The sequence below is a fragment of the Pleurodeles waltl genome, chromosome 8, assembly GCF_031143425.1.
Source record: "Pleurodeles waltl isolate 20211129_DDA chromosome 8, aPleWal1.hap1.20221129, whole genome shotgun sequence".
In the NCBI taxonomy this organism is placed as follows: Eukaryota; Metazoa; Chordata; class Amphibia; order Caudata; family Salamandridae; genus Pleurodeles; species Pleurodeles waltl.
The window spans coordinates 1,449,736,662-1,449,880,840 of record NC_090447.1 but is presented as its reverse complement, the minus strand read 5'-3'; the positions used below and the strand labels follow the sequence as shown (position 1 = coordinate 1,449,880,840).

Genomic DNA, 144,179 nt, shown 5'->3' with positions numbered 1-144,179 from the left:
AGTTGGACAACCCTGTTCCATATTCCAGAGCTCTAATTCCTCACTTTCACATCCAAACGTTGGGAAGGAATGGAGTTTGGTGCTTTGGCACAGGGGGCTGCCTTGCCGGGGGTCTTGTTCTAGGATTTCCTCAGTTGCTACCATCTCTGAGTCCAGAATCGATTGGTTCACTGAGCTGGCGCTCCTCATGGTTTTCTCTTGCCCAAGAGTGCGGGACGCTCCTGTGCCTGAGTGCTGGGCACTTGAGCTGTGTGCGGCGCATCTAATTTCAGAGGCTGCTTTCTCATGATCACTATTGTTGGTGAAAGAGGGACAGGGACAGGTGAATTCACTCTAGGACTCTCTCAGAAACTTCCTTGCGTTTGCAAATCGAAAATGGGTGATAGGCCACCCCCTATGGATTGTTTGCTTGGTGCCGGTAATCTAGTCCTTTTTCTGGCACCATAAGTTGTTACAGCAGCGAAGTAGTCAGTTATCTTGCGGTGATTGGGTGGAGGGCCCCAACTTCCTGAGCGTCCTGTTCTCCCCAGTTTGTTTCAAGAGATGCTAGAGAATTGTTCAACCGGCCCCCTGCCTGAGCTGTTGACTGGGGAGAATCTCCTGCATGGAATTGGGTGATCTAAGTCACTGCTTGCTCTCCTTTTTACTGCTACTCCATCCATAGGTGGTTCTCTTTTCCTTTTCCTCTTTGTTTGATTTGTGGGTTGACTGGTGGCATTACTTTGTGCTTTACCTGATCTCATGCTCCTTCCCCTGATTGGTCAATCTGTTTGCTAGTTTACTAGTGAGAGGGTGGGCTACTCGAAGAGAATTTCAGAAGGCTTTCAGTTGAGAGTGGTTGTTAATAGGCAATGGGAGTGTTCGCGCGCTCTTTTTCTTGCAGTACAGAGTTGCCCCTGAGTACACTCCAACTACTGCTGGCTGCTGACTGGCCCAACCTCCTTATTGGAATTGTGGGTGGTGTGCCACTTTGCTTGATTTCTCCTTGCGTCGTTGAGGAACGGGCAGGTGTAGAACCTCTAGCCTGTGTCGCTGAAGTGTGAGTGCGGTGATTCCGGTACTGATGCTCCCAGGGGTTAGCCGGGTCGCCTCCTACCGCTTTCTGTTCCTGGTGGGGTTGAATTGAGTTTAATTGTGACCGTAGTTTTGTGGTTTGTGGTTTGTACGTGATCCGTCAGTGGGCTCGTTAGTCTAGATTAAGCTCCGTCTCCACTGCTCGCTGCTGCTGTTGCCGTTCACTGAGCTGGCGCACTTCTACGCGTACTTCCACGGTCCACTCTGTGGTTGCACTACCTCAGGCTGAGTGCTGAGGGACCAGTGCAGTCCGAGGTTGCTGTGCCTGCACGAGCCCAGCAGGCAGCCCTGCACGTGGTGATGCCCTGGTCCAGGTCCAGGTCCAGGTTAGGTAGGACCGAGCATGGTTGGGGCTGGGGCAGGAGTTGCAGGAGGTTGCAGGTGAACAGACAGTATTATGATGTTCTGGAGCCCAGAGTGGAGCCCAGAGTGTCGCTCTATCCCCCCCTGCGGCTCGCCTACTTCTGAGAGTACTTGTGGTGCTGGGGGCCTGCTGAGAGCAGGCGAGTTGGATCAGAGCCTTGAGCTTTTATACCGAGGGCTTGGCGCTTCGGCCTATCTGTCCTTCCAAGTTGCCCCCAAGCTTGATGGAGCTGGGAGGATCTTAAGATGAGGGCCCTTGCCCCTCTGTAAGCCGCACCCGCAGTCGGACCGCTTACGCAGGGATCCGCGGGGGTCACAGGAAGCAGCTTGCCATGGGATGTTGCTGCCGCCACTAGTGGGTTGGGAGAAGCCGGCACGCTCACCTGGGGGAAAGCTGCAATGGCTCCGGCGGTGGCTCCGGTGCTCCCCGGCGGAGGGTAGCAGGTGCAGGTGCTTGAGCGGCTGGTGTGGCCGTGTGGTCCTTTCACCTGCTTTCAGGGCTCCAAAATCCCCAGACGAGGGAGAGGGCGGCACCAACGCCGCGGGCTCTCCCGGCGGGCTCTCCCGGCGGGCTCTCCCGGCTAGCCGGACTGGCATGCTGCTGCGCGACGAGCCCTCCATCCGCTGACGGGCTCAGGGCGTGCCCGGCCCGAGGCAGCTGGAGACCTCTGTGGTGTGAAGGAGTCGGCGAGTGGACTTCCGCTGGAAGGAGCCACCCGGTCTGTACCCTGCTTCAGGAGTGGCAAAATTAGATAATACCAATGCTCTATTTTGTGGTAGTGTGGCCGGGCAGTAGGCTTATCAGAGGGTAGTGTTAAGCATTTGTTGTACACACTCAGGCAATAAATTAGGAATACACACTCAAAGACTTAACTCCAGGCCAATAGTTTTTATATTGAAAAATGTATTTTCTTAATTTATTTTAGAACCACAAGATTCAAGATTTGAAGTAAATGCAAAAAAGGCAAGGTTCTCCACATAGGTAAGTAAGGAACTTTGAATCAGAGCGTTGAGATACACAGTATAGGTTAAAATGGCAAGAAGCTATTTTAAAAGTGGACACAGTGGAAAAATCAACAGTTTCTGGGGGAGGTAAGTAAGTTTGAGTTTCTGAGGTAAGTAAAGCACTTGCAAGTTCAGTTTCCTGGGCAAAGGAAGCCCACCGTTGGGGGTTCAAGGCAACCCCTAAGTCACTGCACCAGCAACACAGGGCCGGTCAGGTGTAGAGGTCAAAGGAGAGCCCAAAACACATAGGCGCCTATGAAGAACAGGGGTGCTCCGGTTCCAGTCTGCCAACAGGTAGGTACCTGCGTCTTTGGAGGGCAGACCAGGGGGGTTTTGTAGAGCACTGAGGGGGACACAAGTAGGCACACAAAACACACCCTAAGCGGCACAGGGACAGTCGGGTACAGTGTGCTTAGCAGGCGTCGGCTTTTCAATAGGAATCAATGGAGGGACCCGGGGGTCTCTCTAGCGGTGCAGACAGGGCACAGGGGGGCTTCCCGAGCCAACCATTGACTGGGCTAGGCAGAGCGTCACCTGATAGTCACTCCTGCACAGGAGTTCAGTTCCTTTTGATCCTGGGGGCTGCGGGTGCAGTACTTGGTCCAGGCGTCGGGTTCTTTGTTCCAGGCAGTCGTGGTCAGGGGGAGCCTCTGGATCCTCTTTGCATGCGTCGCTGTGGGGGTGTAGGGTGGTCGTCTCAGGTTACTCTTGGAGTTGCAGTTACCTGGGAGTCCTCTCTACGGTATTGGTTCTCTGGAGCTCGAGCCAGGGGCGTCAGGTGCAGGGTGTGAATTCTCATGCTTCCAGCGGGAAGAGTGAGTTTTTTGAAAGTTGTTAAAAAGTTGCAAAGTTGTTGCTGTTTTAGAACAGTGCTGCTGTTCTCTGGAGTTTCTTGGTCCTTCGGGTTCAGGGCAGTCCTCTGAGGCTTCAGAGGTCGCTGGTCCCTGTTGGATGCGTCGCTGTGCAGGTTCTTTGAGTCTGGAGACAGGCCGGTAGGGCTGGGGCCAAGTCAGTTGTTGTCTCTGTCGTCTCTGCAGAGCTTTCAGGTCAGCAGTCCTTCTTCTTTCTGTAGGTTGCAGGAATCTGATTTCCTGGGTTCTAGGATCCCCCTAAATACTAGATTTAGGGGTGTGTTTAGGTCAGGAGGGCAGTAGCCAATGGCTACTGTCCTGGAGGGTGGCTACACCCTCTTTGTGCCTCCTCCCTGTGGTGAGTGGGGCACATCCCTAATCCTATTGGGTGAATCCTCAAATCTCAAGGTGGAGGATTTCTAAAGGAAGGGGTCACCTCAGCTCAGGGCACCTTAGGGGCTGTCCTGAGTGGTGGGTGACTCCTTGTTTTTCTAAATATCTCCTCCATCCTTGCCACCAAAAGTGGGGGCAGTGGCCAGAGGGGTGGGCATCTCTACTAGCTGGGATGCCCTGAGGTGCTGTAAAAAAAGGGGTGAGCCTTTGAGGTTCACTGCCAGATGTACCAGTTCCTGCAGGGGGAGGTGAGAAGCCCCGCCACCCAGTACAGGCTTTGTTCCTGGCCAAAGGGCGACAAAGGCACTCTCCCCATGTGGCCAGAAACTCATCTGGTTGTGGCAGGCTGGCAGAAACTGGTCAGCCTAGCACTAGGATTCGGACTGGTATTCAGGGGGCATCTCTAAGATGCCCTCTGGGTGCATTTTACAATAAATTCCACACTGGCATTGGTGTGCGTTTATTGTGCTGAGAAGTTTGATACCAAACCTCCCAGATTTCAGTGTAGCCATTATGTAACTGTGGAGTTTGTGTTTGACAAACTCCCAGACCATATACTCTTTATGGCTACCCTGCACTTACAATGTCTAAGGTTTTGCTTAGACACTGTAGGGGCATAGTTCTCATGCATATATGCCCTCATCTGTGGTATAATGTACCCTGCCTTAGGGCTGTAAGGCCTGCTAGAGGGGTGACTTACGTATGCCACAGGCAGTGTGAGGTGGGCATGGCACTCTGAGGAGAGTGCCATGTCGACTTAGTCATTTTCTCCCCACCAGCACACACAAGCTGTGAGGCAGTATGCGTGTGCCAAGTGAGGGGTCCCCAGGATGGCATAAGACATGCTGCAGCCCTTAGAGACCTTCCCTGGCATCAGGGCCCTTGGTACCAGGGATACCATTTACAAGGGACTTATCTGGGTGCCAGGGCTGTGCCAATTATGGGAACAAAGGTACAGTTTAGGGAATGAACACTGGTGCTGTGGCCTGGTTAGCAGGGTCCCAGCACACTATCAATCATAACTAGCATCAACAAAAGGCAAAACGTCAGGGGATAACTATGCCAAGGAGGCATTTCCTTACATGCAGTTTCACTGCCAATTTAAAAGTACTTGCCAAGCCTAAAACTCCTCTTTTACTACGTATGAGACACCCCTAAGGGATGCCTAGGTAAACCATAGGGCAGGGTGCTGTATAGGCAAAAGGCAGGACATGTACCTAGGTAGTATACATGTCCTGGTTGTGTAAAGCTCCTAAATTCCTTTTTTACACTGCTGTAAGGCCTGCTCCCTTCAAAGGCTAACATTGGGGCTGCCCTCATACATTGGTTGAGTGGTAGCTGCTGATCTGAAAGGATTAGGAAGGTCATATTTAGTACCGCCAGACTGGTGACATTAAACTCTGATGACTGGTGAAGTTGGATTTAATATTACTATTTTAGAAATGCCACTTTTAGAAAGTGAGCATTTATCTGCACTTAAATCTTTCTGTGCCTTACAATCCACATCTGGCTGGGTTTAGTTGACAGCTCCTTGTGCATTCACTCAGACTCACCCCAACACAGGATACTCAGCCTCACTTGCATACATCTGCATTTTAAATGGGTCTTCCTGGGCTGGGAGCGTGGAGGGCATGCTCTCACACAAAGGACTGCCACACCCCTACTGGGACCCTGGCAGACAGGATTGAACTGAAAGGGGACCTGGTGCACTTCTAAGCCACTCTTTGAAGTCTCTCCCGCTTCAAAGGCACATTTGGGTATATAAATAGGGCTTCTGCACCTTCCAACTCAGACACTTCCTGGAGAAGAAACTTGTAACCAGAACCTGCATCCTGCCAAGAAGAACTGCCTGGCTGCCCAAAGGACTCACCTGACAGCTTTCTGTGAAGGACTGCTGCCTTGCTGTTGCCCTGCTGCCTTGCTGCTCTCTGGCTGAGGTTAAGAAGTGCTCTCCAAGGACTTGGATAGAGCTTGCCTCCTGTTTCCTGAAGTCTCAGGACCAAAAAGACTTAATTTCTTCAAGAAGGACTCCCTGTACTGTGAAATTCAACGCACAGCCTGCCAGAAATGATGCACAGCTTGCACCGCAGTGATAATGTCACCGTACGCTGAGCCTGACTTTGCAATGAGAAGATCGATGGAGCGCCAGTGTAGTGATCGGAAATTTGAAGCACTGCCCACTGGTTCGGCGCACAGCCGAGCCGGAATGATGCAGCCTGACTTCTATAGAGGAATTGATGCAGCACCTGCCGTGCGGTAGAAAATGTGACGCGACACCCACCAGATCGACGCAGCTACTGTGTTGTCCTGCCAGCGCAGGAAATCCACGCACCATCCCTGAGGCATCTGAAACCCCCGCAACCCGAACAGGATTCACGACCGAACACGGAAATCGATGCACAGCTGTCCCTGCGTGGAAACTAAACGGTGCATCGCCGTATGCGGCCAGAGAAATTGACACACACCCCTTTGTTCCACGCTTCTCCTCCTAGGCGGCCCTTTGTCGAGATTTTTCACGCGAATCAGGTACTTTGTGCTTGAAAGAGACTTTGGGGGTTATTCCAACTTTGGAGGAGGTGTTCATCCGTCCCAAAAGTGACGGAAAAGTGACGGATATACCACCAGCCGTATTACGAGTTCCATAGGATATAATGGACTCGTAATCCGGCTGGTGGTAAATCCGTCACTTTTCCGTCACTTTTGGGCCGGTTTAACACCGTCCTCCAAAGTTGGAATCAGGCCCTTTATATCACTTTCCTCTTTTTGACCTGCAATTATCCAGATAAATATCATATATTTTTCTAAACACTGTGTGGTGTATTTTTGTGGTGCTATATAGTGGTATTGTATGAGTTATTGCAAAAATACTTTACACATTGCCTTCTAAGTTAAGCCTGACTGCTCAGTGCCAAGCTACCAGAGGGTGAGCACAGGATAATTTGGATTGTGTGTGACTTACCCTGACTAAAGTGAGGGTCCTTGCTTGGACAGGGGGTAACCTGACTGCCAACCAAAGACCCAATTTCTAACAGTGTGTATGGTTTGAGAGTTTTGTGAATCCAATACACATTTGGGAAAGTCAAGGTATAACTTAAAAGTTATCTTTGTGAACTGTTAACAGTTGGGCAGTACAAAATACCGTAATATAAACTGCTAGATTAAACATCTAGTCTAGTCTACAAAGATTGTTTACTACGCAAGCAAATTTCTGAGTACTTCCTGGTTATCCACCTTCATGTATTTCTCAGAATTATGGGGCATATTTATACTCTCTTTGCGCTGAATGTGCGTCAAAGTTTTTGACACACAATCGGCGCAAACACTGCCCCATATTTATACTTTGACGTCCGACGCAGTGGGCGTCATAGTTCCACCATGTGCGTCATTTTTTAGAAGGGGGAACCAGCCTTGCGTTAATTATATGCAAGGTAGGCGTTCCCTTCCAAAAAATGACTTTAAGGCCTGTGCGCCTTATTTATACTGTGTCGTCATTTTGACGCACAGGAGGGGGCAGGCCTTAAAAAACAGCACCCAGCCTGATGGGCGCCATTTTTTAACGCCTGGGTCAGGGCAGGCGTTAAGGGACCTGTGGGCTCAGAAGGAGCCCAGAGGTGCCCTCCTATGCCCCCAGGGGCACCCCTTGCCACCCCTGCCCACCCCAGGAGGACACCCAAGGATGGAGGGACCCATCCCAGGGAAGTTGAGGTAAGTTCAGGTAAGTATTTTTTTCGTATTTTTTTGTGGCATAGGAGGACCTGATTTGTGCCCCCCTACATGCCACTATGCCCAATGACCATGCCCACGGGACATAAGTCCCCTGGGCATGGCCATTGGGCAAGGGGGAATGACTCCTGTCTTTGCTAAGACAGGAGTCATTTCAATGGGGGTTGGGCGTCAAAAAAAATGGCGCAAATCGGGTTGAGGCCTGAATTTTGCCTCAGACCTGACTTGCCCCATTTTTTGACCCCCAAGCTCCATTTTCCCCTACGCCGGCGCTGCCTGGTGTGAGTCAGTTTTTTTGATGCACACCAGTCCGCCGCGCCGGCTAACGTCATTCAATAAATAAGGCGCCCGCATGGCGCTTTGGAATGGCGATAGCCGGCGTTAAAATGTTTAACGCACAACTGCGTTGGCGCAGTTGTGCGTCAAAAAGTATAAATATGGGCCTTAATGTTTTCTCTCCACCTAATCACATGCAATTTTTTTCCCACAAAATTTAGTTTGCGCTGAAACCAGATGTACTGTCAAATTGTGTGTCGAAGAAATTGGTGAGTATTTTGCACACAAGTACCTACACTGTATAGTTAGAGTCACAAACCTTTATTTGTTTTGTCAAAATTTAGGGAAAACAAACTATACATACAAACAATCACCACTTCACGGGCTCCTAATCCATTTGAGCTATACACAAATGTAATAGTTCGCAAATTAAGCTTAAGTACAAATATCAGTACACATTTGAAAAACGTTTAAAAATGTAAAAAAATTTAAAACAGATCATTTTGTTTTCTAGATTGCCTTACATTTACTGTGAAAATATTGTATTGAATAAAAAGAGGCTTCAAATATTTTAAACGAACAAAGTGCACAACTGGATACTCGAAAACTATATAATCAAAATCTTATACCCAATCAGCACAAACATTTCACTGATGTGATGAGCTAACATCCCAATTCCAGCTTTTTTCTAAACTACATAGTAGTCAGAACTCTAGCTCTATCGATGACATTTGTTCTTTAATAATTTGGTTAATTACAGGGATGATGCTTCCAGAAGGCAGCACAAGGCTTTAGGTATGCCACCTTAAATTCAATGTTAGAACAAATTGGCAGCGGGTTACAAAGAAATGCACCTAACCTCTATCACCTATCATATATCAAACAGATCCAATATCACAAATATAATTTCTATAATGATATGTGCACACATCACAGCACCTGCCACCAAGGTGCCATCCTAAAAAGGAACTATATACTGTATGTATTTTAATGGTGCACCACTTAGGTATATCCAACCAAGTCCAATAATTCAATACTGTTTCATATATTATCTTCTCTTTATTCTTCTTTTGTTCTCTTTATAAAAGTAAATCATAACAACATCAGCCAGCGCATTTCGTCCTCAACAATGGACTTCTTCAAGGCTTTTTAGTAGTTCGAATTTTTATATATACCTCGATTCTCATCTTTCCAATTTATATCATAGATTTTGTTTGTCCAAATTGTTTTAACTATATTAGGGAAATTATCTCACGTGGAGCCTCAACATTATATCTCTCACGAAGACAGTGTCAGCCGTCACTGAAATCAGAAGTCAAAAAATTAAATTACCTGAGGAACGAACATCCTTGCATCACTCCTGCTACCTGCTCTAGCAGGAGCTGTTTTGATACTATTTAGAGGTGACTGATTAAAAATACATCTGTGGACTGATCCATAATGTGAATGACATTATAAGAAGCAATGATTGATAGCGGATGACCCATAGCAACCAATTGCTCCAGCGGGCGAATTCGAAGTCCCTTTTCCATATCTTTTTTATATGTTACATTAGCTCTGGCAAAAAACTAGTGCTGTCACGAGCTAGAACTAAAGTGGTCAAGATGCTTCATCTACACTTGTTTCTGAGCTGTGCTATTTCCAACAGCACCTGCGCTGCCAACAGTGCCCTTTCTGGAAACAACAAGTCCAAAGTTTGCATCTACCTCTGACTGCAATTATATGGTTACAATTGGGTCATATTAAGGGGCAGATTTATGGTACCCCACTACCGCCACCTTGTGTGCACCGTATTTAAAATTCAACGCACCATGGCGCAGGGTAGGGGGCAATAGTGTAATTTCACATTACGCTATTGATGTACTCTACAGGAGTAGCACCACAATATTGGCGCTACTGCTGCAGAGTACCAAGGGCTCCATTCTAAAGAATGGAAGCCTCCTTTTAATGCCTGCTCTTGAGCAGGCGTTAAAAGTGCCATAAAGAATGGCGCAAGGAGATCTATGAGATTTACTTAACCATTTTTTCAGCTCCCCTAACGTGGGAACGCCTCCTTTGCATGCATTATGCCTGGCACAGGCATAATGTAGCGCAAAGGGTTACAGGGTATACGGCGCCAAGATTTAGGCCTTGTTGGGCCACATTAACATCATAAATAATGACGTTAATGTGGCACAAGGTGGCGCAAGGGGACCATAAGTATCCCCCTAAGTGTTTTGTGCCACTGAGGCAGAGGTGCAAATAGATTCAAGAGAGCTAATTACTCCAGGGCATGGCCAAAATGAAGATTTCTGATCTCCATAAATCAGTTAAATGTCTATAAGGCTCCTTGAACTAAGAATATGATATGCGAGGATAGCACTACAAACAGTCAGAAAAGGAAAACTCACGATGGAAGAAAAAAGTGACAGATGGGGAAAAAAGCAAAGAGACATGTCCAGGGCAGGTGAGATAAAATATACATTAGAAAACAGAAGAAACATGTTAAAGAAAGAGGTGCTGAAATAATGGATGGACATCATATCACATTAAAAAAAAGTTAGACCTGATATCCTTGGCATGGTTTCCCCTTTTTGCCTTCTGACCTCCTGTTTTGCTGACTTCATTTTTGCTTGCTTTAGGACTCTGAGCACTTTACCACTGCTAACCAGTGCGAATGTGCATGTGTTCTATACTTAAAACATGGTAACATTGGCTTATCTGCAATTGGAATATTTAATTTATCTATAAGTCCCTAGGAGGGTGTATAACATGTGCCTAGGGCCTGTATATTAAATGCTATTAGTAGGCCTGCGGCGCTGATCGTGCCACCCACTTTAGTAGCCCTTTAAACATGTCTCAGGCCTGCCATTTCAGAGCATGTGTGTGCAGTTTGAAACTTGAAACTGCAAGTTCACCCTCCTGCCAGGCCCAAACCTTCCTTTTTAATACATAGAAGTCACCCCTAAGGTAGGCCCTAGACAGCCTCCAGGACAGGGTGCAGTGTATTAGAAAAGCAGGACATGTAGTTTCAAGTTTTACATATCGTAGTAGTGAAAAATTATTTAAATTCATTCAAGGTCCATCTCTTCCATAGGTTCAAATTGGGATTACCTTATTACATTTTATTAGTGTAATTTACGTTTGGGAAAAGGTGAGTATTTCAAGTTCGGTGTCTCTGGACTCCCAATTTAAAATCACAACTTATGATAAACATGGATTTTAATTTGTAAGTCTGAAAATGCCACTTTTGGGAAGTTGACATTTTCTTAATTTCACCATTCTGTACCTTTTCTAGCCTCTGAATACACATCTGGAGTGGGTACAGTTGGGCTTTGCTGCTTTCCCTCTAGACAGCCGCACACAAAGTGGGCTTAGGTGTGCCTGATGGGCCATTAACAACCTGATGAGTCATCCTGGGCAGGATGTGAGGGATGAGCTGACACTTGCACCTTAACAGGGCTGTGCCTGTCCCAACACAAACAACTGCATACACCCCTGTAGAGAGTCTGGAGCCAGGTTCGGAAGGACAGGGACTTTGTGCACTTCAAAGGCACAAATGAGTATAGGGACTCGACCCCTGACACCACTAACTCAGTACACTTCTAGATCTGAGGACAATCTGCCAGGAAGAAGGACTACTGTTCTGCTGAAAAGACTGTCAATCTGCTGGACTCTGCTTGACTGTGCTGGACTCCTGCTTCGCTGTGCCTGTCCTGTTGCCTGCTGCCCTCCTTGCCTGGAAGTGAGAAGGACTAGACCTGCTTCTCCACATCCCCCGAACCAAAGTAAGTCCAAGGGTTTGCTGGCTTGCCTCCTGTTTTTGAAGTCTCAGGGACATCAAAGACTTCCAACAACCCTGCTACAGCCTCAGGTCTCTGCTAACTGTGAGCCCTGCCCTGCAAAATAAGGCCAATCCAGTCCTGAAAGTGGGGGTTTTGCCTGTTTTCCTGCACAATCCATGCATGGCTGTCATTGTGCTGGTTGGAACCAACACATTTCCCCTCAACATCAACGCATCACAGACGCTGCTGAGGACAAAGACATCGCTGGCTGCGTTGCTTGAAGACGGCACCAGTGCTTAATTTGTAAATAAAAATGTGCCAGTGCTTAAAGCCCTCCTCTTAAATCCGCAGCTGCTGCAATTACATGTACGAACATGGAATACTGAGGCAGCATAATCCTGAAGCCATCTCTGGTCTCTTCAATCCATTCAAAGCCACTCCATGCCCCTTCAGCTCCCCCTTGCAGCATTCTGCTTTCTCCTACTGTGACGCTTTTTTGTTTTTCTCTTCCCCCGTCTTTTGCTAAGTAAATGCTTGAGGCACAAAAATAAGTGCTGGACCTCAAAAATAAGTGCTGGTGCTCTGCACTGGAAACAACAAGCACACATTAAGCACTGAATGGCACATCACCTTTATCACAAAAGGTTTGATGACGACGTATCTCCATCTGCATGACTCGGAACCAACAGATCGCCAACACTTCAAGGATCAGCGGCGACACATCGCCTCTGACTGCTCCTCTCATTGTGCTCTTGACATCGATGCATCCTCTAAGAAGGTACTGTTTGCAGTGGGCTGTGCGTGGCTCTTGTATCTGACCTGGGCTCCATCACAGTCGACCTGAAGCTTCTGATTTACCCTGGTCAAGCGCAGCCAGACAGCCTCAATTGGCGCTTTATGTTTCTAAGCACTATTTTTGATGATAGCTTTAAAATTAATATCTCAACTTCTACTCATTGGATTTTTGTCCTTTTGGTTTTGTTTTACTCATAAAAATATAATCTGTTGTTCTAACTTGGTGTCTTTTTTCGGTGTTTCCACTGTGTTACTGTGCTAAGTGTTGCACAAATAGTTTACACATTGCCTTCTAAGTTAAGCCTGCCTGCTATGTGCCAAGCTACCAGAGGGTGACTTCCCTGACTAGGATTATTGTCCCTATTGGACAGGTGCATACCTCTACCAGCTAAAGTCCCAGTTTCTAACAGACATGTAAAGTAAATGCTATTGCTTAGTGAGAGAGGGTGGCAAAGAAACACAATATAAATGTTATTGCATATGAGGGCACACAAGCACAGACATTAGGTAGAAGACATATTCCCTCTCTACTATTAGTTCACTGCGGTGTTCCAAGCTTTGCTGTATGAACCCGCCCGTTAATACTGTCGGTGGATAGATATCTGTTTCCCATTCACAGTAAGCGTATCTGAAACTGCAGGCAATTTTGTCATTTCTGCATCTGCCTGCATGGGTTTATAAAAGGGGAGGGATGCAGGTGAAATGCATTCTGTACATTGGGAAATGCAAAGAACGAGGAATTCTGGTGCGCCTGGCACTGGCAGTGGCCAGTCATTGTCATTATCTTAATGACAATTACTTTAAATTAGTTACAATGGCTATTCTCTTCAGAGAAGATTTCATAGCATGGAAGCCTTTGTGTGACACTTCAGGGGGATCCTGTAGGCTGGCACCACACACAGATCTGCTGGGGAAGTTGCTTTAAAGCGCACTGCAAGGGGTTCTGGAAAGGTATTTACCATAATAAAGTTAGCATTCACATAAATGGATACATTGCCCTGACCTTTCAAAAATCGACTGTGCTTTGCTGTTTTTCTTTCTGCCCATGGAGCAGCGGGTGAACCCTAATTCCATTCTACAAGTGATGAAAAAACAAAAATGGGTGGATAACTTTTGAAACAATATGCATTGATTTTCAGTGGCTATTTCCAACTGAGATGATGGAGGTATCTAATCGAGGTACATTTCCTCCACTGATTGAGTTTACATTGCCTTACAAATGCAGTGGCTGTCCAAGAGCAAACGGAGAAGCGCTTTCACATGCGAACAGTTTGGCATAATTAGCCATATTAACCCCTTACTATGAATATGTGGTAGTTTGCATTTGGAGGTGATTGATGCCACACTCCAAATGAGGTCCACTGGTGCGTGTGCGTAGTAGATTGCTGCAGAAAAATGGCTGTTAGGAATGAGACATTCTGAACTGCAGTAGAGGTACTTGAACATCTGGCCCAAGTTCTTCAAGTGGAATACTACACACCAGTGATCAGTCATAATTTCCAGAAGCAGCTGTGGAATGCGCGTGAGTCATGCCCAAACACGCTTATCAGTGGTGTTGATAACACCATACCTGTTTATTAAGGTTGTGGACCCACCACCATCAGGGAGTGGTTTTCCCGTGATGGTGTGTTGTACCTTGCCTTGAGGCACACAGTCACCATATGCACCGAAAGCCTGCCAGCTGACGCTAGCAGATATTCAGCAGTGAGATAAAAAACAGATCCTTTTTTATTTCTTTTGATTATTCGCTTATGTTTGTGGGCAATTGCTGCATAATGAGAAGGCAGCAGGACCGGGATCCTTCCAGCCCTTGCCACAAACCCTTACCCCTAACAATGTGGAAAGGTCAACATTTTACAACGAGAAGACTTGAAGGGTCGTTGAGATGTGGACAGCAGTGAGACTGACTGGTAAAAATATCCTGTAATTGGCATACCTGGCATGTTGCCTGCTTCCGGCCAACAGCAACATCTCCGGATATTGCCAAAGGTTGAAACTGCACAATTGTATTTAGCATAATATATAGTGGCACCATGACCCGATGGGTGTCAGAGCGCTTGGCATGAGAGCCTTAAAACCCACACTCTCTGGCGGACAAATGCATTACAGTTATATACAGTGTCACCGATCACCCCCCCCCCCCCAGCTGCTATTTAAAATTGAAACAATACAAAAAAACAAGGGTGAAAAGCAGTTTGCACCCCGGTTACAAAAACGCATCCATACTCTCCTGGGGTGTTACCCTGAAATTGTATGATGCCTCAAATGGAGAGATTGGTTTTTACAATAACCTGGAGAATGCAGACATTAACTCCTATGCAGTAGAACATTGATTGGAAAGTGCTGGAAAGACAGCCTTCTCTTAGACATACCGGATACTATTCACACAGGTAAAACTACACTCCTAAATCTATGTACGTGTGGATGCACCTCTATAATTTTGGGTACCTGTATGTATGTATGAATGATTTACACTCACAAAGAAAGCGCAGAAGAGGAAGTGGCATGGCTGTGGGTGTTCTACCTACTGATGTGCTTTAAATGGATTCTGTTGGCTGGTGTATTGGATTGTCAGATTTGGGTACTTTACTAAGTACTACACACCCAGGGGCATATTTACAAGTCTCATGCCCCACCAATGCGTCACTTTCCGTGGCGGGCCAGCGATGCATAGTGCAGGCCCATATCTTCATGGCCATGCAAAGATACTTTGAGTGGCTTTACATGGTCTCGTAGATATGGTGTAAGGCAATACCATGCAAGTCACTGTGTTGCCTTACACTGCGTCAAGGATGCATACCATGGGCTTTGCGGTGGGTGTTCCTATGCGAACACCCATGGGTTTTGACACATTCTCAGATTTACAAGAATCTGTAAAACCTGGGAATGCATCAAAACATGTATGCCTCGCCAGGGTACGCGCAACAAGGAGAAATGTCTTTATTTCTCCTTGTCATCTACTGATAGAGCGTTCCTTCCTAATAAATTACCTGTATCCGGACGCTCTTGGGTCGATGAATCTTTTGACCAAGTGGGGCTCTCTTCACCCGAGAGTAATCAATTTAATCAAATCAATAATCAATAACGAACATAAGCGATGCCCTGATCAACATAACACTTCACAATTAATCCAGAAAACATTTCGGCGAACCATGACCTTTCGGCCATGAATAACCACACCAGTTCATTCAAAGTTAATGAATTTATTTCCCTATATTAACAAAGCTAGCACGATATAAATGTGTCTCAACACCAAATGATATATGTAAATGAACATTAATAGCTGTCCATAACGGCGAAAAAGATGCAATCTATGCAGCATTTGAATAACAATGCATTCGATAATAGCAACGCAAACCACTAAAACTATAATCTGTAATGGGCTAATTGCATACATTAGTCAGCATAACAAGGTCTCAAATTGCATCGTGCAACAAATGAATCCTCATCTAACCTCAAATTAGCATCTGCATGTGGGACTTCATGCAAAAACAATTTAGCAACATTAATTTAGAAAACTCCTAACTAGGGCTCTCATCAAAAATCAGCAGTTGGTTACCTAAAAAGAAACACAATGCAATTGTACATTTTCCTTTCATATTTACCAAATTCAATCAGCATTCAAGGAAGTCTTCGTCTCACAGGTACCGGTTTCGATCAGCATGGGACGGGGGCAAAGGGGCAGGGTGGACGGGGCAATTGCCTCACAGCGGCAAGATAAAAGGACAAAACTATTACTTTATGCAAAGGGGCAAATCAAAGTTAAAGTCTCTAGGGCGAGAATTACTTAAAGTCTCTTTCTCTCGATTAGAGAAAGCATCAAAGTCTCATTCAAAAGGGCGTCGAACATCAATTGGCATCGTAGAAGATGGCAAAATGACGAGGTCGGCAAGATGGGCCATAATGGCTGCAATGTCCTGCAAATGGCGGGTAATGGCTAATGCCTGGTAAATGTCCAATGTCCTCAATGGGTGCAATGGGTAATGGCCGCTTTCTTCTTGTGCACCAGGTTTAAATAAACAACAGTTCAAATCCAGTAGGGTCTTCCATTGGAGGGTTCATAGGTTGGCTTCAAATTGTCCAATCAAAAACAACAATTCACAAGCTTCTACCTAGGCATACATTATCCTTGGAGTCGGGAACGTAAGTTGCAACATATTTTACCAATTAACTCACTTTCAGAGCTTCCATTGTCTGCACCTGCAGATTGACCTTGGAGCAAAGAAGAAGATGCCAGGCTGGCACGAAACCTTAAAGATAAGCATGTGAACCGATCTCACTGGAAAAGTACAGCTTCAAGCAAGAATACACGTTTTATTAGCACATTGGAAAAACACGAGCATCTAAACCGTGAGACAAGGCAACTAGGCCGAAGCCTCCACTAAAGTTATGCTAAGTTAAAACATTTCAAACAAGCAAATCATGGCACACGTTTACGGTTATGTCAGATTAGTACAATTCTAATACATCACGTTATATAAAGCACGCTTATAAATGTTGGCGAACTACTCTGAGGGCACATTTGTCCCCGTACAATCTTTATTAGTTCGGTTAAAGTCACACTTGATTATTGCGGCACTACGTTTATGCGCTAATAAATGTAAAACCTTCGTTTCTGCGTCATCAATCCCTCCTCTGATGACTATTTGTCATCACACAAAACTATTCTCACAAATTTTATTCCATTAAAATTCTGTCAGTTCTCTTTGCCTTTTAGTTCCCCTTGTTCTTGCCCTGTATTCTTCTGCCATTCTTTTCATCATTTTCTCTTCCTTCCTTCTCTTAATTCTTGCCATGATCATTAGTATTCCCCTCTTTATTCCCCAAATCCCAAAGATGCAAATTAGTACTATTAGTATTCCCTGTATTATTTTTAGTAATATTCCATTCCAAATGCCACCAAGCCAATTTCCCACTGAAGCAACTCCCTTTCCAACCTTCTCCCAAACTCCTGGTTCTTTCAATTCCTTCAAGTCTGCACTCTCTTTTGTTAGATTTGCAAGCATTGTTTTAATCTTCACACTGTTGTCTGGTATATACGTGCAACAGTGACGCGCACCAAGCATTTTGCAAACGCCGCCATCCTTTGCTAAAAGAATGTCTAGGGCAAGCCTGTTTTGAAGAGTCATAGCTCTTTCTGCTGCAAGTTCAGCATCCATCAGGATTATAGCACCTGAAAACTTTGTCAACATGTTATCCACTATAGTAGACAACTTTCTTATTTTGATGGAATTCAACACAACTCCCAATGAAGGAATCATGGCTCCAAATATATCTCCTACCACAGCAGCTGCGGTCTCTCTTTTCTGGATACGATGAGATCCCTCATGAAAGTCGCCCAACTCATTGACGAGTTTGTAAAACAGGGAGTACTGAAAGAAGTGTTAAGCAGTCCATGTAATTCACCAATCATGGGACTAATAAAGCCGAGTGGAAAGGTCCGAATCATGCAGGACTTGAGGAAAATAAATGACATCATAATTAAATGCTGCCCTGTAGTACCGAATCCAGCTGTGATAATGTTTCAAGTCCCTTGCGATGCCGAGTGGTTCTCAGTCATCGACTTGTCACAAGCATTCTTTTCGGTGCCTCTTCATGAGGACAGCCAATTTCTCTTTTGTTTCAAATTCTTAGACAGAGTTTACAGTTGGTGTCGAATTCCTCAAGGGTTTTCTGAGTCACTTTCATGAGGGTGTCTTGTGCCATGTGGTATTGTGGGGTCTGGGGAAAGGTTACATTGGGTTTTACGGTCACTTTCACTGGTTCCACTCCTTTCACCAATCCCACCTCTTTTCCTGTCATATCCCACACTTCCTTTCCGACTGTTTCCCGTAATTCAGCTGGAATATCTTCTTCAGTTATCATCGGAAAAAGGTTAATCAGAGGATATTCTTCATCGACAGTTTCCATCTCATCCCCTTCTACACTGTCCTCTTCTTCCCCATCACTGCTCGTCTGAATTCTAATTCCATCGTTCGAACACATAATCGAACATCCCAATTTGCACAATAGGTCTCTCCCTAACAGTGCTATCGGGCTTGAGTCACATACCACAAACTTATGTGACCCTTGATAGTTACCAATTCTGACTTGTACTGGATCTGTGATTGGGTTCGTCAGGTACCTGTTTGCTACTCCCACTACTTGAACTGTTCTCCCTGAGAGTGGCAAATTTGGTACTTCAATGCTCCTAACAGTTGAACTTGTGGCTCCTGTGTCAACCAAGAATGAAACACGATGACCCATAACTCTTCCCTCCACATATGGACCCTTTTGATCAACTTCCAAGGATGCTGCAAGCACACAATTTCCCTCCTCATCTGAACTTTCACTCTCCCATACATTGTTTATTCCATTCTCACTGTGTAATGGGAACTGTTGTACTGTGCCATTTGTATTCATCACCTGACCCGAGACCTGTGGAGGAACCATCACTTGCTGCTGACTCACTGGTGCCAAAGGTATTTGCATTTGCTGATTAGGTACCATGGGAAACTGCTGTTGCATTGGCTGCATTTGCGTCATCTGCATACAGGGCATCTGCATCTGCTGCGGCTGCATGGGCTGTAATCCCTGCAGCTGATTTATGGTCTGAAAATTTGGGTTTGGACCTCTCATTTTCGGTCCCCTCATTGTCTGGAATGCATTGACATCATTGTTTTGCTGACCAACACCTGCACCTTCCTGCACCACCATCGGGCACTTCAGTTTCCAATGCCCGACGATTCCGCACACGTGACACAGCATCACCCTTTTCATTGCCTGCACACCATTCGGAATTGCAACAGTGTTCAAATCCGGACCATTACTCCCAAAGCCTCCTCTGCCTCTGCCTCTCGCCTGTGGCTGAAACACCATATTTCCCTGCGGCTGCGGCTGCGGTATCTGCTGTTGGAACCCTTGCAACCCTTGCAAACCTGTCTGAGCTGCTTTAAGTTGCATCATCATCACTTTCTCTTTCAACTTTTCTGTTTCACTTCAATTTCGTCGCTACAGTATTTCGCATAATTCAACACCTCATCAATCGGTTTCGACTGCCAACAAATCAAATGCGTCTTTATCATCTGACTTATCTCTGGTCTCAGCCCTTCCACAAATCTAAACACAAAATGAAGCATGTCCTTCGCCTCTATTGTTTCCGTGCCACTGTAGTTCTTGAACGCCTTCAACAACCTCTCATAGTAACCATGAATCGACTCTTTAGCCTCTTGGGCAGTTCTATCAATCTTCTGCCAATCCACATTTCTCGCGGCAACCTTCGTCTTCAAATGCTCAATCACCTTATAGTACAAGCTCATTACCATAGGTGATGGTGCACCCGTATCCCTGTCTCTCTCTGGTTCACTTGTCGGCCAACCTACAGCCCTTTTTCAGTCTTCCCACAAATCTGCCGGAACCACAATCTCAAAGAGGGTGTTCAGGTCTTCCCAAAGACATTTTGCAAGCTTCACAAACCTATCAGTCTGTTGATACCATTCAATCGGTTTCTCTCTCAGTTTGGGAAAATCATCCGTAAAAGACTGAATGTCGCTTCTGTGCCACGGTACATGTATTAATTTTCCCCCTGCTGTCTCCCTCATTGGTAACATGGTTATTGCATCACTACTCTGTGATCTTTTCTCGTTGTGCTCTGGGACACTGTCCTTCCTCTTTTCCTTTTTCTTTGCCCATCTGCTTTCCCATTTGTCTAAGCACCCCCACACTTGTGCACTCTGCAGCAATTCTCTAAGGTGCGTTTTCATGCCTGCTGACCTCATGTGTTCAAAGTCTGTGGTCCCGAAATCCAATCTATAGCTCCTGCTCAAGTGTTTTGTCTTGTCTATCTCAACCCCGTTTTTGTCAGCTATTTCTTGCAACCTTCTATGTACCTTGTTCACTTCTCTCGTAATCCTGGGACATAGATACCTCAGCTCTTCTTCCGAGTAGGACTCTAACCTATTCAAACCCATAGTCCCTTCCACCAATTCTTCTGCTTCCATGTTCAACCTTACCCTATTCAGATAGTCTTCTCCCTTCCCGCTGGCTGAGCTTTGTGTGGAATTCAGACTGTTGAACCACTGTGTCAGCTGTTGCGCATTCAACCCCATCAGTGTAGCATTCACATCGACTGCCATTGATGGTTGCGGCAACTTTTCAGTGTTCGATGATAGCGGTATCATCAGTGGGGGACTCGACCTCACCACTGTTGACTGAGCACATATGGGACTAAACTCCATCAAGGACCCAGATCCAGTTGGCAGAGCCGCTATCGGAGTTGTCTCTGGAGTGTTTTCTATGCACCTCCTTTCCGTCCCATTCTGCACCATTGATCCTTGACCGCTCATACCTGAGTTAGGCTGAATGTACAAAGGTACCGGTGGACCTACAGTAATGGGTAGGGATATCGCATCTGGGTTCTGTCCATTCCCCAGGTTCTGAGGCATGTTCATTCCCACACTATGGGTCATCATTGCCGGCATGCCCGTCTGACTCACCGTCATTTGAGCATGTGCGGTTCCCCCCTGCATCTGCTTTTGAGGCATCAAAGGCTGGGTTGACTCAGCTTGTGCCAATGTTGGGTTGCGACCATTCTGTACTCCCATTACGGTTGGATCTAGAATCATTCCTGTACTACCTTGGGACCTGCGGCTGATAATTTTCTGCTGTTTTCAATATAGGCACATCTGGATATATTCTCCTAACCTGCGGTATCTGCGGGGTGAACAGTAAACTCGGGTCCTTAGATCCCGATGGCATTTCTGAATTCGGAGTTTCATTATTCTGTACCGGTGCCGGAGGGGCAGAACTGGTACTTGGACCTTGTTCACTCTCTACATAAGGTGGTGGACGGTCGTTCAGCAATTGCATGATGAACTCCTCATCCTCTGACTCGTCTTACCTCCTTAACTTTTCCTCGTCCTCTCTATCTTTGGAACACCTCCTGTTTGTCTTACAGGTAGCTTTCTTGCCTGTCGCCTCTTCTTCCTTAGCAATTGCGGGAAACAATTTTATCCCCTGCAATATATCTGACCTCCACACCTTCTGTGCATTATCCCACCTAGCGTCCGCTAGTGCCTTTTCTACCTTTCTTATCCTGGTCTCGAACTTCTTTTGCTGTTGCTGTCTAGCCATTAGTTCCCAAATCGCTAGAGCCTCAAACTGTGCTGGCCTTGGAGGTACCTTCATGTCGTACATCGCGAATCTCAAATTCTCTAGGATCCTTATATTGAATGTCCCATGGATCGGGAACGCTACGCTCCCATGTCTCTCTGTCAGCTTGTGCCATTGCTTTAGCCAAAGGCACGGAGCTACCCCCCTTTCCTCCATTACAATGTAAGCTGGTGTACCTTCGGGTGGCGTCTCCTCTCCTACGCTCGCTTTAATGTAAGACTCCCCCTTCATCGCACTCTTTAATGCTTTAAAAATTTTCATTTTCTCGTCTTTTATTTCACAAAGTTTGTAATCAATAAGTGACTTTAATTCCCGGAATACTCTTCGCTTGCCTTTCCCCTTCCAATCGAGCCCCATGGACTGCGTCCAATCCGTGCGCGGCCCTTCTCTGCAACCAACCTATCCCAGCGCGGCTCCTAGTGACGTCACACTCACACACACACTGCGGCTGACAAAGCCTTGCGGCTTGTCCTCCTTCACTCAGCTCCTCTCGTAACAACTTCTAGCATGTATCGCGAGCAACCAAATAATAATAAAACAGATCTGTCGGTTTACTACAGGAAGGGTAACACAATCGCTTCAGGACCTTAGGGATTTTTCACTAGCCTCAGCAGTTATTCCATCTTTCTCGGTCCCCACTTTCGCAAGCAAATTCTGACCCGCAGACTCTGCTCTCAACTTGTCAGTGATCTATTCTAGTGCACTTAGAATTTGTCAAAGCCCGAAGTCGAAGTTTTCTTTCACTCCCTTAACACACGTACCGACTCGTTGACCACGCCCGGTCAACCTATTGAACCGACCAGACCACAACATAAAACAAGTGTCTCATACACTTTTCAACATACTCCGGAGTCTCTTGACCTCGCAGGGCCCGTCTCAACAACAACAACCATGTGGACCTTTTTCTGCACAAAGCGCCACATGCACATGAAGTTCGACGACTTCCCTACTCTCACACTCGGAGTCGCACCTCCGCTATTCTCTAAAATCCTCGCAACCTTTTCAAACAATCTGCGGCAATAAGCTGTGCAAGCGCAAAATCCTAACTTCACTCATACCGTCACTAGTACCGCCAACGCCGATTTCACACCTCCATTCTCTCCATTCGCAAGCTCCGAGATCCCGGGAAAGTCGCGGGGGACTTAGGGCATCATAATTCTCTCAATCTGTTTTACCCAAGAAAAATCTAATGCAACACCATATACTTCTCGAGTGGGGTCTCAAAGGGCGAAACCGTTACCTCTCGAATGGGGTCCCAAAGGGCGTAACCGTTACCTCTCGAGCGGGGTCCCAAAGGGCGAAACCTTTACCTCTCGAGCGGGGTCCCAAAGGGCGAAACCGTTACCTCTCGAGTGGGGTCCCAAAGGGCGAAACCGTCCTCTGCTACCATCTACTGATAGAGCGTTCCTTCCTAATAAATTACCTGTATCCGGACGCTCTTGGGTCGATGAATCTTTTGACCAAGTGGGGCTCTCTTCACCCGAGAGTAATCAATTTAATCAAATCAATAATCAATAACGAACATAAGCGATGCCCTGATCAACATAACACTTCACAATTAATCCAGAAAACATTTCGGCGAACCATGACCTTTCGGCCATGAATAACCACACCAGTTCATTCAAAGTTAATGAATTTATTTCCCTATATTAACAAAGCTAGCACGATATAAATGTGTCTCAACACCAAATGATATATGTAAATGAACATTAATAGCTGTCCATAACGGCGAAAAAGATGCAATCTATGCAGCATTTGAATAACAATGCATTCGATAATAGCAACGCAAACCACTAAAACTATAATCTGTAATGGGCTAATTGCATACATTAGTCAGCATAACAAGGTCTCAAATTGCATCGTGCAACAAATGAATCCTCATCTAACCTCAAATTAGCATCTGCATGTGGGACTTCATGCAAAAACAATTTAGCAACATTAATTTAGAAAACTCCTAACTAGGGCTCTCATCAAAAATCAGCAGTTGGTTACCTAAAAAGAAACACAATGCAATTGTACATTTTCCTTTCATATTTACCAAATTCAATCAGCATTCAAGGAAGTCTTCGTCTCACAGGTACCGGTTTCGATCAGCATGGGACGGGGGCAAAGGGGCAGGGTGGACGGGGCAATTGCCTCACAGCGGCAAGATAAAAGGACAAAACTATTACTTTATGCAAAGGGGCAAATCAAAGTTAAAGTCTCTAGGGCGAGAATTACTTAAAGTCTCTTTCTCTCGATTAGAGAAAGCATCAAAGTCTCATTCAAAAGGGCGTCGAACATCAATTGGCATCGTAGAAGATGGCAAAATGACGAGGTCGGCAAGATGGGCCATAATGGCTGCAATGTCCTGCAAATGGCGGGTAATGGCGGGTAATAGCTAATGCCTGGTAAATGTCCAATGTCCTCAATGGGTGCAATGGGTAATGGCCGCTTTCTTCTTGTGCACCAGGTTTAAATAAACAACAGTTCAAATCCAGTAGGGTCTTCCATTGGAGGGTTCATAGGTTGGCTTCAAATTGTCCAATCAAAAACAACAATTCACAAGCTTCTACCTAGGCATACATTATCCTTGGAGTCAGGAACGTAAGTTGCAACATATTTTACCAATTAACTCACTTTCAGAGCTTCCATTGTCTGCACCTGCAGATTGACCTTGGAGCAAAGAAGAAGATGCCAGGCTGGCACGAAACCTTAAAGATAAGCATGTGAACCGATCTCACTGGAAAAGTACAGCTTCAAGCAAGAATACACTTTTTATTAGCACATTGGAAAAACACGAGCATCTAAACCGTGAGACAAGGCAACTAGGCCGAAGCCTCCACTAAAGTTATGCTAAGTTAAAACATTTCAAACAAGCAAATCATGGCACACGTTTACGGTTATGTCAGATTAGTACAATTCTAATACATCACGTTATATAAAGCACGCTTATAAATGTTGGCGAACTACTCTGAGGGCACATTTGTCCCCGTACAATCTTTATTAGTTCGGTTAAAGTCACACTTGATTATTGCGGCACTAAGTTTATGCGCTAATAAATGTAAAACCTTCGTTTCTGCGTCATCAGCTGCATTTTGCAGCACACATAGAAAGAGGAAAATGCATCTCTGGATTGTTTTTGTGCAGGAAGGTGTCTCTTCCTGCACAAAAAAAATCCTGTCAACAATGCAGACACCATTGCACCATGGTTCAAGGGTTCATGCATTGGTGCTAGGCAGCAATTTGTGCACCAGTGCAGGGGAAAAAGGAAAGAAATGCACTGTATCTTGTAAATACAGTACATTTCTGCCCTTTCAAATTGACGCAGGGTAGTGTAGCAGCTTGCTGCTCTACCCTCACCAATTCCTAGTAAATATGCTCCCACCTTGTAATGTTTCACAGCATAAGTGCACACAGTGTAGTATTCTGCCTGCGTCCAGTTAGTGGAGGCATGTGTCCAGCCTGAGGATTTATGCACATAGCTTTATGACTCCTAACTTTATGGTCTCTTATCTACTGTACACCAAACAGCGCTTGATTTACATATGCAAATAGTGGCAACGGCATATATCTAAATGCATACCCTCTCTCACATGTATTCATTGTGACTGCTAATAATACATAAATGATCACATGGGTGTAGATACACCTCTATATGCATGCGTTTAGGTACATCGGTTTAAAGAAAAAATAGTTATTGATTTTGCATAAGAAACAATTACACCAAGTTTGTTGCTGACACCCGATACAGTTCCATACATACATCATTAAATACATGTCACACAAGGCCCCATTGGTGGGACTTCAACTTGATAACATTGTCATTGTTTACAGAGCAGGGTTTAGGAGACAGAGAACTGTGCTAATTAGTGTCTTCCAGAAATGGGCAAAAGTTGACTTGCGGGCGGCATTCTCTAGTTACGGGTGTTTTGATGGGGGCTAGTTGGAGATGTTGGTCTAATGGTTGCTTGCACCGCTGTCTGGGATGTGGTGTTAGCTGTCATAGTGATGGGAAAATAGGTCTGTTCTGAGTGTATAGATAAGAACGGAGAGGGCAGTTTAGGTACATTGTTTGACCGTTATTAATTGGGTCCATTCAAGGCCACCAAACCAGAAGAAACCAAACAAGAATGTCTAAACTATAGAAGAACAAAGAGATAGAAGTGGGGATGGAAAGACCATCTGATGCTGGCTGGACACACAAACACTCTAAACTAAAGAGGACTACTTGTGATGTTGCTACGTACTTGTAGTCGCCAGTGGTGTAACGCAAAATGATGGCCCCCCCCTGCAGAATGTGACGAGGGGCCCCCAAGTCTCCTATATCTCACAGATATGAAATGGTCTTCGGCTGACTGGGGACCCCCTGAGTGTTGCAGGCCCTTCTTTCTCAGAAGATTGCCCACCCTGCACTGCAGGGGCTAAATGGGCCTGTATTATACCCCTGGGAGGAGCCTGTAACATTTCTCATTGCACTAGCGAAGTTTCAGGTTGTTCCTAATTACTTGCTTTATGTACTTTGTGGAGTTTTCCGGTTCCCTTAGATTACACATGAGAATGTTTGTAATGTCAATATTAGTTTGCTCTGAAAACAGATATGTCTTGGTCTGATGAGTTTCTTTTGCAGTGTGCCTCACATATTTACAAGGGGATGGAAAGCCACCTTGCATGACTTTTTATGGCTTTGTAAATATGAGCCCCTTTCACACATAACACTGTGTGGAAGGAGCATTCAGTGAGTGTTGCTCTGGGTGTTCTCTCACAACACCCATGGAATGTAACAGAATCTGATGCATTCCCAGATTTACAAGTCTTGGAATGCGTCCGATTCCTACACCACCTTAGGGGTGGCATTAAATAGCTCAACAGGGAGAAATAACATTATTCTCCCAGTTGTTTCCTCTTTCTATATGTGCTGCATTCTACAGCACACATAAAAAGAGTTTATGGGGAACAAAACATTAATGATGGTTTATTGTTTATGTGCAGGAATGTACCCCTTCCTGCACATAAACAATCACCCCTGCAACGCAATGGTGCAAGGGTGCCTGCATTGGCGCTAGGCGACAATTTGTGCACCAGCGCAGGTGACAAGGACAGGATTGAGCTGTATCTTTCAGATACAGCACATTCCTGCCCTTCTGTTTTGATGCAGGGTGGTGCAACAGAAAGGCTTGCAGCACTGCCCTGCACCAAACCTTAGTAAATGAGGACCCAAGTTCCACCAATGAGTGTTAAGGATTTCTTTTTAGGAGATCTGTGGGAACCATGTTGTGTCGACTGTCGACAACACACAAGCATTTTTGCAGGCGAGTGCACATCTTATATAGCTTGCCCTGGCAAGTGACTCAACAATTGGGAGGTAAATGGATTGCAAATTACACTTGTGTTCCAAGTTGTCACCATAGTGTGAATCTTCCCGATTTTACTAATATGTGTAAGAAATATGTAAAAGTTGTAACAACAATACTTTTCAACTTCACACTCCCTATTGTTTCAATTGAATATGCAAATACACGATAAAAATATGTTGTAACTTTGAACACCCCTTGTCGAAACCTAACTCTATATGATTGTGGTTCTGGATGCTCCTTTTCTATACTATATGGTCCCAGATGCACACAGGACACTATTCTTCTCTGTATAGTGTGAACAAACACAGAATGATGGACCTTTTGCAATTGGACCTGAATTCTAGCCTTTTACAGCATGAAAATCCCCGCAAATTCTGCCTTTAGTTAGTGGTTTATAAGTTCAAACATTATAGATCATGCATATTAGTTCAACTACAAAAGTCACACCTCTCTGTGTTCCCCAGGCCTCAGGTTTTCATGACATGTTTGGGGTTTGTAGGGTCGTGGTGTGCTGAGCAACATCAGCCTTTATGGCACCCAGGAGGAAATGTGATTTTGTGTCATTTGTAATGTTTTCATAGCATTATGGCCATTGAAATATGCATGATCCATTCAAGTCACACCTACATGTACTTCCCTGGGTGTATAGTTTAAGATATAAATTGTATTATACAGGTTCCAAGTACCACTGCATTCTCAGGTTTCACATGTCTGTACAATGCACCAACACAAATTGAGCTTGACATTGTGGCGGTTTTGTTACATTCCCATCTTATATAATATACTCATCTACATAAGCATTGTACTGTTAGCCTCTAAAATGGGTTAAAGATGCAATTGGCCCTGGTCTTGCTGCTACCCACTATGCCAGTAACCCATCTAACAGATAAGCAATGCATCCATCTTCATTAACTGGTGGGGAGACCAACACATTTTCATTTCAATTAATTGTTAATGGACTATTAATTATAATCTCATTCTTACTATTTTTAAAACGTTGTCTGACAAATCTTTGTTTCTTTCCTTACCAAAATATAAATTGGTCATTCATTAGCTCTTTTCAATGCAAAACGTTTATCTACTGTCTTGCCTGAAATAAAGTCCAATATTAGAATATTTGAATTCATAGAAAGAAATAACCAATAATTGAAAGACAAATCCATCATATACAGTTCAGTCACTTCCACATGTTTCGTGGTAATGGTGACTGCTTCTTCATGGCTCTGAAATAAAGAAATCCTTCTCCAGATCGTCTTGAGATAGCCTGTACAAATATACATCGAAGCCTTATAGCAAATCAATCCTGTTTGGCCCACACTTGAGCAATTAGTTTCTCACTTACATTTCTGCATTACTTTCATTTCTCCTCCACCATACAATCACTGTTCATTCCAACTCCTTCAGATATCATTATGGTCTGCTGTTTGCATTTATTCCTAAGCTTCACCATCAGAGGAAGCCAAAAGCTGGTGTGACTGCCTTCTCATGGACTTCTGTTTCTCCAGCAGCTTGAGATGACAGTCATGCCAGCTTTTGGCTTCAACCACGCAATTATCTCCTTGGAAGAGGAGGCCAAGGAATTTGGAAAGGTATTGAGATACAAGGTCAATCTGCTAAATTTAAAATAATTATGAATTATGCATTTGAAGGCCCCAACAATTGGCTTGTCCCTGCAGCAAACCTACTTAGGCGCTACAATATGTAGCTGTTGCTGAGAGACAGGATTTGCACCATGGAGATTCTTGGTGAGTACTCAAGTACAAGCTGCACTTGAGCGGATGGACGTTTAGTCCCAGGCTGAGGTTTAACATCAACAAATCAACAATACATCAATGACAGTGAATCACATTCGATCCCGGACGGGTGACAGAGAGTTGATTTTTTTCAAAAAATTAAGACTTAGTAGCAGATTAGCAAAGTTGCAATCTCAAATTTCTTAAAGGATATCAAAGATAAATGGACAGTACATACACATCTTTGTTATTGTTATGTAAGGTACAACTTTGGCGTAACTTTACAAGGTGTGCCTTCCCAACCAGGGGTGTCACAAGTGAAGATGGTTCAATACACCTGCAATGAATGTGAAAGACAGTTACATAGAGCCAACAATCCTGTGATCAGGGACATTGTGGAAAGAGTAACAATCTTATTTAGTTATTCACTTAGTAACACACACAGTACTAAGAAGAATTAACACATTTAAGTTGAAAGTATTTATTACTACAGGAACAATCTGTCAGTATATCTAAAACTACTACACAGAATATAAAAACAACAACAAGGCACGGTGTAAATAGCATGAATAAAATGAACATTTCCAGCATTGTTAAAATGTGAGCTATACTGAGACTACGAAAGGCAGAGCAGCTTGCAATCTAGAGTTTCTTAGGGAGAAGAGACACACTGCATACCTTGTTGGCAGCAAAGGTTGTCTTTATCAGGGGAGGTGTGAAAACTGTTCCCCGTGGAGGGCAAAGACCCATTGCAGTAGCAGTCTGCTGGTCATCCTCTGGGACTTGGCTTTATCTGCTTCATTCTTCAGGTGAGATGTGTCATCTGGAAAGTGTGAAGTGTGCTGCCAGCAGGTAAGACTGTCGCTGGCAGAATGTAAGGCGATAATCTGGGTGAAGGACCTCTCGCTGACAAGTGGTCAGTTGGCAGTCCTTATATCCTAAATCTTTTCAAAACTTAGAATTTCTGACATAGGTTCAGTAATGTGTGACATAAATGATGTGCATCAAGATATGCATTCCAGATGTTTTTTCATGAATATATAAGTTAAAGGAATGATAATTCAGGCTACACTATTTTGATTATATGTCTGTATATGTTCTAATTTGACCATGACTTGGTGAAGAGTAAGCATTTGACCCATGTGAATGTCGCATTAGATATTGTATCTATATCATTAATCAAAGAACTTAATGCTATCACAGTTCCTAGAAAGATAAGGTCCGGCGACATCTGCGTTTAAAGACAGACATGACAATGATTCTGCATAAATCAAGGTATATGGCTGCTTCCATTATCTAAGTTAGGAAAGATGACGATCTCCACGAACTAGGATGGAGTTGGGGCCTACTTAAGAGGGAGTTGGGCCTTAGAGACTTTAGTAATTTTATAATTGAAATACCTTCACACATAGCAACTGCAAAAAAAAATGCTAAGAGTTACAATAGAGCAAATCAAGCAAATTTGGTTTCCCATGAAAGGAAATTTCCTAATATGCTAAGCTACAGGAAACCTAGAAAATTCATGAGACAAGTTAAGTAGAAGGTGTCCACAAGTGAATCCCTTAAAATGCACAATTAAAAAAGTGAGAAATGCTTTGCTCAGGAGTCTAACTCATTGAACTGGAGCAGAGAGATCTACTCTTTAGAGAGTAGAAAGGGACATCTGAATCTAAATGTCTCAATACTGCACAATTAAAACATACATTTCTTTTCATTGAAAAATGACCCCCTATAGTTCCCATGAAGAGAACCAATCAGAATCTAACATTTGACAATATGACATTAACAACCTTATTCCCAAATATCGCTCAGTGGAAGTATTCCACTGCAAGGCCCTCAAGCAAGAAATAGCTTGTAGCAAGATGATACCTCATGGGCGGGCTGTCTTTGGTACAGATGCTGAGTTTCAGTGTTCAGCTCTCATGAAACACACACAAGTATACAATTCTCACAGAATCCAAAACATTCCATAACATTCTTATCAATTACTGCAGTTTGGCTCCTATAACTAGAGAAAAGAAAACATAATTTGCAAACACAGTATATTTCATGTAATATGAGTTATTCAAACTGAGGCCTACCTTAGCTATGGCTAACTTAACGTGAACATCATTAACTATGGTTAACCTTAACATGAAAATTACACTATGGGCCTCATTTACAAAGTTAAACATGCACATTTTTGTAACTTTACGATGCTGTGCAATTCACAAATAAATTTTACGAGTAGTATCTTTACAACTCCAGAGTCTACGCACTCATGGTGGGGACTCCGCACATAAAAGATGGGAAGTTGCAAAGATACTACTTATAAAACTGCTTTGTGAATTGCAAAAAATGTCAAACTTTACCTTTGTGATTCAGGCCCACAGTGTATACGTATCTGCAATGTAAATTAGTGTAATGTTATATAAAGCATAACATTGGTGACAACACATCACAAATTCCCCCCTCTGATGACTCATCACACATTGTATTCATAAGTCCCCATGAGGCCAATTTTTAAATGCCAGTTGTTGACTTCTGCTGCTTATGCCAAGACTTCTGCTGTTTATTTCAAGATTCCTCTAGATCCCTTAATTCATCATTCAAATCACTCTGCATCCCCTCAAGGCCCATTTCTTCTCTCTTTTATTTACTCCCATTTCCCTTTGCCACTATTTCTCCTCTGTTACACTTTCATCCATTCTTTCCACATTCTTTCCAGTCATCAACCTAATCCCTCTTACAAAAAGGAACAAGCCATTGTGAAACACACAGAAAAACATTCTAATTAACTACCATAGTTTGGCTCCTGAAATGAGAGAAAGAAAAAATATACAGCAAGCACAGTACATTTCATTCGACATGAGTTACTCAAACTGAGGCCAACATGAACTATTGCTAACTTAGTGTGAACATCATCAACTAAGATTACCCTTAACATGAAAATTCCATTAGGTGTATAAGTATGTGAAATGCATTGACTACCAATTACTCTTGCCAGTCATTATAGCGTCCTTCAAATCAATATCCTTTTCAAATCCTTCTAATATTTCACTCAATTAAACTTTTATTTCCTGATTCTTTTTTTCATCATTTCAATGCTGCTGTAGGAAAATGCAGCTGGGGGTATCAGAGAGCTAGAAGAGCCATGCAGACTAAGGGTCAGATGTATCAAACATTTTTGCATTCGCAAATGGTGCGGATCGCAAAATTCAGTCGTTTGCGAATACAAAAATGCCTTTCAGGATTTATGAAAGGCATTCTCAGTGCAATTTCAAGGAATCGCTAAAATAGTGATTCTCTGAAATTGCGACTCCATTTAGGGAATCGCAAATTTGCGATTTCCAAAGCACATGTATCAAGCATTTCCTAAATGCAAATTGGGAATTTAGGAAATGCAATTACCACCAAATCCAATTAGGTGGAAAGAATGTGCAATTTAAAAAAATGCATTATAAATGCATGTTTTAAAATGACATAGAGCGCACATGCCCCAAGGTCATGTGTGCGCTTCATATATCCACAAATATTTTTTTGGGGTGCATCAAAGGGGGCCTTAGGCCCCCAGCACCCTGGGATTTGCATTACCTAATTTCAGAATTCCTAACAGGAACAGGAACATTCGCACCTATGGGCCTAAATGCCTATAGGGATGAATTGAGTCCCATTACCTAATTGCGATTCGGTAATAACGATTGCGAATTTCAAGAAATAGCTATTACAGAATCGCAATTTTCATGCATCCCATTTTGCATTTCTTTAATAGTGATTTCTTAAAATTCGCTATTTAGGAAATGCAGACCGGGAGCTTGATACATCTGGCCCTAGATGTTAGTCTTTACACGATTTTGGTTTCTATTACTGGGCCACAATGGGGCAGAGTCTTCTAATTTATGGTCCTGATAATAATTTTCTAAATATGTATCAGATGGGACTCGGGTCAGGTGCAAATTGTAGTTTCATTTAATTTACTGACCCTGACTATTTGAAAATGGAATGTTTTAAGGTTTTGAAACCTGTTAGGGATGTTTGGGGTGTATGGTGCAAAATATTTAAAATAGCCAGGATTCACCAATACATGCCATTATATGTTTATTGGTGTTTATTAGTATATTTGTAATAATTCTGAATTATTTACACATTTACTATTTATCTTATTTAACTTGTGTGACAAAAGCTTAATTGTGAACATATTTGCATTCTTCTTCTTCTTTTCTCAGTAAAATAATCATATGCCTAGGTCTAATTAACCATAGGCTTAATAACAAAAACCAAAAGCACAGATTTAAGTAGGAAGACTACCAGAAAGCTGCAAGTAAGAAAGAAGAGAAACTACTGCCACCTAGGGACAGGAACTGCTCTACAAGGGCCATGGAAAGGAATTATTGTCACTGCTACAAACACATAAAGGAGGAAGGACACCATACTCCTAAAAAACCCATTAGACCTCTGTGGACTTAAACTTGACTGGCAAAAGACCTCTACTTAGAATTCATCCATGAAGACCTGAGGACCTCAGGAGTCACCAGGTAAAGGAAGTTGGAACTTAGGGCCTAAATCTTCCTTTTTAATAAATATGTCACCCCAGAGTAGGTCTTAAGCAGCCCATATGACAAGGTGCAATTCATTTAAAATGTTGGGCATGTACTTTTAACTCTTATTTGCTCTAGTAGTGAAAAACTCTTTGATTCATCTCTCACTAATGCAAGGCCTGCCTTTCCCATAAGACAACATTGGGTTAGGTGAATAAATGTAATTAATGATAACCTTCAATTGGGAGCTGAATGTCAAGTTTAGTCTCTAAAGATTTTTAATTTAAATCCTCCTTTAGTTGAAATTTTTTATTTAAGTGACAATTCTGAACATGCCAGTTTTAGAAACTTGGCATTTTCTTATCCTGACCATTTGGTGCCTGCAGCCTGTATCCTGGGTCACATGACTAGGTGTAGCTAGCAGTTGGTCTTTGTGTATTACTCACAGACAGTGCGACAAAAGGGAAATAAGTGTTGGCAGGATAGGCCATCTCTGACTTGATAGGGGAAGGTGCTGTCACCTACCACACTTGGACATCAGAAAGGCTCTTCGTCAGCACACTCAGAAGGGGTTTCACACTAGTCTTTTGTGCCCCCAGACAAGCTGGGGCCCAGGCAGGGAGGCAGGACATTCCAGACACCTCTGTAGAGGGAGGACTCTAGAAACATCTCCAAGGAAAAATAGTGGATCCTGAAACTCAACATTTCAGGACAACTCTGGGCCAGTGGAAGACTCAGGAAAGACTGCTGTGATGCTCTTCTGCAACAAGAACTGCTGCTCTGCTACCCAGCTGCCAGAATGCGTGAGAATGGACTTGCACCTTGAATGCAGAACCCCCAGAGTGACTCAAATGGTTACTTGGCTGCCCTCTGATCAAAGCCCCAGGCATAGAAAAGACTCCAACCACCCTGAACCCTGCACCAGGACTCTGATAGTTGTGAGTCCTGTCCCCCAAGTAGTGGCACCCCAGTCCTGGGTCCTTGGAAGTGGGCCTGAAGGTGCTCTGTCAGCTAATCTGTGGTTATTTGGGTAGTACCAATGCAGCATGATGCATCTTCTTGCAGCTCCACATAGGAACCGCTGCTGGGTAATGCATACCATCGCAGGACCCTGCAGCTCTTTTGAGCTGCCAGTGGGTAACTCCTCCTTTATGTCGACCTCACATCTTAGCCCCAAAACTGCTTGGAACCATCGATGCGTGACACATCCTCGATGCAGGACCTCCCATTGCAGCCCTCTAGAATTGCTGCTGCATTATGCATCCCTAACGCAGGACCTTGCATCGTAGGCCATTGAAACCACTGCTAAGTGACACATCCTCAATGTGGGATCTCGCAATGCTCTGCAACAAGGATCTAAGGTGCTTTTTCAGAAGGCCTAACATGGTCCCTCTATCCAGAATGGTCTCAAAAAAAGTCAGCCTGACTTGTGACGTTGTCCCAGTCCGGAACGACAAGATGACCACAGTTGGCACTTTGTTCTTTTAAGCCCTATTTTTATCTAAACATTTAAAATTGGATATCTCCTGCATTCACTAATTAGGTTTCTGTTGTTTTGGTGTCAAATAAATTATAAAAGTTTACTGTTTTTCTAAATTGGTGTGAAAATGCTCTTGTTGTGTGTTTTCACTTTATTGGTGGATGATGTCAAGGCTACTTTCTCTAATATAGCCGAGGCCACCTTCCATACAAGTACACCCAAAGTTAATAGTATTTTGGGGGATTTTCAACCCCTGAACATATAGGCCCTCATTACAATCCTGGCGGTCGGTGTTAAAGCTGCGGTAATACCACCAAGAGGCTGGCAGAACAAAAAATGGTATCACGACCATGGCGGAAACCGTCAGCATAGACAGCCACTTTAACACTGCGACCGCCACAGTGGTAGAAACAAACACAGCAGCGGTAACCGCCAACAGACAGGCGGAAGACAAAGTACTGCCCACTGTATTTCAACACGCCTATCCGCCACCTTTTCCGGGGTGGAACCAACGCCATCAAAAGAACGGCGGAAACAGTACACAGAAGGGAAAACACTTACCTCTCGACACCCAACGAGGAACCAGGACGCCATGGAGCCCAAACTACACGTACTGCCTATGCTGGTCTTCCTCCTTCTCTATCAGGAGCAGGACAGATGCCGTCGACAACCACGGTGAGTACTGCACCTATAACACAGGGGAGGTGGGGAAAGAGAGTGACACACACACGCAACACGCAATACCCCCACCCCCACCCTCACCCACAACAACATACACACAAATACATGCAGCAACATTACATTTACAACCCCCCCACCCCCTGGAGGAACGCAAGAACAAAAGGAAGTGATTGTAACAAGTGTAATCATGAAAAATCAGATAGTCAAAATTCAAAATTCGGTATATACAAATATGTACACCAACGACACAAGTCCAGATAGTGTGCCAAGTATTGTCTGTGGACCACTGGTCCCAAAATGCATGGGCAAAGCCCACACTAGATACCTGACTGGAAACTGAGAGAACACTGCTGGGGCATCAGACCGAAAATATACAGGCACCTCGGGGGGAGGGAGGGGCACCTCAGCCAGATGAACGCACAACGCCACTGCTGCACGAGGGGACTCAATGCCCACTGCTTTATCCTGGGGAGTGCAAAGTCACAGTCTCTCAAGTCTCTCCAGTGGGTGGTTTGCCCACTGCTTCATCCTGGGGAGTGCAAAGCCACAGTCTCTCAAGTCTCTCCAGTGGGTGGGTTGCCCACTGATTGGTCCTGGGGAGTGCAAAGCCACAGTCTCTCAAGTCTCTCAAGTGGGTGAGTTGCCCACTGTTTGGCCCTGGGGAGTGCAAAGCCACTGTCTCTCAAGTGGATGTGAATCTCCACTGGTTCTGGAAGGGGCATGGTGCCCAGAGTGCTTCATCCTGCCAAGGACTGAGGTAGTGGATGTATCTCTCCACTGGTTCTGGAGGGGGCCTGGTTCCCAGAGTGCTTCATCCTGCCAAGGACTGAGGTAGTGGATGTATCTCTCCACTGGTTCTGGAGGGGACTTTGTGCCCAGAGTGCTTCATCCTGCCAAGGACTGAGGTAGTGGATGTATCTCTCCACTGGTTCTGGAGGGGGCCTGGTGCCCAGAGTGCTCCACGTGCAGTGTGGCCGGTACAATTCCCTCACCTGGGTGTGTGTGCCACGAGATTGCCGAGGTACAGGTAGCATGATACGCCATGGAGGCAGAGACATACCCCACACTGCTGCGGCTTCGCTTTCCACCTGCAGGTGCAAACAGTGATGGAAGTCATGCCTCATGGAAGCTGCCCAGGGTCCAGGAACTCTCCTCCAGCCTCGGACGACTGACCACTGGGGATGGTAGCCATGTCAGCAGTGGTGCCACTGTCCGAGCACGTCGCAGGGCTGGTGGCGGTGCTTGCGGCGGTGTCTGTGGTGGCGGTACTGGTGGTGGTGCATGGGTCAGCACCTGCTGAGGGACACAGCAGGTGCCTCTGACGGCTGCCCACTGGGGAAGAGGCTGGGGACTGTCGCTGAGGCTGTAGATGTGCCGGTGGCTGTGCAGGTGGCCGTGCAGGTGGCGGTGCAGGTGGCGGTGCTGGTGGCGGTGCAGGTGGCGGTTGAGGTGCGGGGCAGCTTGTGGTGTTCGCCGCCGTACAGGTTGGTGTGGTCGTGAACAGATGGTGTGACACTGGTCCCTCAGTCGGTGCCACTGTGCTCTCTCCTGACCTGCTCTTCTGCTTTTGTCCCTTCCCGACCTTTGATGGTGCCGCAGCTGTCTTGCCACTATCCCCTTTTGTTTTTGCTGAGCCCTTGGTGGCTGGTAGTTGTGGCTTCTCCCTCTGGGATGTGGGTACCTTTTTCATCTTGGCAGGTGGCGGATTGTCCTTGCCCTCGCTACGTGCCACACTGGCAGCCCTGATGGGTGTCGCACTCGTTGACCCCGCAGTTGCTGGCACCACTGTGCCTGGGGATTTGGTGGCTGAGGTGCTGGGCTGGGACCTGGATAGCCTGGCCCTAGGGGAAGGACGGGGGGAGGAGGTGTAGAGAAGAGGTCAATGTTAGCCAGGAAGAGTTTTTTAGACACACTGCGACGGGAAGATGGAGGGGGTTCGGGGGTGGAGGAAGAGGTAGTGGTTATAGGAGGTGTACGTCTGCTGAATTTGGGTGAAGGTGCATAGGCCGGAGGCTGTTGTGAGGTGGATGGCTGTTGGGTTGGTGTGTGCCTGCGTTTGTGTACTTTGGGAGGAGGGCTCACAGACACACTGGAAGAGGACACAGGGGATGTGTGAATGGTAGTGGGGGTGGTGATTGCACGTGAGCGGTGTGTGGTGATGGCCGTGCTGGTGAAGGAGGTAGTGGCTGGGGATGTAGTGCATGCAGGTGTGAGTGGAGATGAGACAGGGAGGGAGGAGGACGACGTGGAGGAGGGGGACACAGTGGAGGCAGTGGATGTTGCTCGGTCTGCATGGGGATGGGGCTTGTGTGAGTGCCTGTGGGATGTGTGGTGCTTATGTTTGCCATGTCCGCTCTTGTGTGTTGATGTGTGTGCATGCTGGTCTGATGGTGTGCTTGGGATAGGCTGAGGTACAGGGGATTGGGTCTGGGTGGAGGAAGTTGGAGGGGGGAGGCTGGACACAGATACAATGGCTGCCATCAGTGCTCAGGCCAGAGCCTGAAATGCTCTCTGTTGGGCTGCCTGGCCAGAATGAATGCCCTCCAGGTATGCATTTGTTTGCTGCAACTGCCTCTCTACACCCTGGATGGTATTCAGAATGGTAGACAGCCCAAAACAGTGAGGGATCTCAGTAGGTCAATAGCCTCCTCACTGAGGGCAGCAGGGCTGACTGGGGCAGGGCCTGAGGTGCCTGGGGTGAAGGAGATGCCCACCCTCCTGGGTGGGCGGGCACAGGGCACACGCTGCGGGGCTGCTGGGAGGGCAGTGCTGGTAGAGGGGGTGGCGACTGTACCTGTTGATGCGGTGGGCACAGAGGTGCCCGCCACCACAAGGGAGCTCCCATCACAGGAGGAGTCGCTGTCGCTGGTGTATGCTCCAGTCCCCGTCGTGGAGCTCCCCTTGCCCTCCGTCTCACTGGTGGCTTCAGACTCCGTTGCTTCACCCTCCAGGGCCAAGTGGGTTGCAGCTCCCTCCTGCTCCGGTGCCAATGCTCCTCCGCCTGATGATGCTATTGTACACAAGAACAGGTAGACCACAAAAAGGGGGGGAAGACAGAAGAAAAACATGTTCAGTTCATGCAACACCACTACCGTTGGAGGACACAACACACAGTGAGCAGCCCTCAGCACTACGCCATGCACTAACAGTTCCTAGAAAATTCACCTGACCATGGGGTACGAGGTCTAAGCCCAATTGCTGCACACCTGGAAGTCACAGGAGCCTGACTAGGTGTAGATGGCTCTTACCACTAGTGGGGTTGGGGTGCCACATAGCCTCCCTCACAAGGGACCTTGCCTACCAAGTTCGCCCTGGCCTAGGGGAACCCACTGCCCACCTCCCCCACCCAGACACCTCGCAATGCGCGCAGAGTCAGCTGAATGAGAGTGTACTCACCCCCTTGTGGCTGCTGTGAGCTCAAGCGCCCATACAACTCCGGATATCCCACCACCAGGATCGGGGACATCAGGGGGGTCATGGTGCGACGGGCATCCCTTCCACATTGGGAGGCCATCCCCAGCTGGGCCTCCGCCGTCTTCTTGCTCCAGCGGCGCAGGTCCTCCCATCTTTTACCACACTGGGTGCTCCGTCTGTGGTAGACCCCGAGAATCCGGACGGCCTTGACGATGGCATGCCAAATACCCTTCTTCTGGTGGGCGCTGACCTAGAGGAATGGTACAGGGGGAAAGGAAATTACTCACCCGCCCGGACAGTCATTCTCATGGCCAACCAGTTCCCACCCATGCCCTGACGCACATACACTCACCATCCGCACATGCAGGCCTCTGCCCCCCCATGCATCTTCCAAGCAGATGTACAACGCCAGCGCAGTTACCTCATATCCCTTTGTCCCACCTTACAGGTCACGCAGCCGCCATTTCAGGGGGCCACATGGCAGGCCAAGTAACTGTGTCACACCTATCTAGGCCGGGAATACAGACAGATACAGGCACATTTCGGATTAATAAAGTTTCTGCAAATAACACATTGTGATACCTCAGTGTTGGATGACTCTCTGCTCGCTGTTCTCCTCCATAGGGCATGCCTGCTGGGGCAGGTGATGAGATGGTGGCATCCTCCGGTGACCAGACCCCTGGTGGACCTGTCGACAATGGAAGAGAGACAAATCATAATCACATACAGACTTGATAGTGCAACAATCCTGGAACTGCGTGCCCAGTTGGAGCCTGACCTGTTGGCAGCTATCCGCCATCCCTCAGGGATACCCCCCCTCTAGTGCAGGTCCTGGCTAGTGGGTCTTTTCAAACAACAGTGGCCATGGCATCAGGGATGTCCCAGCCAATGTTCTCTAACGTGTTGTCCAGAGTGTTGTCTCCCCTGCTGAAACACATGCGCAGCTACATCGTTTTCCCTCAGGTGGAGGATTTGCCCACAGTTAAAGGTGACTTCTATGCCCTGGGACATATCCCCAACATCATTGGTGCCATTGATGGTACACATGTGGCATTTGTTCCCTCACCCCCGCAGGAATGAACAGGTGCACAGAAACCGGAAGAGCTACCATTCGATGAATGTGCAGATGGTGTGTTTGGCAGACCAGTACATCTCCCATGTCAATGCCAAGTATCCTGGCTCTGTGCATGACGCTTACATTTTGAGAAATAGAAGCATCCCTTATGTGATGGGGCAACTCCTGAGGGACTGTGTGTGGCTAATAGGTGAGGCCAAGGTCCCAATACAGTTGACATAGGTGTCTGGGTATGGGGTTGTCCCTAAGGGTTAGTGTGTGTCTAACAGTTGTCCCTCGACATTTGCAGGTGACTCTGGTTACCCCAACCTGTCATGGCTACTGACCCCAGTGAGGAATCCCAGGACAAGGGCAGATAAACGCTACAATGAGGCAAATGGGCGAACTAGGAGGATAATAGAGCACACCTTCAGCCTCCTGAAGGCCAGATTCCGGTGCCTCCATCTGACAGGTGGTTTCCTATACTACTCACGAAGAAGGTGTGCCAGATAATCGTGGCCTGCTGTATGCTGCACAACCTGGCTTTGCGATGCCAGGTGCCTTTTCTGCAGGAGCATTGGCCAGATGGTGGTCTTGTGGCAGCTGTGGAGCCTGTGGACAGTGAAGAAGAGGAGGCAGAAGAAGAGGATATCGACAAACGAAACAACATCATCATGCAATACTTCCAGTGAGACACAGGTAAGAAGAAGTAACTGCTTCCCACATCTCATACTATTGTTGGAGCTAGCATAAGTCTGTCATTTTCACTCAGGGTATGTACCCTGTCATTTTGACTTTCCATTTCACAGATCTGTGTCCCACTTTGTGCCCTCTGCTTTGTTTACGCCTGGCCTACAGCTGTGTTACATTGGTATGTGAACAAGTAAATTGACATTGCTATATTCCAGTGATATTGCAATTACACATTTGTGAAAGCACAGACTGACTCCAGACTGACTCCAGATTGTTTTGTGATTGAAGTGTGTTTATTCCTGTGCAAATAAGTGGAGGGGGTTGTAAAATGGGCTGGGGTGATAGTGGGGGTATTTCCTTGACGGAGTCCAGTCTATTTGTTTCACAGGTGATTTGTCCAAAGGGGCATAGGAAGTGGAGCAATGGCAGTTTAAAGATGGACAGGGTGACATAGTGGGACAGAAGGGTGACATTCAGGGGGTTCTTATTTCCTGGCGGGAGTCTTGGCAATGTTCTCTGTCTTGTTCCTGGATCTCAGGGACCGTTTGCGGGGTGGCTCTCCATCTGCAGGGGGTGGGGTGCTGGTGTCCTGTTGTTCCTGTGGTGGTTCCTCCTGTTCACTTGCGCCGGCAGAGGTGGAGGGCTGTTCATCCTCCAGGTTACTGTCAGGGGCCCGTTGGTGTGACACTGTGTCCCTCCTGGTGTTGAGAAGGTCTGCCAGCACCCCTGCAATGGTGACCAGGTTAATGTTAATAGACTTCAAGTCCTCCCTGATCCCCAGGTAGTGTTCCTCCTGCAGCCGCCGGGTCTCCTGAAGCTTGGCCAGTACCGTGCCCATGGTCTCCTGGGAATAGTGGTAAGCTCCCATGATCTTGGACAGTGCCTCGTGGAGAGTGGGTTCCCTGGGCCTGCCCTCCCCCTGTCGCACAGCAGTCCTCCCAGCTTCCCTGTTATCCTGTGCCTCTGTCCCCTGAACCGTGTGCCCACTGCCATTGCCCCCAGGTCCCTGATCATCCTGTGTTAGTGGGGTTGCCTGGGTTCCCTGTAGTGGTGGACACACTGCTGATTGACGTGTCCTGGGGACAGAGGGATGGGCCCGCTGGGTGGGTGCTGTGCTGGTGTTTCCTGAGGGGGGAGTCTCTCTGGTGGTTTGTGACTGTGTCAGGGGAACCGACTGTCCTGAGGTCCCTGATGGGCCGGCTGGTCATCTTGATCCAGGCTTGCAGAGCTGCTGTCATCACTGTGGGTCTCTTCTGTGGGGGGGACTGGATATGTCTGGCACCTCCTGTCCGGTGACATTGGGTATGGGTCCTGTTGGGGTGTAAATGTATAGTTATTGTATCTGTGGGTTCCATCTTGTGCAATGGGTGAGTGACCCTCTACTCCTGTGCTTGAGTTATTGGCTTGGTCCTTGTGTGATTGGTGATTTTGGGGCATCAGTGAGTCTCTGTACTGGACATGCTTTGGTAGTGGGTGTCCATGCATTGGTGTTACATGCAGAGCTTGGTTTTGTGATGTGTGAGTTGTGTTAGTGGGGTATCTGTGGGTTGTTGGGGTGATGGGTGTGAGGGTAAGAGTGGCGGTATGTGATTGCATGCAGGTGAGGTGTGGGGGATAAAGTAGTAAAGATATGTCCAGTCCTCCTGCTACTCCTGCGAGGCCCTCAGGATGCAGTATTGCCAAGACTTGCTCCTCCCATGTTGTTAGTTGTGGGGGAGGAGGTGGAGGTCCACCACCAGTCCTCTGTACAGCAATCTGGTGTCTGGATACCACGGAAAGCACCTTCCCCCGTAGGTCATTCCACCTCTTCCTGATGTCATCCCGTGTTCTTGGATGCTGTCCCACTGCGTTTACCCTGTCGACAATTCTGCGCAATAGCTCCATCTTCCTTGCAATGGATGTCTGCTGCACCTGTGATCCGAATAGCTGTGGCTCTACCCGGGCGATTTCCTCCACCAAGACCCTGAGCTCCTCCTCAGAGAACCTGGGGTGTCTTTGAGGTGCCATGATGTGGTGTGGGTGATGTGTGAGGTGGTGTCTGTTGTGATGTGTGAGGGGATGTGTTGGTGTGTGTTGTTTGAGGTGCATGGATGTTGTGTAAGTGATGGTGTTGTGTGTCTGTGGATGCTGGTGTTGTTTTAGGTAGTCTCTCTCTCTGGCCTTCTTTCAAAATTTTGGTAGTAAGGGTTTGTGGGTGATGTGGGTGTATGCTTTATATTGGATTTGGTGTGGTTTGTATATGTGTATCAGGTGTGAGTATTTCTAATTGTCCAGTGTGGTTGTGTTTTGTAAATGTGTGTGTATTTTGAGCGCGGCGGTGTGTACCGCCAATGACCACTGTGTTGATTAGTGGGTCGTGATAGTGTGGGCGTATTCCTGTTGGCGTGATGGTCTCGGTTTTGGTATCGCCAGTTTATCATTGACCTTTGGTGTGGCGGACTTGTGTGGGTGTCTGTATTGTGGCGGATTCCGAGCTGTGGGTCGTAATACACAGTTGATGAACAGTTGAATGAAAGATGCCAGAGAGGGCTTTAGCAGAAGAGGGCCACATCAAACTGAAAAAAAAAGATGAGAGCCTTAACAGAGGTTTTGCAGACTGGGCTACGATGATTTAGCAGTTAGATAAGACACCCTGAAAGCACCCTTATCACTGTTACATTAAACTCAGAGGAGGAAGAAGAAAGGAAACAGTACTAACCAGTATTAAAGTACATGTGCTCTCTCCCTAAAAACATGGTAACATTGACTCATCCCCAATTGGCATATTTAATGTACTTGTAAGTCCTAAGTAAAGTGCACTACATGTGCCTAGGGCCTCTAAATTATATGCTACTAGTGGGCCTGCAGCACTGGTTGTGCCACCCGCATGAGTAGCCCCTTAACCATGTTTCAGGGCTGCAATTTCCAGGCCTATAAAAGTACTTGACAAGCCTTAAACTCCCCTTTTTCCACATACAGGGAGTGCAGAATTATTAGGCAAATGAGTATTTTGACCACATCATCTTTATGCATGTTGTCTTACTCCAAGCTGTATAGGCTCGAAAGCCTACTACCAATTAAGCATATTAGGTGATGTGCATCTCTGTAATGAGAAGGGGTGTGGTCTAATGACATCAACACCCTATATCAGGTGTGCATAATTATTAGGCAACTTCCTTTCCTTTGGCAAAATGGGTCAAAAGAAGGACTTGACAGGCTCAGAAAAGTCAAAAATAGTGAGATATCTTGCAGAGGGATGCAGCACTCTTAAAATTGCAAAGCTTCTGAAGCGTGATCATTGAACAATCAAGCGTTTCATTCAAAATAGTCAACAGGGTCGCAAGAAGCGTGTGGAAAAACCAAGGCGCAAAATAACTGCCCATGAACTGAGAAAAGTCAAGCGTGCAGCTGCCACGATGCCACTTGCCACCAGTTTGGCCATATTTCAGAGCTGCAACATCACTGGAGTGCCCAAAAGCACAAAGTGTGCAATACTCAGAGACATGGCCAAGGTAAGAAAGGCTGAAAGACGACCACCACTGAACAAGACACACAAGCTGAAACGTCAAGACTGGACCAAGAAATATCTCAAGACTGATTTTTCTAAGGTTTTATGGACTGATGAAATGAGAGTGAGTCTTGATGGGCCAGATGGATGGGCCCGTGGCTGGATTGGTAAAGGGCAGAGAGCTCCAGTCCGACTCAGACGCCAGCAAGGTGGAGGTGGAGTACTGGTTTGGGCTGGTATCATCAAAGATGAGCTTGTGGGGCCTTTTCGGGTTGAGGATGGAGTCAAGCTCAACTCCCAGTCCTACTGCCAGTTCCTGGAAGACACCTTCTTCAAGCAGTGGTACAGGAAGAAGTCTGCATCCTTCAAGAAAAACATGATTCTCATGCAGGACAATGCTCCATCACACGCGTCCAAGTACTCCACAGCGTGGCTGGGAAGAAAGGGTATAAAAGAAGGAAATCTAATGACATGGCCTCCTTGTTCACCTGATCTGAACCCCATTGAGAACCTGTGGTCCATCATCAAATGTGAGATTTACAAGGAGGGAAAACAGTACACCTCTCTGAACAGTGTCTGGGAGGCTGTGGTTGCTGCTGCACGCAATGTTGATAGTGAACAGATCAAAACACTGACAGAATCCATGGATGGCAGGCTTTTGAGTGTCCTTGCAAAGAAAGGTGGCTATATTGGTCACTGATTTGTTTTTGTTTTGTTTTTGAATGTCAGAAATGTATATTTGTGAATGTTGAGATGTTATATTGGTTTCACTGGTAATAATAAATAATTGAAATGGGTATATATTTTTTTTTGTTAAGTTGCCTAATAATTATGCACAGTAATAGTCACCTGCACACACAGATATCCCCCTAACATAGCTAAAACTAAAAACAAACTAAAAACTACTTCCAAAAATATTCAGCTTTGATATTAATGAGTTTTTTGGGTTCATTGAGAACATGGTTGTTGTTCAATAATAAAATTAATCCTCAAAAATACAACTTGCCTAATAATTCTGCACTCCCTGTATAAGTCACCCCTTAAGGTAGGCCCTAGGTAACCTATAGGGCAGTGTGATATATAGGTAAAAGGCAGGACATATACATGTTTGTTTTATATCTCCTCATTGAGGACATCTCCTAAATTTGTTTTCCACTACTGTGAGGCCTGCTCCCTTCATAGGATATCATTAAGGCTACCCTCATATACTGTTCTAGTGGTAGATTCTGATCAGAAAGGGGTAACCAGGTCATATTTAGGGGCATATTTATAATCCACTAGCGCAACCTAGTGCCACATTAACGTCATTTTTTTAAACGTTAATGCGGCCCAACAAGGCCGAAATCCCAGCGCCTCATTTACAGAGTGGCGCAATGCATGCATTGCACCACTCTGTAACCCTTTGCACTACATTATGAATGCACCAGGCATAATGTATGCAAAGAGGGTTTCACCCATTAAGGGTGGAAGAAAAAATGGTGCAAGGAACTCTATAAGATTTCCTTGCGCTATTTTTTACGGCACTTTTAGTGCCTGCTCAGAGCAGGTGTTCAAAGGGAGCTTCCATTATTTAGATTGGGCCTCTATGTACTCTGCAGAAGTAGCGTCGGCAGTTTGGCGCTACTCCTGCAGAGTACATCAATAGTGTTGCATTGAATGATGCTATCGCCCCCCTACCCTGCGCCATGGTGTGCCGTATTTTAAATATGGCACAAACATGGTGGCGGTAGAGGGGTGCTAAGTGACGCAGGGAAAGTGATGCTGCACTCGATGCGCCACTTTCCATAAATCTGCCCCTTAGAATGGCCAGAATAGTAATGGAAAATCCTGCTTATTGGTGAGGTTGGATTTTATATTACTATTTTAGAAATGCCACTTTTAGAAACTGAGCAGTTCTCTGCACTCAAATCCATCTGTGCCTTACAGCATGTCTCCAATAAACATCTGCATAAATGCAAATGTTTCCAAATGATAACAAACAACCACATTGAAAAATAATGAGAATCTGAGCCCTTTTATCAATCAAGGGATTGATTAGTTGTTTCATTTGTAGTCACTGACAACATTTCGACCCCATTAGGGAAATGAGTCTCAGGAGGACCAACAGAATTAGGGAACACTTTAGGATATCCTACGGGATTAGCAGCCAGTGTGCACAGAACCATTGTACTCATTATTTTGCTCTATGCACTGGTTCTTATTGAGTAGGGCTGACCTTTTCTTTGTTATAATTCACAGATTTTAAGGAGGCACTAAGCAGCCCCCACTGGAACTGGAATTGCTGAGTTTGGCCAGTTGGTGGCTGAATAGAAGGCGATAGTTTCTAGAAGGGGGTTGTGGGGATTGGGGATAGGTTCAGCTGAAATCAAGGGGCAAATTGTTGCTGATAGATTAAGTAGTGCACCCATGTGGACTTTGGATATAATCAGCTGGAGCAATTTAAGTGGGTAAGCCCTGCAGGTGACTGCAGAGAGAGTGGTCTATTCCATGACAATCACATGCAAGTCTCTTCTGTGATTCCAAATAACCTCTGTGCACTGTGGAGCTTGGGTCCAATGCCTGGGTGCGCTGGGCTGTAAGAAAATTGTTTATTTGTTGAAGGAGGTGAGAACCCAATTCAATAAATAATTCCACTCCTTGTCAGGGTGAACAACTCAAATCACTAAATAAACCTGTGCTTAACCCTCTGATAACTTGGCACAAAGCAGTCAGACTTAACTTTGAGGCAATTTGTAAAATATTTATGCAGTACTCAAACAAAATAAAGTGAAAACACAACACATGAAAAGTCCCCAAACCAGCTCAGCAAAGTAGATGATATTTTCATGAATAAAATGACACCACAATGACAAACATCCAAAGAGCAGAACTGAAGATTTAAATTTTGAAAGTTTAAGATAAAAACAGCACTAAAAAGATCTAAGTACCAACTCTGGGTCTCTAGATTAACTAGACCAGGTCAAAGTCATAAGTTCAGGCCAACCCTGATGTAGAAGAGGAGACATAGGATCAGGTTCATCCTGCTGGGGGTTTTACCTTCTGACTTTGATTTCAAGACTGCAGGGGGTGGCTTTGTGGGGCTCTGCATTGGATCTGGAGAGGCTCTCAATTAGGAGCTGCATGGCTCAGTGGGGCTCTGCATCACTTATTGTTGAAACCAGTGAAGCCTTTGGTAAGGAGCTGTGTGGCTCTTTGGGACTTTGCTTTGGATCCAGTGAAGCCTTCAGTGAGGAGCTGCACAGCTCTGCGGAGCTCTGTGTAGGGTCCGGTGAAGCCATCATTGAGAAGTTTTGTGACTCTGCCTTGGATCCAGTGAAACCTTTAATTAGCCAGTGAGGAGTACATTCTGACATTAGCCATGTGCCCAGGACCTTGAGGAAAGCACTTAGGGGGCAGGTCTTACTCCCACAGAGGTCAGTAGTGAGGACCAGGGAAACAGGACAGGTCTCTGGAAGCTTGTGTCCCTGTAACTTAAACTGGTGGCCTGTCAACTGACCCTTGGAGTCACTTCTGGTTTCCTGAGTTCAAGGCAAGCAAGTCCAGTCTTCCTTCAGGATCTCCAGACAGCAGAACAGTCTCTCTTCTGTTTCTTCACAGATCCAGGAGTGTTCTGATGTCAGATTCTGGAATTGCCACTGTTACGCCCTGTGCCAGCCTGTGGGTTGGGGGGGAAATTCTTTCTCTGACCCAAAAACAAATTCTGCTCAGTTCTCCCCTTTTCTCTGGTTTTGGCTCCAGCCTAGCTATTGAAACAAATGTCAGGCACAGACCTGGTGTCAGGTCCCTTTGAAGTGTAATCAGGGAGCCATTAACAGCTTAAGGGCAGCTGTTCACTCACAGAGAGGCACCAGAAACTTTAGTCAGGGAAAGGGCAACTTTCTAAAAGTGGTATTTCTAAAATGATAATTTAAAATCTGACTTTCCATTAAAGAAGATTTTAAATTACAATTACGAGGGGAAAAAGTATTTCTCTAGCTGCTCCCAAACTGCATTTAATACTTATTAAATGTTATTAGGTAAACCAACATTAGTCTTTATGAGGCCAGCCTTGCCACTGTAAAAAAAAAAAAAAAAAACTCTTTTTTTTTTGCCACGGCATGTAAAACGTTAAATATACATGTCCTACATTTTAATTACCATGCACACTGCCCGGTCAGCATGCAAAGCCGACCTGACTTAGAAGCATTTAAAAGGAAGATTGAGGCTTAATAAAGTGATTGTCTTTCCAAATCGATCTGGAAGTGTAAAGCTGATCTTAGATTTATTTTTGGGAGATACTTTAGTGGGTGGCACATTGAGTGCTGCAGCTCACTAGTAGCATATAATTTAAAGGCCCAGGGTACCTTAGTACCATATACAAGGGACTTGAAAGCAATTAAACATACCAATCTGTTATATGCTACTTTTACCATGTTTAAAGAGAAAAGCAAATACACTTTACCACTGGTTGGCAGGGACAAAATGCTATTGCAAACATAAACAGGTTCATCTACAGAAAGCAAAAATATGGGGAGATTCTCCACAATAGTAAAATTCCCAACACAGGACTTGTTGTTCTGTGTGGGTGAGGGAGCAAGACTGAAAGAGTTATGCCATAGAATTGTATTGTGTACCTAATTAGGGTGCCTTGAATTTTTCAGCAGGAACGCATTGTGCCTGCACCAGGATTCCAAAATTAGCCTTGAATTGACTTTGTCTACTCAAACATAAACAAGATGAACGGGCACAATTATGCTGCCCCTGATGACTGCCAAAGTGAAGCTCCGGTGGACCTGACTCTTTACTCTACAGTGACCACCAGTGATGACTGGCAACACGAGAGCTGCCTTTCGTACTACAACATAGACAGCCTGCGGTGACTACCAACAAAGCTCCAGCAATGACCGTCTGAGATGACTGACATGATCTTTGCTCTACAGGGCAACCATCCACGTCACCCAGCCAACCCTTTGTGCTATTTTGTCAACCATCTACGACACTCTCCCTGCTCCTCGCGGACTCCTTCACTTCAAACTAGACACTTTGCAACAGACTTTGAGAAAATTACTTTTCAGTGGGACCAACCTGGTCCCTGTACCCAGCATGCACTCCATCACAGTTGGTCTGAATTTGTGACTTTCCTCTGGTCTAGGATGACTGTGAGTGACACTTTGTGCTTTTGGGTGCTGCACTTACCTAAATATTTGAAATTGCATATTTCAGATTCTACTGATCAAACCTTTGTCATTTTTGGGTGGGTTTTTTCTTTTGTTGTGTTTTTACTCTATTACTGCTTGTGTGCAGCATAAATAATTTACACATTGCCTCTAAGTTATGCCTAACTGCACTTGTGCCAAGTTACCATAGAACTAAGAACAGGTTAATTTAGTGAGTTTTGAGGCTCACCATGACAAGGATTCTGGTTGTTGCTTTGGAGGAGTTTCCACCTCCCTCAATCAAAAATTCAATTTCTCACAGTACTGTTCTATACCTTTAGCTGATCTTCACCAAGAGTCGAATGGAAGTCATCACACTCCAGCATTAGTATAGCCATACGAGCAGTAAACCATCCCTTGTTGTTGAACATTTCCTGTGAAGACTCACCGATTTCATCCCTAAAATCAGATTAATTAAACTCTGGCTATTACATTATCAGCCTGGGCATCTCTGGACAATGGCCAATAAGCCATGACTATCTAACCTACATCATGCTGCCACAAAACTATTGGATTTTCATTGATCATTGTTTTTTCAGGTTTCATAGCCCCTCTCAAAGTCTAGCATTGGATCCATGTAGAAAAACAAAGAAAAAATAAGGTTCTGCTTTATAGTTTAGCAGGTCGTTTTCTGTCTTAGACATGATGATTATCCCATTTGCCTAATTACACGTGCCATAGGATGTAATGCACTTGTAATAAAGAGGATATAATATCCATCACATTTGTGATGGAGTAACCCATCAACCAAATTATAAATCAGGATTTAAGTCATTGTTTCTGGGTCTATCACTTTACCGGAGGGTTGGTGCCTCAGTGCTTTGGTTAGGAGTCATAATTTACCCAACCTCTTCTACTAAAATCCCTATCCTGACATGGACTTTGTGACATCAAAATGCAAAGTGAATAGGTAGTGAATACCAAGCATCCTACGGCCATTGATGGCCTTACAGGGTAGAACAGATACCCCATCCTCAGTCCCGCAGCAGATTTTAATTTGGAGCTGAGGTGGTGCAAAGGGCAAGAAAATCACAAACAGTAGCGAAAGTAAAAAGGGATTTTGAAGGGTTTTACTTTTTGTTCCATTCACTGCCATCTCCAATCCTCTCCTATAAACAAGCACATTAGAAATACCAATAGGCCTAGCCTTCACAATCTGATGCAATGTTTACATTTAAAAAAAAAGGTTTGATTGCAATATGTTCCACAAAAATACAAAGAAAATAAAACATGCTTCCACCTAATTGTGGCCACCTTAATTTTGTAAAATGACTGAGAAGGGATTTCTAAAGTGCGTGGTTGCTCCGAGGAGTGTCCTGACGCTAATGGGCAGGGCCCTGGTATGCAACCCCACGCGGAAAACCTACTGTGTCCCAGTGAAGAGCAACGTTTTAATTTTTTATGAAAAAATTACTCAGAAGAAATTATGTGCAGTTTGTTAGGTATCTCATTCCAAGCCTTGTCCACAAGGAAGGAAAATGCTTTGCTGCCCCTTCAAGCACATTAGAAGCTAGGGGTAACCAAATGTGATGCAGACACAGAGTGCAAAGCTGTAGCAGGAATATAGTGGGCAAATCTTACAGCCAGATAGCCGGGACTGGAAAGATAGACTGCCATATGAACCAAGACTTAGGGCCTGATTTAGAGCTCGGCAGACAGCTTATTCCATCACAACGATGACGGATATCCCATCCACCAAAATCTAAATCCCATCGGATATAATGGCCTCATGACCAAAACTCCTCTTTTTATGTAATTTGTGTGTGCATTTTTTGGAAACCCAACAGTCTGGTGAAAAGCCAGATTTAAAAAGGACACGGCCACTGTTGATGCATTTAAACCTCTACTCATTCCCAAAGAGCCAGATACTGAAACTTCACAAGCAGTTCTCTTTTTCACATCATTGACTATCAACACACTGAGAGAAGGAATATGAACATAGAACACTTGACAGTAAATCACCATCATAGCAAGGGATGAGTAGCAATAACAGTGTCAGGGAAATCAAGATTGTTTACAAATTCTGATCTGGGACCAGCTCCCAGATGCAGATTTCAGCGTGAGAATAATGATGTCAGAATGTTTTTGCACACATCATTTTCATCAAGTAAAGCATGGTGCAAGTTGAGGGGGCAAATAGTGCAAATATTGAGCTTGCACACCTTGGGGCGGGTCAAACACTTGTGTGCATTCCCTATGGCAAGACACAGTGCTAAGTAAATTGCACACAATGTAACCACCATGCCCTGCTAAATCTGTCTTTACCTGGTATACAATTTTCACCCAGGATTTAATCTGAGTCATAATGAAGCTCTACGTTTCTATCTATTCAAGTTTGCACTTAACAAACAAACAAGAAGTTGCAGGTGAGACTTCCAAAATAGTAAGACCAAGAACACCCTCCTGTTGAATCTGCCTGGAGAACTCCATTTAGGTGAATTCCTTGAAATATTTGAGGCTTTTCAGCAATAAAAATAGAAAATGGGGATTGTGGATAAATTTAAGGTTCAAGGAAACAGGTGATAAATAAGAGGCACGTAATCGAGAGCGGGAAGAGGCAGTTAGGTATAGGTTGTCAAGGGGCACTCTGGCATAGATTGAGTGGACTTGCAAGGAAATAGGCAGGGGTAAAACTGCTAGGATATAGGTGATAGTAGAGGTACTAAGGTATAGGTACGGGCTGTGATGCTAAAGTATAACAAGATATAAAGGTGCAAAGATAAAGATAGCAATAGAAGTACCAGGGCATATGTAGGGGTGCAGGTACTAGAGTATAGGTATGGTACAAGTACAATGGTATAAGCAGAGGTGGAGGGACTTAGGTAGTAGTAAAGGTACTAGGGTACAGGTAGGGGTGGAGAAGTTAGTGTATAGCAATGTGTAAAGATACTAGGGTATGAATATTGGTGCTATTGCACAGGCTGGCACACAGGTAACAAGATGGAAGGGTAGGTAGAGATTCTAGGTTGGATATGGGTAGTGGATATTCTGAGGTATACATAGTGATATGGGTAGCAGGGTAACGCAGATACAATACAAATAGTATGCTATACACAGATATTGGGAATGCATCTTTGATCCTCTTTCAGTCCTCCCTGTCCACCTGATGATTGCTGACCAAAATGCAGCTACACAGGTCCTGCCTTGAAGCTAACAAATGTTTTTGAATTGAAGTTGCCATAAATTCCTTCTTGGTAAGGCAATTGCAATTGTGGGTAGATCTGTAGGTGTTTGCAAAAAGTTCAGTTATATAATGCTGTTGTGTACTGATGTAAGAACAGCTCCTAGAAGTAGGGAAAACTCCTATGAGTAGAGATTATTCCTAGATTAGTCTAGGATAGATAATTTCCTAGAACACATCTTGATAGAACACACAAGGTTTAGATCTTAAATGGTTAACAGTGTTTGAAGGAGTTAGAGCCATGGTCAGTGAACAAGAAAATAGCAGCAAACCAAAGCAGTGCATGTTACTAAGAATTCTGGACATGAAACAGAGATAAGGGTTCTACAGTTGCAGTGGTAGTGAATGCTCATTGGCAGTTACCTAAACCTGAGCTACACACAAGATTGATGGGGGCGTTTCTCAGAGAACACAAAGCTAAGACATGTCTCTTTTACAGAATAAATTTAGTCCTGGAATTGGGTATTCCACCCAGCGTAAGTGAAGGGTTAAGAATGCGAATATTGAACACATTACTTACTAGTAATAGTCACTACTTTGAATCATAGTCCTCCTCATCCCAAACATTCCGTAATGAGGCACCCGCCTCCTCACTGAACTGACTATGGAAACAGCATTTCACTATCCCACTCTCTATATCCATTACTATCTTTGAAGAACATCCCTCTCTCCTCCCATCCTCCTGCTAATTGCAACCAAAGTAAATACATAGTAGGTGCAGTCTTGTAGGGAGGGAGGGTAGCTGAAATGGGATGAGGAGGACTATGATTCAGGGTAATGAACATTACCAGTAAGCAATGTATTCATTACCTATCACCCATCCTTCTCCTCCCAGTCATTACGTAATAATGATATAACAAAATAATATTTGCACTGACTAAACTGTGATGTAGAAAACAAAACCAATATTTTCGCTGTACAACAATTTACTCATTTCGGCATCAAGCACTACAGATGCAAAATCCTTCTCTGGTGCTTGAGCCTAATCGTCTATATTGAGTAACTAAAGACTGAGGGTTAGACCTCATTGCCCTTTGGGACCTCAACATTCGCTGACCTGTGAGCTTGGATAATTGAGTCATTTTTGCAATTTTCTGGTCTTTATAAGCAGCTCTATAAGATACTATAAGGCATTTAAGAGGCAAAAAGGGTCAGCCCAGTCAATTTACATTAACAAAGCTCTTTTGACTTTCAAAGTAGAAGGAGAATTGTCAGAGGATCAAAAAACTGGTAACACATTCTTCTGAGAAGATTCCCTTTCCTGCCTCCAAGCTGGCTGCACAAACGCAGTGGTGACAAGGCCTATAAATGAAATGCACAGCACAACCTGTTCTGTTGCAAGTGGGGCTGTACCCAGCTCCACCACCCCATCCTGCCAGTTGATGGTTCATCCAGGCACACCTAATCCCTCCATTGTGTGGCTGTCTGGGAGGAATAAACAAAGTCCAACTGCCAACTACACCTAGACATGGGACCTAGAACAGGCTTCAGCACCAAATATGAAATGTTTACCTGTCCCCAAGCCATCATTAAATCTAATAAGCAGCTCACTGTTATCCTATGGGAGAGGCCTTGCAGTAGTGAAAAACAAATTTAAGAGTTTTTCACTACCAGGACTTGTAAAGCTCAAAGTACATGTCCAACTTTTCAAATACGCTGCACTCTGCCCTGTGGGCTGTTTGGGGCTTACCCTAGAGATGCCTGATATGTATTAAAGAGGGGGGTTTAGGCCTAGTGAAAGTTTATTTTTCTAAGGTGAAATAGCAGTGTAAAACTGCACACACAGGTTGCAATGGCAGGCCTGAGACATGTTTAAAAGGATACTTAACAGGGTGGCACAATAAGTGATGCAGACCACTGGTAGCATTTAACGTACAGGCCCTGGGTACATGTAGTGCAACTTTACTAGGGACTTACAAGTAAATCAAATGTGCCAATTGGGTATAACTGAATTTCACCATGTTTAAGGAAGACAGCAAAAGCACTTTGCACTAGTTAGCAGTGGTAAAGTGTGCAGAGCCCTAAAAGCCAAAAAAAATGGATTCAGAAAACAGGAGGATGACCATGCATAGAGGGCCAAGTTCAACAGCATACGTTTGGCTGGTTTTATATGATGAAGATATAGGAGCCAAGTCAGCTGCTGCAGGACAGAAACAAGCAAGAGGCGGGTATTGCAGATGCAGGAAATAGAGTGGGGATGAAGAATAGAGTGGGGGAGAAATAGAGGTGCAGAGAAGAGATCTATTATAGAGAGGCGGGAAAGAATCAAGAAGCACATGAACGCAGACAACTACAAAGGAAAAAGGATGAGTAAAAGGGGACACCAAAGATCTCCCCATGGTTTAGAAAAATTATTAGGATATAAACAGTCAGCAATGGAGGGATAGTGATAAAAAGGGGTGGTTGTGATTTGTATCGTGAAGAGCAGAACGTGAAAGAGAGATGAAGAAATGAATGCACCTGGGTGACTATAATAAAGAGACCATGAACAGCACAGCATGGGAGGTCTTCAGGTGCATGCAATAACTTTCCTCAATCACTTTTGCTGCAAAGAACAATGTGGATCTCGTAGTTTTTCAGCCCTGGTCATCTCAATGCTGAAGCTGGTAAGGGTTCCATAACATCAGATTAGTGGGTATGGAGTCCTTGCTGAAGAGTGTACATAGTTGTGAATTCTCACTCTAGAGCAACACTTGAAAAATTGTCACTCATGCCCTAGTTAGCAGTAAGTTGGACTACAGGAACTCCCTCTGTGCTGAGATTACAAAGCAACTCACTAGAAGAATACAGACTATCCAGAAGTCAGCAGCCAGACTCTTCCTCAACCTCCCACACAGAACTCACATCACACCACATCCTAGGGAGCTCCATTGGCTCCTGATACACAAATGTGCTTGTTTTAAACTCCTCATACACACATTCAAGGCACTACACAACTTAGTGTCCACCTACCTAAACAGTCGCATCTCCATCCGCCAACCACCCAGAGACCTTGCTTTGCAGGCTCCTGCCCGCACACATCCCACACATACACAGACCCAGATCAGGAGGACAAATATTCTCTTACATTGTTCCTAAACCATGGAACGAACTCCCACACCACATCAGAGCATCCTCCTCTTTTCTTGAATTTGGCATGAAGCTCAAGACCTGGCTCTTCTTTTTTAATTTTTTATTGAGCAGATGCAAAACTTGAAACATTTACAGGTAGCAAAACATAAAATTACACCTCGTCATCAACAAATTTCATTGACAATTAATTCACTATGAATGCAACTGTGATAACACTTTACCTATATCATAAAGTCATAGGTACATCCTCTACTTAAAAAGGTGGTCCCCAAATACCCTTAAACTTGCGGCCTGTACCTATTCTTTGTGCATATAACTTTTCCTTTGAGCGTACAACATTCATTTTTGCCTCCCAAGCTTTAAATGTAGGAGGAAGGGGTGATTTTCAAGCTTGCAAAATAAGAGATTTTGCAATCAATGAAGCTATAAATAGCAGCTGCTCTGCCCACGTCCGTAAGACAGGGTGCTCCGAGATTTCAAACAAAGTCCCCAGGTTATCTGGCACAAGCACACCTGATCTTCAAACTAATCCACTGAAAAACGTTATCCCAGAAAACCATAAACTTTGGACAGGTAAAACACATATGTAGCCAGTCCCCTGGGTTGCAAGTGCATCGTGGACAAGAACCTGAGATAGTCTGGAATGCTTTTTTAATATGAGCTGGAGTAAGATAAAGCATCCATTTAGTGAAGAAAGCTATTCTTTTAAAATTAGCCCCCCTGATTGCCTTATGAGACATGCTATTGAAAGTCCTCCACATTTTCAACTCAATTTTACACCCAGTGGCACTCTCGATCTTCGATAAAAAATAGGGGAGTATTTGCAATGCTCTCTGGGTGTTTAGGATCCGGTACCAATTACCCACCCACTTCTGATTCCCGTAGAATGCCTGAACTATAGAAGAGAAGGGTAAATCGACTAAGGAGGTATAAGGAAGCAAAAAATGCAGAATCTGAAGATAGGAATATTTTAAATACTCTGGAATAGGTGCCCCAGCCTGACATTGATCCCAAGTCTTGACTTGGTCTCCTACTAAAAAGTCAGAAAATCTAGTAAATCCCAAATTCAACTATTGATTTAGATGCACAAGCATCAGCTTTAGACCCAATATCCCTGAGTGGGTCAATGACATTTCGGAATGAAACCCGGGGATTTGATAATTCTCCTGAAATTGAAGCAGTCTAGCATAGTTGAAGTAGGGACTTTATATCTAGTGCGTTTGGATTTCAGTGGAAACTTAAGAAATGGAGCTATCTGGCATCCATTCTCAACTATCATTGATTTAAGATAGAAGCTAGAGTTGGGGGATTTGGTCACTGTAGAAACCCAATCCATAAACGCTGAATCATAATATTCTTGATTAAGCTCAAGTCGGAGCTCCTTGAACTTTTGCTTGTTTAATTTTACTGTGAAAGCCTTATAAGGTATAATTTTTCCTCTTAAGAATGCTTAAGTGCTTCCCAGATATAGAATGGAGATGCTGAATCTTTATTAATCTCCAGGAAGCTGGTAAAAGAAGTTTTAAGACTCTGTACCCATCCTTCGTCTACTAACCGAGATTTATCAAAGCTCCAACGTGGACGGACTCCCATCTCGCAATAAACATTAATGTTGACCTGCGGTACTGCGTGGATCCGAAAAGGATTAGCACTTATATAAGAATTGTTATGTGGGAGATGAAACAAAGTTAGAATTAAATCTATTCTAGAAGCCATATTATATATTTTTTTAAAATACGTATAATCGTAGTCCTGTGGATGATCGGTCCTCCAAGCATCTACTAATGCAAGATCCGAGATGATTTTACCCAACCACTGGGAGACTTTAGTATATTCTGCTTCTTGTTTTTGCGAGTGGAATCCATCTGTATATCTAGAATAACATTAAAATATTCACCAATGATTAAAAGGCCGGGGAGTGGACTCAACACTTTGTAAAGACTCTGAAGGGGGGTTGGATTGTCCTCTAGTGAACCATAGAAGCTTGCGAAATGGATGTGATTATTCGAAAGGAGATTACAGCCCAACGTGCCTGCGGGTCTCGATGGATTTGACATACCTTCCCAGGGAATTCTTTAGACACTAATATAACGACACCTCAAACAGCGGCGTTAGCCGAAGTGTAGTAAGCCTGAGCGATAAATATGGGGAGCTTTGAGAGCTTATTCTGGCATTTTAAATGAGTTTCCTGCAGAAAAAAAATATGTGATTGTGAAGTCCTAAGCCAATTTAATATAGTAGCAAACTTAACTTGATTATTAGCGCCATTAGTATTACAAGAAATGACTATTAGTTCACCTCCTGGCCCCCCTTTACCAAACGCTGTCATCCTGTACCACAATCATGAGTGCCCCCCACGCAGACTCTCAGATAATTTTTTCCAATTATAATCTGCTTTGTCATCTGCTTTGTCATCTGTTCTTATCCCCCACCCTAGTGCAGAGCCCCCTCCCACCAGAGCTTGGATCTTCCCTCCCCCTTCCCCGGTGGGTCCAACCTGTCATGACCCCACCAAACTGAACCACCCCCAAACCCTCTCCCACATACCAAACATAAGAGTGCATTGACATAGCACTCCTAGAGCCCTGGTCTCAAGAGAGAGCAACAAGGCAGCAGAACAGAGACTAAGACAAAAAGAAAAGAAGCCAAATAACATGCCTACATAAAGCGAACCCTGCTAACGAAATACCATAAACAGCGTTTTCTTTTCCCTTTTCCCCTCACTTACCCTCCCCCCCAACTCCCTCTTGCCCTGTTCCCCCTGCCAAGGCCTATCATTATCTAATGCCTAGTGCAGGCAGCAAGGCAGCAGGATATAGAAAACTGCAAAACCATAAACAAACATATTAACACATATAACGTCAGTACACTAGTACATCAATATGTAATATGCGAAAAAAATCCCAAAAAGCGAGATGCCATGCTGCACAAATATACTTTTTCCTCGTCTTCTTTTCCTTTTTTTCCCCCCTTCCCTCATCAAAAACCACCTCCTTGTTTTTTTTAAGAGCTCGAAAAAGTTCCTTGCATCCTGAACACTCTGGAAGACTTTCACTTGTCCTTTATGGAATACTTTAAGTTTGGCTAATTGTACGATTCCAGCCGGAGCCCCCAATCTTTTTAAATCATCTATTAGTCAAAAACAATCATGACGCTGGTGGGCTGCTGCCACTGACACATCCGAAAACACATGAAAGCTGAAGCTATCGCCAGACTTGAAGTTCCTCACTTTTATAGCTTGAGAGAGAATTTGCGCCTTGATTCTGTAATATGCAAAATTGACCAATATGGTACAAGGATTCTCAGAGTTAGCAGAACAAGTGAATGGTACCCTATGAGCCCTCATGACTGAAAGATCCCCTTTAGTTTTTACCCTATCTGAAAGGATGGCTTTATAGATGAGTTCAGAGACAACCTTGGTCATGAGGCTGCTTCAATCTCTTCAGGGACCCCTACGAATCTAAGGTTTGAGCGCCGAGAACTATTTTCTGTCTCATCCAGTATTAATTGGAGGTCCTCAAGTACTGATTGGATCCGAGACGTTATTGTTTCCGTTTGGTTTACCGCATCCTCAAGGTCAGAGATCCTCTGCTCCAGTTGGGGAACTCGTGTAGAGAGAAGGGTTAGATGGGTTTCAATTGGCTAAACTTGTCCTTAGTCTCCCTGCGAGTCTCCTCCTGAGATATTTTTATAGCTCGAAGCTCTGCTAAGATCTGCCCCAACAACTCCTTCATTGTTGAAGTGCCATTTCTCACTCATACTGTGCTAACCAGAATGAGGAGGCTAGGAGAAGAGCCGGGAGTTTGAGACAGAGTATTAGTTTTAGTATTGACTGAAATTGACTCAGATACCCCTGAACAAAAACCACCCGACACAAAATTTGGAGCCATAGCGGGAGATACTCCGTCGTCCATTACAATTTCTTCATTTGAAAAAATTATTTTCTCAGGCCCTCCCTCTTTCAATGAACCCCTTTCCATCGCTTTGAGTGATGCTTTGACGTTGCTGCTAATATTCGAAAACACGGGATAGGCAGGTTTCTCCATGTGCTTCTCCTTAGGTTGAGGAGATATTATTGAGCAGACAACGGGGAGGTTGCCTAGTGACACTAGAGTTGATGACAGGGAAGGAGACTTACTGGCCGAGCAGATCAAAAGGGAGGTGGAGGGTTGAGGGCGTTGTTCAGCGGTTGCAATGACTACAATGCTGGTTGCTCCAAACCCTCTACCGTACTAGATTCCACCATAGCAGAGAGGCCTAAAGAAGAAGGTGAGAGATCCTGAATCTCGGCTGATCAAAGCAGTCCTGAAATCAATGGCATTAATAACTGTCTGTATGATATCTTCCCCCTTGCTTAAGACAAACTTTGCCAGCCTTCCTTTTTCTCCCCTCTTTCTTCTTCTTCCCGTCAATCTTTTTTAAATAAAAAAAAATGAAAGGCAAAAGTTATGTCCTCATTGTCACCCCCTCACACAGGTTTCCAAGATGCCCCCAAATTGGGAAAAGCTCCTTCACTGCCACATCCAGCCTCATAATACACGCTGTTACTGATCAGATACTTATCTGTGCTTCTCCTCCTCCTTCTTGACTGTCTCCGTACCAAGTCCCCCCAGGGTGTGGGGGGAGAACACGTGTAGCTTGTAACCGAGCAGGGGGGAGGGGTCTGCCATCCAGATAAAGAAAACTGGGGCCCACCGATCGAAAGTCACTGCGGGGAGTCACTCCACTTGTGCCCTAGCTTCCCCAAAAATGCTCTGCCTCCTCTCTCTGCTTCGTCCGGTGTTGCTTGGTCCGTGTTCATCAGTCCACGTGGTCAGCGTGTAACGGGACTGCCCTGGCCCCTGGAGCGTGTGTATTTTTCTCCTTCCTCAGGATTTAGCCAGAGCGATGCCCCAACATCTAGGCGGCTCCTTAGACGGGAGAGGAGGGAAAGAGCGAAGAAAAAACGAAGCCGCTACACATCAAAGTGGCCGCGCGACTGCCAGCGCGCTCCGTCCGCTATTATGCTGCTCTGTGTGGGCTCTCAGTCACGGAGCATGACAGGAGCGTCACGTGACCAAGACCTGGCTTTTCAATTAACCAGCCTACCCTAGTCAGGACTAGGCACACACACCTGCTCAGTGACAGGAAACTCTCTAAGGTGATAGTGTGCTTTACCACTACACATAACATACCACCTTTGGCTGTAAAAGTAGAAGACAATTGTTGGATTCTCTTGATAGCATACATTGATCAGTTTCCAATTCTAAATTATGAAGCACAGACCTTTCAAGAATTCACTAACATCAGTCATAGAATGAAGAGGGCTCAATACCCTTGCACCACATATATGGTACTGGGGTAGATAGCTTTATTACTCTAGCATAGTATTGCATAGTTCCCAATTATTGGCCTACCATTAGTTCAAGGTCTATCTCAATTTTCCAATGCCTTACTTTATTGTAGTTTTCTCCTATAAGCGGCAGATGATGCCAGTCCCTTTCAAGCACTTTGGGGCATATTTAAGAGCCCCTAGCGCCATTCCAACGCCACATTAACGTTATTTTGTTTTACACTAATGTGGAGTTAGAAGCCCAAAAACACTGTACCTTATTTACAAAGTGGTGCAATACATGCATTGCACCACTTTATAACCATTTGTGCTACATTATGCCTGCGCCAGGCATAATGTATGCAAAGGGGGCATTTCCCCCGTTAGAGGGGCCAAAGAAATGGCACAAGGAAATCTAAGAAACTTCCGTGCACCATTGTTTGGGCACTTTTACCGCCTGCTCAGAGCAGGCCTTAAAAGGAAACTTCTATTGCTTACAATGGGCCTCTGGGTGCTTTGCAGGATTAGCATCAGAATTTTTTACGCTAATCCTGCAAAGCGCCAGACTAGCGTAAAAAATTCAGATGCTAGTCTCCTAACTACTGCCATGGTGCGCTGTTTTTTAAATATGGTGCACACAGGGTGGCATTGGGGGCGCTAAGAGGCGCAAAAAAAATGGCACAGCACTGTTTTTAGCACCATTTTCTTTAAATATGCCCCTTTGTATGTAAGTGCATACATGGCTTTACCTTTTCTCATGAGTATTCTCAAATTGTGTCATGCAGCAAACTGGTGATATTTTATGTGCAAAATCAAACCTGGCTTAGATTGTATTCATCAGCTTTTTTAATTTTTGTCATTCTGGCAATTCACAATATTTTGTCTGCAAGTTCATACCTCTCTTACCTTTTACTCGTGAATGATTCAACACAAATTACACTCACGTCAAAACTCTAGTGAAAGTCTAGAGGTGCACGTGATAACGCGTCCCTTCCTAGGTAATTTACTTATTCTGGGACTAGTTTTAGGCCAATGTATCTTTTGACCTTGATTGGAGACACCTTAAGACGAGATAACTAATTAGCATGTCTATCAATAGATCAATAACCTCATCAATATTCACAATAACAAATCAATCAAATTAGTTAATGACATTAAGAAACCCAAAACACCCCGTGACCTTTCAGTCATGAATTACCACACAAAATTTAGTAAGATTTATGATATTTATTCCCTATTGGTTACACTCTACTATAGCCTTAGAACTCGCCGTAGCGGGCTCTACCGGCTATTAAAGGCCCGCTCCCCGCGTTAAATGCCCGAGCCGAAGGCGAGGGCATTTAACAAGGGAGAGGGACTTTAATAGCCGGTAGAGCCCGCTACGGTGGGTTCTAAGGCTATTAGAATATTCTGCCACTCAGGGCAGAATGTTCTATTAAAAAAAAAAAGTTCACGGAGCCCGAGGGGATTAAAATCCCCTCGGGCTCCGTGAGGCTTTGTTCACAGCTGTTGCTGTGAACAAAGCGAACATTGGAATGTTGGCGCTGCGGGCTTTTACCGGCCAGTAAAAGCCCGCAGCACTCCATTGTTTTCAATGGAGCCCCCAGCATTCCAATGTTCTAATAGCAAGTTTATTAGTCTCAAAACCAGAAAACACATCAACAATGTCACAATATGGCAACTTGAATAAGATTTCATCAAGGCAAAGATCATAAACATTAGAACAAAACACAACGCCAACATGGATTAACTTTAGCAGAGTATCATTTGCGCATTATTCAACAAAGCATAGATTCAGTTGTTTGTCTATTTGCGTTCGTTTTAGTGAACCCCTTAACTAACCTAGAATTAGAATTGGCATGTTGGGCTTCATGCAAAACAATTTAGCAGCACAAATTTAGAAAACATCTAACTATGGTCTCTATCAAAAGAAGCAGTTGGTACCTAGAAAGAAAAGGCAAACAGACAATTACAATTTCATTATCATACAGTTACCCTCTGTTATGGGTCAGCATACAGAGTCAGTCTTCGTCCTCAGGACATCAGTTGATTCGCCATCAGTCAGGAAACGCAGCAAATTTCAGCAAGACAGGCAATACGGGACACTTCCCTCATAAGGAGGAAAAGTATAGAACGGGCAAGGCAAGGATAAGGACAGTTTGAAGAATCAAACAGCAAAAATCCTTAAGACAAAGCAAAGAATGGCACGTAATGGCAATGGCAAAAGTGGCCAGGAATGGCTGCTTTCTCCTTGTGACACGGGATTATATCAATTATGTTATACAGTCTCCTAGGTCAGCAACTCTCGAAAGCCCCTCGAAGCTAAAACCCATACTATTAAAACAAAAGGATTAGATGGGGGATCTGATAAGTCAGTGGGTTGCTGTCATAACAGGCAGTATATAGAAAACATACTGGCAACAGTAGAGGATAAGTTAGCGACAAAAATGGCTGACATTTTTTGCACATTATTGCTGAAAATTGAAGTACTTACCCAAGAGGTTCATAGTCTGAGGGTACAAGTAACATCGACACCAGCAGATGTACTAACGGTACCTCTAGATTTACCATCTGGAAATTGTGTTGAGCAGGCAATACTTGCGGGCAGCAGTTTAAGACGTAAAGCCCCATGTAACGAAACAAGACTGGAGGCGGAGCCCACTATACCTAGGGAACCCGAAGTAATTCGACGGTCCCTAGAGGGTAGGCCCCAACCAACTCGAGTCCATAATGAAGCAAGAGAGCACAACAATAATTATAATGTTAGGATTGATCTCCCACCGGAGGCCGCCCCATTTGTATGTATATTGTCAGGGGTCCCAGAACTTAGTTCAGGTAAAAAAGAGGGTTACAATGACTTAAAAAACAAAGTAGCCTTCTGGCTTACTAAGAATAGACCCCTCCCCCCTACCATTGATGGTAAAATTTTAAATGTGAGAAGGGTGGGTTGGCTTGGCCACATGATTAAAGATATCCCAGGTGATCTGCTAATAGTTAATTTCAGGAGTACTAATGTGGTCCCATTTTTGAGAGGCTGGTGCCCGCAACTTGCAGATGGACCAATAGTCACGTGGGAATTACCAGATTTTTATCCTACGGTGTATCCCGAGGTGAAGGTGCCCTCCCAGATTAACAAAAATGTCATTAACCCTTCCAGGGGTTGGTTCGCACCAGAAAGCATTGAACCCTTGATCACTGCCGGAAGATATGGGCCGTTATCCTGCCTAGATGAGAATGATTGACTGATCGGTAGAGAAGAAATAGTTAATATAACTTTATTAAAATCCCCCCACATAGAAGATATAAGTTGGAAGGCTATTGCCACAGACCAAAGTAATAATCCTGACACTACCCCTGTTGGTACATTGTCTGCATTACCCAATGTTAGCACGGACTCACCCTCTGCTTTAGCCGAGCCTGTCGATATGTTATCAAGGTATATATCCTGGAATATAGCCGGTCTGGAGTCCAGCCAGTGTATTCCTGATTGGAGGGACTTCATAGATCAGGGCGATATAATTGCATTCCAGGAAACATGGGCTATCACACCGATATTTCGGGTGGGGTATCTGAACTTTAGCAAGCCAGCAACTAGAGGCCAGAAAGGGCGTCCTGTTGGAGGTCTTACAATTTGGGTCCGCCAAAGTGCGGGTGTAAGAGTTGAAGAAGTGACAATTGATAGTCCAGACATAATTGCCTTAAAGATAAAGTCCAACCAAGGTATAAATATCCTGTTGGGCCTCCAGGGAGGAAGGGTTTCTCCGACCCTCCTCCTGTTGGATGACATTCTATCAGGAACAACGACCGATGGCCACAAGATTGTGATGGGGGATTTTAATACATGTTTTGAGCCTTTGGGTACTGAGGACGGCCCGCTCACCGAGGATGAGGATCTATCCTGGGGTATTCCCCAACTCGAGATACCTCCGATTGCTAAGTGGTCGAGCTCAGCCACCTATATCAAGGGGCTATGCCTGGATATGGGTCTAAGAGCTGTTAATGGAAGGGTCAAGTCAGATAGGAAGGGCAGGCACACGTTCAACAACGGCAGACACAGTAGTCGTATCGACTATATTATGGTCGATGTAAGGCAGTGGTTTGCAGTTGTTGATATGCTAGTTACGGAACGCCCAGAGAGCGACCATGACCCGCTGGTTTTGACCTTAAGGGATTCCAGCTTTCAGAGGTCTGAGGGCAGTGGTCCTAATATTACAGATAAAGAGGTCATTGTGAGCAATGATATGCGCAGGGTACGTTGGCCCAAAATAGCTGTGGACGCTGGGGCCCGCAGGGCGATAAGAACCTTAGTGTCTAGTTCTGTGGAGTTTTTAAACAATTGTGGCTCACAGGACGAGATTAACAGCGAACTTATACGCACCCATTCTGACTTGTTTCAGGAACTTAAAAAGTTGTTCATCAAATTTATCCCTAAACAACCCAGGACCAAGAAATACTCATCCACTACCTGGTTTGATAAAGAGTGTAGCAAGACAAAAAGAGTTCTCTTTGAGGCTATTAAAAACAAAAATCATAGCCAGATTAGATCTTGTAGAAAACTCTATAATGAGGCAAAACGCAAAGCAAAACAAAAGTGGGACGAGGAACGCTTGCTTATGCTGTCAGAAGCCTGTGATAAACGCAATATGCAACAGTTTTGGTACCTCATAAAATGGGGTATCTCGCAGGACGCCCACTATAGCCCAGCATCTGTCTCTAATCATCAGTGGGTAAAAAATTTTGAGGATCAGTTTAAGTGTCATACAGTTGAAGTGACTATACCCTACTGTCTTGAGCCCGTCGAGCCGTTAATATTCTCAGCTACTGAAGTTATCAATTGCCTGCAAAACATTCCCAAAGGGAGGGCCCCTGGCCCTGATGGTATTCCAGCTGACATTTTTTTGGAAGACCAGGACCTGTGGGTACCTTATATACTCCACCTGGTGAATGCAGTTGCAGCAGGCGCTAAAATTCCTGACTCATGGTATGGGGCAGAAATCCTTCCTATACACAAGAAAGGCGATCGCTCAGTACCCTCAAATTACCGGCCCATCAGCCTTATTGATGCGATCCAAAAAATCATAGCGCGCCTCATTTTAGGGAGGATACAGGAATGGATAACAGACTCAGATATTTTGACTCCGTTGCAGGCGGGTTTTAGACCTCATGTAAGCACCCTTGATCAAGCCTTTCGTTTTGCCCTTTTATATTGGAAAACTGTTTTTTTGGGTAAGGGCAAGTTGTATGCAGCTTTTGTGGATCTAAGATCTGCATTCGATTTGGTCCCTAGGTCTAAATTATGGGATTGCATACTGGAACAGGGAATGCCCAGGGCTCTAGTGCGACTCTTAATGAATCTTCATGCATACACTTATGCCCAAGTCCGCTGGGGTAAGCCTGGCGAGGTTACGGACAGGTTCCATGTTTTGAAAGGTGTTAGACAAGGATGTGTCCTGGCTCCCACTTTGTTTTCCCTGTTTATTAACGGGGTTACCAAATATTTTGCAACACATCCCACGGATGCTCCCCAGATAGCGGGAATGAAAGTACCATTGTTCATGTTCGCGGATGATACCTTGTTATTATCAAAGACAAGGCAAGGGCTCCAGCAGGCCCTACTCAGATTTGAGTTATTTTGTGACGAGCATGAGCTAGAAGTAAATGTTTCTAAAACAAAATTCATGGTACTAAGAGGTCGAACACAAACTGTGGCAAGGGTTAAAATGGGTGGTGCTTTTTTGGAGCAAACTAATGTATTTACATATCTGGGTGTGCATTTTAGTGATAATTTTAGTTGGAAACCTCAGATCGATATCCAAGCACTTAAACATGTTCAACTAGGTGGTGCCCTTCTTAAGGAATGTAAAAGATCATTTACCCGCCCGATGTCCCCACTTATGGAAATCTATGGGTCAAAAATTCTTCCCTCAGTCTTGTATGGGGCAGAGCTTTGGGGTTATAGCAATCTGGACCGACTGATGCTGGCCCAAAATAGATTTACAAGAGGGGCGGTTGGTCTTCCGAGGTCATCCCCACGTATCCCGCTCCTTTATGACCTTGGGCTCCAACCGGTGGAAGATCAAGCCAGATTTCGGCCCTTGACCTTCTGGCGGAGGTTGTGGTCTACCCCAGAGCTGTTATTATATGCGAAAGCATGCCTCGAGGTAAGGGACACCCTAGGATCCGATAAGATTGGTTGGTTTAAGGGTGTTAGAACCACCCTTTGTGCCATGGGTCTAGGTGCCCTTTGGTACAACCCAGACTCAGCTACTTTTCCTTCAAAAAAAGAGCTGAAACAACTATATTGGGAATAGGTGGTAGGCATAAGACACTCATCCCTTATAGGTAGTTCCCTTACAACAACCTTTGTACACGTGAAAGATGTCTCTGCAATTGAAAAGTACTGGGATGTTATTACAAAACCTCTGGACCGCAAATTATATCACCAAGTTAGAGTGGGCTCAATACCTTTAAGGTGTTTAACCTCAACCTGGGGCACTGGAGGCCCAGATAAATGCCCATTGTGTACTGAAATGCGGGAAAATGTGAGCCATTTGTTCTTTGTCTGTCCATTATATGCTGCCCCAAGGAAGAAGTGGTTGGTACCCCTATGCAAAAGTCTGGGCACACAATCGGCCGAGACTGCTTGTAGGATCCTTAAAACAGATCTTTCACCTACTATAGCAATAGGGGTGGCCAAATTCTTGGGGTGGGCATGGATAATTCGTTCTGAACTACTAAAACAGCTATATGTTTTAGATAAGTAAATTATCTTGAACTTTAGAACTGAGTTTTTAAAGTAATGTTCTTCTTTTTTTTTTATATGTTATAATATTTAACAAATGAAGCATTAGATAGATTTAATACGTTCTTAGTAGCTTTTATGAAATATTGTATTTAGTATTTTAATCGTTAGCACCGATAATTTTATAAGTATTATGACGTGTAGCATGTCTTTTATGATGAAATATCGAATAAAGACTTCATTGACTTGACTTGACTCAGTCTCCTAATTTCCAATTGGGCAAACGTTGGTGCATCATTATCTCCAACCAATAATCAGGTAGTCACCTCATTAGGATTGTCACTTTAGAACAGTTCTCACATAGTTTAATGGCTCTTGTAATTGACGTCTCCAACGGGTAGAATGTCAGGTACAAACTTTTATTCTCGCGGTCCCAGTCAGTAGTTCCATTGTCTTTACCAGTTCAGGCGACCTTGTACCTGTTGCAAGTTTACACTGTTGCATTTGGCAAGAATGTCTCCTTGAGCAAGTCGGGTCTCATGAGAAAGAATTTACACATCGTTTAGCTTCTGGAAAAGTAAAACTACATGTCCTTCAGCAAGTCAGCACATCGCACGTTAGAGAAACGCATTTAATAGGAGACCGGCAGCTAGGCCCCGACTCATGCTAACTAAGGCCTAGTAATTAATTTTAGCAAAATCTTAACATATAGCTCTTAATACTAACATAAAACCACACACTAGTACATCAATAATTCATTATTAGTCAACTTCGTTTATCATCGTATATATTGGTGGCCACTCCCTGTGGGCACATTTTCAAGCGCCTATGTTAAAAGCACATTAATACAATTTTCTATGCGACATCATTAGGCATTAATTTGCAAACATTTCATGTTAATTTTGATTATAATGACTACACTCCAACACATGCGAAAGCCAAGCTGAAATGAAACATCATCACCTTCACATATTTTTCTTTTGTGATAAATTCCTGAAGTTTGCAAAAAATCACAACGTTGTATTCCTTTAATCGGTTGGTGGACTAGGTGAAACACATTTACGATAACAAGCAGCCAGGCTTGAAGCTGGCATTGTCTACAAAAAGATACCCTTAGTTTGTGAGATCTGCAACGTCATCAACGGTTCAGCGAGATTTCATCAGTAGCAGTTCTGAAAATGTGCTCTAACTGTAACACCAAAGATGGAAATCAGCTCTACTTAACTCTGCATCCCCCCCCCTGAGGACACGGTCAGATTTAAATGTATCCAATTGAGACATGCACTGACGAAAATCTCCCCATTTATGCAAGTGTTCTAGAACGAGTTACCCCTGGAATATAGGGTTCTATCAATGCTACTGCATAAACCTGCAACCTTGCTGATTTATAAAACCATACTAAATAACTGCCACCGACCATTTTAGTAACCTCAAGAAAAGATGAGAACAAATCAAGTGTATGTTAGACGATGCTTACTGGGTAGATGCATCCAGGCACCCATAAGAGGTCGCAATTTGGGGCTTTAGGCTGATACAACTAAGGAGTTTGCATTGATCATATAATGCCCGCACTAAGATCTAAGGACGGGAGCTTCTGTATACACTTCGGGCCTGCCCAAGGATTCGAGGGTTCTGATCCGGGATGTACGGATGCTCAGGAGGACAACAGAGGTAGAAATGGATCTGAGTGCATGATTGGTCTCTAAGGGCATTTTGCTCACCAAACATACCTTGTCGTTCTATAATGTTGTGCTTATGATTGTCAGAAGAGACATTATGCAATGTTAGGGGACACAGGGGCGGAAGAGGGGCATAGCCCCCCTCAGCCAGTAGGTGGGCCCAGAACATGGACTAGTGTATATTGGCAACAAATCTGTATGTACCTTCAGAGGTTGTCCCTAGAAATGTGCCTAAATTCGGGACTTGTGGTGAGAGGCTTGTCATTTACAAGTATGATATCATGCATGCTATAGGATAATAGGAACACTTTCGGGTGGTGGCCGAGACCGGATTCTTCCATTGTCAAGAACAGTTTGCGAGGGGGGGTTGCTTTCACAAGCAGGGCTACATGGCGGGGGTGACACCTCAACACCACACGCTGCAAATGTGCAAACGTCAGGGAATAGCAACACATCTATAGGTTATGTTTAAATTGTTGGTATGTATACATGTCTAAGATTTTTTTTTTTTTAAAGAACCTTCTGCATTCACCTGGTGGAAGATTTTGTTCAACTTTCAGTACCAGGATGAGGAGACTTCGGTTTTGGCTGGATGACAGATTACCTTCACCATCCCTCTTAATCTTGTTTATTCTCTTTCTCCTTCTCCCACATCCCCCCACACTTAAAACACATACAAATGGGACCCCAGATACAGGGGCTCGATATACTTCTAAGGTAACCGAGTTGACTGGTAGGCAGCACGTCATCATAGAACAGCTGAGATCCCTTAGAATTGGAGAGATGTGCTAGGGATTGGAACTACCTCTGAGAGTGAAAGCATCCATGTCATTAGTGCACTTTAAGTAATGGTGACATACCCACCAGAACACTTCAGTAAACAATCTATGCCTTGTGAACAGTTTTACTTCCTATTGATAAATGTTTAAAACATTGTCATAAGATGATGTAGTTGTAATAGTTTATTCGCATGACAGAGAAGAGGCACAAGCTCATTCGGCTCCTCCTTTACCAGTGAGATGTATTAAGTAATTACTTTAACGTTGTGCAGAAAAAGGAGGGATATCTGTTGTTTTAATCGTCAGGTGCTTCAAGGACAGTGTTGGTTTCAGTTCATCAGGATATGAGGGTGTCCTTGTTTGCTGGAGTCCTAGATCAAACAGTGGCACCAGTCCTGTGGAGGCCGCTCAATCGATCTCAGATCTTAATGAGCCCAGCCCTTGTATCTAGCCAAACCTTAATGATGGGTGTGAGGCGCTCGGCAGAGATGTCTTCCCTACGCAAATATTCCCCAATGCTTTAAAGCAAACAGGGATCTGTTATAAAACAGACCCCAGCAGCCAGAGGTTTGAGTCCCAGGCGTTACTGGGAATTCACCGACCACCATGGCGGCCAAACCCTTGCTGCTGCTTGCGGTTGCCTTAGCCATTGGACTGGCCAATTCACGGAAACATAACTCAGTTCTAAAAAGCTCGGAAGAGAGCGCAGAACAACCAAGCGTGGAAGAAGAGAGCGCTGAAGAACCAAGCGCAGAAGAGCCAAGCGCGGAAGAACCAAGTGCGGAAGAACCAAGTGCGGAAGAAGAGAGTGTCGAGCAATGTGAGTGCCTCGTTCGTTTACTAATATCTCCCTCGTTGCTGCTGGCTGCATATTTAGAGCTCATGGTGACAAGAAGGGATGAACATGGGGTGTCTGCGCTTTCTGCTAGGTGTGCTTCCTGTGGTTGTTGCTAGCTACAGAGCAGACAAGAGTAAAGTCCTGTATGCTAAGAGACACCAGGAGGTTCATCCTTGAATGCCCTGCAAAGGGCTGTGGTGGTACCCACTGTCCAGACCTCTAAAGAGCTAAAGGTCATGCTGGGATTAGAAATTAGACTAACAGGTTGCACATAGAGTGCGAGACTGAGCTGGGTAGAATTAACCCCATCCAGTAAATACCCGTGACCTATTGGGGTCTATTTATCAGACGCAACGAGTACCTGCTGTTTTAAGGTTTCTTTCTCTTTTAACAAAATAAAAATGAGGCATAAACATGCAGTATCGATGTTTAACCCCCCAAGGTCTGCACAGATTTACCCTTTTCCCGAGCATTTGCCCATTACTAATGTCACCAGGTTTTTGCTGGTGAAATCTATCAGTGAAAAATTAGCTCACATCCGGGATTCCATCCATGTGCAAACTCCTGATAACACAGGGATCTGAGTTTCCACCACTTCTCGGAATCAGAGCCATAGTGTTATCGTACCGATACTAAACTTAACACAGCTTGATCATCATATATGTTTACAAGCAACTGTGGCCTTGATCACGAGTGCACAGAGGGACATCGCACTATTTATAACACCTTTCGGTATTCCCCAAGTGCGATAAATAGCTGGAAGTATGGATTTGTCCCTAGAAATTAGGCATAACTTGTGGAATTTGGTGCTTATTGAGTACTTACCAGGACTTCAGAACCACTACTTTTTGGAATTTTAATATGTAGAAACATAAAGGGGGAATTCCACATGGTGTGAACTTTGTCGTACCTCTTGTAATTAAGAGCTTTGAGCAAGCAGGGGTTTGCACAGGAACCGCAGTTTAAGAAGACCTAGGAGTCTGCACATTACCATCGTGAACTATTTGGCTTTAATTAAACCTCCATCACCAACATGTGCTTGTTCCATTGTATCAGCCGGCAGCTTCCAGCAGGTGAATGGCAGGATGTATGATTAGTTACAGACAAAACAAATCAACTCTCCAGTGTTTAATTCGAAAATAAAAACGTGCCGGTGCCCAAAGCTCTTCTCTGAAACATGCGGCTGCTGCATTTAAATGTGCGAGCACGTAGTAATAAGGCAGCGTAATCCTGAAGCAATCTCGGGCCTCTTTAATCCATTTACAGCCTCTCCCTACCCTTTCAGCTCACTCTTGCAGCATTTTGATTTCTTTCTTTGAGACTCTTCTTCGTTTTTCTCTTCCTACGCCTTTCCCATATGTGTTTTTTGCTCGCAGTAAATGCTTGAGGCGGAAAAATAAGTGCCGGTACTAAAAAATAAGTGTCACTGACTACAACGTACTGATGTTGAAATATTGTTCGATTGATGGGAAGCTCTGGGTACCAATTTAAGCCACAACAGTGCACCACTATCGTTCAGGTTTGATTTGGAGCCACAATATTCTGACACTGTGGTGGGATGTGGCAAAGGAATGAGGTGACGTTATCACACAAAATGAAAGTTGGACTCCCGCCGGAATCCTACAGGACGCAATCCATGTGGTGGGTAGAACTTTGCTATAGGTCAACGAAAAGAGGAGCGTATACCTCTGACGGTGTAATGGGCTGGCCCAAACTATGCACAATGATAATTGATGCAACAGGCTCCCCAAATGCATCACTCACCGGACTAGTGGTGGAAAGTTGTTTCCAAGATATATTACATGACAGGGCCTTGTCTTAAGTCCAGCAAGTGTTTGGATTTAGGAAAGTTATTAAATTAATGGCTTCAGTGGCATTAAGAGTAAATTCTCTGGCGTGACTTTAATTTTACAAAAATAACACAGCACGCTCCACTGGTTATGCCAGATGACCTTGAGATGAATTCTGTCGTTATTGAGTGACTGAAAAATACAACAAGTACAAACAAGTTACGGATATAACACTTTAATTAATGTCAGTCACCAGTAGTTTGCTCAGGCCGCATCCCAGCGCATCGTTTTTTATACTCAGCCATAAGCATATCAGTCTTGGTCCTGCTCCAAGAAGAATAGTCCAGCCCGTGCTTCTACTTGTGCTGTGTGGCCTAGGAGGTTGATGGGGTGGGGGGGAGTGGTATAAAGGATGGCTGGTTTCTCTTCCTAGTTCTTCTCAAACAATATTCTTTAAAGCAGCACCTGTTCCATTATTTAACACAGGCTGCTTTTAAAGTAAGGTTACCCCTTTGAAAATGTAAATGAAAGGGCAGGGATCTCTTGTCCCATACATCACTTGTCGGAAGAGAAGAGGTCCCCATCTAATTTACTAGAGCTGAGAGAGATACGATGGACCATGTCAATGCTTATTCAAAACAATTAAATGGCATTTTCAGGGATCACTCAAAAAAAAGACCACGCGCTCTATGTTCTGTTTGTGAAAACCACTTTCACATATAGTATGCATATTATTTACAAGGATTTGTTCTTGTTTTGACTCTTTTCTGCCAATTCAGCTCATCACAAAGACTGCCTGGTAGCTGTGACGGAAAGACGAGACTGTGGGTATCCGGGCATCAGCGCCAGGGAATGCCGCAAGAGGAGGTGCTGCTATGACGCTCGTGAAGCGGGGACCATTTGGTGCTTTCATTCGCACAGAGGAGGTGAACCTTATTCAGAAATGTAATGTGTTGGCAAGTGGGCTATTATGATAATGACAGATCTAAGTGGCCAAATTAATCTTACTTAGGCCTTGATCAAAATGGAGTAAAAAAATGAGGGTGCAGATTGTGCACAAGCTATTTTGGGTTAATAGGGCATGCACAAATGAGTGGGTGAGCAATTTGCACCCATTTCAGAATTTAACACCTCAAAATAGAAATGAATGAGCCAATAGTCCATGGTATTTCCCATTCTGAGATGTGTAAACAGCACAGGTGCACCATTTGCTCTCCACAAACCACTGGAGCAAACGAGCTATTGACACCAAGTTTATAATCCTGTTTTGGATGCAAGCATTAGCTTCACTTCAGATGGGATTACCAGATCCATAGTGATAGGAACCCTACAGTGGTAGGAACCTTCAGGACAGATTTGGAGTTTTGCGTGGGTCTTGCACCCACCGTGTTAGCAGAGGCTATGACGCGAATGCGGAGCAAAAAAGTATAAATCAGTGCCTCAGTCTTTTCCTGGCAAGTCCAGGCTTAAAAAAATGAACATTGGAAGGACCACCCTAAATAGATGTTCGGATGTCGGCAGACTTACAGTTGGGTAAATGTTTCCACCTGTAGAGCCAGCTGAGACGCCATCATCTGAAATACCTCCCCCCAGGTACAAATAATGCAGGAGAACTGTGACCGTGGTGGGCATATGCTGCATTTTAGGTCTGGAGTTAGCCAAGATCTTTTGATTTTATACAAATTATGTATACAATATATTTATTTAACCCCTTAGCTGCCAGGCCTTTTCCCCCTCCTGTGCCAGGCCTTTTTTTGCCTATTTGGGGCAGTTCGCGCTTAGGCCCTCATAACTTTTTGTCCACATAAGCTAACCAAGCCAAATTTGCGTCCTTTTTTCCAACATCCTAGGGATTCTAGAGGTACCCAGACTTTGTGGGTTCCCCTGAAGGAGGCCAAGAAATTAGCCAAAATACAGTGAAAATTTCGTTTTTAAAAAAAAAAAATGGAAAAAGTGGCTGCAGAAGAAGGCTTGTGGTTTTTCCCCTGAAAATGGCATCAACGAAGGGGTTACGGTGCTAAACTCAGCAGCTTCCCAGCTTTCAGGAACAGGCAGACCTGAATCACAAAACCCAATTTTTCAACACAATTGTGGCATTTTACTCGGACATACCCCATTTTTGCAATTTTTTGTGCTTTCAGCCTCCTTCCAGTCAGTGACAGAAATGGGCATGAAACCAATGCTGGATCCCAGAAACCTAAACATGTCTGAAAAGTAGACAAAATTCTGAATTCAGCAAGGGGTCATTTGTGTAGATCCTACAAGGGTTTCCTACAGAAAATAACAACTGAAAAAGAAAAATATTGAAATTGAGGTGAAAAAAACATCAATTTTTCTCTACGTTTTACTCTGTAACTTTTCCCTGCAATGTCAGATTATCGAAAGCAATATACCGTTACTTCTGCTGGACTCCTCTGGTTGCGGGGATATATAGGGCTTGTAGGTTCAACAAGAACCCGAGGTACCCAGAGCCAATAAATGAGCTGCACCCTGCAGTGCGTTTTCATTCTATACCGGGTATACAGCAATTCATTTGCTGAAATATAAAGAGTAAAAAATAGCTATCAAGAAAACCTTTGTATTTCTAAAAAGGGCATAAGATAAGGTGTTGAAGAGCAGTGGTTATTTGCACATCTCTGAATTCCGGGGTGACCATACTAGCATGTGAATTACAGGGCATTTCTCAAATAGATGTCTTTGTTACACACTCTCCCATGTTTGGAAGGAAAAAATGTAGAGAAAGACAAGGGGCAATAACACTTGTTTTGCTAATCTATGTTCCCCCAAGTCTCCCGATAAAAATGATACCTCACTTGTGTGGGTAGGCCTAGCGCCCGCGACAGGTAATGCCCCAAAACGCAACGTGGACACATCCCATTTTTTTTAAAGAAAACAGAGGTGTTTTTTGCAAAGTGCCTACCTGTAGATTTTGGCCTCTAGCTCAGCCGGCACCTAGGGAAACCTACCAAACCTGGGCATTTTTGAAAAACAGAGACCTAGGGAAATCTAAGATGGGGTGACTTGTGGGGCTCGGACCAGGTTCTGTTACCCAGAATCCTTTGCAAACCTCAAAATTTGGCTAAAAAAAACATATGTTCCTCACATTTCTGTGGCAGAAAGTTCTGGAATCTGAGAGGAGCCACAAATTTCCTTCCACCCAGTTTTCCCCCAAGTCTCCCGATGAAAATGATACCTCACTTGTGTGGGTAGGCCTTGCGCCCGCGACAGGAAATGCCCCAGAGCGCAACGTGGACACATCCAATTTTTTGAAAGAAAACAGAGGTGTTTTTTGCAAAGTGCCTGCCTGTAGATTTTGGCCTCTAGCTCAGTCGGCACCTAGGGAAACCTATCAAACCTGTACATTTCTGAAAACTAGAGACCTAGGGGAATCCAAGATGGGGTGACTTGTGGGGCTCGGACCAGGTTCTGTTACCCAGAATCCTTTGCAAACCTCAAAATTTGGCTAAAAAAACACATGTTCCTCACATTTCTGTGGAAGAAAGTTCTGGAATTTGAGAGGAGCCACAAATCTCCTTCCACCCAGCGGTCCCCCAAGTCTCCCAATAAAAATGATACCTCACTTGTGTGGGTAGGACTAGCGCCCACAAAAGGAAATGGCCCAAAACACAACGTGAACACATCACATTTTTTCATAGAAAACAGTGCCTACCTGTGGATTTTGGCCTGTAGCTCAGCTGGCACCTGGGGAAACCTACCAAACCTGTGCATTTCTGAAAACTAGAGACCTAGGGGAATCCAAGATGGGGTGACTTGTGGGGCTCGGACCAGGTTCTGTTACCCAGAATCCTTTGCAAACCTCAAAATTTGGCTAAATAAACACATATTCCTCACATTTCTGTGGCAGAAAGTTTTGGAATCTGAGAGGAGCCACAAATTTCCTTCCACCCAGCGTTCCCCCAAGTCTCCCGATAAAAATGATACCTCACTTGTGTGGGTAGGCCTAGCGCCCGGGACAGGAAATGCCCCAAAGCGCAACGTGGACACATCCAAATTTTTGAAAGAAATCAGAGGTGTTTTTTGCAAAGTGCCTACCTGTAGATTTTGGCCTGTAGCTCAGCCGGCACCTAGGGAAACCTACCAAACCTGTGCATTTCTGAAAACTAGAGACCTAGGGGAATCCAATCTGGGGTGACTTGTGGGGCTCGGACCAGGTTCTGTTACCCAGAATCCTTTGCAAACCTCAAAATTTGGCTAAAAAAACACATGTTCCTCACATTTCTGTGGCAGAAAGTTCTGGAATCTGAGAGAAGCCACAAATTTCCTTCCACCCAGCGTTCCCCCAAGTCTCCCGATAAAAATGATACCTCACTTGTGTGGGTAGGCCTAGCGCCCGCGACAGGAAATGCCCCAAAGCACAACGTGGACACATCCAATTTTTTGAAAGAAAACAGAGGTGTTTTTTGCAAAGTGCCTACCTGTAGATTTTGGCCTCTAGCTCAGCCGGCACCTAGGGAAACCTACCAAACCTGTGCATTTCTGAAAACTAGAGACCTAGGGAAATCCAAGATGGGGTGACTTGTGGGGCTCGAACCAGGCTCTGAAACCCAGAATCCTTTGCAAACCTCAAAATTTGGCTAAAAAAACACATGTTCCTCACATTTCTGTGGCAGAAAGTTCTGGAATCTGAGAGAAGCCACAAATTTCCTTCCACTCAGCGTTCCCCCAAGTCTCCCGATAAAAATGATACCTCACTTGTGTGGGTAGGCCTAGCGACCGCGACAGGAAATGCCCCAAAGCACAACGTGGACACATCCAATTTTTTGAAAGAAAACAGAGGTGTTTTTTGCAAAGTGCCTACCTGTAGATTTTGGCCTCTAGCTCAGCCGGCACCTAGGGAAACCTACCAAACCTGTGCATTTCTGAAAACTAGAGACCTAGGGAAATCCAAGATGGGGTGACTTGTGGGGCTCGAACCAGGCTCTGAAACCCAGAATCCTTTGCAAACCTCAAAATTTGGCTAAAAAAACACATGTTCCTCACATTTCTGTGGCAGAAAGTTCTGGAATCTGAGAGGAGCAACAAATTTCCTGCCACCCAGCGTTCCCCCAAGTCTCCCGATAAAAATGATACCTCACTTGTGTGGGTAGGCCTAGCGCCTGCGACAGGAAATGCCCCAAAGCGCAACATGGACACATCCAATTTTTTGAAAGAAAACAGAGGTGTTTTTTGCAAAGAGCCTACCTGTAGATTTTGGCCTCTAGCTCAGCCGGCACCTAGGGAAACCTACCAAACCTGTGCATTTCTGAAAACTAGAGACCTAGGGAAATCCAAGATGGGGTGACTTGTGGGGCTCGAACCAGGCTCTGTTACCCAGAATCCTTTGCAAACCTCAAAATTTGGCTAAAAAAACATATGTTCCTCACATTTCTGTGGCAGAAAGTTCTGGAATCTGAGAGGAGCCACAAATTTCCTTCCACCCAGTGTTCCCCCAAGTCTCCCGATGAAAATGATACCTCACTTGTGTGGGTAGGCCTAGCGCCTGCGACAGGAAATGCCCCAAAGCGCAACATGGACACATCCAATTTTTTGAAAGAAAACAGAGGTGTTTTTTGCAAAGAGCCTACCTGTAGATTTTGGCCTCCAGCTCAGTCGGCACCTAGGGAAACCTATCAAACCTGTGCATTTCTGAAAACTAGAGACCTAGGGGAATCCAAGATGGGTTGACTTGTGGGGCTCGGACCAGGTTCTGTTACCCAGAATCCTTTGCAAACCTCAAAATTTGGCTAAAAAAACATATGTTCCTCACATTTCTGTGGCAGAAAGTTCTGGAATCTGAGAGGAGCCACAAATTTCCTTCCACCCAGTGTTCCCCCAAGTCTCCCGATGAAAATGATACCTCACTTGTGTGGGTAGGCATAGCGCCCGCGACAGGAAATGCCCCAGAGCGCAACGTGGACACATCCAATTTTTTGAAAGAAAACAGAGGTGTTTCTTGCAAAGGGCCTAACTGTAGATTTTGGCCTCCAGCTCAGTCGGCACCTAGGGAAACCTATCAAACCTGTGCATTTCTGAAAACTAGAGACCTAGGGGAATCCAAGATGGGGTGACTTGTGGGGCTCGGACCAGGTTCTGTTACCCAGAATCCTTTGCAAACCTCAAAATTTGGCTAAAAAAACACGTTCCTCACATTTCTGTGGAAGAAAGTTCTGGAATCTGAGAGGAGCCACAAATCTCCTTCCACCCAGCGGTCCCCCAAGTCTCCCAATAAAAATGATACCTCACTTGTGTGGGTAGGACTAGCGCCCACGAAAGGAAATGGCCCAAAACACAACGTGAACACATCACATTTTTTCATAGAAAACAGTGCCTACCTGTGGATTTTGGCCTGTAGCTCAGCTGGCACCTGGGGAAACCTAGCAAACCAGCGCATTTTTGAAAACTAGAAACCCAGGGGAATCCAAGATGGGGTGACTTGCGGGGCTCTGACCAGGTTATGTTACCCCGAATCCTTTGCAAACATCAAAATTTGGCCAAAAAACCACTTTTTCCTCTCATTTCGGTGACAGAAAGTTCTGGAATCTGAGAGGAGCCATAAATTTCCTTCCACCTAGCGCCCACGAAAGGAAATGGCCCAAAACACAACGTGGACACAACATATTTTTTCACAGAAAACAGAGGTGTTTTTTGCAAAGTGCCTTCCTGTGGATTTTGGCCTCTAGCTCAGCCGGCCCCAGGGGGGGCAGAAATGCCGTAAAATAAATTTGCCCTCCCAATCCCCCCAATCCCCCCGCCCCCGGGAGCGACCCTTGCCTACGGGGTCGCTCCCCCTGCATGACACTGGCACCAAAAAACAAATCCCAGGTGCCTAGTGGTTTCTGCCCCCTTGCCTGATGGGTCGCTCCCCATCTCTAAAAAAACAAACAAACAAAAAAAAACACAAAAAAATGTGCTCTGGCGCCTAGAGGTTTCTGCCCCCCCAGGGGCAGATCGGCCTAATAATAGGCCGATCTGCCCCCAGGGGGGGCAGAAATGGCCTAAAATAAATTTGCCCCCCAACCCCCACCACCCCCCGGGAGCGACCCTTGCCTACGGGGTCGCTCCCCCTGCGTGACATTGGCGCCAAAAAACAAATCCCCGGTGCCTAGTGGTTTCTGCCCCCTTGGGGGCAGATTGACCTAAAATCAGCCGATCTGCCCCCAAAGCGGGCAGAAATGGCCTAAATACAATTTGCCCCTCCAGGGGAGCGACCCTTGTCCAAAGGGTCGCTCCCCATTTGAAAAACCAAAAATAAAAATAAAAATCCCTGGTGCTTAGTGGTTTCTGCCCCTCTTGGGGGCAGATCAGCCTAATCAAAATAGGCTGATCTACCCTCCACGGGGGCAGAAATGGCCTAAAACAATCCCCCCCCCCCCCAGGGAGCGACCCTTGCCTAAGGGGTCGCTCCCCTTGCGTGAAATTCACGCAAAAAAAAAAAAACTCCCTGGTGTCTAATGGTTTCTGCCCCCCTTGGGGACAGATTGGCCTCATCAACATAGGCCAATCTGCCCCCAAAGGGGGCAGAAATGGCCTAAATATAATTTGCCCCCTAGGGGAGCGACCCTTGCCTAAGGGGTCGCTCCCCACCTAAAAAAAAAAAAGAAAACATAACAAAAAAAAAAAAGAACCCTGGTGCCTGGAGGTTTCTGCCCCCCCGGGGGCATATCGGCCTAATAATAGGTCGATCTGCCCCCAGGGGCGGCAGAAAAGGCCTTCCCAAAAAAATGCCCCCCCTGGGAGCGACCCTTGCCCAAGGGGTCGCTCCCCTTGCGTGAAATTCACGCAAAAAAAAAAAACTCCCTGGTGTCTAATGGTTTCGCAGATTGGCCTCATCAAAATAGGCCAATCTGCCCCCAAGGGGGGCAGAAATGGCCTAAAAATGATTTGCCCCCTAGGGGAGCGACCCTTGCCTAAGGGGTCGCTCCCCACCTAAAAAAAAAAGAAAACATAACAAAAAGGAAAAAAAAAAAAAAAAAAATCCCTGGTGCCTAGAGGTTTCTGCCCCCCCTGGGGGCAGATTGGCCTAATAATAGGCCGATCTGCCCCCAGGGGGGGGCAGAAAAGGCCTTCCCCAAAAAATGCCCCCCCTGGGAGCGACCCTTGCCCAAGGGGACGCTCCCTTTTGTCACTTTCAAACAAAAAAAAAAATCCCTGGTGTCTAGTGGGGTTTCAAAAGCCGGATTGCAAGCAATCCGGCTTTTGAAACACTGTGAGAGACTTCAAAGGGAACGAAATACATTTCCTTCCCTTTGAAGCCCCTCCGGGCCTCCCCCATGGGATTGAAAGAGAAATGCTTTGCATTTCTCTTTCAATCGCGCTGGAAGCTCTATGGGGGAGACCCTGTGACTAATCAGCGCACGCTCGCGCGCTGACGTCACAGGGGGGTTTGGGGGGGGTCAGGGGTGGAAGGGGAAGGGCTTCCCCTTCCATCCCTGACTTGGGGGGGTGGAGGAGAACCCCACAGAGGGAGCGCTAGCGCTCCCTCTGGGCTCTGTGCACAGGACTTAAATACCCCATATCGGGGTATTTTCAGTTTTAGGGGCGGGGTTGGGGTTTTAGTTTCAGGGGCGGGGGGGGGTCAGGGTATTTTTAGTTTTAGGGGCGGGAGTGGGGGTCGGGGGTTTTAGTTTTAGGGGCAGGGGTGGGCGCGGTCAGGGTATTTCTAGTTTTAGGTGCGGGGTGGGGGTTGGGGGGTTTTAGTTTTAGGGGCGGAGGAGGGTCAGGGTTTTCAGTTTTAGGACCGGGGTATTTTTGGTTTTAGGGGCGGGGTGGAGAGTTGGGGTTTTAGCTTCAGGGGAGGGGGCGTCGGGGCGGTTTAGGTTTAGGGTGGGGAGGGAGGGGGCGGGATATTTTTAGTTTTAGGGGCGAGGGTGGGGGAGGGGTATTTTTAGTTTTAGGGGTGGGGTCGGTTATTTTTAGTATTTGGGGGTGGGGGGTCGGGGTGGTTTATGTTTTTAGGTGTGGGGTGGGGGATTGGGGTGGTTTAGGTTTTAGGGGTGGGGATGGGGGTTGGGGTGGTTTTAGGGGTGGGGTGAGGGGTTGCGGTAATTTTTGGGGTGGGGTTTGTGTGGTTTTAGGTTTTAGCGGTGGGTTGGGGGTCGGGTAATTGGAGGGGTGTGGGGGCTTGGGAGGGTTTTCGGTTTTAGGGGTGGGGTGGGGGGCTCGGGTAGTTTTAGGGGCAGGGTGGTTTTAGGTTTTAGGGGTGGGGGTTGGGGTAGTTTAGGTTTTAGGAATGGGGTGGGGGTTGGGGTTGTTTTAGGGGTGGGGTTGGGGTGGTTTTAGGTTTTAGGGGTGGGTTGGGGGTTGGTTAATTTTAGGGGCGGGGTAGGGGGGGGTTTAGGTTTTAGGGGCAGGGTGGGGGGCTCAGAGTAGTTTTAGTGGCAGGGTGGTTTTAGGTTCTAGGGGTGGGGTACTTTAGGTTTCAGGGATGGGGTGGGGGTTGGGGTTATTTACGGTTTTGAGGTAGGGTGGGGGTTGCAGTAATTTTAGGGACGAGGTTGGGGTAGTTTTAGGGGCAAGGGTGGGGGGTTGGTGTGGTTTTAGGGGAGGGGGGTGGTCGCCGTAATTTTTAGGGGTGTGGGTGGGCAGCCAGGGGCGACGCATGCTGGAACCATGCATGCCTATCACTAATGCCTTTACAATGAAAAATTGTTGTCAAGGCATTTGCGGTAAAGGCATTAGTGGTAACAACGTGGTCGTTGTTCCGACCTCATTGTTCAGGCATGCGTTGGTCCAGCATACGTTGTCCGACATACATTCATGTTTGAGATGTGAGCACAGGGCATAACTTTATTTATACTTCTGGCCCTTGATCTTTTCTATGTAAAATATTCCAGAAAAATTATGAAAAGATGGTCTTCTCTGACAAATGTTAATGTATGCTAATCTATCTATCTATCTATCTATCTATCTATCTATCTATCTATCTATCTATCTATCTATCTATCTATCTATCTATCTATCTGTGTCCGTCTGTCTGTGTGTCTGTCTGCCTGCCTGCCTGTCTGTCTGTCTATCATCTTTCTATCTATCTATCTATCTATCTATCTATCTATCTATCTATCTATCTATCTATCTATCTATCTATCTATCTATCTAGCTATCTATCTGTCTATCTATCCAGTTGTACTTCAGCTTTCAGGGCACAGCACAGGTTGTCAAACCTGTTTTTTTTCCTACACAGATAAAAAGGAGTGCTCCCTGAACCCCAAGGAGAGATCAGACTGTGGCTACAGTGGCATCAGTGCTGAAGAGTGCCGCAGGCAAGGCTGCTGTTTTGACTCCAGTACCCCTGGCAAAAACTTGTGCTACTACTCTCGTTCACAAGGTAAAAAGGTGATCTTAGCTATGAGGTTGTGACTAAGAGTTTTTGGATTGTTTTCAGAAAATTAGTTCACTTGCTTCATCTCCCTGCTTTACAAATGCATTTTGGTTACTAAAGCGATACTGCTATGTTAGAATCAGAGAAGCTATGGTGCTTATTTATGAGAGGCTTGTACAGCAGTTGGTCAATGTTGGAAATTTGGTCTCTAGTTGGCAGAGGTATGCACCTTGTACAGGTAGGGATCACAATCCCAGTCAGTGTAAGTCACAACAGAACCTAAGTTATCCTTTGCTCACCCTCGGGTAGCTTGGCACAGAGCAGGCAGGCTTGACTTAGAAGGCAATGTGTAAAGTACTTGTGCAATAACACATACAGTAACACGGTTAAAACACCACAAAAAATACTCCACACCAGTTTAGAAAAATAGATAATATTTATATGAATAAAATAAGACCAAAACAACAGGAATCCAATAGGCACAATTCAAGGTATTACGTTTGTTAAGTTTTGATGAATCTCAATCCTTAAGAATCAGTTGTTGTGACCTTTTGACACAAAATACCTGGGATGCGTAAAAAATAATGACACAGAGGAGAAGGCGCGTCAAAAAGTAAGGTGATGTGTTGGTTTTTCCAGCGAGACAAAGATGATGCATTGTTTCTTTCCACAAGGCAAAGTGATGTGTCAATTTCTGGGTACACAGCCTTGGTTCCTCATTGCGATGCTGAGATATTTTAACACCCAGGGACGATGCCTGGAAAATCCAAAATGCGTTGTGAAGTGGAAACAGGCGCTGCATCAATTCTCCGGGCAATATAGTGAGTTTTCAGTCACGTGCCAGGCTCTGCATCAATTCTGCCAGCGTTGGGTCGAACCAATCTGTGTCGAACCAATCTGTGAGGCCACACAAAGTCACTTTGAGTGGCTTTAAATGGCCTCATAGATTTTGAGCTAGGGAACTCAGCGCAATCACTGGGTTGCCTTACTGTGCATCAGGGAGGCATTCCATGAGTATTGCGGTGGGAGTACTCATGCAAAACCCACGGATCATGACGCATCCACAGATTTACAATGGCTGTGTCAAAATCTTACACCTCCCCAGGGGAGGAGCTATGAGGAGAAATATCTTTATTTCTCCTTGTTCTTTCCTCTTACTATGTGTGTGGAAGGTGCACCTTCCTGTACAAAAATAATCTTACATGCAGTGTAGACACCCTTGCTCCATGGTGCATGGGTGCCTGATTTGGCACTAAGCGCCCATTGTGCACCAGTGCAGAGGGAAAGAGAGGAATGTGCCATATTCCCTAAATACGGTGCATTCCTGTCCTTTCCAAGTGATGCAGTGCACTGCAGCAAACTGACTTTCTGTGCTGCACTGTGCCACTTTCTTATAGATCTGGCCGTATGTTCACAATGCACTGTCTTATAGTTCACTAGAAATTCCAGTCTGTATACTGACATTAGGACAGACAGATATCCTCACATTGCTCTGTTCTCCATTGCATGTATTCCATGTCTGTAGGAATTTGTTGGATCTGGCCCTTTTTGCAGGGTCAATCTTAAACTTTTTGCCTCCTTCCTGCTATTTTTTCTGACCTATTATTGTTGGTCTTAGGACTCTGGGCACTTTACCACTGCTAACCAGTGTTAATGTGCATATGTTCTCTGTATAAATTGTATTGGTGATTGGTTTATCCATGATTGGCATATTTGATTTACTTGTAAGTCCCTAGTGAAGTGAACTAGAGGTTCCCAGGGCCTGTGAATCAAATGCTACCAGTGGGCCTGCAGCACTGATTGTGGTACCCACATGAGTAGCCTTGTAAACATGTCTCAGACCTACCACCGCAGTATATGTGTGTGCAGTCTTGCACTGCCACTTCAACCTGGGAAGGTTACCCACTTGCCAGGCCCAAACCTTCCCTTCTACTACACCCCTAAGGCGTGCTCCAGGTAGCCCCATGGGCAGGGATGAGTGTTTCTAAAAGGTAGGACATGTACTGGTGAGGGTTACATGTCCTGATAGTGAAATACTGCCAAATTCGTTTTTCGTTATTGCAAGGCCTATCTCTCCCATGGGGTAACATGGGGACTGCCTTTAACAATCTTTTAAATGCAGTTTCCCATTGGGAGCAGATAGAGCTAAGGAGTTGCCAGCTAACTCTGGTCTGCACTCCATGCCACTGCATTCTATGCCACTCGAATCTACCCTGCGTCACTGCCCTTTGTGTCACTCAACTCTATGCCACTCCACTCTGCACCACTCTACTCCACTTCACTCTGCGACACTGCACTCTACACCTTTGTACTCTATGCCACTCGACTCTACTGGGGTCTCTGAACTCACAATTTAAAAATACATCTTTTGGTAAAGTTGTTTTTTAGATTGTCAGTTTGAAAATGCCAGTTTTAGAAAGTGGGCATTTTCTTGCTTAACTATTCTGTGCCTTTGCATGTTTGTGGAATCCACGTCTTGGTCAGACTGACAGTTGGGCTGTTTGTGAATTCCCTCTAGACAGTGACACAAAGGGAGCTTGGGAGTGTGTTGCATATCTTGATGAGTCTCCTGTGCTAGAGTGGGGAGGGAGAAGCTGACACCTGCATCTGAAAGAGCTGTGCCTGTCCTCACACAATGCGGTCTCCAACCCCCTGGTGTGTGTCTGGGGCCAGATCTGGATAAGGCAGGATCTTGTCAACTAAAGAGACTTTCCTTTGAAGTTTACCTACTTCAAAGGCAGAAATGGGTATGAGTAGTGGACCCAAAACCCAGACTGTTAGAGTACTTCGGGATCAAGAGAAACCTCTGCCAAGGAGAAGTGCCAACGAGCTGGAGGAAGAGTACTGCCTCTTTGCTGTGTGTGTTTTGCTGGGTTGGCCTGCAGTTGCTGCTTCTACCTTAGAGGGGGCAAAGACTGGACTTTGCTGTGTATCCTGCTTGTGAACTTTCTCCAAGGCTTCTACTGAGCTTGCATCCTGTTAAGAAGTCTCAGGGACAACAAAGACTTCACCTACCATGCTCTGGGTTCACTTGCTGCGGACTCTAACTCACCAGGTGGTGCCTACGCCAGTTTCTGGGCCCTTGGGAGTGAAAGCTGGTGCAAAACCAAAAAAAAACAAGTGCACCGACTTCGGACAATGCCTGGACTGATACTGCTGCCTGACTCTGCGACACCACCTGCAAGTGAAGCTGTGGTCCCCGCTGGAGTGCGACAACCCCGACCGACATCGCAGGACTGACGCTGCAGCAGCCGCTGACGTTCTGTGACTTTGTGAGTCTGGAGTCCCATGTCCCTGAGGTTCATGACACCTGACTTCACCACGGTGCCTGCAGCCCGTGACATTACTGCAACCCAGCGAGGTCACTGAAGCATAAGGAACCAACACTTCGCACTGATGCCACCTCATCTCCATTGCTCCGCAGCAAGGACCTGACGCCTTGCACCGATGCCTCCGCTCCTCGGCTCTGCAGCACTGGAACTGATGCCGCACCGGATCCAGTGACGCCTCAGTTCCCTGACTCCATGCACCAGCTTATTTCCTCATTTTCACAAGGTACGGTACCTGGGGGTCCGTGTGACTCAGTGACTGGCGCCATTGGCGTCAGATGGTTGGGAATGACTCTGTCACAACACAGTTATAACACCAAATTGAAGCATTTGAGTTTCTAAGCGCTATATTCAAGTTTAATCATTGAAATTTCATAACTTTGCTTGTATATGTTGGATTTTTGTTGTTTTGGTCTTGTCATACTCAGTCAAATATCGGCTATTTTCCAAACTAGTGTTGAGTACTTTGGTGGTGTTTCACTGTGTTACTGTGTGCAATTGTACAAATACTTTACACATTGCCTTTGAGATAAGCCTGACTGCTTGTGCCAAGCTACCAAGGGGGTGAGCAGGGATTATCCTAGGTGTGTATCTCCATTACCCTGACTAGAGTGAGTGTCCCTGTTTGGACAGAGTGCAAACTGGCTGCTAACCAGAGACCCCATTTCTAACAGAATTCATGTATAGTTCAACCATGACCTCTTCTGAGATGAACAAGTTGTCAGGGAGCAAGCTAGCTTTTAAAGCTCCGTTGACCTGCCTACTCGTCATACACCATTTTCTCTCTAGAGGTTCCATGCCATAGATGGTCTCCTGCTTGTACCATTAGTGTATCGGTGTACCACAGCTTCTATGCTGGGTCCTGCTTTTGGATTCTTCTTCCTACTCTAGGTTTGCAAGCTTTAGTTATGCTCCAGCACTGCAAGATTCAGCTCTGTGAGAGGAGAGGGAAAGAGAGAGAGAGAGAGAGACAGAGAGAAAGAGAGAGAGAGAGGTACAAAAAGAGGCAGAGGAAGATAATGAAAGAGAGACAGAGAAACATAGAAAGAGAAAAAGTGTGAGAGAGAAACACTCATCAAGGACAGATTCTTACATCCAGTTCCTGATATGTTGGAACACTGATACATTTTTGGTCCTTCTGATTTCATGGATGAACATATTTAGATGTTGTTTGTCTACCACTGAACAGCAGAAAGTTTTGATACAGACTCTGTAAAATGTAAATGCTGTTTTTAGATAACCTTGGGCGCACATCATCCTGTGGCTCCATCTTTGGCCAGTTCAGCGGCTCCAAGGTTCAGTTGGATTCATCTGAACATTGTAGAATTCCCAAACACTTTCATGGTTTGGTTTACATTTTGACCAGTACAGTAACTGTGAACTAAGCTAATGTGATATATTTTATAAGTAGCCTCATGGATGTAGCCTTATATTGGGTTATTGCCTTGTGAATGCTGCTGATAACACTCTGGACAATTATTCTGCCTCCTTACTTATGTTTGAGCGTTATAATGTTGGAGCTTCTGCAGAAGAAGCAATCTCTGCTCTCCAGCAAGGCACCATAGATGCCGTATCAGAAGCTACCTAGTTAAACTAAGTAGCAACCACAGCATTCTGAGTTGAAAGGATCCAGGAGGCACTACTCAGAAGAAGGGTTTAAGAAAAGATCAAGGATGAATCAACACGTGTTCCATCCTGCTTTGTTGACTAAATTTATTGACCTAATCATGAATATTAAGAGCAGAAATAAGGAGGAAGACCAAAAAAGGAAAAAAGAAACAGAACAAAAAAGGCTGCCTCAATCCTTCCTGCTTAATTTTCTGCGACTAAACTGCTAAAATATGTTACTCTTCCTTCCTTCTCTTCTATAGAAATAAGAAGCATTCACCAGCCTTTACTGGATGAAAAATAAGCTTATAGGCAGCATAACCGCATTGCAGGCAGACGAGAGGTATTCATAGTCAAATACTGTAAGATCTCTCACAACATCTCTGAAATTTGTTGGGTGAGACTATGTCAATGTTATTGGTTCTTCTACCTTGTTTTGCTTAGTGCCTCTGATCCATCAGGCTCTGTGTGCCCTTTGTATATTCTAGCAGTTCTGATGTAGGAGCTTGTGGAATGTGCATTGACCAGGCATGTAGGAAACACTAATCCAGTCATAGGTTCTTTGGCCAAGGTACAAAGATGACACAATGTTGGTTTCAGGTACTAGAAATGTGCAAAGCCGATAAGTGGGGCTTGATTATGTTGGAATTCTGCAATAAATATATTGATTTTGTTATCCTTGATGATTGTTCTGAATACTACTTTATGCCATTGTTAGAAATGGGGTTTCTGTCTGGCTAAGGTATGCACCTAAGCCAGGCAGAACCCACCCACTCTAGTCAGGATAAGAGAGTTACACGTCCAAGATTACTTCTGCTCATCTCCTTGGTAGCTTGGCTCGAGCAGTCAGGCCTAACCCATAGGCAATGTGTAAAGCGTGACGCAGTATGTACACTACAAAGTAAACACAGCACTGAGCTATGTAAAAATAAACTGTATTGCACAAAACAGAATTAGACCAAACATTATATGTCTGAAATACCCTGCTACCTTAGCAGTTGTCAGAACGTTACACAGGTTACTAATACTCTGCATGGATAAGCAGTAGTCACATTAGAACACACAAGTAGTCAGAATTCTGCAACATAAGCAATAGTCAGGAATCACTTTAGGAAATGAAATGCACTTGTCATAAACATCTCATAAATATCCATAAAAGGAACATTAAAGAACATATGGCAAGTCATGCCCATAAAAGGAACATCAGCATATATATGTTGCACATCATAAAATAAACAGGTCAACATATCCCTCCACAATGTCCTTTTTAGGAACAATAGAAATGAGTATGTCCAAAAAGTACCTGTATTATGATGAAAAAGGCACTCCTAGTGCCAAGGAGATAAATATGGGGGGGCCCTGGTGCTCCTATGCACAAAATGGGGGCCATGTGTTGATCCTGGGGGGGGGTGGTACACACCCCCTCAGGGTTCATTTTGGAGTCGAGCCCCTCCTGGGGCCCACACCTCATCGGTTGCTGATAACTTCTGAGAGCCCCCCCACTGGTCGCGACTGACCCTCCTTTGGGGGGGGGGCCGAAATCACCTTAACCCTGATGCAGTATACTCTTTCCCCAAGGCACGGGGCTCCCAAGTGGGGGTTGCTGCCCTCCTGCCCAGCCATTTTACTCTCTTTGGTGGTCCAGAACGATGAGGCAGGCAGATGGGTTGCCTCCAGGGAGGGGGACCTCCCGAGGCCCTGTATCCTCTCAGCAAAGAAAGGGGAGGAGGGGCACCTTGAGCTCTCCTGAGCCCAGCGCCTCGCTTTCTCTAATGGCACCTGCACACGATGCTGGTACGTGAACTCCTCTTGGGCCGCGGTGGTGATGTGGACCCAGAAGTGGATGTCAGATGGTGCCCCGGGACGCTCTTCAGAGCGGGCCTCACCTTGGGGGCACTTAGGGAAGCGCAAGGGCGAGGTGCAGTGTGTAGCCAACGCCTGGGCTGCGGCGGTGATTCCCACAGTGACACGCTCGGATGCGCTTTCTTTTCCTGGGGCGCAGCAGTGTGGTTCAAGCCCTGATAAGTGCTTCCAAAGCACATGGCAAGAAAATGAAGGTGCCCTGAAGGCGCCATGACTTGAAGGGAGGCGCTCTCTGAAGTGCTAGCACTATGGAGAAAGCGCTCACAAGGCGCTATCTTTTCTCCAAGCAAGGGTGCTTCCCTAGGCTCCAGGAGGGGCCCAGCTATTGCACTCTTTGTGTTGTCGGCAGTTGCAGAGGTCAGGGGCCACAGCACCCTGTCCCTGGAGACTGAAAAGGTGGGGGAAACACCACAGGGCTAACAGGCCCAAGCAACAGGCCAGCACAAAGGATGCAGATGGTGACAGGTCCTCCTAGTGACCCAGCAGGTCACAGGTCAGCACAGCAGCAGCAGTCCCAGGTGGTCCTGGTGATTCCATTCAGCAGTGTCCTGTGTCCAGTTCCAGAAGTGTCTCTGGAGTCCCAAGAATGTCTATTCATGCCTAAATTGAGCGGAGAAATCCCCTGTACTTATACTCAGTTTACATTGTGTTTCACAGAGAGAGGGGAGATGAGGTACCAACCAGTTACAACTGGTTCTGGGAGCGCCCCGTCTCTCCTCCAGGACAGTCTCCAAACATCAGTTGGGGGTAAACAACCCTTTCGTGTAAGGCCAGCGCACAGCCTTTACAAATGCATGTGTTCCCCAACTCTCCCTTCCCTCAGCCCAGGAAGACTATTCAGTATGTAGATGCACCTCTGTGACACCACCCCCTCCGTGTGTATAGGCTGTCTGAAAAGTATGCACAAAGCCCAACTGTCACTTTGCCCAGACATGGATTGGAGTCAAGCTGCAAAACACCAGAGTTGTAAGCACAGAGAAATGCTCACTTTCTAGAAGTTGCATTTCTGCAATGATAATAAAAAATCCACCTACACCAGTAAGCAGCATTTCCAACTACCATTACAACATACCAAACATGCCTACGCTACCCCTCATAAATCAGACAATACCCCCTACACATACAGCAGGGCATTTCCAATGCAATCCTATGAGAAGGCAGCGCTCACAGCACTGAAAAACCAGGACAGGCCATGCAACCAGGCACATGTCCTGCCTTCTACATACATAGCACCCTACCCATAGGGCTAGCTAGGGCCTACCTTAGGGGTGACTTACATGTAGTAAAAAGGGAGTTCTGGGCCTGGCAAGTAAATTTAGAGGCCAGATACCTGTGGCAGAAAATTCCACATGCAGGCACTGTGCGGGCAGGCCTGAGGAAGGTTTGACAGGCTACTTCTGTGGGTGGCGCAAGCTGCGCTGCAGGCCCACTAGTAGCATTTAATTTACAGGCCCTGTGTATAGGGATACCACTGTACAAGGGACTTACAGGTAAATTAAATGTGCCAATCAGGTTAAAGCCAATCATACCAAGTTTACGAGGTAGAGGAGATGCACTTTATCACTGATTATCAGTGGTAAAGTTCCCAGAGTCATAACATCAACAAAAAAAGGGTCAGACAAATAAGGAAGAAAAGGCAAAACAATTGTGGAATGACCCTGTAAAGGGCAAGGTCCAACAGCCATGCACATTGCAAGTCTGTTTATGGTCTTTGATCTCAAGAGAGAAGATTCCGCAGTTGGCAGAATTTGGCCGTAACTCTGGATTACAAGCCTAAAGTGGAGTGGCCAAAATTCTGCCAACTCCATCAGTGGAGCGGAATTTACCACCCACCACTAGTAGAAATAGCACCAAGAAGCAAGCACACAGCAGAAATCTTGGTTATCTGGGCAAGTTGGACTGGGTCAAAGTAAGAATTTCAGGCCAACCGCAATGGGGTGCAGGGTGGATACAGGGACCAACTTTGTCCCATTTACTTTCTTACACAGTCCAAGTCCCCACAAGGAGCCTGAGCTGGAGCTTCATTTTGGTGGGCACCTCAGGGAGGTCGATGGCGGTGCAGAGAGCAGGTCGCTGTTTCGCTTCACGTTGGTGGAGTTGCTGGCAGTCATTGGTAACACGAGCTGTGGGCCGCTGCCAGAGTTCGAAGGGCAGAGACAGCAAAGAGCAGGTTGCTGTCAGAGCTTCTCATTGGTTGCTGATGCTGGCAATTGTTATTTGGAACAAAACGTCCACTCGCAGTCACAAAGAGCCACAATATTTGGATTTTCAGCTTTAGCTCAGATATTAGGCAGGTGAAGTACACTCTGGTGCCAGCCAAGGATCCAGGTGAGAACATCTTGGGGATCAGGATTTACTCCTGCAGAGGACAGCAGCGGGCAGATAAACCAACTGACCCTTGGTGTTGCTTCTGAAGATCATGGGTTCCAAACATGAAGGTCTAGTCTTCCTTCTTCAGACAACAGGACAGTCCTTCTGAACCTTCCACATGTCCAAGAGTGTTCCAACGAGAGATTTGCGGGTGCCATCTTTATTCCCAGTGCCAGCCTCTTTGAGGAGTCCCTCTACTTGTTTACCCCTAAACTGGTTCTGGTCAATTCTACCCCTTCATCTAGGTTCAACTAAAAAATGTCTAGGCTAACAAAAGACAGGTAGGCCAAGTTAATGGCTACATTTGTTAGTGACAAGTTAGGCAGCTTCAGAAGTCAGGAAGCGCTGGGCAAGCACAGGAAGGGCTATGTACAATCCCCACACCATCCTACTTCTCAGGAGAGGAACACCCTGCCCACATCGAAGAACCTTTTGTCCCCATGTCACAAAGGAATACACATCACATGACAGGAGAGCCATTCACAGACACTGGCAGAAAGGCACATTTCATTTAGGTAGAAAAATGTCAACTGTCTGAAAGTGGCATCATCAGAATAGCAACTTAAAATCTGAATTTACCATTACAGAGGATTTTAAGTAATTGAATGAGTGGAAGAACTATTTCTCTGTCTATTCTCAAACGTGCGTTATTATCTATTAAGTTTAATAAAGTAACACTGTGGTACTCTATGACAGAGACAGGACAGCCCTACAACAGTGAAAAATGGCTTTACATGTTTTCCCTATCAGGACATGTACAACCTAAGTACACGTCTTACTTTTTAAATAGCATGTACCCTGCCCTATGAGCTTTTAGGGCCTACCTTAGGGGTGACATATAAATATTAAAAATGAATGTTTAAGTATGTTTTGTGAGGTCGAAATGACAGTTTAAAACTACACTACAGGCTGCAGTGGCAGGCCTGAGACATGTTTTTTAATGTTAGTTGAGTGGGTGGCACAATCAGTGCAGCAGCCAGCTGGTAGCCTTTAATTCACAGGCACTGGGTACATGTAGTACCATATACAAGGGACGTAGAAGTAAATTGAAAGTAAATTAAATAGGTTAATTAAAAGTGCCAAATATGTGTATATCAAATGTATTATGTTTAAGGGAGAGAGCACAGGCACTTTACATCTGGTTTTCAGGGATAAAGTGCACAGTGTTCTAATGTCAACAGAATCAAGTTCATAAAAACAGGGAAGCAAAGGCAAAATACTAGTGGAATAGCATACCAAGGGCAAAGTCTAAGATATCCAAAAAGAAAAAAGAAATCTTATGGGGACCTCATTGGCCCACTCTAAAAATCCCAGACAATTAACCCTGGTCAAGTTTTTTGTGATGCATCAGATTAGCTTCCTTTTACTGACATTCAACGCTTTTAAATATATCATGTTAGATATAAACCAGTGCAGTGCAGTTTGTGTTTTGAACTATCTACTTAACCATTAGTCACCGTATTTTTTACCTTGAAACTACTGATGCATGGGGAAGGGTTTTCTGCCTCAGTTGCGGGGAACAGTGGAAGGTGCAGCTCCAGGCGGAAGGTGTGTGAAACACCACTAGCGGATTCTACAGAGCTTCTCATCTTTATTATATTATACATTGTAAGTGTTTATGTAGGAGTGGCCATTGTTTGTGTGGTGCACCCACAGAATTTTGCCATTGTTGTGTTTGCTGGCCTTAGAACTCTATGTACTTTTTTCCTGCCAGTTAGTGGTAAAGTGCCTGAACTCCTCCTTTCAACTTGGTGAAATTCTGTTTTCTCCTAACTGACAGATTTAATATACCTAGTGCCTATAAGTTAAGGGGTAATAGTAGACTGCAGCATCTATTGTACCATCGACTAAGGTGACAATTTAAAACATGGCATTACCATTGCAGCCTGATTGAAGCAGCTTTTAAACTACAATTCAAACTGTCAAAATAAACTCATTTGACAGGCCTAAAGCTTGCATTTAAATATTAATATTTAATGCAAAAATATGCCTTACTGCCCATAAGGCAAGGTGGATGATATGTGAAAGTAGGACATATAGAAATTTAGGGCCTGATTCTAACTTTGGAGGACGGTGTTAAACCGTCCCAAAAGTGGCGGATATACCACCTACCGTATTACGAGTCCATTATATCCTATGGAACTCGTAATACGGTAGGTGGTATATCCGCCACTTTTGGGACGGTTTAACACCGTCCTCCAAAGTTAGAATCAGGCCCTTAATGTTAAACATGACCATACAGTGAAAAGGTTCCAGACGCTATATTCACTGTAGCAAGGATGCCTGTTCCATAGGCAAAAACTAGGATGCAGTATTGAAGTTAATAATATTATCTCCAGTGAGGAAACCACTTGAAATATCATTTCTGGACTCTTTGCAATTTTTATTAAATTCCAATTTACTATTAAATATTATGGAAAAGACACTTTTAGAAAGTTACATTTTCCCTGCCTAAAGCCTCTAAAGGCAAATTTGCATTAGCCTGCAGCTGCAGCCCTCTGAGAGTTCGATCCTGTGTGTGAAAACTGCTCCCAGAGCAGGAGACAGAGGCTTGACTGTGGGAAGGTGCGTCTGTTCCTCTGCAGGATGACCATTGGAGCAGTGCCCAAGAACTTAATTAGCATCAAAGGGACTCCCCTGTCATAGGCAGGTATCAGGTGACACTTGGTCAGACCCTTTCTTCAGACAGCTAATCTTCAATCTCAATGTAGGAGGAGCTGCTCCCAGGTTTAGAGTGATCACAGAGGAGGATGTACTGCAGCGGGCAGAGTGACCACCTCAGGAGCTGGAGATCTGGGTTGGAGCCTCGGCGCAACATCCTGTGATTCTGGGCAAATCACTTAACCTCCCAGTGTCCATGGGTAGTGCCTTGAGACCCTCACAGGAGCTATATAAAGCTACATTTCAGAGGAGGGTGGGCTCATTTACCTGTGTACACCTCTGGGGAGGGTTCACAGGCTGTGCACAATGGTAAAAGGGTTTCATCAGCTTGACTTTATGCAGAGAGGGGCACTGTGGGATTGTTTGCTGTGCAGCATATAGGAAATACTGCAAAAGTGGTTTGGATTACCCCTGGAAACCTAAGTCCTATTGGGTAGGGAGGTGCCTGTAGTCACCCACTCCTACAAGCTGGCACAAGGCATAAATGTGGCATCCCTAGTATCCTCCTCAGAATACTACTGGACCTGTGAAAGAATCAGAAGAGAACTGAACCTGCTATCTGCAACCTGGGAAGTGCCCTGAGATACTGGACCTGCTCTCCCTAGTACCTGAGCCAAAGAAGTGCTTCCAGGGGTTCAACTACAGGGACAAAACAAGCTACAGGAAGTCTTGTCCTACAACTGCTCACCTGACCAGTTTCCAAATGGACCTGTCCCGGACCTGCCCCATTCCTTGCTTCTAGCCACTGTTGGAGTGAGTCTTGACCCACAAACACTGTCGCAAAGATCCAGGATCCTGGTGTGGGTGTCAAAGTGCACTCCTCCTTTCACCCATGAAAACCATGACTCCAAAGATCTCTGGAGGATCAGGACAAACCTGCCAAGACAACAATATGGTGAAGGTGCATTGCTGCTGGGCTAAAGATTTGCGTTTCTCGTGCTATGAGCTTTTCTGCGGCAGGACCTGATGGAAAAGGGATCCAGCCTCATGGGGCCCTCTTTAGTTACAACCTGCACCCTTGCCACGCTGGAGGAATCCGAGCTCCAAAACAGTTATGAAGTCTAAATGTAGAATTTCTCTGCTACAAATTTCAAATGTTCCCACTTGGAGCTTTTCCAACCAAAGTCAATGGCTTAACTAGGGCCATGTCCAATGGCTATCCAACGTCATGGAGAGCTCCTTGGCCACAGTCTTCAGCATTTCCCTATTGAGGACATTTAAGTCCCATTTCAGAGACTAAAAGCCTGATTTTGAGTTTGGTGGAGGGGCTGCACCATTATAAATGTGACGGATATTCCATCCATCATACTACTATCGCCATAGACTATAATGGGATTGTAATAGGACAGACAGGATTTCCATTACATTTGTGACAGAGTAACCCTCTTTGTCAAACTCTAAATCAGGTCTTAAGTCTGAACTTCTGACCCAGTCGAACCTGATTTTTGTGTCTAACCCATTCTCCATCACAGTCAGCAGATCCACACTCCAAGGTACTGGTCAAGCACAACCAGATACCATGATTGGTCCTTGATACTTTTTGGCACTGTTGTTTATTTAAACCTTTAAAAGTTCATACCTCCACTTCACCTAATTGGACTTTTGTTTTTGTGATGTTATTTATTGGCATTCTGTGTTTCTACATTGTCTTGGGATATTCTTTGTGTTATGTTTGGACTTTATTACTGTTTTGGTACTGGGTAAATACTTTACATCTTACCTCTAAGCTAAGCCTGTCTGCTCTGTGCATGGCTGTTAGAGGGTTGAGGTCAGGTTTATTTAGTGACTTTAGTGATTCACCCTGAGCAGGACTGTGATTATTACTCAAGTGGGTTAGTTACCCCATCAACAAATACTCTCAATTTATTACAGTTTGTCAACATTTTAAAAACACAAACCATACAAACAGATATATACTAATGTGAAAAAGTAAAAACAATACAATGTAATCAAATAAAGTGGATCAATTCAAAGAATTATAAAACAATAAAAATATAACAATATAATCTAATAATAGAGCAGATAAGCCCTAGTCTACTGAACTACTATAATTTATTGAATGTGGCTTTCGATTACCCAACAGGTCATTTTGTCACCTAGTATCCTCCATAGCAAAACATACCTATGTTGCTTGTCATCTATCATCTTCATGACTGTGCTTTGAAGGCTATCTGCCTGGATGTCAATAGAAATATTCTTAATAACTTTAAGGCTTACTCCACGATCTGAGGTTGGACAGCAGATTGAAATTCATGAGCCAAATCCCACTGGCTTCTGGGCCACTGTGTGACCAAAACAAGATAAACGTCTTGCTGTGTCTTCTTTAGTAGTACACTTTCCTACTGCATTTCAATATGCTTACTTTGAAAACCATCCCTTTTTGGTCAGGAGGTTGCTGTTCTGTCTATATGCAAAGAGCCTATGGCTAGTTTTAGCATGCCTTAAAACTCATCCAGCTTCACCCTGATGTTAATTACTTCACTCTTGGTCTAGTTATTTTTGAGTCTAGCAAGCTGCAGTTCCGTGTCACTCTTGTAAGTTTTAGTTATCATTCTACCCCACAAGCACAAGTTCTTCTTCAGTCCAGCAAGGACTAGTTCTGCTCCAGTTCAGAAGTTCCAGTTCTATTCCAGTTCTACTGGCTAAAGTCTTGTTCCACTCTTGGAAGTGCCAGTTCTAGTCTTCTCTAGTTGCAACTATTCAGTCACTAAAACATCTCAAATCTTGTGAAGTTAGTTTGACCCCACAATAATGACCTGCAATCAATAAATTGAGTTAAGTAATTAGGGACACATAGTTTGACTTGGCTGGATTTGCCGGGGGACGGACTTCAATTCCCCAGTGTGACAGTGGCAGGCAGGAGGGCCTCAACATCATCTTCACACCCACAAGTGCTTTAAAGGCGTACACTGGTTCCTGCTGCAGAGGATCCTCGCGGGGCGTGCCTGGGCAGAGACCGGGCCAAGAGCCGGCCCGTCTGTGCCAGTCCACTCCCAAACGTTACCGGGCCAGGTTATTGCTCCCCCATGTTTGCTCCCTGAAGTCCGCTACAATCTAAGAATTACTGGGTAAGCTATATACGTTGTGCGGTTGGCTTGAATTTGAGAAGTAGAGTGAGCATAATGGGCAAGTGCAAAATTCCTGGGAACACCCTGCCCCCCTCACAAGCCAACCAGTATTGATGCTATGCCTGAAAGAGCTATTGGGATTGAGACCACAGAAGGTGCCCTGGCAGAACGCAGGCTATCCCTAGGGTGCAACAGTGGTGTGAGGGGAAGCAGTCAGGAGGCTGATGAGGTTGTCTCCCCAAAGAGTGGCCAATGGTCAGGCCCAGGGGGGTGAGTGCCAATAAACAGATCTCAAGATGTTTTCGTGGCCGTAGTGATCTTGCTATGGCAGGAGATATGCCTGTAAACAACATCACTGCCATTATGTCAGTTCCAGCATTCAACAGCAGCGATAATTGCAACAACGAGCCGATGGCGTAAACGAAGAAGCCAAATAGCCAAGTATTAAACCAAAACTCTCAGTGGGAGGGAAGAGCGCAGCCTCGAAAAGCTTTGGCAATTTTACTATGGAGGATATTTGCACAGACTTTGTGACTAATTTTTGAAAGTCATCTACGACCATTAATGGATCGTTTAAGCACTATTGAAAATCATCTATCATCCTTGGCCATACTTCATTATATCTTGGATAGGCCTAGGGGGAGACTCCAACCGCACCTGTATCTATTCCTGGGACAGAACTGGGCAGCTTATATCAACTCTGTCAGAACCAATCAGCAGTTCAGAATTTAAAACCTGCAAAGGCTGGATATGGCCTAGCACAGGATGCCATAAGCACTGAGGCTGAAGTAAAAAGTAAAAGTCTGGGAAGCCCAGACAGTGGGTGAATCCCTAGTAGACATACTGTAAGGACTGCAAACCAAGCAAACTGGGCCCCAGTAACACAATCCAGTCTTGCCCCATATTCTATGGTGCTTCACCTTCCACTGGACGCATGTCGCTATGTCTCGTGCCGGCAGGGGTGCAGTCCCTGAAAGGAGGTCAAACTGAGTTGAGAAACCAGGTCCACAATAAGGTGCTACATAGGTTTTGTAGGTTTAAGAACTTTAACATTGCGGGGGCAAATGAAATTGTAATGATTCATCAAATCAGTTGGGTTGGTCCTTTGAAGAAAGACATAGGAGGAGACTGTCTAGTAGTGACCTTTAAATCTCCAAGTTATGTGGAGAAACTGTTGGAGACTGATAGCAGCATGAGGGAAAAAGCTGCAGATGTAGTGGCTTTGCTGTTGGGCTATTTCTATAAGCCTATGAAAAGGGAGCAAAACCCATTCCTGCCACATCATTTGTACCCTCAAACATCACATCTGGTCCAGAACATACCTTGCAATAATAGGTTTGTGATGTTGGCAGACTACAATGATATTGACTGACTTGGGAAGTCTAGATCAACATGAGACCCCTCACTTCGTATGGACTCGGAGGCAGAAGTGCCCTCTTGAGTGTCCCCCAACAGGCTTATACTCATGGGGAATTAGTAATTGGGGGGAAGGTATTGGGCTGATGGGAGTGCCAACTAGACAGAAGACCATTCCAAAAACTGGTTTCACTACTGCGGAATGGGCCCCCTCCGAATAGTGAGTTGGGATGTTGCAGGAATTCAGGCCAAGACGGCACTTCTGGACTGACAAGCGTTCATGAATTTTTATGACATACTGGTTTTTCAAGCTACTTGGGAAGTTAGCCCCGTAGCCTTTGAAGGTAATCAGTGCTTTAATGTTTCAGCCATTCCGTCTCGCTCAGGATGAGCATCTGGAGGTTTATTGATTTGGGTTTGTTTGCTTCTTGGCGGGCTGGTAACGGAGAAAAGAACCCCCTGTAGTGACTGCCAGGTGGTTCTTCCTAATGGGGCGCTTCCTCTACATTTAGGGAATTTTTATAACAATGATTTTAGCAATGTGCCTATTCGTTGTATTTTGGGGTTGCATGGTTCTATCTCACAAATTGTGGCTCTAGAGGTCAACAGATATATATTTTTCTTGGTTGGGAACTTTAATACCAAATTTCTAATATTTGCATGGGGGGTGTGGATGGGTATATTGGCGGGGACCCAAGAGGGAAAGAGTTGGACGACTTTCTTGTCCCACAGGATTTGTATGATGCATTAGATTTGGTATGGACCAGTGAAGTGAGGAAGCCCACATATAGAGGAAGGAGCTGTGCCTCAATAATTGATTATATTTTGTGTCTCGTAATTTAGCTAATTATCTGTTAAATGGGGATGTTTTCAGTACAGACTACGGGGATCATGATCCCTTAGAATTAGCTCCTGACCTTCGGTAGGGAGAACCTGAAGACCCTCGCAGGCCTTAGTAACTCAACAATTTATAACGATGATCTTATACGTTGATGGAAGTTGCCTGACCCTGTGACTCATCTAGGTAAGATAATTACTGAGAATATTGCTCTAGTTATGGGCTGTTTGCAGGAGGGGAGAGATGGTAGCAGAAAGATAGTTAAAAACTTTGTTGCTTTCTGTTCCAGTGTTCTTCGGTCACTTTTTAGACCAGGCACACCAGCAAAGCGAGTTCTGCGTTGGTTTGACAGGCAGTGCTTGAAGGCAAATCGGTTGTTGTGGAAGGCTCTTAGTACTCACCTGAGAGACTGGGCTAACATAGCTTCCCTGCTGAAACTGTATAAAGCAGAGACAACCAGGAGGATAAATAAAATTAATTTCCATCATTGGGATACACTGTCTGGCCTGGCTTATTCAAAAGATGGTAAAAATGTTTGGAGAACTGTGTCTAATAATCGGTCTTTAGATCAGACATCGACATCCATCAATTGTCATATAAGTGAAGTAGCCTGGAGGCCCATTATGCGGCAATTTATCAGGCACCTGCTTCATTAATTATGAGGCCAAAACTGTTGATTCTTCCCGTATTAATCAAGTCTTTGGCTCAAGAAGTAACGCTGCCATGCAACAGAGTAAGAGATGGTAAAGCTCCTGGCCCTGATGGGGTCCTGTTGACTTAATCAAATGTAAAGTAGATTTATGGGCACCCTTGCTGGCAAACGTTTTTAATAACTTAAGTGGTGATAGTTTCCCTTCTTCAATGAGGAGTTTGGTGATCATCCCTGTTTTTAAAAAGGGCAATTGTTCTATGACGAATTACTGTCGCCCCATTTCGTTAATAGACATACCTGCCAAAAATTTGGTAGAGTTATCTGCAAGAAATCGGATTTTAAATGCATGTCAGTATGGATTTCTGGCTGGTATTGGCACAGTCGAACAATGCTTAAATTTGAATTTAATCATTGGGATGCACACAGTGACGAAGGAGTCCTCTATATATCTAACCTTCATGGACCTGTCCATGGCGCTCGATTGAGTCAACCGGTTCAAGCTGTCCAAGCTGTGGGACTTGCTTATTGAGATGGATCTGGACCATAATTTAGTGAATTTGTTAATAGCCTCAGACACTAACTCAAAAGCTAGGGTCTGGCTTGGTGCTAAATGATGAGGTTTCATATGAAATAAACATTAATTGGGGAGTCTGTCAAGGGTGTATTCTTGCCCCACTGCTATTCATTTTATACGTTGATAAACTTGTCCCTGAGCTTAATGTGAGTACATCAGATGTTCCTTAAATCAATGGCATCCAGATACCAGCGTTGTTATATGCAGATGATGCCATACTTATAGCCCGTACTCCTAAAGCACTGCGTAAGTTAGTGCACTCTTTTGTGCACTACATGGCTACTCTGTATCTGACAACAAATTATACGGAATCGTATACTATGACCTGCAGCCACAAGCGTATTAAACCAGTGAACATCTCTGTGGGTGAGCATCGTCTCACAAGGGTGTGTCTTTTAGTGCAACAGGTTAGTGGGTATCACATGTTGCAACAGGTAGGGTGAAATTGGCTAGAGCTGTGGGTGCCTGTCTTAATTTACCTTTTCCAATAGGGGGGGTGGTTGCACCGATTGTACACATTTACACCTCACACTGTGTCCCTATAGCAACATATGGGAGGGGCTTTGGGGTACAAAGGAATAGGAGACAACACGGGGTTAAGAAAACTGCTTTTTGAGGAAAATACTAGCAGTATCGCTCTCAAGTCCCCATTATGTCTGCCATAGGGAGTTGGGGTTATTTATTTAACTGACCATATTTGTATTAAACCCCCCCATTGTGCCTTTCTGTTTGGAAAAAAGAGGAGGCATCTGTTATTAGGGCTATCATAATGGATTGTTTGATGTGCAACAAGGGGTCCTTATTCCTATGGTTGGGGTACGTCAAAAGGTTCTCCACAGCAATAGGCATGCCTTATATCTACACAGATAGGGAATCTTGTGCCGAGGTGGACAGTGAGTTGGATAGGGCTTTATTATTAGAGCAGCGTCAGTTGGAAAGGGAAAACACTGAAGGCAGGAAGCCATCTTTTTTTTATCTAGCTCCCAAAGTATCTCCAACTAGCCCTTCTTTTTGTGATTTTTATACATTTTTTACTAGAATATATTTGATTCTTTCTTTAAGACTTAGGAACCCCTCGCATTCTTATACCTCCTGCAACTCCCAGACAAAGAGACGTGTCATTGTTTTAGTGATTTTCTTTGTTTCGCTGTGAGATCACGTAGCACTATGCTCCTGGAATAAGTGTTTCACTTGACTATAATAATGCTTAGTCTCATTTTATTCCTGACCTGAGTTTTTGTATTGTGTAAAGAAAGTTTTAAAAAAATATTTTAATATTTAGGTATATATGAGCAAATATGTGTTTGTGGATTTATGTGCTTTGTGCTTCTAATATCCAAGAATGAACCAAATAAAGTTGTATCTTATCTAAACTGAAGTTAAGTAATTGTATTACTAATTATTTATCAGTCCAGTAAATTTACATATCAGAAGAATAAGATACAAGATTACAGCTGGCAGACTGAAATATCTCAATAAGTAATCTAATCTAGTTTCGAAATTAAAGTATGAGGATGGCTTCTAAATTATAATATGAGGTTGGTTTCAAGAGGGGGTCTGAAGGAAATTCAGAAATGCCAGAAGGTGTCAGTATAATGAGGACTTCAGTAGATGTCTTCCAGAATTGGAATAAGGGTTTAGCATAAAACTTCACATTTGAAAAATAAAGAAAGCAGAGAGCTCTGTAGCCCTCAAAGGCTAAGGGAATCTGCTCTCTTCCAAGGCTAGAGGAAGTCTGCTCTAACTTCTAAAAATGTGAACATTAATTAAAACAAACAGAAGCTTCAGGAACATTCGTATTTCTTTCCATGTCACATGGAACCAATCATCTTTCTTCTCCTGGTAAGCATTTGCAACATTACCCAAGTTTCCCTTCCCAAAGAAGTCCACACAGATGCTGCAACATTGATTGTCTCCCTGTTCCTCATACACAATGAATATGAGGCTTCATCTGCTTTATAGGTCTTCAGGTTTTTTCCAAGATCTCTCTTCTCAGGCCTTACTATCAGTAAAGCAATACATACAACAATACTCTTTCTTCCCAACTAATGAAAATATAGGAATACACCTGCAAAAGAACAAAACACGTTGACCAAGCAAAGTACATTTCAAAATGAGGCCTTTAGTCAGTAAAAGTAAGCCTGACAAATGTCTATTTTGAATACATGATTATATATTCACAAATATAACTCTCAAAATAAATGCAAACATGAATAATAAATACATGTTTACTTATAAAATATAACTTGAGATATAACTATAAAACATGAATAATGAATACATGTGAGCATTTTAAATTAGCATTAGTTTCTCAGTGATTACGTTTCATTATTGCATTTAAATGTTGCATACATATAATTATTATAAAGGCATACGGTAAATTTAATGTCAAATACAAACATAAAATTTGCACATTGATGACAGGTAAAGAATGGAGTCTAAATTGCACTACTCCACATGACAGAGAGAATGTTGCTTTACAAAAACGTTGTCCTGTGAGAAGGAGGAAAATGACAGCTCTCTATGTCCAGTTCTTGATGACCACAAGTCCATGGGCTTGACGGTTCATACTTTCGCTTTGAGGGAGTCATTCCAAGGCAGGTTGTATGACAGAACTTAGCATTCATTCACCACACATCCCTTTACAATGCAGTCCCTACCAGGACTGCAAAATTACCATGCATTACTTTACCACGCAAGTCTTTACAATGACCTGCCTTTGGGGAAGCTTTACTTTGGAATAGTATAAATTACTATTTCAACTCCATTCTTACAAACAGTAGGGAAGGCGATGGACTTGAAAATCCAACAGCCGTCCAACTGTGTGCCCCCTAAGACAAGTTGTTGTAATGACTTGCATGGTAAAGTAATGCGTGGTAACATCACAGTCGTGGTAATGACTGCGTTGTAAAGGCAGGTTGTGGTTCTGACTGCGTGGTAAAGGCACATCCAATTGACTGTTCCCTAACCATATGTCACCATTACATGTAATTCCACCATATTGGCAAAACATCCACTTTTGCAAATGCACTTTCCCAGGGCAATACATCCCCAATCCCGTCTGTGAATTAAAATGTGGGCTTTACACACGCGAATGGCTTTGCCTGAGCACATATGCTGAGTTTTCGTGCACAAAAGGCTTGCTGTTATCAGGTTTAGAAAGTCAACTTCCATGGACTAGAGATTATTGGTGAATCATGAGCCATCACATTTTTTCACTGAGAGTTATTACTTTGACAGGTCAATGTAGATAAATTATGATGATTTCTTATTTATTTGCAGAGAATCCTACTACCAGTGTGCATCCATCTCAGTCACTTAAATCAAGCAAGCACTAGTACAGCGTATTGGGCCACAATATTGCGGTCGAAATATTGACCTGAATAGATATCATAAACATAATATTGACTTCCGAAATATCATCGCAGCAAAATGAATAAAAGCAAATACATACTTACCTTTGTTATAGTTGGATAGTTGATATGGTGGCCATGATACATCTGCAGGTCTATAAATTGACAGCGATGTTGTGACAATTTTCTAAAAAGTCCTTCATGGAGCCAATATTTTTATAACGTTTTTTACAAAGATTTGAAACAAAAATAATGAAAGCAATCAGTTTTTGCTTAATGTGAATAGAACTATTTTGTTTCTGAATTCGTGTGAGTAGACTTGGAAATCAATTCAGAATTTGCCCCTGAAGCTTATTTAGTAGACATATTACACCCTCCAAATCAATGTTGCCCACAATCATAGAACTAAAGAAGAGCATCTCTGATAAATTGTGTGAAGTTTTTAATACGGAAATTGTGCGAGTTTCGCAATGGTTGTGAAGATTAATAAAGCCAGTTTGCAAGAAACCTATTCTGGATAAGATGTTATATAAGGAAAAAAATGTAAGTAAGATTCGCTTACAGTCAGAACCTTCTCTAGAAAAAATGTTTTGCCAAAAAATAAATCTTCCACAATTGTTTGCAACAATATTCGTTGCATGCAAAGATTAGTGAAGCTTGTAAACTTCGCATAACTTTAGGATCAAAATTTCAATTTCGCCTGCCCTTTAATGGTTAATACCTATGCACCTTGCCAAACCCGTGCATAACGAGAAATCATGTTTCCTACACAAACATTTACCCTCTCTCCCACATACATCGTTTTAAACAGATAAAAGCCAGTGTGTGCTGACCCCAGCGCAAAGAAGAGAGTGCGGCTACAAGGGGATCAGTGCCAAGGAGTGCAACTCAAGAGGCTGCTGCTTTGACAATAGAGTGCCCGAGGAGACCTGGTGCTATTTTTCCAAACAGCAAGGTAAGATATTCCTAGGTTTAGCTGTTCCGAATGAAATGTTACTATATATTCAGAATACAGTTACTCGACATGGAAACCAGTGCTGTACTTTAGAGATACTGAATACGTTTTTTGAATAGTGAAAAGCCAAATGAATGATTTGCATTGCCGGGGGCATTTAGGTCCTGATTTATGAAACGCTTTTGATGCCTTTGCGTAATTTTTTGATGCACAAGCGGCGCAAACTTACAAAATACAATTATATTTTGCACTGCATTTACATTAAAAAATTACGCAAAGGCAGCACAAACTTTTCAAGAAACCTTGCTGCAATGCCTTGCCTCACAGGGAAAGGGAGGAATGCGAGGGGCCAAGTTTACGGGGATTTGACGTAGAGCGGCGAAGCAAGTCACCTTGCTGCGTTGCCCTACGCCAAAATGAAAGGGTGGGAATCCACCACATTTATCCAATATGCCTTTTCCCCCTGTGCTTGTGACGTTTTTGCAGCCTAGCGCCAAAGCAGGCACCCTTGAACCATGGTGCAAGGGTGCCTGCATTGCAAGAAGGATTGGCTTTGTGCAGGAAAGGACACCAACACAAATAGAAAGAGGAAAAAGCAAGGAGTAGTACACATATTTCTCATTGTTCGCCTCTCCTGGGGAGGCATATCTTTTTGGCGCATCCCCAGATTTACAAGTTCTTGTAAATCTGGGAATGCATCAAAATCCATGGATGCTGCATGGGAATACCCACACAACACCAATGGAAACGCCTCCCTTGTACAGAGTAATGTAACCCAGCAATTTGCATTATACTACGTTACTTAAGATTTATGAAGACAACAAGGGCCATGCAAGGTGGCTTTGTGTGGCTTCATAAATTCCACTTAAGGTTTGCGTTGCTTTTGCACCATGCTGCATGGTACAAGAGCGCCACAAGCAGGCCATAAATATGTCCTTAGGGTCTAAGTCAGGTAAAATAACGGCCCTCATGTAAAAGTTTCCATTTAAGGAATTGTAAATTGCAAAAAATTGTGATCCACAATTTGTGTGGAAAAGGAGTGTACAAAAATGACTTTGCTAGAAGTGGGTGCAATTTGAACACCGACATCTAACGAATGCATTGGTATTTTGAGTACCGACCTATGTATCAATAGGAAGTGGGGTGCAATCTGATCTACCTCATCAATATGCATGGGGTAGGTCACAAATTGAGACCTACTATTATTGACTACAATGACATGCATAGTGGCCCGCTGGGGTCAGCAGACCACCATGTCTGGGATTACTTTTAAGGGATGCTTTAAAAAAAAGAAAAATGACAACAACCTTTGTGTGAGCAGGCTGTGGTCTCATGGACTATTACCTGCTCATAAAAACTTTTTTTGTGAACATTCACAAATGTGAAGGGGTTCGATGGGGACCTCTTACCGTCTGCAAATGTCTTACCACTTCTTTTGAAGACAGGATTTTGGTTGCAAAGCATTAATAAATAGCTTAAAGAGTCAGTATCTAGAAGGATGCCCTTAACACCCCCTTTCCAAATACCAAATCTGTATTTATTCCCAAACCCAATTAGAGATTTGCTAAGATTCGATAACATGTTACCAAATCAGTTTTGGGGTTTGGTGAATAAAAGCATGCTATTTTGCAGTTGTAAAGGCTCTAAGTGTCCCATTCAAGGCCTTACCAACTGTAAAATGGTTTTGTACTTGAGGACCAGAGTGTAAAAAGCACACTAGCATAGAGTCAGCTCCCTTAAAGGTCAGGAAATGTCTGGCACATCTCCCAAAAACAAGTCTTTTGGGCAGAAAAGCCACATATTCAGCATGATGTGAAAGGACATAATAATGTTGGGTGAACAAAGTTAAATGTGAACATATAAATACGTTACGTTCAGTAAACACCTTGATTGCTGCATATTAATATGTTATGTGCAAAGGAAATTAAGGAAATGTTAGTGTGTTTATATTTTAACAAACGATAATACATTCAGAGCCTAGGAAAGGGCCTAGAATATTGCAACATACAGGAAATCCCGGTCAAGGCTTCCTCTTGAGTGGGCAAATTAATACAATTTCATTTTATCAACAAACAGACACTGTGTAGAGAGATTTTATTTCGCTTATATTTCTAAAATATAAAAGCACATAAAGACATGCACATGGAGAGGTTCTTTTGTATAAAATAAAGTGCACATTGTTTCCACGCAAACATGAATGGATGTCTTGTGGACTGTGCCTAGTTATGCTGACTTAAACACATCTGAATTTTGCATTTTTTTCTAATTATTAAAAGCACTTTAACACTATTAAGGTGTTTATACTCCTGTGGTAACGTATATCAGCAATAAATAAAAATGATCAAGTATTCTCTGCAACTCAATATTAAGAAAATAACTATTATTTTCTGCTTACAAATGAGAGAAGACTTTCCGGTGTGCCCATGTCATATAAAAATAGATGCACGTGACAAAAGAGGCCCTCAACAGAAGCACATAGGTTGGGTGACCCCCACAGTGTCTACTGGGAGTGACAGGCTGCACCCTAACCTGTGGAGTGTCCCTGGCTCCTCTTCAAATGGACGTTGCACGTGCCCTTAATGAGACATTGACAATGCAGCAGGTGTGTTTTCAGGGGCACCCTGCTTCCTGGTCCTTGGTGTGCCTGAAATCCCACAGTAAAGCATGCTGTGCAATACTGAGGTCACCTGCATGGAAGCACGAAGTGGCGAGTGGAAAACTGTTCTACATGGTGCTCTAGCTAAGTGGTATAGTGGTATAGTGTATGCACTGCGTACCGTGCATTTTCCTTTTTGAACCATGGTGCTCAATTTCTCTAATATGGCTAAAGGGAGTGTGAGGAATTTTGGAGGACCCTCCTGAAAAGCATGTAAAGGGTCCTCCTCCCGCACACAGTCAGGATTTTAGGGCCAAACTGACAGGTGGCGGAAGCCTCCACGGAGTAGGAGACATGGTCTTGTGGTCCTCCACAAGGTATGCGGGCCCTGTTTTATGCTGATGTACTGCCCTGTATGTCTTCTGTTCAAAAGACCTGGAGCTGAAGCATGCTTCAATGAAAGGACTTTGAAGCTTACCAACAGAGTTGCTAAAACAAGTATAGTTGGAAGCCATTTGAAAAAGTAATGCCAATAAAAAAGCTACCCGATTAAAAAGGCACATATGAAGTTACAATCAAAAGAAAGGTCATGTTTGATTCCTTCATACTAGCCCAGACAGCTTCCCACCTGTATTGGATATTTTATAACCTGATATATACCGTGTTTTCTCAGCAAAAGTGACTGCATTTTACTGAAAGGAGGTATCAAATAAAGTGCCATATTTGATGTTCTGTGGAATAATAAGTGATTTTGGAGATAAGTAGATAAGCAGTACATTACCTGGGAATCCTCTGAGATGTTAGAGGTGGCAACAGTACAGGAAACGTCATTTGCAGAGTAGATGTTCTTGAAAGCATCATGGGTCACTCTTCACTGGATTGACTTTAGGAGTAGAAAGGGGTGGATGGGTCAGAAGACAATCACTCATAGATGTTGGAAAGGTGTGCTCCCGTACCCCCTAAATAGCCATGCTGGAGTTCAGAAGGTGAATGAGGCAAATAGATGCCTTTAAATTTTGTTTTTAAATTGTCATAGAGGTCAAATGTTAGGCTCTGTCTTCTGGTGTATTGTTGGTTATTCTTTTAATACGAAGAATCGTACTAACTTTTCGTTTTCTGACTGCAAATTAAGAGGGTTTTGCAAAATAAACTATGTGACAATGTTTCTGGGGTACTGGGAGCTTGAAAGGAAAGATTGTAGGACGTCATTTGTTTCTTACACACACAAAAACGTTAATACCTGTTAATGAACTGTATAAATATTTCATAATATATCAGCAGTTAGGAAAGCACAAACAAGCATTTTCTTTTGTAATTCTGAAGTGTGATGGAATCAAAGGTGTTAATATGATCAAAACAAATCAAGGCACTTCACTTGGTGAGGTGCAAACAAAAAATATTTGCTGAAACCTGATTTCCCCACATTATCATTTGTGTGCTGTATAGCTTAATCAGTAAAACTGCATGTCTCTGCAAATTTAGTGGGGAGTTCAATGGAAAATGTGCTGTCTGTAAATGACAACATACTACCACATCATGCTTTAGTAATATATTTGCAATACTGTGCTCCAAAATGACCTTCGGCTACATACCACATCTGTACTACTCTCCTGCTGAATGGGCATGGCTGAATTGCCACACTTTTTGTCACAATCCTTAATAATTCAGTGACATAACATTAATGGCAGCAGCCCCCACTCTGAAAATAGTATCAGCACAACTGTTAGCACTGACCAGCTGCACCAGACCGTGCATCACCATGATGTGTCCAAAACCGGTAACTCATCAATTATCAGTGGGATGATTTGCTCTCTGACGGGTTGTATGTCAGACTATCATGGATGTTAATATCTCCCTACAAAAATATCATGGGCAAATATTGACTGGCAGAATATTGACAGGGAAAACATATGTAGGTATTCATACATTTACCCTTCTTGACTCTATTTCTTGGTACTTTGAAGTTTTATATAGAGTCAGGTACATATGCTTGAAATTGAAGGCCTGATTTAGATCATGGCGGATGGAATACTTCATCACAAATGTGACAGATATCCTGCCCACCGTATTACAATCGCCATAGGATTTAATGGGATTGGAATACATTGGACGGGATATCCGTCACATTTGTTATGGAGTATTCCTCTCCACCAAGATCTAAATCAGGCTCTAAGTGTCATAAATCTATAAATAGTTATATCCACTTACCTTGAAAATATTTTGGCAGTCTATATTTGTGCTGACATGTGATTGTAGGACTACATCCTTTGACTTGGCTATTCAGTTATTACATTATTGAAAAGTTTGTAATTTACTTTGATTTGTTAAAGTCCCTGTATTTTGCTACTCAATTACAGGGCACAAATGCAGTATGGCCCCAGGGCATGAGTGAAAAGGGCCATATTGAGTATTGGGACCATTTTAATTATTGTTTTTATTTTTTACATTTACCTTAGTTTCATTTTTTCATCGTCAAACACAATTAATGCATTTGGGAGATTGTAAATTTTCACCACTTTCCACGAAAAAGACATTATTTTTTATATTTTGTTTCCTTTGACACAATAGTGAACTAACATTGTCCTGCATACAAGCCATTGTGTTTCACTTTGGAACCATAGGAATGCAAGAAACTTAAATGTTTGACTATATGGTCCTTAAGCCATGTGGTATGTACTGAATTCATGACACTCAAAATATAAAAGGACGATGTTTGATGGCATCACAAATGTACCTATTACTTTGTAGCACTATTACTACCCTACCAGCCACAGGACCATCTATACTTAAAGCAGAGTTTGCCTGGATTTTCAAATGAGTAATGCTGGGGGAATTGAAATTAAACATCTAAATGTAGGCCTCTGCAGTCAAATTTGTGTGAGATTATGCTTTTGTTGGTTTACTTGTGACGTGCATTAGCTTTGCACCTTTACACAGTAGACAATCAGCAGACAGGGAAAGGAGTTATTAATTGATCTGTACTTACCTACGTATGCTTATCATCAAGATACAGTGGTAGTTATTGTTTGTGGCCTCAGTATGATGACATGCAACTGTTTCTATGCAATGGCTATGAGGATACCAGCAAGGGTACTGAACAACATGTATTTGCTGTGAAAATCCTAAAGACCATCTCTGTTGTTTTGCCACTTGGCAGACCAGCCATTGCCTGCAAGATTGCACAGCACTTGAATGTGTGACAATAATGTCAATTTAGGGCCGTACTACAGAAGGTGCTCCAGGGGCGTCACAGGTCTGTACGCCTGCTTTGTGAGCCAGCGGGACACTTTGGTGTTACGGAAAGGAACGCAGATTCTTATGCGGCCTCTTCGGTAATACTAATAGCACTGACTCATATGTAGCCCCAGGGCAATCTCAAGAGGGCATTCCCTCGTTTGCATGGGCCGTTTGCCCATGCAAGTAAGGACATCTCTTTGCCCCTGTGCCCATGCTGTATTATGGACATCTGGACAAAAGCAAATAAGCTGTCAGGCGGTGCACTGAAATTGTGCCACAAAAAGGTGGTGCACTGTCATTGCACCCCCTGTTGATAGCCCTCTGGAGGGGGAAAAAGGAGTACCATGGCCCCCGGCATCCCTTAGCAGGCAGGCACAGTCACTCACTCCACCTGTCTGCAAAGGGATCTTGATCCCTTCTCAAAGCGCAGGCAGCTTTGAAGAAGCCGCTCCATATTTCACTTGAATGTGGCGCCACCAGGATGGCATGAGATTGTGGCTTTCCTGAGGGCAGAGCATTTTCTGTAACATGGTCCATTCTCCAAGTTTCTGCATGGCACACCTATTTAAAGGTGCGCCATAGTGCCAACAGAACAAGTGTGCCTAGGTGTAATAAGGGCCCTGGAATATACTATCAGTATTTAAAAGATCAAGTCACTACTAGTTGGGGTTCTCCAGCTTCACTGACCCACATTATGGTCACACAATGTTAATGTAGCCCCTTCAATGCTGATATCTTAGCACCGTGGCAGATGCTATTTACAAGTTTGCATTATCCTTATGCTAACATGTCTGGGACACTTCCCAGGTCATTTGTAGCACATGACCATAACATTTCTACATATGTCATGCGGGCATAACTGGAACATGCTTTTCAAATGTATGTATAGCATAAGGGCAGTAAAAGAGTTAAACTAATGCATAGAGAAATAGTTTAAGGCATGGCCTCAATACATGTGATGGAAGACTGAAATCCTGATCACTTTATTGATTTTTAATTTAAACAAGATGATTTCTTTCTGTGTCCTGAAGTCCAATTTACTGTGATGTACCTACTTTTCAGTATGGTCGGTGAGACACACTGGCAGAAATATTTAGTGAAAGGGACACTCTGCAAATGTTTAGTGAAACCGAACGAAAGAAAAGAATGTGGTTAACTGGACAGTTCAGAGGAATGTCACAAAATAGGATGCTTCTTTGATACAAGTATCCCTGAAGGCTTTTTACTGTTGCAAAATGACACAAAGCAACACAAAGTGATAAATTGTTTTTTCTTAGACCTGGCATCCTTGGTGGGGTCTCCCCTGTCTTTTTTGCCTCTGCTTCCTATGTTTTGACTGTGTGCTGGACTTTGTTTTTGCTGCTTGGGGTACTCTGGGCACTTTACCACTGCTGACCAGTGCTAAAGTGCAAATGCTCCCTGTGTAAATTGTAGGTGTAATTGGCTTTTCCATGATTGTCATATTTGATTTACTGGCAAGTCCCTAGTAAAGTGCACTAGCGGTGCCCAGGGCCTGTAAATCAAATGCTACTAGTGGGCCTGCAGCACTGATTGTGCCACCCACATAAGTAGCCCCCTAAACATGGCTCAGGCCTGCCACTGCATTGTCAGTGTGTCCAGTTTTAAACTGCAAATTCAACCCGGCAAGTGTACCCACTTGCCAGGCCGAAGCCTTCCTTTTTTATACATGTAAGGCACCCATTGTAGGCTCTCTGTAGCCTCATGGGCAGGATACAGTGTATGTTAGAGGTAGGACATGTCCTGGTGTCTTTTTATGTGTCCTAACAGTGAAATACTGCCACATTTGGTTCTCACTATGGCAAGGTCTATCTCTCACATAGGCTGTATTTAAAAAACGTTTAGGTGCAGTTTCCCTTTGGAAGCAGATTGAAATATGGAGTTTGGTGTCTCTGAACTCACACTTTAAAAAACAACTTTTGGTAAAGTTGGTTTTTAGATTGTCAGTTTGAATATGCCACTTTTAGAAAGCGGGAATTTTCTTGCTTAAACTATTCTGTGACTCTGCCTGCTTAAGTATACCCTGTCTGGGTCAGACTGATAGTTGGGCTGTTTGTGAATCTCTACTAGACAGTGACACAAAGAGAGCTGGGGTGTAGCCTGTATATCCTGATGGGCCATCTGGGATAGAGTGGGGCGAGGAGTGGTCGCTTGCACCTGAAAGGTGCTTTGCCTGCCCTCACACAATGCAGTCTTCAACCCCCTGGTGTGAGTTTGGAGCCAGGCCTAGGCAAGGCAGAATCTTATGCACAACAAAGACTTCCCTTTGAAGTTTGCCTACTTCAAAGGCAGAAAGGGGTATAAGAAGTGGACCCAAAACCCCAGAGATTCAGATTACTTCTGGACTGAAGAGGAACCTCTGCCAAGGAGAAGAGCTGAAGAGCTGGAGGAGGAGTAATGTCCTTTTGCCTGTGACTGTGCTTTGTTGTGTTGGCCTGCAGTTCCTGCTTCTGCCTGAAAGAGGACAAAGACTAGACTTTGTGGTATATTCCTAGCTTGCGAAGTGTCTCCAAGGGCTTGGATTGAGCTTGCCTCCTTTTTTGAAGCCTCAGGGCCATTAAAATAATTCCGCTGGCAGCATTTGGACTCTCTGCTGAGACTCCTGCCCTGCCAAGTGGTGCCCTATCCAGTCCCTGGGCCCTTGAAAGGTGAAGCTCGTATAACCACTGTAGAAAATCCACACACAGGAGCCATGCAGGGAAAAAGTCGACGCACCACCTGCAACACAGCTGTAAAAATAATGCACCTCGCAGCTAAAATTGATGCACCACCTGCATCGCGGCTAGTAAATCAATGCATCACCTGCATTGCAGTTGGAGAAACAACTAAACACCTGTTTGTGGCTCCGAAAAATGACGCAAACCCCACACAGCGCGGTTTTCCCTCACCCTGCGGCCAGATTTTGCATACATCATCGCGCTGCATCACAATCAACGTGAATCTGCGGGGACCCGAGGTGCCCTGTCTGGAAACAAATGCATCGCTCCCTCGTGGGAGAGAAAAATGATGCATCGCTGACTTTTTTGATGCAGTGCAAATTTATTTTTGATGCAAACCAAGTAATTTGTGCAACAACAATGTTTCCATTGTTTTTTGTATGGAGTAAGACTCTGTTATTTTAAAAACTCATAACTTTACTTGTGTATGTTGGATTTTTGTTGTTTGGTCTTGTTTGATTTAGATAAATAATGCCTATTTTTCTATACTGGTGTGGTGTTCATTTTGTAGTGTTTTCATTGTATTACTGTGCGTGTTGGTACAAATACTTTACACATTGCCTTTGAGATAAGCCTGACTGCTTGTGTCAAGCTCCCAAAGGGGTGATCTTAAGTGAGTATCTCCCTTACCCTGACTAAAGTGAGTGTCCCTGCTTGGATAGAGCGCAAACAGACTGCCAACCAGAGACCCCATTTCTAAAAGTTTTATTTTCCGGAGCAAAGGGTTTTTAGTGCTGTATAAATGCCCTTTTCTCAGTGCAAAAACCACTATGTACTGCTTTGCAGTGCTTTGCATCTAGAGGGGATTTCACTGGGGCATTACTTGGGCATATCACCAGAACTACCCACATGTTTTGATGCAAGGCAGCGTGATCTGCTAAGAAATCCAAACCAGGCTTTGCTTCAAAAACAAATGCCTCAGTGAAGCAGCCATTACCGAGGGGAAATGTGATCAATACTACATAAACATGTATTTTCTATGTACAGTGGTGCACACTGCATGGGATCCTTCTGAAATAAGTCTGGACAGAGGCTTCTGTAGTTGCACAACCGAGCTCCGAAAATGTGTATGGTATGTTGCATAAACAAATAGTAAACTCATCCCCCAATTGTTTTTATTTGAGCTGCTCTTTGTGTTCCTTCCCACTTAGCATCTGCTTTTGTTCACTTTAAATTTAATGAAGAATTACCTAAACCCAATTGCTGCTGGATTGCTAATGCTTCCCTGATATGACCATCTACCGTACAGGCCTTGCGGATCCTGCGTGTCTGATATAACAGTAATACTCAGTTTCATCCAGTTAATACTCCTTATTGAATAACTAAATTTAGTTTGTTAAGATGTGTCATATAATGCTGTTGCTGTTCTGGGACCACATGAAATCTGGGTGCGGGGGGGCTAAACTCATGGAATTTGACTCCGAGGAATTCTGAGGATTCATAAAAATTCCTCGAGATTCTGTAGAGTTCAGCCAACAGGTGGAAATAAGGATGCGGTGCTGCTCATGCTGTGATATTGCGCCGGGTGTGCATTCCACACCGAAGCGCAGATGGCACCACGCAGTGCGCCACAAGGCGTAGCTACTCAAGTTGATTTGCTGCTGTTCAAGTGGATTTTCTACTCAAGTAGCAGCTTTATAACAGTGAACGGGCACAACACCCACAACTGCCCGTGTTTGAAAAATATTGCCAGATGGCCTTGTAGCAAACTAAAATCTCGCTAGAGGGCGCAAAATCTTACTTGCCAATTTACAGTTTTGGAGCCACGCACAAGGAAAAATTCTGCCACTGGCAATTGCCACAATGTGGCCTGAACTCCATGTTACAACAGTAATGGAGTTACCAACATTCCACCAAGTCCACCAGAAGAATGGAATGCTTCACTAGCTCCTAATGACACCAGAAATGTGGATGTTAGTTTTCTGAATAAATGTTTAACTATCAAACGAACTTTCAGAATGTCATAGCATGCCATTAGTTGATAACCATTGAGCACAATTCTGCTCTGCAATTACATCAGTTCACTGCTCTGCTTTTAGGCTCACCATCAGAGGAGTCCATGCATTCTGAACCGTATGACATCCCCTGTTTGCACAGTATTCAGAATTATAAGTAATGCAGACTTGATTTCGCTAATTACTGGGTGCGATAAAGTCCAACCTCTGCAGTTAAAAATCAACAGACCAAACCTGCTGGAATTGGACTCCAGGAAAAATCCCTCGTAATTACCGAAACATGTAGAGTTTGGTGAAGTAGGCTCCACAATGTATATGTCATTTTCCACAAGCTCATAATAGATGGCACTCATTGCACACAAGTACTTACAAATAATGCAGAGTTGGGTGTTATTGAAAGCAATCAATATTGCACCAAACATCAGGCTACTCTTAATAAGGTCAGACATCTACTTGTCTAACCTGTGCTGGTACTGATGTGCTGCTACAGACAATGTGATGTGGATATAGTGGGCCTAATTCACAAAAGTATGTTGTAAACATGCACCCTCAGGGTTACACCCTCCTCTTGATACAGACTTCCGACTATATGAGGAATTTATAGATGTTTCTGGAAGTATGCCGGGAAAACATCTACAGTTCCAGGATTCCAGGCTCACTCCTGGTAAAGCTTTGTGAATCAGCATTTGCAATCATACTAAAACACATCTGCTTGCACAGTTGTACCTAGTGCCAAATAGCACATGAGAAAATGGCATCCCATTTGTGCAAATACACCTTTGAAAATAGGGAAAAATTATTCAGCAGGAAACATATTTGTTTTCCTATATTTTTAGGATGACCCCTCCCCCCGTTCCCACCCTGAAAGGGATACAATAATGCCCTTCATATTAGTAAAAATCACTGACTCTTAGACACTTGGACTGAATTGAAGCAAACTTTGAAAGTACCCACACACTCTCCATTTCCCAGAGTTTTTAGGGCCTAGGTGCAGAACATTCACTCTCCGCCTCTGTAATAGAGTTGACTCACATATTTTACACCATTGCGATATCATCGTATCAATGAAAGTATTCATGAGTGCTATGGATACATTTTGCTTGCATATCAGGCCATTTGCTCATCTAAGTTAAGTTTCGCTCACGTGCCCAAATGACTTGGTGAATTGGATCCCAGTGCTTAATTTGTGCTTGTTGTTTCCAGTGCTGAGCACCCGCACTTATTTTTGAGGGCCGGGGCTTATTCTTCTGCCTCAACCATGTTCTGCGCGCAAAAGACACACATGGGAAAGATGGGGGAAGAGAAAAACGAAAAAGCGTCACAATGGGAGAAAGCAGAAAGCTGCAAGAGTGAGCTGAAGGGGCAGGGAGTGGCTGTTAAGGGATTACAGAGGCCCGAGATGGCTCCAGGATTACGCTGCCTCAGTATTCCGTGTCCGCACATTTATTTGCAGCAGCCGCGTTTTTAGGAAGAGGGCTTTGAGCACCGGCACCTTTTTATTTACAAATTAAGCACTGTTGGATCCACTATGTCAAGATCTGTCTGCCGTCCCAATATCTTGACATTGTTACTGAGCATCATATTGGTATGGACATGGCGAGAGCATAAAGTGCGACATGTTTTACAGTCACATCATTTGCTTTTCAGATCGAAGGAAATGTTCCGTGAAACCGAAGCAAAGAAAGGAATGTGGCAAACCAACCATCAGTTCAGAGGAATGTCACAAAAGAGGATGCTGCTTCGATTCAAGCATCCCTGAAGTTACCTGGTGTTTCTACCACAGAAAATGAAATGGTAATGGATTTATCAATGTATTGTAAACAGCTCATCAGACATGAGAATGTTCAGACTGGGTGGGCGTAGTCCGAACAAAACCTGTTAGTTTCAGTGAATAGGGCCAGATTTACTCTGGATGGGCCGGAGTTACATAAAACGGATTCCACCAACCATGATTTCACAATTTAAGTTTATGAAGCCATGACAGTTCACTAATCGCGCCTTTACACCATCCCTCCCTCCTCGGCACCTTAATTGCCCCCTTTCTTCGTTTCACCCAAGATGTTCCACTGAATAATTCCTGCTGATAATTAGAAAGTGGATTTGCAGGAATATTATGCATGGCCAGACATCATTGACATGAAGTGGGGGGAACGTGATTAGGGGCAAACTGCTTGCGACAGGTGAATGAGATGGCATTCAAACACATGACATAATGCGAGGTTTGAAAGGCACATGGGGTAATAAGCTAGGCCCTCTGCCCACAGATCCTGGTTTCATCCCCAAGAGGCACTTTGCCAGGCTGACCGCTCTGCCGGGCTCCATGGCATGCAGTTTTGTGAGTTTTGTAGTGTCCTCCTGGACACGTTCTAGTGTTCCACTAGCCACTCGGCTGGCTTTACACACACACCCATCCAACACAGACATCACCAGTCAGGTGGCCCTGCCAATAAAAAGGGCTGGGCGCGCGTGCCCAGGCCCAGATACCTGAACCATGCCACTGTGTCTGTGTCACCTTCTTTCATAGCACGAAGGCCAAGGGCCCCCAACACTACAAGTTTGTGCTTTGTAGACCTTGCAGTGCCCAGGCCCAAGCGCAAGGCCAGACAGGGATTGGTTAGACGATTATCTGTGAGCACAGCATTAGGTGTGAAAACAGAGTTTCTCAAATCTCATTATTAGGCGCTTTACAGCCATTGAAGGCTGCCGATGGTTTAAGCGCTGTTGAAGGAGACCACTCTAACGGCAGGGGGCTGGCACTGGTGCTGGGAGGCAGCAGCCCCCAGATATTAATTCATAGGGTGGACGTCTGTCCTCTGCTGCAATTCGCAACATAGACTGGAGCCTCTGAAGATTACTATTGCACGAGGAGGGAAGCCTGGTTGGATTTCACTTAATGGAATAAGAAGTCATAGACTGCTTCGAATACTGGAATACATGTCGCCGCTCAGATTTCACTGCACGAAGGGTGCAAACGTGGGGCATCACACTTTTTCAGCGGCCAGATCACTGCATAGTGCAGGAGTTACCCACTGTCACTATGCCACAGGCAGCAAGAGACTGAATGCAAAAGGCACAAAATGTGCAGAGGGTCACACAGTGATTAACTTGGCAGAAGAGACCACAAACCACAGGGAGTACTCAGTGGAGGGCCCGGGGGGGAGAGGGGGGAGGGTGTTGGAGGGCGCAAACACTGTGTTTCATGTGATAAAATAGGCAGTAGTGTATATGTTACAAAGTGCATATTTGCTAAACTAGCACAGCAAGTCAAATTGTACGACCCCATTCCTTCCACGCGCTGCACAGGCCGCACGTAGCAACAGGCCGCAGCTACCTAGCAGCAGCAGGAGGCACAACAGTATGTGCCCACCCCAGCCTGGGGGCTTCATCATACTCCACCAAGCTCTGGGGACAGGAGGCCCTGACATCCGGGCACCTCCCCCCCCGCCCCCCCCCCGCAAGAGCCCCTCACAACACAGGCCCCTTCCCTAGCCCCATCTCTGCCCTTTCAGTGCTGCTACTACTGTACTCACTGCTAACCACGCAATTGGGGTAGGCACGCCCCTGAAAAGCAACCCATCCCATCATAACCTTCCTGAAAGACAGCATCTCTTTGCAGTGCTGATGACTAATTTTGCTGGAGGAGCAGAGCAGAGGGCCTGATTTTTTTAGTAGTTCTGCTTTACAAGAGTAACATGGAATGACTAAATTCCTACAATTCACGCCGGCAGAGTTAAATATTTCATCCGCCCCTACTTAAGAGTCTGATTCACAAAATTGGACTATTTGCAACAGCAAAATGCCCTTTTGGTCTGTTCGAAACGCAAACTGCAATAAGGTAACATGTTACCGATTCACAATTTCAATTTGTGACTACACAACAAATCGTTATTTGGAAAGGGCGTGATGACAGTGTCCCTTCCAAGTGGTGATTTGGAATGGGATGTATTAATATTTTGTAACTGAAATCATGTTGCAAAACATTCATATTTTACAGACTACTCTAAAGTAGTGGCAACCATTCACAGACGGGAAAGGGTTCTTAACGGACCTCTTCCCCCTATCTGAATGCTGACCACTGCCTACTCTGAAAAAATGTTTTCAAAACCTTCCATTTCTTTTATAAACGTATCCTCTTTTCCTTTAAGGAAACTGTGAGGTATATTAAAAAAAGATTACTTTATTTAAAAGCAATCACAGGCATAGTGGTCTGCTGACCCTAGCAAGCCATCATCCCTGTGATAGAAGCCAATTATATTGGGTTGCAATTTCCAACCTACCGCATTATTATTCATGAGGCAGGCCAAATAGCGACCCACTAGGATTCGGCATTTTGTGAACCAACCATGAGTACACAGGTCGGCTCATAAAAACCACACTGGTCTCTTAATTATTCAAGCAATTGCGACTAGTATTTTGCGACCAGTGTTTATTACATCTAGCCTTAAGCTAAGTATCCGTTTTGGAAAAGACACTGGAGAAGCGGGCTGGTATATAGAGAGTTGTTACTTTAATTTGTTACAGGTGGCTGTATGTGCAGAGTTTCCAATGGGTTATTGTCTGGATTGTGTGGAAAGCATGAAAGCCTAAAGAAGACATGTATTAAGCCAGAGAATGTTCTGGAAATGGCGACCTTATCAGCAGTGGTCACCAAGGTTAAAAATGGTCAGCTCTGTGGCTATTGTGACTGTAAGTGACTTCCCAGTATCACTATAAGGCATCTTGTTAACCTTGACTTGCGTGCAGAAACACATCCAAAGGACATACTGCTTAAATTGTTCAACAGAAGGCTAGAAGATGTCTAAATTAAGAAATATGGAATTTGGGGGTATTCTTTATATTCAATAGTAGCAGCAGTTCTTGAGATTTAATTGAACCTGAATAATATGTAAATAGTAATTATAAAACAACTATCCTGGGTAATACAAACAAATGCAATTTAAAGGTTTGTAGCATATTAAATGATTTTTAAACACTCCACCAAAAACCTTAACATTATGTTATTATTCAAGAACTTGACAGATGATAGACACAAGCCTGACAGAGTAATTCTGTAGGAAATCGTTTTGCTGCATGATTCCACTTGTTCATTTCGGTGTGAATAGCTGGAATGTGGACCTAAGAGCAGTGATAAACTGCTTAATAGCTCCTTACTGGATTGTATTTCCCTATTTGCACTGCGTTGCTTTACTCCAGATTTATGAAGCCGCTCATGGCCATGCAAAATCTCATTTTTGAGTTGTGTCGTGCATGCACCACATTGCATGGTGCAAGTGCAATGCAACTGGGCTCATAAATATGGCCCGAAACGTTTACCTGTTTTGAAGCTTTTTCCTAATAATATTGGAGCTCCATACCTGTAAACACTGACCTTTACAGAATAGCAAAGGTTGATCACATGAAAGATATTTGTGACAAATTAAAAGATGCATGGTCTCATTTACGCAAGCTCGACTCACTGTTCGCCGCTGAACAGGTGGGTATATCCTCCTAAAGTGCTTCTTCAAACACGTCAAAGGCACTTTCGGCAGTGCAGGCCATGATATGAAGTGCTATATTAGAACCACCCCTTCTTTTCCTTGAAACAGTTTGACTCTGAAATGGCCATTAAGTGGCATAAGCACTTCATGAAGAATGCCTATAAATAATAATGTTATTTACATTTTGAACATACAACTGTTTACAGAATTAACAAGCACTATCTTACTGTGAATAGAATGATGTGATATTATGAAAGTTTAAAATCAGACCCTGATTTATAGTTTTTGGTGCAAAACTGCACCAACACAAAAAGTTTAGCACCAGCTTGCACCATTTCTGAGCACCAGCCGGGCACCAAATTTATGGAATGGTGCAAGCCGGTGCCAAGGGTAGGCTACCGTAAAAAAAATATGACATTAGCCGAGTGGGGCTGGAGATATGGAAGAAGGGTGTTTTGCACCAAAAAATGACGTTAGGCAGGTTAGAGTAAAAAAAAACGACTCTAGCCAGCCTAGCATTATTTTCTGACGCAAATCCATCCATATCACATGAATCTTGTCTTAGAAAAGACAAGAGTCATGCCCACAACCCCAATGGCCAGCACAGGGGACGAGGGTCCCCTAGGCATGGCCATTGCACCCAGTGCCATGTAGGGGGGTCTATTTCAGGGCCCCCAATGGCACTTAAAAAAAATACTTACCTGTACTTACCTATACTTATCTGGGATGGGGTCCCCCATCCTCCGCTGTCCCTATGGTGTGGGTGTCCCTAGGGCCTGAGGAGGGCACCTGTGGTCTTTTTTCATGGTGTTCCATCATGGAAATAGGCCCACAGGCCCACTAACGCCTGCCCTGACCCAGGCATAAAATAATGGTGCAAAGCAGGCTTTACCCCATTATTTGACCCCTCCTCCCGTGTGCGTGATTTTAGCACAGGGGGATAAATATGGTGCTAAGGCCATAGAGTCATTTTTTGCATGGGAATGCCTACTTTGCATCTCATTGACGCAAAGTAGGTTTCCACGTCCAAAAAATGACTTTAACTCCATAAATTTACTATAAATATGGAGTTAGTTTTGCACCAAATTTGCGTTAAAAAAAGGACGCAAATTTGGCGCAAAACAAATATAAATATGCCCCTAAGTGTCTTGAACTGCATGGGTAGTGACTGACAAGATGTGAAAAGCTGGTTTATGCAACTTGCACAGAATTAAATAAAGGATGAACAATAATAGGTAGAAGAAAGGTATTTTTCCACAAGGTTAACATATAAGCAGTCATACATTTCTTATTTATTTTCCTATCATCCATATAATCATTTGCATGCATGTAATGCATGTAGTTTTACATTCTTATTGATAATTGAGGTGTATGACAAATTGAGAAGATACTTTTTCTTTCAGACTTTTTTCTGCTGTATTTAGAATGACATTTTGACAATGGTCACACGTTTGGAAAAGAATTGATTCAGCAGAGCAGTTTATACCTTTCTATTCATAACTGGTATGCAGAAGTGTGAATGGGTAAATAACCCATTTTTTTCATCGTTCTCTATTCTTATCCAGTCCGATTTTACTGACTTTAGAACTGTTTGCTTTGCACTGCTAAACAGTAGTACAGTGCCTTTGCTTTCCGCCTAAAGCGTGTGCTGTACTTTGATGCTCCCTGTTTAACCAATTTAACTTCTCCATAAGCCCATTGTAAATAGTGTATAAAATATACAGAAGGGCACATCACTCACATATTTGACAAAAGTATATATCTGCCAAGGGCACCACTGTGCTCTTGCTCATCTATAGTTTAAATGCCCTGTAGTAACACATAGCAAGTACTTCTGCCATGTTAGACTAGATTATTTTGATATATGTCTACATCACCACTAAAGTATGCCTTGGAAGTCAACAGAGATAGGTGCTAATTAATAAAAACAGAGCACATTACATACTGGGATTAATGAGATCTCACAGTAAAATAAAACCCAAAAGTTATTTGTTGCAAATGTCCCATTCTACAGGATCTTCCTCCTGTTTTTCTGACCTTGTTTTTATTGGTTTTAGGACTATGTGCACTTACTCCCTGATAAACAGTGCTGAAGCGCAAGTGCTCTCTCCTCTAAACATGGTAACATGGGCTTGACCACAATTAGCATATTTAATTTACTTGTAAGTCCCTAGCAAAGTGCTCTACATGTGCCAGAGACCTATACATTAAATGCTACTAGTGGGCCTGCAGCACTGATTGTGCCACCCACTACTGTAGCACTTTAAACATGAATCAGACCTGCCACTGCGGACCCTGTGTGTGCAATTTTAAACTGCTAATTCGACCTGGCAAGTACACCCACTTGCTAAGCCAAAACCTTCCTTTTTATTACATGTAACCCAGCCCTAAAGTAGTCCTTAGCTAGCCCCCAGGGCAGGGTGTAGTGTATTTAAAAAGTTGGACATGTACTTTTATGTTTAACATTTCCAGGTAGTAAAAACTTGCTAATTTTGTTTTTCACTATTGCAAGGCCTATATCTCCCATAGGATAGCAATCAGATGACCTTAAAAAAACTTTTAAGTGTAACTCAAAATCGGGAAAAGATAGAAATGTGGAGTTCGGTGTCTCTGGGCTCTCAATTTAAAATCACAACTTAGGGTAAAGTCGGATTTTAAATTGTAAGTCTGAAAATGCCACTTTTAGAAAGTTGGCATTTTCTTAGTTTAACCATTCCATGCCCCTTCCTGCCTCTGAACACATGTCTGCATTGGGTGACAGCTGAGTTTTATGCATTTGCTTTAGATAGCCACACACAATGGGAGTTTAGGTGTGACTTCATGGGCCTCAATGGGCCTTAATGGGCCAGTAACGGGCTTGATGGGGGCGAAGCTTAGAACTGCCTCACTTACACCTGAATAGATGTGTCCTGTCCACTCACAATAGGCCTTAACAACCCTGTATTGTCACTACAGCCTACTTGGAGCCAGGACATGGGAGGCAGGGCATTTGTACATTTCAAAGACCTGACTCTGAAAGCTTTTCCCACCTTCCAGAACCAGGGCACCAAACTATAAATACTGGAAATCAAACCCCAGAAAATCAGGTTCTACTGGAACTACTGACACTCTGTCAAGAAAAAGGACTGCTGTGCTGCCAGGAGGGACTGCTACTCTCCAGCTGCATTGCTGTGTTGGCCTACTGCTGCTGCACTAGGAGTGACTGCTACTTTGCTGTTTCCTCTGCTGTGTTGGTCTGCTGCCTGCTGTTTCTGTCCTGCAGTGAGAAGGACTGGACTTGTTCTCTATATTATTGCAACCAAGAATTTCCAAGGGCTTGTTGGCTTGTCCCGGGTTCTTCTGCAGCATCAGGGACATAAAAGAATGCTGCAACTCACCTGCTACAGCACCTGGACTCTTCCATCTGTGAGTCTTCCATACCAAGAGGTGCCATCCCAGTCCTGGACCCTTGGAAGTGGGCCTAAGGGTCTTTGCCTTCTGTAGTTTTCATCGGGAACCGCTGTGAAGTAACGTGAAGCATCGTCAAACCCCGCAAAGCCTTGCAGCATAGCTCCCCGGGATCCCAGAAAAGTGATGCCAAAGCCTATAAAGACTTGCTGCACAGCTTCTTAGAACTGACGCCGGGCAACACAAAGCCTCGCAAAACAACAGCGTGCTGACCGCACACTAGAAATTTAGGTACTGTGTTCAGCGGGCCCAAGTAGGTCACTGTAGCCGGCCTGCGTACCATCGTGGTCGGCCTGAACTTGCGACTTTGTCTTGGTCCAGCGTGAACAGATAACCACCATTGGCACTTTGCACGTCTGTGCACTATTTTCACCTAAATCCTTAATATTGCATATCTCAGGATCTACTGATTGTGTGTTTTCTGTTTCGATCTTGTATTATGCAGATAAATATTGTTTATTTATCTAGCTTGGTGCTGAGTCCTTTTTGTGATGTTTTTCATTGTGTTACTGCAATTAAGTGTTGCACAAACACTTTACACATTGCCTCTTATGTTAAGCCTGACTGCTCTCTGCCATTCTGCCAGGGGGTGAGAACGGGTTATTTTGGGGTGTGTATCTCACTTACCCTGAGTAGGATTGTGGTCCCTACTTGGACAGGATGCAAACCTCTGCCAAGTAGAGACTCAGTTTCTAACAGTATTTGACTGAGTAGGCTTTGAAAGACTTTTCCCTGAAAATGCCTGGATAGGATTACAATTATTAATTCCTATCATCATTTATGTAATTGTTAGTAAAATTCTTCAAAGTTATTTTCCACTTAATTTTCAAACCAGATTTAATGCTAATATCAGATGTCAGTATAGTGAAAAAATCCATTTATAAAAATGTATTTACCACTTCTCAAACCAAAACTTGCCTAAAACCAGTTGTACCACTCAGTCTGATCAGAGCTGGACTAAACATCCTTGGCTCAGTAGAAAATAGCCTGCTTCTGAGCTCAGGAAGAGCAAGTGGGTATTAAATGCTGACTGCAATCTTTAGCTATATTAGTATCTACAGAAACAATTGGTAGAATAGCAGACAGGCTTAGCACTACCTCTTTTGAATTGGAAATACCAAGGATGGTGTTAGAAAGGCCCACTAGTAGCATTTAATCTACAGGCCCTAGGCACATATAGTGCACTCTACTAGGGACTTTTAAGTAAATTAAATAGCCAATCATGGATAAACCAATCATTAGTACAATTTACCCAGAGAGCATATGCACTTTAGCACTGGTTAGCAGTGGTAAAGTGCCCAGAGGTCAAAAGCCAACAACAACAGGTCAGAAAAAATAGGAGGAAGGGGGCAAAAAGTTTGGGGATGACCCTGTCAAAAAGCCAGGTCCAACAGATGGCTTCTCTTATTCATTTGCAGGACCTTCCTAGACAGCTCCATACACAGTGGGGAAAATAACCAATCTGTACCCTTTCAGGTGGCAGGAGAGCTCATCTAAATAGGGGAGTGGCTAAGTAGCTGAAGGCAGGCTGCTTGGTGGCAGAAGGATTCTGCCATATTGAAACAGGAGATCCTAGGTAATGTTACAGTAAAGCAAAGACGAAGTGCTCCAAAACGTGGTGGAGGGGCTGCAACAATAAAAGTAAGATTGAGTGGTACAATTTCTCCAGTCACATAGTAGTGTACATGCTAAATGTGGCACTTCAACCACCACCTCCTCAGATTATCCCTGGACCCTGGAAGAGTACACATGAAGAAGGCCCTGCCGGAAGAGAAGCACCTAAGGACATCTGACTCTTCTAGAAAGAAAAGCTCAACCATGAGCATTGACCTATGATTGATGCTCTACTTTGTCTTGATGCTGTTTGCCCTAAAAGGTTTAAAAATCATATCTCTGGTCTCCCTTACACTATTTTAGAGATATTGCTGTTTTTTGTTAATTAAGTTTTTCTCTATTTTTCTAAATTCATTTTGGAATTTTTATTGTTTTGTGTTCATTACTCTGAAATTGTTGGTACTACTTGAACCTAACATGCTTTTCTCTGGTGCCTGCTGCTTCTGCCATAATTACCCAGGTTTGAGCAGAGATTCTCTAATAACTGTGTTGTGACATAAGCAGATTTCTTTAAAGTTAGTAGGGGTTATCCCCTCGCAAATTTATAATCCAATTTCTGACAGAAGGCCATATCAAGAGTGAGTCCTAACACCTGATTCTTCTCACTGTTTATCAAATGACAGCAATTATAATTAAAGTAAAGAAAACATCACATTGCCGTTCTGAAACTTGTTTTTGTAGTAGTGGTAGGGTTCAGCCATAACATTTATGTACATAGTTATCATCTTTGAAGTTTAAAAGGCAGGCCTTTCTTGGGTTTAAAAGCATACCTGTCATCCTTAAATAAACTGAACATTACTTAATACTGAAAAGCCTGGGAAAACAGACACCTAAGAAGTATATACTGCACAAATTTAGACTCAACCCATCTACTATCAAATCATTTAAGACACTGAGGGGCATATGTATACTTGTTTTGTTCCAAATTTGTGTCATTTTTGTTGACGCAGATTCAGTGCAAAACTAACTCCATATTTATACTTTGGCGCTAGACCCGTCTAGTGCCAAATTTATGGAGTTAAAGTCATTTTTTGGACGTGGAACCCTACTGTGCGTCAATGAAATGCAAAGTAGGCTTTCACATGCAAAAAATGACTTTATGGCCTTAGCCTCCCTTAGGAGGGGTCAATAAATGGTGCAAAGCTTGCTTTGCACTATTTTTTAACACCTGGGTCAGGCATTAGGGGACCTGTGGGCCTATTTCCATGGTGGGACACCATGGTGGGACACCATGGAAATAAGCCCACAGGTGCCCTCCCCATGTCCCAGGGACACTTCCACCCACACCAGAGGGACAGCGGAGGATGGGGGACCCCATCCCAGGTAAGTGTAGGTAAGTACAGGTAAGTATTTTTTTTTAAGTGCCATTGGGGGCCCTGAAATGGGCCCCCCTACATGGCACTGTGTGCAATGGCCATGCCCAGGGGACCCTGGTCTCCTGTTCAGGCCATTGGGGTGGTGGGCATGACTCATGTCTTTCCTAAGACAAGATAGGAAGTTTAGAGTCATTTTGTTTACTCTAACCTGCCTAACGTCATTTTTTGGTGCAAAACCCCCTTCTTACATACTGCCATGGCCCACCCGACTAACGTAAAAATTTTTTACGCTAGCCTACCCTTTGCACCGCCTTGCACCATTCCATAAATATGGTACCCAGCTGGTGCTCAGAAATGGTGCACGCCGGTGCTAAACGTCTTGGTGCAAAACTGCGTTGGTGCAGTTTTGCACCAAAAAGTATAAATCAGGCCTAAAATACCTCAATACAAAATTTTGACGCCCATCTACATTCACTAACAAATATGTTCCACGTATGTGGCTAAAGGTGTGAAGAGATTTCAGGTGAAGTTGGGAATTTAAATGTAAAACAGTTCGATTTTTTTATTTGGAGATATTTATGTATGGTTAATATTTTGGCTGTAGATACTTATAGATTTGTGTTATTTAACCATTTGTCACTCCAGTCTATACTTTGATTTGAAATATAGTAGGGCCCCTCATACAATGGGAATGATACTATTCGGCTTACTGATATAAGATACACCACTCCAAATGCATTCTGTATATTTATTCAGTATAACAAATACCCAATAAGGATAATTTGAGAAAAAATCTATTAAGTGCATTACATACTGCATACTCATAAATTGTTAACATTGAATTAATAATCTTGCATGATTCTGGAGATTGGCAACTATTGAGTATCTCTTTATGTCTTCCCATTTTAGGTGGATGGTATGAAGATTAACCTCTGCCTCTCCCCTTTGAAATATGACGTAACAAATGAATACAATGCCATGGATCGCCTCACATTGTGGATTTGAATTGATTAGCTGGGCGGAATTCGTCACCTCTGGCGAATAGTTTTACAGATTGCTTGTGGACCACATCACAGATTGTAGATCAAAATGCCGATTCCACATCTAAACACCCATGGCCTTAGGTACATGAAGGGCAAAAGAGATGAAGATGAGCTGTTCACATTTGTCTTAGTATGTTGCAACTGATTGCCATTCCTTATTACCCAGTCAACCAAACCTGGAAGTGGAATTCATGATTCTGGTATTAAATCTTCTAACAATGCTAAATAGGTCTAGGAGACTTATTTAACTTCAGGACTCTGAAGATCAACCTACAAGTTATGGTATCATCTACTCCATCAAATAATTAGACTTTTTATTAGATTTTGCTAAAATAATACCCTTACTTCCCTGAAATGCATAACTTCTTTGTCTGCATGTAAATCACCCACAAAGTAAACAAAAAACAGTGAACATTACAATCTATTGGGCAACTGAAAAAGACATGTCACACAAATCAGCAGAACAAAAATCTTTGTAAAAGAATACATTTGCCTCCATCACAAACGTGTGCTAGAGCAAAGTAGAGCTGTGCTATTATTTTAAATACATTAGCGTTGGCTTCAGGGTAGTGCAACCAGGGCAGATGCACCTGGTTCTGACTTCAATGGGTTCTGTGTTTGAAAATGATAGAAATAACTGACAGGCTTAAAAGCAAATGCTGAAGAGTTCCTTGTGTGTCCAGCAGTTTTTAGACAACATTAAAATATCAAGATTACTCTTGTGATTAAAGTTCCTACTGGAGAAAAATCAGAGTTTTGTCTAGTTGCAGTTTTGGCTTATCATAAACTAAAGCAGAGGTTTAATGTGCCTGCTGTAAAGAACATACACCACACAGACCACCACACTGTATTTTATGTGGCTAGCTCAGAGGGTACTGCTTTTGTCACACAGACTCTTTTGTTGCTTGCAGTTATTATCCTAAAACTGCAGAGTGACCTATAAACTGTCATCAAAGAGCTGTGTGCAGACTGTATGGTATAGGTTAGAAGGTTATGCATTTTCCCCCATCTTTCATTATCCTAATGTTGCTAAAAAAGGTTGGATTAAATTGAAATACATTAGCAGGGGGGATGTTTTAAATCCTGAGTATGTACTTCTCCAGACCAAGCACTTTAAAAATACAGTGCCTACTAACATGGAAGACATGTGATTCCTACACCTTGTAATCCTCATTGTGTTATGTAACATTTACAGATCAGATTACACTGATTTATACACGTGTGATTCATTATCTCTGTTTAAGGTGTGTGTTTTGTAAAGAGTGCAGACACCCTACCAGTCGCGGCTCGCAGGGATTACTGGGGGTGGGCCGGTGAGCAGGGGGGAATTAATAAATTTAGTAAAAAATGTTTTTAAACTTACCTCCGTGCCGCACGCCGACGATCCTACGTCATCTCCGGGCCAAGCTGGCACAGGCTCCTAGCCTGTGGCCAATCCTGACGCTGCTCAGAACCACATCAGGATTGGCCGGGAGCACCCAACCAGGGCGCTCCCAGGCAGACTGAGAGCCTGTGCAGGCTCTTTCCAGCCCGGCAACTGTGATGGCCGTGCCAAACACACATACGCTCTGAGATGAGTGCACAGTACACTCCCCTCTGCTTGTCACCCCCAATGCCCCGCCCCTTTCACACGGACCCTGTAATGACAGATTTGAAATCCCAATGTATCCACTTAAACTTTCCTGCTTCTGAGATTGATAAAAAGAACATACCGTTAAGTTGGGTTCAGATAAGAAATTAGGGGTATACTTGTCAATAAATCATGCAGTATAGCAAATCATCTTGCTGCACTGTGCTGCATGATAGGGAAAAGGCAAGAATTTATTGTACTTAACATTGTATGGCACATTCCTGGCTTTTTCCCACTCCGCACATAATGTGTTACCTAGCACAGATGCAGACAAAACAATACAATGCTGAATTTATAAAGCACATGGTTACCTGGAACAAGGCTTTCCAGCGCTATCAAGGACCCGTAAGCAACAGGCAACCATCCTTAAGGAAAAAGATGATTCTCTAGCTGTTTCCTGAAGTGCAGCCAATTGTTTTCACTTCTCAGCTTAAGCAGAAGTCAATTCCACAGCCTGGGGTATAAGCAGTCAAATGATTGATCACCTCCCCTAGATCTATTTATCCTGGGTATGATTAGCAGGTCCAGTGAGCAAGATCTAAGGGTCCTACTCAGTATGTAAGGTTTGATGGAAGGTGTAAGGGATGCCTGCATTGTAAGCAGAACAGTTTTGGGGGGGCGTGGCTTCGGGCGTCAAGATGGCGGTCGCACTCTGAGAGTGCTCTGTACCCCTCCGTCATCCGCCCGTAGTTAATGCGGTCTAATTGAGCAGAGGGCACCGTACCAACTATCCCCATGTGTTGGAAAATGGGTTATTGGTAAGGGCAGGTAGGTACCTACACTTAGCAATAGGCCACTAACCTCCACTAAGGTCCAGTTAGGTCTCAGTAAATTAACCCCCAGCTCAACCCTTGGTAGCTTGGCAACGAGCATCAAGGCTTAACTTAGGAGACAGAGTGTAAAGCATTCAAATATCACAAAACAGTATTTAAATAAAACACAGGAAACAGTTTAAAAATCGAAATCCACTTTATAAAATAGATTATATTTTTACCTTTAAAATGACACCAAAACAAATAAAATCGGATAAGGGGAACCGGAGATATGAATTTTTAAATAATTTTATTTTTTTAGCGCCTAGAAACAAAAAGCGCCAATCGGGTCATCTGGTTGCACTTCGACCGGGGCAAAGTCAAAGTTTAAGGCCGACCGCGATGGAGCCCTGCTCGGCTACAGGCTGCGGGAGGCCTCGGTTAAAAGTTTACCTTCACACTTAGGCCCTCATTCCAACCCTGGCGGTCTCTGACTGCCAGGGCGGAGGGCAGCGGAAGCACCGCCAACAGGCTGGCGGTGCTTCCAGGGATATTCTGACCGTGGCGGTAAAGCCGCGGTCAGAAAAGGGGAACCGGCGGTTTTCCCGCCGGTTTTCCCCTGGCCCAGGGAATCCTCCATGGTGGCGCTGCTTGCAGCGCCGCCATGGGGATTCCGACCCCCTTCCCGCCAGCCTGTTTCTGGCGGTTTTCACCGCCAGAACCAGGATGGCGGGAACGGGTGTCTTGGGGCCCCTGGGGGCCCCTGCACTGCCCATGCCACTGGCATGGGCAGTGCAGGGGCCCCCTAACAGGGCCCCATGAAGATTTTCACTGTCTGCTTTGAGTGAAAATCGCGACGGGTGCCACTGCACCCGTCGCACCCCTGCAACTCCGCCGGCTCCATTCGGAGCCGGCTTCCTTGTTGCAGGGTCTTTCCCGCTGGGCCGGCGGGCGGCCTTTTGGCGGTCGCCCGCCGGCCCAGCGGGAAAGCCAGAATGGCATCCGCGGTCAACTGACCGCGGAGCGGCCATTTGGCGGTGACCGCATGGCGGGCGGCGACAGCCGCCCGCCGCGGTCAGAATGACCGCCTTAGTCTTTTTTTCGAAGATTTTCTTCAGCGGGACGAACCTGCCAGTCCAATCCTACCTACTGGAGCCCTTCTCCAGATATGCGATGCTGGAATCCTCGGTGGAGATTTTTACCTTCGGACTTAGTCGTTTTTTCGAGGTGAAAATCCTTCGACTGGGGTAAACCTGGATCTTGATCCGACGTCCATGGAGCCCTCCTCGGATACGCTGGCTGGGAGGTCCCGGTCAACTTTTTACCTTCGGACTTAGTCTCTTTTTCGGAGATTTTTCTTTACCAGGACGAACCAGAAAATCAGGCCGGGTCGCGGTTTAGGCAAGCCGGCTAGAGTTGCCGCGGCGGGTCGGTCCCTCTATGGAGCTTTTTTACAAAAATTCTCCAAACTTCTCCAAACTTCTGGGGCTTCTCCCAGATGTCCTTTTGAGGTTCTTTTGAGGTCCACAGCTCACCCCAAGGGTCCAGAAGTTCTGAGATGGCCCTTGGGGGGTGCGGACTACAACTCCCAGAATGCACCTGGCACAAACTCCTTTTTGGCCACTGGACAGTGGTCAGCTGGTCGCTTTCTTCAGGAGTTGGTGCAGGGGACTCTGGTTAGCAATTTTTCACCTGTAGCAAACAGGGAGTCCCTCCTTGAACCAGTTGAAGCCAGGCAAAGTCCTTCTTGTGGTGAAGCCCAAGTGTGCAGGTGGTGCAGTCCTTCTGAGTGCAGGTTCCAGGTGCAGGCTAGGGGTCCAGCAGGGCAGTCCTTCTTATTCTGTTGTTCTTCCTTGTTGGATGTGGTAGGGAACTGAGGTGTGGGTGCAGGTCTGCCAGTTTTATCCTTGCTCCTGGGTGAAAAGCAGGGGGGTCCTGGTTCTCCAATCAGGTGCAGGGTCCTTCCCCCTGTGATGACCACTTCCTGGGAAGTGTGGCAAAAATCAATCCCAGGAGGCAACATTCTCTAAAAATCCATCATGGTTGAATCTGATTTTTGGAGGTTACATCTGGCTGAGCCCACCCACTGGTGTGGCTAAAAATCATAAACACACCCCTCTCCTGCCCTCTCCTAATCTAATCAAGGGGGCACCTAGTTGTCTGGGGTTGCAGGATGTGGGGGTGTTGCTGGTTGCTCCAAATGTCCTTCTCTGCCTTTGAAGACCAATTTGGCAGCCCTCCCCCTTCCTGCCTCACCATCTGCTGAGGGGAGATTCCCTCCCACAGGCACATTCCTTTGTGTGAAGCCAGGCCACTTCACACCTCATCAAGGCAGCTTGGCCAAGCTTCTCGAGGCTGGTCAATCAGAGCACAGCAGCAAAAACAATGCAGGGCTGAAATTGGCAACTTTTCAGGTAAAGTTTAAAACTCTTTACCTGAACAAGTTATATTAAATCCAACAACTGGAAGTTGTGGGATTTATTACAACGATTAATTTGATACCAAGCTCTTGGTATGCATCATTTAAGGAGACTTTAAAAATTAAAATAAAGTCTCCCCATTCTAGCCTATGAAGGCCATTTACTACAATGAGGGAAAAACGAATTTGGCTGTTTTTACCTCACCAAACTATTTTTATAAGGTCCCTGCTTATAGTTACATGGCACCCAGCCCTAGGGGCACATAGGGCACACCTTAGGGGTGACTTATATGTAAAAATAAGGTAGTTTAAGACTTTGGAACTACTTTTAATTCCAAAGTCGAATTTGCATATAACTTTAATTTAAAAGCAGCCAGCAAGGCAGGCCGGCCTTTAAAATGACACTGGGCACCTCAGCAGTGCACCTATGGGTGCACTACCTATGCTGTGGTCCCTAAACCTACATGCCCTACCATATACTAGGGACTTATAGGTAGGTTAACTTAGCCAATTATAATTAGCCTAATTTGCATATTGATTTTACACAGAGCACAGGCCCTGGGACTGGTTAGCAGTACCCAGGGCACCATCAGAGTCAGGAAAACACCAGCAAGTCCGGTGCTGGGCTGCCTTGGCCGAGCTGACGCCGGACTGGCGACCCCTCCTGACGCAGCTGCTTTGGACCGGAGGCGCCACGAGGGTCCTGGAGGGAGCTGGGGCCGCGCTCCGGGCCCCCACAGACTGAGGGAGCGGCGGAGCCTCGGGAACGGCGGAGCCTCGGCCCAGGATGAAGGCTCCGGGCGGACTGAGCCGCCTCTACACACCTACCCGGAGGCGCCGCCCGAGAAGAGCCGCAGTGCCCTGCCACTCCGGGATAGGGACCCGCTGGGTTGATCCGGGGCAGCGAGGTAGCGGCGGAGAGGACGCTCGCCTGCGACCTCCCCCCCCCCCTGTGCCCCGGTCGATGCGAGGGGCGTGCTGGAGGCATACGGTGAGCCTGGGCTGTGCTGAGGATCGGGCACAGCCCCGCTGGAGGAGCCGACGCGACATGGAGAAAGGAGGGGGGGGAGAGGGGAAAGGGGAGATCCGAAAGAAAAGAACCCCCCCCCCCCAAAAAAATGAAAAGAGAGCCGGTGGCTCGGGTCCGCCATCTTCGGGCCCCTGACCTGGTGAGACCCACCGCAGACCACAACAGCGGCTAGGAACTGGCCGCGAACCGGACTGGCAGAGAGTGGTTTCCCCGAACCGCCTTCTAACTATGATGCCACAAAGCAGATAATCCGCACCCGCCGAACTTGGCTGTGGAGACCAGCAACCGGGCCGGGGTGAGAATGGACCTGTTGTGGAATCGCTGGGCCCTAGGGGTGAGGAGGGCTTGATCCTAAACTAGAGTACCTTCCTCCTTCTCTCCCCTCTCCCCCTGCGCAGAGGGTGTGACGAAGGGGCTGTCGGGGGGGACCGATGAGCTGGGCCCTCCACGTGGAACCGGTGGAAGGGGCGCATGGATGGAATTGGAGGGAGCCCCTGAGTTTGTGACTTCCCGGCTTTCTTGCACAAAGTACAGAGACCACTTGGATCTGCCTACCGCGGCGGATCCCTTCCGGCGCGTGCCCTCCCTGGATCCGTGGTGACGGAAAGCGCACTGGGGCCTAGATTCGAACTGTAGCTCTGCAAGAAGCAGCATATCCGACCTCCGTCCCCTGTGCCACGATGGGGAGGGACAAGGCGAACAAACAACCTCCACCCTCCCAGCAAAAGATTGACCAGTACACGACGCTGACGGGCCAGCGAGGAGAGGGAGACGCGGCAAGTGGGGGCCCAGCGCCGGACGGAGTGAGTGCCATCCTTCAAGCAATTCAATCATCGCACTCAGCCGTAGAGAACAAAATCGGGGAAGTACGAGAGGACATGGGCCTTATTAGGCAAGACCTCAGAAACGCAGTAAACCGAATCACCGAGGTTGAAACCCGGGTCTCCCAGACTGAAAACGATCTAGCCGACCTTAGAACCAAAGTGGCCCAGCTGCAGACTCGAACCAGCGAGTTACATCGCCGCGCAGAAGACGCAGAAAACCGGTCAAGACGCAATAACCTGCGCTTCATCGGATTCCCAGAGGGCATAGAGGATGACAAGGCCTCCGAGTTTCTGGAGAGGTGGATCAAGACCTGGATGCTGGATCAGTCCCTCTCGCCCTGGTTCGCGGTTGAACGGGCACACAGGGCACTTGCTCCACGCCCCCCTCCGGGCGGCTCAAAACGCCCGATGATTGCACGCTTCCTTAACTTCAAAGACAGAGACAATATCCTTAAGGAAGCTAGGCGGTCGGAAGATCTTCAATGGGAGAACCATAAAATCCTAATCTTCCCGGACTACACCCCTGAGGTCCAGACCCACCGCCGGTCATACATGCACGTTAAACAAAAACTCAGAGCAATGCAACTTTCATACATGCTCCTCTACCTCGCACAGCTCAAGGTCCTTATGGCCGGAAAAGCGTACTTTTTTGAAACACCGGAGTAGGCGTGGGACTGGCTGACAGAGGAGGGCGTCGGAGCCCGGAGGGGACCCCTGGGACCAGCAGGGGAGACCGCCTGTGTCGGACCCCCCCTTTCGGGAGGACCCCAGAGGAGCCGGAGGCGTACCAGATCCCAGAGGGGGAGGCAAAAAGACCCAGACATTCCTGCGGACAGTGAGGCGGCCCGAGACTCTGGTTCACAGACAGAGAGAGTCCCTGCCAATCCTTTGGGGCCTTGGGCCTCAGCCCAAACGACAGATAACAATCGCTTGAGCCAGTCCCTGGTGCTCGGCTGATATGATGCACATGGCCCCCGTCGTTGGGTGCGGGGGGCCCGAGCCGTCCGGCTCGCACGTGCGGGCCCTGAAGGGATCATTATTGGTGGCGTCAAGCCTCTCTACTGCATGGCGCCTAGAGCTCGACTTATGACCATTAATTGCAATTGATCTGACTAAAAGGAGGGGTCCACCACTCCACCCCAATGACAGTCCTATTGGCTGTCTGGTTCTGGTTGGGTATTTGGGAGACAGATGCTTCTGGGGTGGGAGTATGGGGAGGGGGGTGGTTGGGGGGGGAGTTCGAAACGGGCCTAGATAGTAACGAGTTGGTTAGCCTCGTTTGTTGTTTTAATATTTCACTGTTATGTTTGAAACGGTCGTCCCTAGGTCCACAGGCAGACACTCAGCATTGTATAGCACCTACGCAACCCACGCCTGGCCCTCATTGATTCAGGTCCTCTCTTGGAACGTAAACGGCCTGTTAGATAAGATCAAGAGGTCCGCAGTATTCAGCACTCTCCGCAGATATTACCCCCTCAGTGGTCCTCTTACAAGAAACCCACCTCCTCAGGTCTAGGTGCCCCATGCTTGCGCGAGGAGGATACGATAGAGCATATCACGTGGGCTTCTCCAGAGGCTCTAGAGGGGTGGCCATTCTACTCCATCGCTCTCTACCTATAGTGATTACAGCCACGCAATCCGACCCACAGGGCAGATTTGTAGTAGTCACGGGGATTCTCCATGGGTCGCCGATAAACCTTGTAAGTGCGTACTCCCCCCCCAGCGGAACTTGGTGCCTTCTTACTCTCGCTCCGCCAGGTAGCAACGGGACTTCCCCAGGGGGCCACCCTGTTGGGAGGAGACTTTAACGCTGTTTTCGATCCCAGCCTGGACGTGTCTGGTGGGGTTACCGCTAGTAGATCCAACCGGGCTTCGGCCCTCAGCAGCTGGGCTGAGAGCCTTGGCCTATGTGAGGTGTGGAGTACCTGGCACCCCAGGGAACGTCAATACACACATACATCGGCTGCCCACCAGACGCAATCCAGAATAGATCTTGTGTTCATGCCCGCTTTGGACATCTCGAGCGTCACGGGTGCGGAGATACTCCCCCAGGGGGTCTCGGACCACGCACCAGTACGTGTCCGACTGGGCGGAACAGACCCACCAGGTGCCCGGTGTGGCACCTGAATGCATGGTATTTACAAGACAAAGACTACACCCACGAGGTCAGGAATCATCTCACTCAATATTTTGAACTGAACCTGGGATCGGTCCGATCTCCAGGTACAATATGGGCCGCCTGTAAGGCTACCCTCTGAGGGCATGCCAAGCACCTTCTCCGTTCCCGTGAACGAGACCGGAACTCTCAAGTCTCCGAGCTGGAGGCCAAGGCCTTAAGACTGGAGCGCCAACAAGTGACCTTAACGTCGGCCTCTACCATGGGGCAGCTGACTATGGTTAATGACGAAATTAAGCACATAATGCTAGAATCGGCAAAGCACATTTGGAGAGCCTCAGCAGCCCGAATATAGGCTGGGGGGATACAAATGGGAAACTTCTGCATTGGTTGGCCACCCGCCCTCTAGCCAACAGGGTTATACCTGAGATTTTAGAGGACTCGGGCTCCCTCTCCAAAACACCTATTGAAATCGCACAAAGCTTCGCTTCCTACTACACTTGCCTATATGCAATGCACCCCCGTCCCGCTATTGAGAGAGAGACCCCCCTCTTAAATGATATTACTCTTGCCAGAGTCTCCCCGGAGACAAGGGACAGGCTAGATGAAGCCATTAGTCTTGCAGAAATCACCAATGCGATCTCCAGCCTGGCATCGGGCAAGACCCCAGGCCACGATGGATTCCCGGCAGAGTTATACAGCAAATGCAGCGATATTCTGGGTCCCCACCTGCTTAACATTTATGAGGAAGCTGAGAGACTGGGCCGTTCCCCACTGAGATCGATCAAGCTACAATTGTAGTGATCCCCAAAACCCAGCCCCCGTCGCGACATTGTTCGGCGTACCAGCCCATCTCACTTCTAAATACAGAGATCAAAGTGCTGTCCTCGATCCTTGCCTCCAGATTGAAGGAGGTAATGCCCACGCTGGTACACCCTGACCAGTGTGGCGTCATGCCCACTCGTAGTACCAGGCACTGCATTAGACGGTTACATCTGGCCCTGGCACACCACAAGACTCTGTCGCATACACCCTTGGCGTTACTCCTGCTCGAATTTGAAAAAGCCTTTGACACGGTGGATCGGTCCTACCTCGAGCAGGTTCTGCAAAGAAACGGACTCGGGCTAAAATTCCGAGGCCTAGTGAGACTCCTATACTCCAATCCGACAGCCCGGGTCCAGGTGAATGGAGTGGTCTCTGACCCGTTCCCCATTGGCCGCAGAACCCGACAGGGATGCCCACTATACCCTCTGCTCTTTGCGCTAATAATAGAGACCTTGGCGATGCTGCTGCGAGGGGACCCACTGATTGAGGGTTGGTCCTGGCCCACCTGCTCAGAGGACCGTGTGGCGCTATACGCAGACGATGTCCTCTTATACATTTCCAACCTGACCAAAAGAGGCCCCCGCATTCTAGAAATCCTGGGCCTCTTCGCGGAGGCCTCGGGACTGACTCTAAACCTCGCCAAGTCCCTGTTGGTCCCCCTACATCGCTCCCACGACTGTGTGGACTGGCAACGGAACATCCCAGTGCGAAGAAACAGTTTAAAATACCTGGGAATACATATTTCACTTCTCCCTGAGTTGACATGGGAACTTAACATTACACCGCTAACTAGAAGAATCAGGAATGACCTCCTGCGCTGGAGGACCCTCCCCCTTAACCTGCTTGGTAGAATAGCGCTCTATAAGATGATGATCCTCCCTAGGCTCCTCTATCTATTGCAAAACCTTCCGCTTCCTATCCCCAAGAAATGGTTCAGGGAGATGGATTCTTTGGCGCGCCAATTTATATGGAGCGGCGCCCGACCACGACTGGCGCTCAAAACTTGCCAGAGAGATGTCTATGACGGGGGTTTGGGCATGTCCAATATCCAATACTATCACCTCGCGATGCATTTGCTCGTGATTAATGAATGGGTGGGGGGGTGGGCGGACAGACCCGGCATACCGATTGGAACTTCAGACGATGGGCTACCCACGGATCTTTGATGCCCTCTACGGGGGCCCGATTTCCCGGGATGTCCCGGACGTGACTAAAGTGATTTTACAAGGATGGCGGATGGTTCAGAGGTCGACAGGGTGGTGGGGGAGTCTTACCCAGCAGACCCCGCTATGGCACGTGAGGCACTTGGTGGAGGTGGCGGGCCTGGGGGGTTTTCAGAATTGGGATAACATAGGTATTTCCACACTGGGCGACGTCTGGGGAGGATCACACATGCAGTCCTTTGAGGACCTCCAGAAACTCTTTTCATTAAACAAGACACAGTTCCACAGGTATCTCCAGCTCCGCCATGCCCTACTAGTGCATGTCCAGGTAGGAGATATCATACCCGAGTATAGCCCTATGGAGGCAAGGGCATTGATGGGGGGGCTGGGCAAGGGAGGTGTTTCCCTGATATACCGCACCCTGATCTTCGGCACCGCTGGTTCCCTGGGGGGGGCTCAGCCAGAGATGGGAGGGATGGGTGGGCCCCATGGAAGACATGGACTGGGATGAAGCACTGATGGCCCCACGCTCCCTAACGGTGGCTACTCGCTTCCGATTAATACAAACCTACTATCTCCACACAGCCTACCTCACACCCACCAAACTACACAGAGCGGGCCACCGCCCCACAGCGGAGTGCCCCCGTTGTATGAACCCCGTAGCCAACTTCTTCCACAGGGTGTGGACCTGCACAGCCATGGTGACCTGCTGGGAAGCTGTCTTGCAGGAAGTCTCTGGGGTCTTACAGTAAGACATAGAGAGGGTGCCTTTGCCCCTCCTGTTGGGGATCATGGGAGACACTGGGTTGAGGAGACCGGATCGAATCTTCCTTAGGGTGGCATGCCTGGTGGCCAAGAGGGATATAATGGTGGACTGGAAGGCTAAGGGTGCCCCAGCACTGACTAAATGGAGACGGGGTGGACTGGTGCGCGCAACGTGAAAAACTTGTATATCAGGCTAGAGGATGTCCGAATAAATATAATAAGATATGGGGGAAGTGGGAGGCTGCAGCGGGCTCCTAGGTTGCGTGTAACCTTCATTTATAATGTGTTGCCTGGGATAATGGGTTTGACCGCTGTTAGATGCCCGTTGGCATTGTGTTAAATGTATGTATCAGTGTTTTGATCTCTTTGCAAAATCAATAAAAAGTCTTTATAAAAAAAAAAAAGCAGAACTGTTTTTGTAAAGGAAGGGACACTTTCCTGCACAAAAACAATCCTGAGAGGCATTTTCATCTTTCTATGTGTGCACACATAGAACGAGGAAGTAATGAGGACAAAAAAATATATTTCTCCATGTTACATCTCACCTGGGGAGGCGTAGGTTTTTGACACTTTCCCAGGTCTATCAGTCAATGGCGGCTGGTGAAATTTAAAAATGGTGGGGCGTAAATGTGTTGTAATTAACAGGATAAATCACCGTGAGCTGCTGCATAGATGAATCTTTAATCAAACAGCCAGTTGGTGACTATGGGCCAGATGTAGGAAAATCCAATTTTGCGACTTGCAAATTGCGAGTCTGACCGACTCGCAATTTGCAAGTCGCAAAATTGGATGCAGAATGGTGTCTCGAACACCTTCTGCGACTCGCTATGGGGTCGCAAAGACCCACCTCTTCAATATTCATGAGGTGGGTCGCATTTTGCGACCCCATAGCGAGTCCCTGCACTCACAGGGATGGTGGCCTGCTGTAGTCAGCAGACCTCCATGTCTGTGACTGCTTTATAAATAAAGCAGTTTTTTTTTTTTTCATTTTGCAGCCCGTTTTCCTTAAAGGAAAACGAGTTGCAAAATGAAAACTAAACCAAAACCATTTGGTTTCGTTTTTTTCAGAGTAGGCAGTGGTCCATATTACCACTGCCTGCTCTGAAAAAATATGTTTTTCGACATTCACAAAGGGGAATGAGTTACCACCAGTGTGACACTGGTGGTAACTGCGAGTTGGTTTGCATTCGCGGTCACAAAGCAACTCTGAATTGCGATGCGGTCGCAAATAGGAAGGGAACACCCCTTCCTATTTGCGAGTCGCATTCCCAAATTGCGAGTCGGTACCGACTCGCAATTTGGGAATGAGCATCGCGTTCGGCCCTTTGCATGCCGCAAACTGCGATTTTTGCAGTTTGCGACATGCAAACGGCTTACTACATCTGGCCCTTTCTCCCTTACCGGTCTAATGAGAACTGACAAGGGGAATACAAACATCAACATTCTACACTGCCTTCAGTAGAATCTCGTGACAAAGGTTCTACTTATGACACATCCTTCCTCTTCATATATGAATTATAAACATTTGAATAATGAGTAACAGAAAAAATAAATATTGATTATAGTACGGCCATTATAATGCCCTGCTTGCAAGACTTGATAAAGCAAATATCGATGTAAGAATAATAGACCATGAATAATTTAAATATAACAAAAGTCAACATAAAATTCTAGGCTGTACTCAAGAAAATGTACCTTAAGCTCTTCTATAATCTTTCAAGTATGAAGGTGGTCTTCTTTCCCTCTTTGCTCTAGCACTGCATTCTTCATGCACATTCATATCTATTCCTTGTAATGTTACATGTTCAACACTTCTCATCACTTCGTCAATAGGATTAGCCTCAACACTCCTGTCTGCTGGCTCAAAACTTCTGTCTACTGGCTCACACATACCATTACCCAACATAAATCCATTATAACCTCCTACTCCCTCATACTCAATTCAGAATGCTCACAATTACCTCCTCTCTGATAAAATGCTACTTTACTTCTGTTCCACTTGGTACCATCCATTAATACCACATACAAGTCACTCACTTGCTTTACTTTAAATAGATCACAAAATTTGAACCGTCCTGTCCCCGCTCATCCATCTTTAACTTTTACCCAGTCTCCAACGTGAATGTCGGGATTTCAGATTATTCAACCAACTTGTAACTAGCTTTGTTATAGCTTTGCACCCCCTAATTAATTCAAATGGTGATTTCTTAACTACAAATAGTGGTGCGTGGGCCCAGACATCTTCTTGAACTGCTTCCTTTATACTAATTCCACATTTAAACGCTAATTGAATAATCCCTTTGATCATATGGTTCATCCTTTCAACAAGGCCATTAACTTGAGAATTGTATAACGTTGTGCAATGATGTTTAATTCCATGTTATGACAGGAATTCCTTCAATTCAAATAAAATCAATTGTGTGCCATTGTCTGTAATTATAGTATGTGGGAAGCCTTCCCTGCTAAAAAATCCCTTTAAATCCGCTGTGGTACTTCTTGTAGACACCTCTCTCATAAAGATAACCTCAACCTATTTAGAATATACATCCACCAACACCATGGCAAATCTACTATTCATGAATACACCACCTGACGAAGGTCTAATGAAGTCTATACAAATGGTGTGCCATACCTCCTCTGGATTCTGAATATTTCCCATATCTGGCTTTGATAATACTTTCAGCCTTTTCTCACTCTCTTTGCCTTCTGTAAATTTATCCACCCATTGAGCTGTTTGTGTGTCAACCCCAGACCACCAAAAATTCTCTTTTACTCTCGTTTGAGTTAATGGGTGACCTTAGTGTCCTTCATGTGCTAATTGTATAATCTTCCTTCTCAAGGAATTCTTTGGTGGTACAAATTCATCACCTCTCATCATTATACATTCATCACTGATCGATAACTCCTTCTCTCACCATCGCTTGCAACATATGAGGAACCTCCTCTCTTACAACAATGAGAACCTTTCTGACTTCATATTTAACAGATACAGCACCAGCTTCCATGCTGATCTTGTGCACATACCCTTAAAGTTCACCCACTTTTTCAATAAGCACTTCTTTAACTTCAACTAGAATCTCTGTAACATCCATCTCCCCCACTATCAAGACTTGTTCTGTGTTCCTTGGACTGACTATAATATTGAGATCATATTAGTGCACCCACCCAAGGATTGGTGGCCTACTGTCCGCCACATACATTTTACCTTGTATATCTCTTGTTTTAAACTTGATAGGTGCATCAGAGAAACCCCAGATATCTATCTCCTCTCCCTGAAATCCTCCTGGACGAATGTCATTTTCCTTTAATACTACACTTGGCCACTTTTGGTAAAATACGTCTTTTAGAATTATGGTGTCTCTCCGCACAATGTCAATCATCAATTCTACCTTCTTGGTACCAATTATGAACACAGCTCTTGGTATGGTCTATCGTCTATCTGTGTCCTCTTTATCCTGCAAACTCAATCTGCGATCACCACACAAATCACCCTCGCTAACAGATGTCACAGCCACCTTGGGCTTAGGCCACTCTTTGCACATGCAGGCAAAGTGGCCCTTGCATCTGGATTTCCTACAATCTCTACCAATCACAAAGCACTATTTAGATTCACTATTATGCAAACTGCTGCCACATCTGTTATACTTTCTACTAATAGGCTTACTGTGCAACTGTTTTCCTTTTTTTTTTGTACTATTCCCAATCACATATATTGTGCAGATTTTAAACTTTTTCTGCTACCTCAGCTACTTGCTCCTTTTCTGTTGTGCCTGAACCAGTATGTCTTCCCATTTCACGCATGCAGAATTCAGATTCTTCTACAACTTCAGCCATGTCAATCGCATCTTTTAGACTTGGATTTTTTGCGGCCCACAACCATTTGTCCTTGAATCTTTCTACTTTTGCATTGGACA

General features: G+C 44.8%; 1 protein-coding gene across 1 annotated transcript; it reads left to right on the top strand.

Annotated features, from left to right (window-relative positions):
* The first annotated feature begins 70,304 nt into the window (after nucleotides 1-70,304).
* Nucleotides 70,305-128,737, top strand: LOC138249256 (putative gastrointestinal growth factor xP4). Its single transcript, XM_069203227.1, has 6 exons — nucleotides 70,305-70,568; nucleotides 73,156-73,302; nucleotides 82,557-82,700; nucleotides 105,178-105,321; nucleotides 117,492-117,638; nucleotides 128,608-128,737. Exons 1-5 carry the CDS (start codon nucleotides 70,355-70,357, stop codon nucleotides 117,632-117,634), a joined length of 792 nt encoding a protein of 263 aa, XP_069059328.1. The 5' UTR covers nucleotides 70,305-70,354; the 3' UTR covers nucleotides 117,635-117,638; nucleotides 128,608-128,737.
* Nucleotides 128,738-144,179: the final 15,442 nt, after the last annotated feature.

Excerpts from the sequence above, each read along its gene's own strand:
- LOC138249256 (XM_069203227.1), top strand. The coding sequence starts at position 70,355 with ATGGCGGCCAAACCCTTGCTGCTGCTTGCGGTTGCCTTAGCCATTGGA. Across the intron at positions 73,303-82,556 it reads CTTTCATTCGCACAGAGGAG|ATAAAAAGGAGTGCTCCCTG; the intron begins GTGAACCTTATT and ends TTTCCTACACAG. Across the intron at positions 82,701-105,177 it reads CTACTACTCTCGTTCACAAG|ATAAAAGCCAGTGTGTGCTG; the intron begins GTAAAAAGGTGA and ends CGTTTTAAACAG.